This window comes from Pezoporus occidentalis, unplaced genomic scaffold (genome assembly GCF_034315485.1).
Source record: "Pezoporus occidentalis ecotype Australia unplaced genomic scaffold, CSIRO_AGI_Poc_V1 ctg29, whole genome shotgun sequence".
In the NCBI taxonomy this organism is placed as follows: domain Eukaryota; kingdom Metazoa; phylum Chordata; class Aves; order Psittaciformes; family Psittacidae; genus Pezoporus; species Pezoporus occidentalis.
Window position 1 is genome coordinate 2,994,713 of NW_026914829.1, and position 144,179 is coordinate 3,138,891.

At 41.2% G+C, this 144,179-nt stretch overlaps 3 protein-coding genes across 4 annotated transcripts; 1 reads left to right on the plus strand and 2 right to left on the minus strand.

The window, feature by feature from the left end:
- Positions 1-4,402: 4,402 nt before the first annotated feature.
- On the minus strand, positions 4,403-75,606 carry LRRC1 (leucine rich repeat containing 1). The gene is made up of 14 exons (XM_062626164.1): positions 75,355-75,606; positions 60,917-61,034; positions 46,411-46,489; positions 43,150-43,239; positions 27,907-27,963; positions 26,280-26,343; positions 25,445-25,519; positions 23,555-23,699; positions 21,411-21,529; positions 20,323-20,406; positions 10,414-10,529; positions 9,330-9,502; positions 7,557-7,693; positions 4,403-5,672 (listed from the first exon to the last, which is right to left on the minus strand). The coding sequence occupies exons 1-14, from the start codon at positions 75,511-75,513 to the stop codon at positions 5,514-5,516; spliced, it is 1,575 nt and encodes a 524-aa protein (XP_062482148.1). The 5' UTR covers positions 75,514-75,606; the 3' UTR covers positions 4,403-5,513.
- A 36,595-nt stretch (positions 75,607-112,201) lies between these two features.
- On the minus strand, positions 112,202-130,769 carry LOC134167467 (elongin-A-like). The gene is made up of 11 exons (XM_062626165.1): positions 130,659-130,769; positions 123,318-123,374; positions 121,896-122,008; positions 120,140-120,839; positions 118,644-118,743; positions 117,636-117,809; positions 116,924-117,021; positions 115,952-116,132; positions 115,337-115,460; positions 112,555-112,673; positions 112,202-112,430 (listed from the first exon to the last, which is right to left on the minus strand). Exons 1-11 carry the CDS (start codon positions 130,734-130,736, stop codon positions 112,369-112,371), a joined length of 1,806 nt encoding a protein of 601 aa, XP_062482149.1. The 5' UTR covers positions 130,737-130,769; the 3' UTR covers positions 112,202-112,368.
- Positions 130,770-135,637: 4,868 nt separating this feature from the next.
- Positions 135,638-142,391, plus strand: KLHL31 (kelch like family member 31). Of its 2 annotated transcripts, none has more exons than XM_062626181.1 (3): positions 135,638-135,764; positions 138,081-139,284; positions 141,310-142,391. In XM_062626181.1, exons 2-3 carry the CDS (start codon positions 138,113-138,115, stop codon positions 142,040-142,042), a joined length of 1,905 nt encoding a protein of 634 aa, XP_062482165.1. In that variant the 5' UTR covers positions 135,638-135,764; positions 138,081-138,112; the 3' UTR covers positions 142,043-142,391. The 2 variants fall into 2 exon arrangements, with proteins under 2 accessions (XP_062482165.1, XP_062482166.1); XM_062626182.1 differs by having other exon boundaries at positions 135,651-135,764; positions 138,111-139,284.
- Positions 142,392-144,179: the final 1,788 nt, after the last annotated feature.

The following is a 144,179-nucleotide window of genomic DNA, read 5'->3' on the forward strand; positions in this document are numbered from 1 at the left end:
TGTGCACTTGTGGACCTTGAGGAAAGCTACCACAGTCTGTAGCTGTCTACTGCAATAAGTGTTACTTTTTGTGTATGGCCCATGTAGCCAGCATTGCTAACATCTGGGGTATGGCTGTTACAATGCCTCCAGATGCACATCCAGAGATTTCAGTCGAGGCAACATTCCCCAGAAGCAGCTAAGCACAGTCAAAAAATGTCAAAGGCTACTGGACGTCAGCTGTCCGCTTCCCGGTATTAACACCAAGGGAGGTTTGAAACATCACTGAGGAGCCAGTTTCCCCACAGACAATACCAATGCTGTACTTTCTGGGAGATGACTTCTCTATGAAGATAAGCGACTTCCTAATATGTCACAGACTAACAACATCAGTGCTAAAAGGCCCACCCTGAAGAAGCTACAAATTCAAAACTAGACAGCCACAAATGCTTGTTCCTGAAGTTAGTACAACGCACGGTCCAGCCACATGCACTGTACTCCTCAAATCCCTCTGCTGTGGCAGAACCTACGACTGGCCACCCTGTTGCCACAAGAACCATAGAAGAGACAATAAAACACATGGTGTCTTCAACATCCACCAGAAGAGGAGGCAAGATGGCTCCTGCCAAGCAGCCCACAGAGCTCTCCTTAAACGAGGTACCTGCTCTTCCACTTTGAGAAATCACACATTTTTCATTAAGGTGGTTGAATCCTGATTATATTCCTGACTTCAGAATGAAAGAGGAAGGCACAATTGGTTCAGGAGAAAGGGAACACCCAGAACATTTATTGACAGTCAAGACCAGTCAGCTTTTATCATCTTCTCTGACAGCAACCTAAGCACGGAAACAGATTTGTGTGTTTGATGGAAACCGAAGATGGGAAGCACTCTTATTAAGTCAATTGAAAACCTGAAGTAATTTTATTTTTGGGAGTCAAGGTAAAGAACAGCAATGAATTCTCCATTAACAAAAGGTCTAGACATTTCTGACAACTAGTGTGCTGGAGTCGCAATGGAAGGTAGACATTTACAGTGAACCAGAACAGGACCAACTGATATACTAAAGAATACGCTTTAAAAAAATTAAATGCTGTGTCACTACCCTCCTCTCAAAAGCTGAATTCATTCATTGAAAAGCAGCAAGTAGTGAAACCTGTTAAGTAGCTAAGCAGCTAAAAACAGTTTACCTAGGACTAGTAAAGCCACCAGTATTAGACAAGAAGCAGGCTGATCAGCTTGTCCTGGACACAAGTCATTTGCAGGAAAGGACAGCACTATGCAAGTTTCCAGTATGAGCTTTCCCACAATACACTGATTATCAAAAATATGGAATGTAAACCAGAAAAATAATATCGATACATAAATTATATGGAAGCTGTGTGAAAAGCCTGGAGTGATACAGAGGGGATGGAAAAATCTGTGGCTACACTAACTACACTAACAATGGTAGCAAGAAAATGTTGTTTGGTTGGGAGTTCTTTCTGTTGTTGTCAGACTATAGAATCGTGACTTTCAATAAAGAGAACTCACATGCAGTAACTGACAGGTCAATATTAAATCCACTCCACAACTATGGTGGAGTGCATTTAATTGGTTTTCCCTGGTTACCTGTTTAATAAAGCAGCGTGCAAATTTTGTAGTGTTTCTTCCCTTGAATTAAATTCACCTCCCAAAAGACTTAAAGAGCAATTATAAAAATAGATGTTTGTAGAGAGAGAAAGAAGAAATTATGCATACAAATTATATTTACTACTCAGGCTCCTCAAAGCATCAGCAAGAGAAATAAGCCAGAGCCTGGCAAGGGAGGGCTCATCATACAAGCTTTCAAGGACAAACACTGGTTCAGCATAACAAACATCATCAGCTTTTTTTCTGGATATAGAATACAGTTAAAACTGGGTGGAACTCTACTGATGCTGTTTTGAGGACAAGTGTACACAAACCACTTTATAAAATGGCACACATATGGAGCATTCAAGAGATCAGACGCACTGATGGGGTCCAGGCTACTGTGTGGAACAACATAAAAGTCACTCCTTCACGATAAAGCTGCTGTGAATCAAACATTTAGGATCTGGGGGAGAGAAAAGGTAGCCACTTGTCACTTTCAGTCCTGAAAACAAATGACAGTTCAAGTGCTATTATTCCACACTACCAGCAGTTGTTGTAATACCTTAAGCTTTTATCAGCCTGGAAAAATGCACTTATTGCTAAGCTCAAACACCCTACATTAGATTGTATATATTGCTGAGCTACCTGCAGCAGAACAGAATCTCAAATTGCCTCACTCAAAAAGCATAAACAGAAGAGATTAACAAGATACAGCACTATCCAACGCTCCTATAGAAAACTGCAAAATATACCTACTTTTTCAGATCACCCAGATGTTCACTGAAAAAAAAACAACATGAAGACCATCCAGACCTTCATCACACAGATTCAGTAAGTGAAGACAGGTGGCAGTGAAAAGCAAGGGCCACCAATACTCCTTTTGGGATAGCAGCAAGGATGGTTTGATGATGTAGTATTATATCCAAATATGCAGAAGAACTAAGCAACGCTGAGGCCTGTAAGGCTGCAAAAACTGCACCAGGAACAGGCTGCCCAGGAAAGTGGTGGAATCACCATCCCTGGAAGTGTTCAAAAACCGTGTAGACGAGGCCCTCAGTGATATGGTTTAGTGGTGGTCTTGGCAGTCCTGAGATAATAGTTGGACTTGATGATCTTAAAGGTCTTTTCCAATCTAAGCGATTCTATGATGGACTTCAGCTTCTCTAACGTCCCCATCAAGCAACTGCTGGCTTCTAGTCTGAGCTCAATTTATTTTCTTTTGCAAATGAATGGAGGCAAACACCTTCAATGAGCAATTCATACCACCTGTCTTTGGCTGATAACAAGGAGACAATAATAGCCACCCTAGGTAGGAGGAACGTGAAACTGTTCCAAATGAAGGCAATAAGCCTGGATCACCCATTTCTCAGCAGCCAGAGAAGCAAAACCAAGCATTCCTTCTACTGTTTACAAGGAAAAAAAGGAAAAAAAAATGAAAAAAAAAAGGGGGGGGGGGAGGGGAATGTATAAAGAGAAACAAAAAGAAAGCAGACAGACTGCTGGCTAGTTACTTCATGTCAAAGCCAATACAGCAAGTAGTGCCTGTCTTCTGGCTAGGTTTGGGGCTTTTGGGGCTGCAGCGCAGTCTCCAGAGGCCTGATGGAATATAGAAGAAATAACTGCCTACAGACAAAGCACCTACCACAGAGCTGTAACAAGATTTACTTCTTGTTTTGACTTTACCAGGAAAGATTAGGTGCACATGGGCAGTTAATTATTTTCATCTGGTGGCGTAGTAGGCAAGGCCCAAATCCAGGCTTTACACATTCATTTCATTGTGTTGATGGAGCTCTCCTGTTTATATCTGCAGCAGATGCTAAAAACGAAACAAACCGCAGCCTCCAAATAAAAACTTGGCATCGCAGAGCAGAGTCTTGCTGCCTTTGGCTTTGGTCTGTCTTTTTTAGGAACTCATTTTCATCTCAAATGGGTTTGCCAATGTTTACTTGGACTCTGGGTACAAAGTTTCCTACATTTTTAAACTTTTGCTTTGTCAGTTCCAGTAAGTACTTAAAAAATATAATCTACCCAAGGTTGGAGTCAGACATACCAAAACATCGGGGGTTTTTCTGTTTTTATTTTAACACTAGCTTACCAAGAACAACTGGGAGAACTCTGCCTTGGGAGCAATGAAACTCCATTACCTTTCAACTAACCTATCAACCTGCAGCACCTCCTGCAACGAGACAATGCCTTGAATCTTTGGGATGGGAAGAATGATAAAAATTAAGGTATTTTGCCAGGTTAGATTTGAGTATTTGCAGATGGCTTGCAACACCTACTTGCTCAATATCATAAAGAAAGCAGTGCCTTTTGTAAAAGCTTCAAATCAAAATTTATAAAGTTAAATTACAAAATTTATCAAATATTTCAGTTATTATTTTAAACACAGAAGTTACTATGACTTCCCTGATCTCATTTCCTATCGTCTTCCAAAAACCCTCATATAATTAATGCTTACTGGAAAAAATGTTCAGCAGAACAAGAGATGTGCTTTGCCATACATGAAGTGTCAGGTTGAAACTTGGGTTCATTGCATTAGTTCACACCAAATATGTCAAATCTTTGCTCTGACCTCAGGCTGCTCAAGTCTGAACAAGTCAGTGGTCTTTGTTAGCTCATGGCACACACTGAACACAGAGACACCAAAATCATCTTTATCAGCCCTTTGCAAAATTGTTATTTACTGAATTCAACTCAGTTAATACTTACTTTTATAAACAAACCAGAACCCACAGTTTTAATAAGACCTTGAAATCAGAACTGGACCACTGGAAGTGCAACACAGTAACAATGATCGTAATTCCAGTATTAATTCATATATTCTTTAATTGCTATTTAATGATACAATAAATCTATTGAAGCTTTTGAAGATTTTATTATGGTTTTATATATCTATATAAAACCACTAAAGCACTTTAACGAATCATGCTTTCTTGTGTAATACATAAAACTAATTTCATACTGTGCTTCTGAAAGTCTATTGTGCTGTTTTTCAAGTTATTTTACAGATGGCACATTTAAAAAAAGAACAATGGAAGCATGAATTTCTAATGACTGCAATGCAACACAGCATCCAAAATATGATGTTTTATTACAACTAACTTAAAGTGTGAGTGCATTATGTAATAAACAATAGCAGTTTGGTCATTTTAATCTCAATCCTGTTTACAACAAAACTAACATTTGTGCTTCACAACCTAAAATCCCATAATATAAACATAAGTTCTCTGCTTCAAAAATCCCAACAAATTACGGTCTGAAAAACATATCTGAAACAGAAGATCAATATTAAATCTACTCACTTTCCTTGAGAATTTCTATATTTGAGACTAATATGACATACCAGACACAATAAGGCACAATGGGTGGTCCACATGAATGAATGCAGTTGCCCATGAAACTTGTTCTCTTCCACAAATATGAAAATATGTACCTCTCAAGATAAATTTTCTCTTAAAAATGAAATACATCCTCTTGTTATGAAAGTCCTATACAAAAATTTAAAATTTACACCATCTGAGCTGCCAAAAAAAATAAAAAAGTGTATAAATTTTCCACAAAACTATATTTCTCACCAGCACATCCAGCCACTGGAAAAAAGATATCCCAGCACTCTGGAAAAGAAAAGCACTATTTCTCCTGTGTTTAAGACAAAAATATTGTATTCTGCATACAGTAGTGTATTATACTTTAAAAAGCCTAGCACTATTAAAATTACAATATTGATTTGGAAATTATTGGTTCACTGCCTAGATGAAATAAGGCACTTTCCTCCAGTGGGCAGCACTTTTCACATATATGGAGACGATGAATCAGGTTCTGGTTAAAAACAAAAAGGGGCTCAGTGAGGTCCCAGAAGGCGACAGGAACATTTCAACAGCAGGGGAAGACACAGGAGGTAAAACCTGGAGATGAAACTCTACACAGAAGTGGTCACTCTGTCAATGGCATTATTGACCTCGTTTTTGTTTGAATCCAGTCCTTTAGCAGCATTCATATCATTCCGTAAATTCTCCACTGTCTTTTTCATGTTCTTTAATTCTCCAGGGTGTGGAGTGGCTCGCCTTAGAAGTGTTCTCTAAAAATAAACAGCGCAATAAGTGGTTTTGCCTTCGTCTCTTTGAAAAACAACATACACTTTCAAGGCTTTAGCATTCATGTAGCAAATACTAGGTATTGATTTTTTCTCTTTTTTACCCCCCTTTTCTTTTTCAAACTACCATGCTCTCTGCTGAACATTATTTTTGTAGCTGCTTGTTTACAGAGACAGCGAAAGAGAGTTTCAGAACTGTCTAGAGCAATTTTTTCCTCTCTTGACCTACTAATCTGAAAGCCACTCAAGTGAACTACAATTACAAGTTACGAAGATTCTTTCATAAATATAGTTGGGATTTTTATTTATCTTTTCCCCCAAAACCCATCCAAGTGATGTAAGATCACATTTCAATCAGAAACCATTCAAGATGGTTTTCAAAGAATCCCACAAGACCCTTTTCCAGCATCAAATACATGTCTGTCTGGAGCTCTGTAAGCCTTCCCTAACCCACCACACAGTTTGGTTCTCTTGTCAATTGAGAACAAATAGCTTAAAGGGAAGAACAGGGGGCATTTCTCTCCCATCTTAGACACAAGAACATCTAACATCATTGTGCTGAAGCCTTTACAAGGAAAACAAAATTTATGAAAACCCTAGTTAGCATCCAGATTAGAGACCAACAGATCACCAAGAATAATTGCACAAGTATGTATTAGTATAAAACATATATACAATTAACTTTTCAGTTAATTAATCTAAACTGAGCATATTACAGCAGAACTGGTGACCCATGAATGTATTGGTCAAGAATACTTTGGAAATCAGCCCTTCCTCCTCCCCAGTAGGATCATAGACTTCTTTTTCCCCTAAAAAGGTTCTTGCCCCAAGTCAGGCTGTAACACCATGACTTAAAGCAGTATTAATACCTGAGCCTTCGTTACTGCATGGACATTCTCAGATTGTCATAGTTAAGAAGCCTCATTCTGAACTCCCTTAACAGTCAGTCTACAAACCATGCTTGCCACAAACATTTAGTTTCTGCAACCACCTTACTTGAAAACTTAAATATTTGTTTCCCTACAAATTAAGAATTTTTATAGTCACTTTTTAATGTAAGACCATGTTTCTAGTGTGCTACAACCCAGACAGTGCCATGAAGTATCTCAAGCTGAGCTCTAGACAGAACCACAAGCAAGTTTTTAGAGCATTAGAGAAGTTCACTGAAAATCCATCTGACTGAAGTAGTCTTAACCTTTATAAAGAGTTTTAACTGTTAATGAAAGTTAGTAAAGCTAAAGATCATGTTGTGTTTTGATCTTCAGAACATGCAGAGCCCAATATAACAGAGAGGTCTTATAAGTACAGTGACAGATGTTCCCACATCCTTTGTTTAAGCGGGATACTAATGAGCAGTGTTCTTGCTGTTTACGGACACTATGGTTGTTTCAATGCAAATGGTGGAGGAGGATAACAAAAAAAAAAAAAAGAAAAAATAAAGAGAAAGTATGAGATTGTAAATAGAAATTATAGAGACAAACAATGAAAAAATTAATGGAGACACATGCCAGAGTGCTGGAATCCTAAATTAAAGCCTATATACTTTCAGGCAGTAAAGCTTCACAGATGCAAAGAAAGATCCTATCTTGTTTCTGGAAAGAAAACATCCTGAGCAGACACAGGAAAACAAAGCAAAACAAAGACTGTCCTGCATTAGAACATAAAAGTTATATTCAAAGCAGAAAGGAAAAAAAAATAACAAGAAAAAAAGCATTTTAAGTCAATATGAAAAGTTTTGGTAGTCAACATCTGCTAAAAACATCCACAAAAGCATGCAGTTACAGCTGAAATATTTATAGCACAAGAGCTCAGATACTTTTAAAACTTTGCATTAAAGTCACAATGTCTACAAAGATGTGAAAAACATACCATTTCATTATCCTCTTCATCTTTTTCATCTTCTAAAAAGCGAATTGCACTGACTCTATTCACTGCCCGCTCATTCCATGTTTCATCTGACATTTCATTTACCAAACTCTCCAGTGCACCACATCGTGGTAGGTTATCTGTCAGAATAGTAAAACGTAACTAAAGATTCACAGCAAGTCTGAAACATCAACATGCTATATTTTTAATAACTGCAATATCCAGCCAATCACTCATCTGAGATTTACAATTGTGTATTTCTACTTTTTTTTCCATATAAAACAGAACTTGCATTGATTTTCTATTATCAAATACACACAATAAATAGTTTTTGTATAAATGAGAAATTTCTGTACTTGGACTGTTTCGGGTTTGTGGCAGTTTTAGAGTACTGATTATATGATTTAATATACTTGGCATTATATATGCCTTTTTCTGCATCATGGCTGCCATCTGACATTAGCCAGCTCTTCAAGTGGCTCATTGCTTTTACTGATCTCATCCTTTTAGAATTGTGAGGCATACACATTCTACAGTCTTAATTCCAAGCCATCTACCCTTGAAGCCATGAGATTCTTCCAGACAGCAGGAAATCTAATTTCTAGTAGTCAGACCTTTAGAGAAAGTCAGTCTACCTCAGTTACTCTTCTTGAACTAGATTAATCTCTAAATCTAAAGGGGTTAATTTGTTTTTTAATGCAATTTGTATTCTTCAAATCCAGAAGTGGGCATAAACCAGCCATTTCTACAATTCTACTTCTTTAATGTTTTCTATTTGCTCCAGATGCATAGTACTGAAAGAGTAGAATTAATCTAGGTAAGTTTGGGTACCTATAATACAGATATCTACAGCTGAGCTTTTCTCCTCAGGCTCCCTTTGTACCCAGTGCAAAAGAATCCACATGATTTCTTTTAAGTCTGTTCTCGGATGGGATAAATTACTCTCCAGTGGTTACAGCCAAAGTTTAAATATTAGCAGAGATGAATCCCCTTGAATGTTCACACACAGCTATAAAAGCTTAAGGACAAAAAACATCCACAAGTTATTGCAGCAGCAACCCAGCCAACAGTGAAAAAGAGTCTATAGTTCCATCTGACAGAGGCAAGTTTTAGCACAAAAGGTAAAAGCAACTTATACTGCAATTTTACACTTGTTGAAGACTATAACAAAGTTACTGTAAAAAATCTTTGCTTGAAAGAAACCTAGCTTTCTAAGAAGCAAAATGTCTATGACTTACCATGTTCAAGGCCAGGCTAGATGCAGCTTTCAGCAACCTGGTCTAATGGAAGGTGTCCCTGTCTATGGCAGGGAGGTTGGAACTAAATGATCTTTAAAGTTCCTTCCAACCCAAAACATTTTATGAAACTATGATTATTACTAGCTATGCAATTATTTTTGTAGTAAAGAGACTGTAGTTGGAATATCTATGTATTTAAGATGTATAATCAATGTACATAAACATGGGCAACACTATTTGGCCCACTGACAAGCCTCAGAATAATATGATTAAGTGCTCTTCTTCCAGGTCTGTATTTTATTTATTGTAGCTGGTGTCACTGTATTTTCAATAATACTCACAGCCATGTTTTTCTAGCCTTCTGAAAACTAGTCTGATCACTTAAAAAGAACTTTGAAAGTGAAAATTCAATCAGAACTTTGTTACTTTGCTCATTTGAGTTTATGCATGTTTTACAAACCTTTATGGAACAGAAAACTCAGTAAACAAAAAAGTTGTACTTCTCTTATGTAATGAAAAACTGACTGCAGGCACTCACCTTGGCAACCAGGCTCAGAAGGCATTTGAGGAAGTAATACACATGTTAAAATCTTTTCTCCTGTTTCAGGGTCTGTGTCAGTCTGAAACGTCAGCAAAGGTTGGGACTGGTTATCAGACAACCACAAAGCCTTCAGCTTTAAGGTAGTCAGTGAGATGGGAAGATACGTTAGCCTAGTTCAAAAAAAGAAAAGTAAAAGAGTCAGAGAAATCTCTAGGAGATGTAATAGATGGTCACAAAGTTGACTTTTAAGTATATAACCCTGAGTTGGAATAAACAGGATTGAGATCAATGACTCTAATAGAAGACATTGCAGCAGTCAAACTGCAACTACTCCCTTCTTTCAAAAACAATCTGCAACTTAATTTTATACCTTAATTTTCTGTAGCTGTGAATAACAGATAAAACAATGCTCAGGTTTTACTAGTGCAATAAAATACTGTGGAAGGCAGACAGCTGCTTCTTCTCTGGAGCCTTATATATAAACAACTGCCAGAACAGAAATATGTAAATGCCTATGAGACAATTACATTGCACAGATGAGATGCTATTTGCTTCCACCCCCCACCCCCACGCCCCCCCATTAACTTCCTACTAAGCAATGAACAAATTCACTGGTTTATGCTTCAATCCATTCCTTTTTTTTGCATTTTGATGTATGAAGCATATCAACTAAGATTTAGGAGAAGCCACAAGGTCAAAGTGGCATTATTTGTTACTTGCACTGCAGCTTTAAGACAAGACACTCGGTGTTAGTGTTGCTTAACATTAAGGCTGGTAGTTTCAGCTGAAACTCTACCAAATGGCCTAGATTCTCAGTTTTAACTCAGAAACACACAGATCCAAAGGTTGTTTTAATCCTATCTTCTTCCTCAGGGTCAAAGCAATCCAGAAAATGCCCTCATGACGACACACTATACTACTTTGGGCCAAGGGGGAAGACTACTTCGACATTTTCAACAGTAATACTAACACAAAAGTCATAACTTTTTTTATTGCAGCATTCTTAGATGTAATCTATTTTGTGGCCAGAAAGAATTAAGTAAATCCAGCAAAGGAGCATGACAATACAAAAATCTCTTACCTATTTCCTGCAACATCCAGGACATGAAGTTCAGTGGCTTGTGAAATTTCAGAGGGAATTCGAGATAATCTGTTGTCACGTACAGAAAAGACATTAAGACTGCAGCACCCCCCAATCTATATTAGAGAAGACAAGGGGAAAAAAAAAAAAAAAAAAAAGAAAGAAATGTCTGGTTTTGTGGCAGCACGACAGTATAAACAAAGGCATGCAGTACGGGTCACGTAATATGTCATAGCGCATTCAAGAGACAATGCCTGCCAGACACTTCACCCAGAGGTACAGACTGCAAACAAGCATTAGCTTAAAATAAGTCTGACCTGAAGCAAGTCTACTGGTGAAGTTTCTTGAACATCTGTGACTAATGTATATCTTTAAAATAGGTCAGATTCTGCCTACCTTTTAGAGCCTTCCAGACCAGGAAGAGATCAGTGATCACACAGGTGCCACTTTGTAGTCAACCCTCACAAAGCCTTAACTTTCAACTTCTTCTAGCTTTATGCTTTACATACTAATTCTAGTTCCTCGTCATAACTTCAGATACAGGCAAGTACTATGGGGCTTTAGGGCAAAATGCTAAATACACCAATCAACTCCCAACATTCATAAAGTCCATACAGAGTAATGAAGAGTTCACAAAAAGAGTAATATCTTTGATGCCCTGTTTTATTAGAAGCATCTAATTTCAAGACGATTCCCATATGAACCAGCAAATTTAATCCTCTCTCTCTACCAATTAATACAAAGATAAGCATTTGCTTCCTAAACTAGTTTTTGATGTAAAGGATGGGAGTTTTCAGTTTTACCTTCAAAATACCTATATTTTGCATCAGAAGTATACGTTTTCAGAAAAATAAACCATCTACACTTGATTAAAAACAACCAACATTCCACTTTTTGTTCCAGATAGCACTACTCCTATAAACACCAAGATTATTAATTTTAGCAACTTGAAAGCTGCTTCAAGTAACTTTGCTCCTGTTCACGAAGGAAACTTACCTTTGTTTGCTTATCATATGCAACTTCAAAAAGCACTGCTGTTTGTTTGCCAGTTCCAAAACTCACCATGAGAAGGAAACCAAAAATATGTTTCTTCTCTTACTCCAAGTATTAGAGGCAAAACATCCCAATGCCTTTTGAAGCTTGCAAGTTAAGTAGACTGAAAACCTAACTATAGACAGCAAGCCTACTGAAAGATCTTAGATCAAACGTTAGATGACTTCTGTAGTCAAACACATATAAGAAGGTTCTGTCACAATATAGCCAACATGTCACTACATCTTGGTCAGGAGTCCTCAAATCTGCGCTGAAATTATTTATGTGTTCTACTTAACTGTCACTTCTGTCTACAAAATCCACAGTTCAGTCCAAACCCAAGTTTGAAATTACAAATACCACAAAAGCTTTTCTACTAGTCAAAGTAAAAATCTAGTTGATGTAAACTGCTCTATTTACCTAGGAAAAAGCCATTTTTTTAAAGGCTACAACTATGACTTAGAAAATGAAACAAAAACTAATGGAGCATTTATACCCAACTCACCTTCCCTTGTATCATAAATACATTTTAATGGCAGAAAGCAGCAGTCAGCCCCCAGTCAAGGCTTCTGATTCACAAGCTATTTACAGCACAAAGTTACAGAACAATAACTTAAACAGGGGAAGTTTAGACTGGATATAAGAAGGAAATTCTTTCCTGTTAGGGTGGTGAGGCACTGGAATAGGTTGCCCAGGGAGGTTGTGAATGCTCCATCCCTGGCAGTGTTCAAGGCCAGGTTGGACGAGGCCCTGGGTGATATGGTTTAGTGTGAGGTGTCCCTGCCCACAGCAGGGGGGTTGGAACTAGATGATCTTAAGGTCCTTTCCAACCCTAACGATTCTATGATTCTAATATTCTCTTGACAAAACAAAATCTGGAATGGTTTCCCTTAAATCACTGCACTCTTAAGATGCAGCTATTCCACAAGAGCATCAGCTTTCCCAGGCCTGTGGGTATGATAGGAGCTACAACCTTGTCAGACATTTTAGCTCATGAATCAAAGCCCCTAAAAGAAACAGCACTCAAATTGTGAGCAAACGATTCTGCTCTTCTCTTTAAAGCATGTATCAATTCTTAGATTATGTGCTTTGACACATCCACAGAACATAGTGCCATATAGAAAATAATAATATACACACACACACTGTCTCATTGGTGTATCTAACATGAGGAGCTGTGAAAAGCAAGAGATAAATTAGTGAATGTTGATGAGCTAGCAAGTGATGTCCTAACTGCACACAAAGTATTCAATTTTCCATGAATGAAGTTTGAGCTATTCAGTCTTGGAGCATGGAGATCTAAACAGTTTAGCAGAACAAAGTAAAGCCATGCAGCTCTGATGAGACCCAAACTTCTATACTTGTGACAATGGAAAAATGCAGCAGTGGAACCAGCCGGCCTGAGTCAGCATGCATTTAAAGCAGTTTAATGAGAGGTAACAGTAGAACCATGGACTGAATAATACTTACAGGGTTATCAATTTACCTGACCCATAATTTTCCAAGCGGCTAACAATTAAGAAAATATAAGAAATGTTCATTTTTTTTTTCCATACTGGACAAGAGCATGCCAACAAATGGAGACAAAACATACATTCTTCTACTGCCAAAGAGGGTTAGAACTCCAGAGTTATTTTAACTTCAGTTATTTTAACTTTGCTTTATCAGTCAGTAGGTAATTGTTCAAACGTTTTGTATCATTTGGGGGTAGTGAAGACCTTTTTTTAAAAAACAGGGTGGCAGGGGGAGATAACAGATGGATACTGAAATATTTTTAGTGAAACTTTTTAGAAATGCAGGCAGCATCTAAAAAGCAGCATCGGGTGAGATATCACAGAGAAAAAGACAAGCTGACAGTTAAAAAATGCAATCTTTGTCACTTTGAAAAGAGATGGCACCCATTCAGCAGTACAGAAAAACATCTGGTCCAACATCTGAAAACCTAAACACAAAGCGGTACCACTGAGGCAAAGTGCACACATTGAATGGCATGCTGAAAGGAAAACATCATTGTGACCACCACGAAGTAATACAGTATCAGAGCACCACTGATTTGGCCGAGGGTCATTAACTAACACAGAGTCATGCTTTCCAAGGGTCTGATCACATGCTTACAACAGACTTTGCCAAACCACTGCATAGGCATCAAGTACACAGTCAAGACCACAGGCCCATTTAACAGTTAAGCACAGAGTTAATCTTGAGCACAGACTTCAGTTTTAACAGCGACAAGCATGTGCTTAGTTCCAGGGACATGAGTAACCACTCCAAAGACTGGAGGCTTAAAGAAGTCCTCCTGTTCTTCTGCAGTAAGCTAGACATCAGGAAAATTTCTCAAATGAGTTGTGCATGTCTAAGTCATACTCCTGAGATTTATTTCCTTCTAGCAGCTTCAGTGTAAGGGTTATTCACTTGCCTCATCACATCACTTCCAAAGATCAGTCAGGCTAGATAAACCACAAAAACAAAACCCATTCATTAGTCAGGCAGAAAACGATTGTTACTATGTAGTGCTGGTGTTGAGATCACTGATTTTACAGCACTGTTAAGTCTGAATGAAACTGTTTATTTGGATTCAGATGGACTTGCTTCAGAGGATGAGTGACACTAGGCCCCCTCTCAGTTCTACACAAAACTCTACCCCTGTGGAGGATTTTTTGACTCTCTTCTATGTCAGTCTGAGGTGCATCTTTCTAACAGCTTCCTGTTCTGGAAAAGCAGTAAAACTTGGGAATACATAGTGAGGATGTCAGCTTGGCTGACAAAACTCCTCTCTACATTCTGATCATGAACGTTCACCGCTTCAGCCTCCTGATTTTTTGACATCCACATACCCACTGCCAGTCCATCTTTCACAGTCATCCAGAACTGCAATTCTTATCACATCATTGCTGATGTGTCTGATGACGCCCTTACTGCAGACAGATAATTGTTTTGACACCTGCATCAGCTGTCTACTTTTGATCTCCTGACTTTTATTCCACTTCTCTGTTACAGTAACCTCATGGTTGCCATTTGATTTTTCCTGCTAACGACACCTTTGCAACTTTCTGGACGTAAACCCAAGTGTGCAGATTCATCTGTCTCTTCCTGTTTAGATCCTTCCCAAAAACTCCGATGTGTTCCCTCTCAAGCCCAGCTGTCAGTTACAGTCATTCATCACCACAGGCAAAATATTACTGATTACGCATCCTCACACTCTTATTGCTCTAAAGCCAACGTTAGGTGAATAACATCTTTTGATTTCTGCATGCTAACTGCTCAAGAGCTATGAATCAGTTCTGCTGTCCTTTACCAGTTGGCATCTTTCACAATGCAAAAAAAATAATAATAAAAAAAGACATTATGACAACTACTATAATGATTATTCTTTACCATGTGACTAGTTAAAGTGCAGTGAGATCTCTTTGATTCAGCTCTCAACACAACTGCCAGCATAGAAAACTCTCACTGGGTTTAGGCAACTCTGATAAATATACTGGGGATTTAAACAGAGTTCCTATTGTGTTGTAAAATCTTTTCCAGAGAGTCAGAACCAAAATTTTGTTTGGATTCAAAGTAAATAAAGTTGGAATTTTCCTTGGTCCCACTAATACTTTAATTACAAGAATAGAATACATTTAGAGGTGGAAGAAAATGCCCAATTTACTATTAGTAACTATTATTAAGTTATTATTAACTTTAAATTGGCTAGGAAAATCTTTGGCAAACTCACTTCAACACTCCCTGTGACATCGGTGAATAGTATGGGAGGAGCAGAGCAAGCAAATTTCTATGCCCTCTGACTCAAGACAAGTTTTCCTGCATTCTTCCTTAGTGCTTTTTTCCCCTTTAAGACACATACACACTTTTACACAAATGAAGGAAGGGACAAGACATTGGAAGTTAAAACAAGAAACAGCAAATTAGCCCCAACATGTTAAAATATATATATATAGATAGATTGTAAAAGCCACAGTTATTGCCAAAAAAATCCCTGCCATTTTACCTACTGTAGTATAATTCTCACAATATACTTCAGAGGCAGGAAGGACTCGTTACCAGACCTCTGCAGGTTGTAGAGACTCATTAACAGAAGCACATGAACTGGAAAACATTCCAAGGAGGTTATTTATGCAAGAGCCAAAATCAACACACCAGTTTCACCAGCGTTCCAGTGCCAGGGTGGGATTTCAATACCAAAGAGTCACCAGGCTGGTCTTTCAAGTTTAGAGGAAAAAACATTCGTAACTATGAACAGGTTTAGACATTCTCCGTTCTTGCTGAAGTCTGTTTCACCACTGAGTTCAGTGAGAGAGGGATTGAGATGTGAGATTCTGAAGATGAAATCTGTAAGTGACACAGATCTTGGTCATACATTCTGCTGTTCCATGTTTTACATTATATATCACACCAGATACAGAAGAACCTTTGAACCAAGAAACTTTGAAGGCGTATTTGCACACAAACTCCTCAATAATCTTAAATCAAGAAATTACACATGAGAAGGTAGATACTGTTCTTGCAAGTATGCACTGAAACACCCCAGCAATGCAATGATTTGACAGGTTGACCCAAAGTCCAATCCTAGTAAACTGCTAACAAAAGAAAACAATCAAAAACAAAAACCCAAATAAACAAACAAAAAAACTCAAACAAAAAAACCACAGCCACCACAACAAAACAAAAAAAACAACAACAAAACCAAAAATCAAATAAAAAGAAAAACCCAAGCCACCAAAAACACCCTGCACCACCACAAAAAAGTTAGATCTCATAGATTATCCATCAGGTTGTATTAAAGCAGGCACATAATTTCTGCCATCCTATCTATAAAGCTCTCTTTGCTACAGGAATAATTCTGGAAGGAATGAGAGACACCAGCAGGTAGATAATGCTGGATACAGCCACTCTTCTCCCTAGTGAGAGTCCCAGTTTTTCTATACGCATTACCAGATTTTGTACCTTTGTTCCTCTCTAACAGAAACCAGCAAAGGCCTGTCACACACCCATCTCATGTAAGGATGAAGACCACAAATGCACAGCTATCCTAGCACACTGTAAGGCAAAGAAACAAGAGAAAGAGGGAAGAAAAAGAGGAAAAAGAGGGTGAAGGTACGAAGCAAGAATATCTGCATTGCATACTCCTGCATCTGCCTCTGTCTGTGAAGGGGGAACCAGTCTACAAGTCCTAATTGATGTGTGCAGGTTTGAGACCCCTATCTCTGCCATACTATCTCAGGAGACCTCTTAAGCAACACACAGCAGACAGGGGTGTTGAAGATTACTGCTGTCAGAAGCTTGTGCCTGGCTTTAAATACTAATTAGTCAGTTTGAAATGAAAACAAATGGAAAAGATGGATGCTTTCTCACTGTCAAGCAAAACCCTCCAGACAGAAAAACAGTGACACATTTTTCAGTTTTCCTTCAGTGCTCTACACCAATGCATTTTGTATTATTCTCTTCTCCAAGTCAGTCATGATGAGAAGGAAAATGACATTTTGCCGAGACACCAAATTGTTCCTCAACAGGGAACCAAATTGTTCCTCATAAGGGAAGCTCAGAATTAGTATCTTCGCCATTATCAGCACCCCCAAAGCTGCTCCTGCGGATGCTTTGTGTAACAGCAAACAGCACTCATTATAGCTGTGCTCTCTGTTTATGCAGAACATTTGTCTTCTGGAACTATGAAATGTGACTCTTCACTGAATTCCTCTGAATTTCAACCAGAAAACTTGTACTACAGAAATGTTTACATTCATTTCAAAAAGCTAATGGTTAAGAAAAATGCTACACAAAGAAAATGCAGCTCCAGGAACAGAAGAAAGATGAGCAGAGAGCAATAGTTTTCTTTTTGTTTTTGAAACTAGCATTTCAGCACTGTTAGAAGGCAATCTAAAGACTTCAAGGAAAAGTGGTTTATCACATAGCCTAAGCACATGGAATTGAAACTGAAACTTGAAAAAATGAAACTGAAAAGTCTCATTAGCTAGACAGTAGCTTCTGCAATACATGCATATTAACAGTATTTTTGAGACAAACCATTCCATCAGTTGTTTATGCTTTCCCTTTGTTACCATTACCATCTTGGAATTCAAATCAATCGATCTAGAGGGTGGAAACAACCCTTCAATTAGAGGGGGGCTGACTTCCTTTAAAACTAAAAACCAAAAGAATTTAAAAAATCCACAGAGCAAAACAGAATTTAATGACTCATTCTGGAAACCTTACGTTAAACATCATCTCAAATGTTTGCTCTAATGAGAAAGATATGCAGGTATGGAGACATTTACAGGAAAAAAAAAAATCTATTCCAAAGAAGTGGATGCCAAGATCTGCTTCCTCTATTTCTCTGCCAAACTCCCTGGGCACCGACCTCTCCCATCTTTATTTCCTGGACTCTCTACACATCTCAGCTCACTTCATTCCAGATCTCACCCTTCCATTTCCTCAGCACCCTCCTTCTCCAAATACAGACTCATCCCTGACTTTATCCCACCCCTTGTATCACAGTATCACAGTATGCTAGAGATTGGAAGGGACCTCGAAAGATCATCTAGTCCAATCCCCCTGCTGGAGCAGGAACACCTAGATAAGGTTACACAGGAATGTGTCCAGGCGGGTTTTGAATGTCTCCAGGGAAGGAGACTCCACAACCTCCCTGGGCAGCCTGTTCCAGTGTTCCGTCACCCTCACTGAGAAGAAGTTTCTTCTCCAGTTTAAGTGGAACCTCTTGTGTTCCAGTTTGTACCCATTACCCCTTGTCCTATCATTGTTTGCCACTGAGTACAGCCTGGCTCCATCCTCGTGACACTCCCCCTTTATATATTTATAGACACTTACAAGGTCACCCCTCAGTCTCCTCTTCTCCAAACTATAGAGACCCAGCTCCCTCAGTCTTTCCACATAAGGGAGATGTACAGGTGTTCCCTCCTCTTTCTCTCTCTCTAATGTGCACAAATGTTGTCCGCACCCGTTCTTGTTCTTCACTTCCCTCTCGGATATCCCCAGCGCCTTCACCAACTGGGGAATGCTTTCCATCTCTGAAACCCCTTTCCAGTTCCAAGTCTCCAGGTTTTTGTTAGCATGAATTGCTTTACTGTTCTGCGCCAAGCCCCTGACTCTGTTAATCCCCCAAAACATATACACTCCATATTCACCCTGCTTTACCTGCTTCTGAAGCCAAGCCTTCTCCTCTCACCTGCTCCTGACTCTGCTCCTTCCAAGCCACACTTCTCACCTTCATGCACCACCTCCAATACCATGAACATCATTAACTTAGAAAAAGTGCTTATACACTACATAAGCTATTAATGGCCGATGTGGAAACAAAGAGTACCAGTAAACCCTTACACGCTGTAATAAGGTCAGAGTGATTCTGCTTAGAAGTGGACTAGACACAAAATGGTATGAGTCTCAAGTACAGATAGTTTAGGACACCTATGTAATGTATTAAATTAAGCTCTTTGTAAAGACATGAAAAGTTTTCTGCTGAATGAGCACAAGATCAAAATTGTCATCACATCCCAACCCAGAAACACAGTTTCCCCAAGGTCCTGCCTCTTGCTAGCATTTACGCAACCCATCTGGGTACGCCCTCTGCAATTTTCTGCTCAGAACCAGCAGCAACTCTGCAGAGGAGATACTGTTCTACTAGAAGAGCTGCAGTATTTGCATCTTCTCTTTGCTACCCCAATCTTATTAAATGTATTTTTACAAGCCAATCTGTAAAAGGAGCAATACAGGCTATCATGGAGCCCTGATTAGGTGACCGACCTGATACAGCTCAGAGCTGGGTCACTGGAATTGTTGCTGTTCATGCCACAGCAGTACCCTCTGCCCCTGCTCAAACCCTCCTCTTTAGACTACCATCTCTTCCTTATCTCCTGGTTCCCTGCCATTTTGCTTCCCTCTCACACCTCCTTCTTAAGCTGTCCAAGCTCAGAAAGTAAGTGGGCCTGAGCAGAAGTGTGTAATCACTAGCCAGAGCCGATGCTTTCCTCAATTCCCATCCATTGGCTGCCATCTGAGTAAGTACCCTTCCTGCTCTTGAAGTGACTTAGAAAGGTGGAACTCAAAGCCACATGTTAGAAACAGGAAAATTAAGAGGTAGAACTACTTGGACAAAAATTACAGAGAAATAGTAGTGCAATCAGAACCATCTTGCAGTCCAATCACAGGATGCTGCTTCCCCTATGATCTTCAACATTGCATCCAACCCAAACCATTCTGTGATTTACTGCTGAATTAAACTTGTAAGGCTTCCACTATATTTAGTTTCACAACAGAAATTATAGTCTCCTTTCATTCCATATATTGCTAAGATAGACAAGAAGTCCTAGAGATCACAGCTGTAAGATTTGAGGCATCAGTGGTCATGCCAGGGCCTCATATTTAAAAACAAAAGTAGTCCAGACATCTCCAAACCCAAAGAGACTGTCAAAACAGTCTCTGAATAATTTTTCAGAACATGAAATCTTCCGTTTACTCACAAGAGTGAAGTGAGGAAGACTCCAGCAATTTTTATCCAGCATTTTTATACTACATGCAGAAGAGGCATATTGGTGTTTAAATGCATTCACTCTACCACAACTCCCAGTGTCTTCAAATAGTGGTGGACCTGACACTCACACTGGGAATTAGTAGTTACAAACTAATTAGATTCAAGCCTTCTTGTTCAACAGCAAGGACATCTTGCACCTCCAAGCCACCAAATCACCACAGCTGCTGTTAAGATTTATGCTGTTCAGATGTAATGGACAAGTTTGTGGTTGTGATCAGTCTGGAAGGAATACACAGAGGATCCAAGCTGCCTGTTACATCCAGTAGGCATTTGAAATCATGAGTTTTCTGTTTGTATAATCACATCTGTGAGAGTTAACAGAACAAAAAACTTACTTCTTTGGGTAAAGATGTTAATTTGTTTCTATCAGCATTCAAATTGTTCAGCTTCTTTAGTTTTCCGATGCTCTTCGGCAATGACTGTGCAAAGAAAACCAAAAAAATATGCAAACAGAATTTACAAATTCAGGGTCAGAAGAAAACTTTTCTCATTTAAAATTAATAGACCAATCCATTTTCAAAACTGGAATGTTGTTAACCCTTGTTACTACCAGGCCTTCCAAAGGATATCCAAGGGTTTTATCTTGCAGAAGAAATGTCCAAGAAACATCAGTTTCTAATACAAATTCACTGATGAGTTAGTTATCTCTGCACTGAGATGACAGATGTGTAACAGCTGTGTACAGAAGTATGTATGCAGAATGCCCATATTATCTAACTTTAGGATCCCTAAATAGCTAATTGATAGGCAAGCTTCTAACTTAGGTGCTATGAATTGACCTCCAGAGAGGCATCCTTCCAACAGGCTTCAGCTCCTAACTCAACCAAGCACCAACCTAACCTAAGAAATGCTCAAACCTAGACCTTTATAAACAGTTCTACTCTCCAAGTGTAAATGTCATGTGAAAGCAGTTTCAAAATAATGGAAGGATAGACCTAAAGGAAGGAAGTCTGAGATTTTACTTCAGTTGCCCATGTATCATACTGAATACCTGGTTGGAGATCAGCAGAGCAAGGAACAGTACAACAGCAGCTCTGCAGTGCCTGGGGCTTCTATTCAGTTCCAGGAGGTCTGATACAGATAATGCACAGCAAAAACTGGCACCACCACCATACAGCACAAACTCAGCATTAAGAACACAACAAAGTAAGTGATACTTGCATTCCACATGCTTCAATTCCCTTACTGGCCATGAAAGATTCAAGAGTGAATATGTAATTGCTTAAGCCTTTGGGAGGACGGATTGTTACTACATACAACTTGATCTTCAGCATTCATTTAACAGGTAAGAAATAAGATGCATTTATAGGAAACTTGCTACTTAGAAGTAGCAAGGGTAACTAATCTTACAAGCTAAGTGACTCAGCACTTAGCAGCAAGTCTTATTACTGCCAGCAATTTGAGCAGCCATGATCGTGCTTACCTGCAGCTGGTTTTCCGTTAGAACCAGTTCAGTAAGGCTTTCACATTCTCCAATTGAATCTGTTAGTTGAATAAGTTTGTTCTGATCAACCTTCAGAATGGAAAGCCTCCTCAATTTTCCTGGAGAGAAAGAATACATTTGTTTAGTTTAGTAACCTCTGATAACTGCTTGAATTGCAGAGAATTTTACTGCTGCAAAGCTTTTAGAAATCCTCTAACATATTTTTTTTTTCAGGTTAAAAAAAGGTAATCAAGCACTGCTTCACTTGGTGCTTGAAATATTTCTGCAGGTTTCTAGCATCAATGAATTAATATTTAATATTAATATTCCTATCCAATATTTAAGCGTATTGAATTGTATTAAACTTGCAATCTGAATGATAGCCCATGTGAATTTCAAGGAGGTATTTACCCAAAGGCCTATAAAGAGGAGAAAGTTATCATTATCAATTATACAATGTTTATTAATAAAGAAGTATTCAGAGAGCACCTACATCTACTCATCCAAAGTAGCCAAATGGAACCAAAGTGACAGCCCAAATCCAAACAGGACCAAGGTCTCCTTGTCCTAATACAGAACCCAGTTAGTCAGACATGAAACCCAAGTTTATTTTCTGGACTAGAAATAAAACTTCTTTGAAGGTCTTCTCCCCAGGAAGGACAAAATACTGTTTCAGAGCAGAAAGCCTGCATTGTTCTGCTCCTTTGTACCTCTTTTTTGGTCTTCAGTGCAAAGCAGAGATGCCCCAAGAAGAGCCCGAACAGAGAATTCAAGTGACATCACCAGCTGCTGACATCTCCCTGCCCATCCCTACATGGTACAAAATAGCCTAATAGGCTGGCACATCAAATTTGCTGATGCCAAATCACGAAGAGACAGCTGATGCACAGAAAGACGGCAAGCTAAACAGAAACCTGAGGTTCAGCAAGAAGCACAGTTCTGCACCTGGGCAGAATAGATCTGTACACTGGGTACAGGCTGAGGAGGGATAAGCTGCACAAGAGCCCTGCTGGAAAGGGCCTGGGGACTATGCTGGGCACCAGGTTGAACATGAACTAGTAGTGAGCTCTCACCAGAAATAAGTAAACACTGGCCAGACCACATCAGGAGAACTATGTGCAGCATATCAATGGAAGTTACTATATCCCATCTACCCAGCACCCGTTAGGCCACATCTTTTAAGTCATACTGCAGCCTTTCAGGAGGTAAATACAACTCAATTTCTGATGTACAATTGCACTGGCCAGCTCAGATCATCAGAGAAGGCTGCTAGAACTCTCTACCAAACACACACTAGCCAACTGTAGGACCCATAGTAGTCACCCCAGTCCCCTAGGTTTAATTTCTAGAAAAATATTTTGCTTTTCTTAGGCTTATATAGCATACAGAGGGAAGGCGAATGTTTGTCTCTTCTTTTCCACATTCCCAGTTAAACCACATTCACAAGGCCTCCTTGAAGAAGGCAGACTTCTGCAACATAAAACTCTCCAGAAAAAGTTGATGAGAAACAATCTCTTGCTGACTACTTGTCACAGCTACTGCAGGGTTAACATTTACCTTAAAAAAGGCTCTGCTAATGCTTCAGAAAACACTCTTCAGTTATTAAACCTGTTTTAAGGGGTCAGACAGTGCAAGGTTGTAGTTTGGATACCCCCTCAAGGGCGAGGTGTAATGGGTTGAAGCTGAACAGCCTTCCACTGGGTTCAGTATAGGATTAATCACGTGCAACTGAAGATAATTACACATCCCCACTAAAAAGGACATTTTTTTTTCTGGTGATGCTGTCAGTCAGTCTTATCAAGACCTACAGCATGTTACAAGCTACAATTTTACAATGTTATGACGGTGACATGGACACGGTGGGAACAGAGAGGACATAATAACTTTCATTTTGTTCAAGTAGGTATCAAGTAAAGACCAAGAAAGGATTACAAGGTAGTCATTATGCAGACAATTAAAATGTGAAATTAATAGAGCTACGCATTTCATACTAAGCAAAAAAAAAAAGAAAAGAAAAAGAAAGACAAAATGCTGAGGCAAACTCATCTTTTGCACAAAAGAACTTCAAAAGACTTGAAAACAAATGACTTCTAATTTAGAGTGGATTAAATGGTTCTGTGTGATAGCATGCACCTTGTACTTACCAATGCCATCAGGTAAGACCTGAAGTAAATTTTGAGAAACAAGCAAGTCTGTTAAAGATGTCAGACCACTAATTTCTTCAGGAAGGCATTCCAATTTATTTTCAGAAACATCCAGACAAAGCAGGTTTTTCAGGTTTCCTACTTCCTGTGATACAAGGAAAAAAATTTAAGTCATGCCCAAACATGTAACAGAGCAATCTGAAAAATGTACCATGGCAATGAAATTCCAGAAAGAAAAACAACTCTCTGAATGACCTCTAAATTGGCCATTCTTTGTATGACCTTAAAATGCAGAATGAAAGAAATAACTACATTATACATATGACAAAACAAGTGATCCAGACACAGTTTCTTATTCTAACTATTAAGACAGGCTTCAGTAGCCAAGCAAGGTATGCTAAGCACACCCAGGCAAGCACCAGCCAAAACTGGAGGTTTCTTCAAGTAAAGACTGCAAAGCTGTTTTTTCAGAACTAGAGATTATCAACCTCCATGTAATTAAAAGTCTGCCCCTCCCAATTAACCCTAGGCAAATTAAGATTAGTTTCTTCTGGCTGATACAGCAACATGCCATGACATCTAGGGATTTCGTATCATCAGATCTCCCAACTGCAACAAATGTAGAAATAAGAATAGGGAGTGTTGCTCTAGCAAGCATATTTGAACTGTCAAATTACATTGCCATCATCTACAATTATTAATGATTACTTAATGTATTTTTTTACAACGGTAATCCAACAAGTAGCTTAAAATTCTGACAGAGAAATGCCTTTGTCCCTATTAGCCATCAGAGCACACTCCCATTCCCCATGTATACACATACCACTATCACGCTCCGGAATAGTTCTCATTTTAGTAATCCAAATCATATTGCAGAGAACAGAATGGCTGGGGCAGAAGTGTCCTTTACTTTTACATATATAAAGTTTTCACACAGTGACAGCCTTGATCCTAACTGACAAGATCAGTCCTCTTATTTTGGAAATGTTTGCTTCTCAAGAGAATCTTCCACTAAACATACACACACATACCCTTTTGTCCTACAAGTTCATCTTTTGGACATTAAACAAAATACGCAATAATGGCCAGCTTCAAGAAAAACAGCTGCTGAAGTCACACTCAACCTTTTATGAGTGAGTATCAGCGTTTAACTACATCTACTTAAAAAATTATTAGGACAAGCCAACAACAACAAAGCCAACAAAGCCCACTAAACTGTAGCTCATTTCCAGGTAACACTGTTGACGATGAGATCAATACAGCAAATAAAAGCAAACTGCACAAGGAATGGAGGAGAACAGGTTTGGCTCTAAAGAAAAACTTTATCACAGCTCTTAAGAAAGAGAATTTAGAGCACTGTAAGCTTTAAATGCTAAGGCCCCTCATCCCATGGCTGATGTCAGATGGGGGATTTGCTTGCAGAGATCAAAATTTCTATTTATGGCAACAATTCTGTTATTGTACTTCTCCAAAACACTGTATTTGAATGGATGAAGGTGACTGAAAAGAGAAAAAAAGACAACAAAAAACAAAAAACAAACAACCCCAATGATTCATCCACAAAACTGTCAAAACTACAATTCAGATAGATACAAAAGTTGAGGGTTAGCTCAGCCAACGAGTGGCTCCCTGATAATTGAGAGTGTTAATGGCAGATGTGTCATCCTTTAAATTGAACAGCTCCTTTGTCAAAATGTTTAAAAGAAAATGTCTGACAACATATGATTCCATGTACAATCCCTTGCAGAAGAACTTAGAAAAAGAAAACTCTTATACATCCAAAACCAAACCTAGGCAATGTGAACTGAGAAAACTGTTTGATTTTAAATCACCTCCCTGTAGGAGTGAACAAAGCATCTTCAAAACAGCATCAGTAGAGCTCATCTTTACCTGAGGTATTTCAGCTAATTGGTTTCCATCCAACCAGAGATCTTTAAGATTGAAAAGTGCACCAATTGTTTCTGGCTATAACATAAAAAGTAATAATGTTAAGTAGTATAGGAGCTTCAAGTAAAACCAAATGACCACCCCGTAATTACGGTTTGAGAAACCCAATCCTTACTCCAAGCACTACTTAGAGGTACCATGGTTAAATGCAGCAAGGGTGACTGTAAGCATTTGGGAACTCCATCATACAAATTAATTGCTACAGCTTAACAACCTATCACACTTTTCCTGACATGCACTAACAAATTACATGCACACTCTTAATCTACTGCAAATCCAACATTTAATTGAGTCATTTTAAGAGAGATGATGGGTGTCTTTTGGTAGAACTATCTGCCACAACACTGAGACACTGCAATCCTCAACAGTTTGCCTCAGCCCCTTCTCAAAGATTCCTACTCCCATTGTGAAAAATAGCTGAGCTTTCATCTGTGCTCAGCCTGTCCAGCTCCCTGCAGAAGCCCATGCATTCATTGTAACTGCAAATATATATAAGAATTCATGCCATTCCGCTCCTTTTTCTTTCTGTAGGAAAAGTCTGTTCAGTGCTCTTATTTTCTACAGATCAGCTGCAGCTGTGTTGGTTAAAGTAATATTGTACTGAACAATACTAAGCAGATATGGGAAGTACCATCTCACTGCCAAAATTCATCTGTATGTATAAAGCCGCTCCCTCCATAAATTTTTCCTTCTTCAATTTTGAAAATCTTACACATATTTAATCTAAATGATGCATAAAACAAGACCAATGTGCACTTTCAATGGCATGCTCTCTTACCAAGTGATAAAGTTCATTGTTTCCTAAATCAAGTTCTTCTAGCCGCTGCAGCTGGGCAAGTGATCTGCAAGATAAGTCAATACAAAACCACATCAGTCTAAACCAACAGAAGCCCCATATATTTGAATGAGCTCATTTTACTGAGACTTGTATTTCAAATTACGATGTATTATAGACAGTTATTTTACTGGGCATAGACTATTTTCAGTAATATCTTACTGAAAAAAATAATTTGGTTTGTCAGTGTAACTGCATGCCCTTTAAACATAAAACTTAGTATAGGCATTCAAATAATTATTCTTTATTTTAACCATCAGTCCCTCAGGGTGGACAATGCCACAGAGTTTAGTATAGTTGGTTAGATTTATTTTTAAGGGAAATCTATAGCTCTGCAACTGGATAAAAATTCCCTATAGTGTGATTCAAGAGTCAATAAATCCACCATTTAATTCTTCAACATGATCTATCCGTTTCTGAAGTATTTCAGGTTGGATTTGAGGATGCAAACAGAGGAAAGCCCACAAGGACGCAAAAGAAGTTCTTTAAACATGAGCATACATAGAGGGCCATCCTTCTATTTTAAAAGCAGTCTGCTGTAGAGCTCTTGCTTACCTTCCCCAAAGCCACAGTAGCATAAAACTCAAGACTCGCCAGCTACATTACTGACAGTCAGAATCTTCCAGAAGCAATAAAATGGTCAAGATTTACGATAGCATTGCAAAACCTAGCTAGCAATTCATATCTTCTGACCACTGACATTTAAAGTGCCATGTTAAAATAGTAACAGCTGCAACCAAGGTACTGGGCAGACTGACAGAAAAAAAAGGACCCCAAAGAAACTGGGGAAGAGATTCTGATTAAAATAGGTTAAATCCATTACAGTATTTATTAGATTATGCAAACAAGCACAATAGGAGTCACCAAATCAATTGTAAGAAGCAGCCAGGTCATAAAGGAAGGAAAATACTTCGATAGATAAAGAAGAGGCTTCTTCCAGGCAGCCAGAAAGGATCCCCAATATATAAGATATCTGATTAGCCTTACAGAAGACCACCAATTCCTCTGCCATAATACAGACTTCACAGAAATATCTAGGTATCTTTTTCCCAAACAATTACGGAGGGAGGAGTCAGACTTCAGACATCAGTAGGCCTAGTTTGTCATCAAGGCTTTGATCTCTTGGGTTTGGAAGCTTTTGGTTACTTAGCCCCGAACACAAATGCTTATTTAAATGCTGTGAAGGTCTAGAGTGGAAATCTCTCAGATCCTATTACCCTACTTTCACAGTTACGAAATTTCAGCATGAAAACAACCCAAACCACCATTCTCACTGCTGATGTGCTCATTCAAGGTGTGCAGGAAGAAACATTTAGTGCTGCTATGTTTTATACAGAGTATTTTATAGAGCAAAACCAACTGACACAGACTGCAGGCTCCTGCTACTAACCAAGTACAACTCGATGTATAAAATACAGCTTTGTTTTAGTGGCACCTAGTTAAATCCATTACATGTTGTTAATTCCCACTGAGTATTTTTTTTAGCTGTCATTCACTTTCATATGTTACCAGATTTTAAGACTGAGAACATTTTATGTTAATACAATCAAACACATGAAATCTCACTTACTCAGGTAAATATGTCAGCAAATTTTCTCTAAGTTCCAGTGAGGCCAGGTTATAAAGACTAAAAAAGAGAAAAAGAACAAACCACATTTTGATGCAATCTTACTTTTTATATTCCACACTTTCAGAAGAAAAGTGTGTGTTTACACAGTTTAAAACAAAATTGCTGTGAACCGATTTTCTTGTTTTAGTTCAACCAGACCATCATGCGAAAGGCAGTATACAAAGACTGGAAGATTTTGTTTGTTTCATTGCGATACTTCAACACATTAAAGCTAGAAAGTAAACAGAAAAACACAAGTTTCCATTTGTTAGAAGGTCCATAGCTTCAAGTTACTGAATAGAGCACATTCAGTATGAATTGCATTTACTTATTCGCTTTCAGAATCTGGCATGGGCTACCAAAGTTACAGAGCCTCAGGTAAAGCCATCATTGTCCTAATGCCGGCGTGCTCATTACTGTAAGTGACATTACGCTTCTAAGCGGCTCACTTACTCCATATCCCAGGCTTTTACTCATATCACCATAGCAACATTCAGATTTTTCAAGGGCTTATTTACGGCTAAATGGGACACAAGGAGTCAGACATTATCCCAACACTATAATCTGCTCTAATCCTCCAGCAACCCAGGGAAAAATAAAAATCAGATATGGTGACTGCAAATACATAGTTTCCTTACACTGCAGGGAAGGGGTAACAGTGTGCCGGGGCTTAAATAAAATCTAGATTAAAAAAGAAATTCCACTAAATTTGAAACACATGCTAAGGCTAAACCCAAAATGTTTTTGTTTGTATACCTTAGGAAAAAAAAAAAAACAAAACAAAAAAGCACCACATACTCAGACCACATAAAATTGAACTATTTGTTTTCACTTCAGACAATACAAACGTACTGAATTACAGGATCATTAGTTAGCCCCAGTAAAAAAAACAGCTCATAACCTGACTAAAACTGAAGAATTATTTTTTAAAGTGAAAAGATGATTTTTCACAGATTGACTTTGGACAGTGTCTGGAAAAAAACATCCTTATTTCAAGCACCTATTTCATACTGCATTCAGAAAACAGTGAACAAAATCTTACAGAAGCTTAGACTACAGCAGTTCCCCTCCCACTTGTAAAATAAACACGTTCTACCCAGCGCGTTCTGTATTCCTACAGAACAAATACAATTAAAACATACCATATAAGTGAAGATATTTTAGTAGAAACCTATTATAAATCCAATTAAAAATAAGAGAGAATAACACTGCTTCTGCCACTAAAAATCATTTGACAGAAACAAGGTAATAATGAAGCCAACAACACAAGAGAAAATTCTCTCACAAAATTTTAACACCAGAAATCATAGAATCATAGAATCGTAAGGTTTGGAAACGACCTTAAGATCCTCTAGTTCCAACCCCCCTGCCGTGGGCAGGGACACCTTATGCTAAATCAGATCACCCAAGGCCTTGTCCAACCTGGCCTTAAACACTGCCAGGGATGGAGCATTGTTCAAAAAATAAAACACAAGCCAAGGTGAGACATGGTATCTAATAGCCTCACAGAAACCAAACCAGTGGAGTGGGAGTGGGAAAGGGTGATGGAAAACAATTTCTCTCCAAGAGGAACACAGGTCTGCTTTTACTTTGCCACCCACAGACTGCCATTACATTTTTGTTTACAGGTGTTCTAGAAACCTATTCCAATCTTACTTTGACTTTTGCACTTCCTCTTCAAGCTCATATTAGATGATTCACTTTTATCAAGAGAATACAAAAAGGATGCACAAACAGCCAAGCTGACTTGTAATCTTGTGTTTTACAGATCACCCTGCACCTACTTATCTCCCTCCCCATTGTGTTGAAGTGCCAATGAGTAAAATGGTGCAATCTTCTAATTTCTCTTCTTACATCAGACACCCCTTTGGCTGTGGTTAAACAGAAATCTTTGTCAGCAAAACCATATTCAACAGCAAGAACTTGGGAACCACCATCTTAACCAGCTCCATCATATCATTAAACTGGGGCAAGCCAGTGAATCAGCTCATGAAATTCATCCTGCTTAAAAAATAACCTAGCAAGAGTAACACAGATTCCTAATCCAACATAGAATAAATCCTCTTAAACACCTGGGCCAGTACAACAGAAGGTGCAAGGCAGGCATCTGTACTGCCCAAGCCAACAATGCGATAAGGACCCACTGGGTAGCTGTGCCCATGTGGATACCCACCAACAGCTCTCTTTGCATCCAACCATGTGCCATGCATTTTGGTAGCCAACTGCAGTCTCAGGCTAGGTTCTCTTCTTATGGGAGTCCGCTGCCTACAAGATTATGCTTTCACATCTAATGACACAGCTCTCTGGAAGAGAAATGTTTTAGTCTACACTATTCTCACCCGCTGCATGCTCGCTACTATATAACTCTACCCTGAACAAAACAAAGACACTGCCCTTCACCCCTTTAATCCATGCTTTCTACTTCTTCCAAGGTCTTGAGTGCAAACACAATGTAAGCAGACCCCAAGAGGCAAAATGAAGCTTCCCACCAAGTAACGTAAAATAGAGACTAAGTCTATGAAGCCTGTACCAGCAAAGTTGCCATGTTAGACTGAAGGATTATGTTCAAGAGCAGATCCATCTGAAACAGAGGCTACAAAATGATAAGAAACTTTTGACTTATTATTAGTCTTAAATTTCAACTAGTTCCAGAAGCAGCTCCCAGCAAGCCAATGTGTGGTATTGAAACACCAATCTTCAATACATTACAGACCAGAGGTATAGGTCTTCCCTAAATTTACCAAAAGGTTCTTAACACATTTTATGTTCACTAACATTTTTCTGGTTTCAAGGTATTTCAAGAAACAGGATTTCTACTCATTTGCAGGAAAAATCCTACGTTATGTGCCATTTTTCAAATATGTTTTCTGATTTAATAGCACTTTTTCCCCAGAAAGCGTAATTCTCCCTCTTCTCAACTACAGAGATTTTTCACAATATACTAAATTAAACAGTTTATTCTTTTCCCTAATCCTGATCTTCGCTTAGGACAGAAAAATAGCCTTGGGGGGTTACTTGCTTCAATCCACAAACATCAAGGCAACGGTAATCTAGTCCACTCAGACAGGAGACACAGTTCCATCAGTGACTGTTCACACAGTGCATTCAGAAACACAAATGCACCATAGAGCATTGCAGGCTACTCTCCAACACAGTCCTCGCTCCCCTCCCACAGTCAATAGAAAATGTACAAGCAAAATGCCATCTATATTCTAAAGAAGAAGAAAAAAAAATAAAGCCGTAAGTACTTTTTTGTGACTACTGTTGTAAGGACCTACTTCACCTGCAAAAAGCCTTAATATTTTAACAAGTCTCACTGCAAAACCTACCACACGCACCTCAAATACTGAGCATTATGTGAGATTACTGAACACAAGGCAGCAACCAAATTAGGTGAAGGATGCAGCAGCTGAAATAATTACAAAGTTTTCCAACTCAGCATTCCAGATAATTTCTGATGCAAGGGTGGAACCAAGTCAAATGTAAAGGTACAATACGGCTGAAAATGTCACCTTCAGTACAAAACAGATACACTTCTTTAGTGCTGTACCTCAAGTCATGGTACATATTCGTATTCATCTTAAATGAAAAGACTGCAAAATCAGTAATTGAGAACAAAACTAATAGTGGCAAAGTAGTCCCTAAATGCTTGAAGTGCCTTTTCTGAGAATTCCTGTCAGGTTTTGAGACAGAATCTTGCAATCCAACATGGTCCACAGAGAGAGAACACCGCAAATAATACTTCATGTCAACTGCAGTGGTCTCCTCCAAAATAAAGGTAAGACTAGAACCAGCCACCAGGATCGGAACCAAAACATCATCATCATCTTCAAAGCAAGTCAGTTTTTCTTTGGATGAATTACAAAGAGATTATGAGCGTCAACATGTTCTACTAAACACCCATTTCAAAAGCAGCTGACTCTGGACAAAAGCAATGCACTGCAATAGGTAAAACAACATCAACTGCGGTTAGAAAAAAAAATTTAAAAGAAACCAAAAAAGATAAGAGACAGAGACACATATTCCCTCTTCACCTTGGGTGAAATTATATTTTCAGTGTGCCACATACACATTAAATACACTCTGTCTTGTAAAGTTATAAAATACAAAACTGAGATGAGTTACCTTAGTACTTTACCAGGAACAGCTCCATCATTCCCCTACTCAAGGGGACAAAAAGCCATCCTTAAGAGTGACAATAGACAACACTATATAACCCAGTCCTGCAAACATAACTGGGAGCACCCAAGCCCTTGAGGTACACCAGCAAAGGCTTCTGAGGAAAGTACTGGAAATAAAGCAAGACACATGCTATCTTCTTGTAAAAACGAAGTTAAAAATATAAAGGTGAATATGGAAATGTGGAAAAAGCTAGGAGAAAATAAAAACACATAATAAAAGGACTAATGCAAAAGCTAAAGGTGCTTAGTCAAAAAAGCTGGACAACGTCCTTCTCTTATTTGAGCAATAAAAGTCACACACTTCATGTCAAGAGCACCACACAGCTGAGCATGCAAGACATCAGGCTTTGGGAAACAAGGAAGCAAACTGGAAGAGATGAAGATCTAAAGCACCTGCAGAAAAGCATGTCCCCATCTGCACCCCTTCCAGCAAGTTTCAGCTAGTTAGGGGAATGTAAAATCCCAAACGTAGTTTTTCCTGACATTTGTAGGACTGCAAAAAGAAGGGAAATACAGGAGAACAGGCATGGTCCACACATTTATACAGAACACAGGAAGATGCTATGCAATAAAGATGGCTAAGGTGAGACCACAGTACAGATTCTGAATTTGGTGTGCTAATAGCTTTTTTTTTAATGCAGCAGTAGCAATGGCTACAGAACAAGCCCAAGGATGCAGCATATAAAATCCACATTCCGGCTATAACCACCAGTTCCAAAGGAGTTTAGTTCACTAGGCCAGCATCTGAAGATTATTGTTACTTTGATAATGCCTGCCCTGCATCTCTGTCCACACAGCACATACACATTAATTGTGACACTGTGAAGAAAGGGAGTTTAAACTAGGCAATTCATCTTCTTTTTAGCGCAGAAAAGGAACATTCGGGTTTTTCTATCTATTAAGGGTCTTCCAAGAGATAAGTTAATTGTGGTACTCTGACAACAGCATACAAAATGCATGAAACTAGCCATATTTAAATATATTACAGCCTGTCCCCACTGCCCAAGTAATACCAATAACATGCATGACCCTGCTCCAGGACACACCAGTTGGGTGACTAGTCACTCATCTGATAGGATGCTGTTAAGCTACTCCCATCCCACAATGCTTCTAGCTGCAGACCAACAGTTCCCTGAGAACCTGATATTTAGCAAATCTTCCCCCCCACCCCACCCCCAGTAAAATGACAGGATCATGGGATGCAACACTCCCCTTCTACTCCATGCTGGTGAGACCCCACCTGGAGTACTTCATCCAGCTCTGGGGCTCCCAACGTAAGAATGATGTGGACCTGTTAGAGCAGGTCCAGAAGAGGGCCACAAAGATGATCAGAGGACTGGAGCCCCTCTCCTATGAAGACAGGCTGAGAGAGTTGGACTTGTTCAGCCTGAAGAAGAAAAGGCTCCAGAGAGACCCCACTGCAGCCCTTCAGTGATTAAAAGGAACTTACAAGAAAGACGGGTACAAACTTTTTAGCAGGGCCAGAACAAGGGACAGTGGTTTTAAACTGAAAGAGGGCAGGTTTAGATTGGATACAAGGAAGAAATGCTCTCTTTTCTCCAGAAGACTACTTCTCAAAAAAGCCTAACTTCAGCTTCCCCCTCCACCTCTTGCCTTTTTGTTTGGGTACCCTCTGGTTATGGAAGCCTGTTTTACAGAGTGAATGATAAAGAAAAGTACTAATGAATTTTTACAAGATTAATCTGACAGAATTTATAGAGAGAGACCTTATCCCCACACTGTGCAATAGGGGAGAGCGATTTTTGCAAATTCTTAGATAGAGAATCCCAGAAATTCTTCCATGAGCCAGAAATTACAGGAAGTATTAATTTCCTAAATAAAGGCACTCATCCATTTCAAAACAAACTATCTTCATACATGTGAAGTCCTATGGTTCTACCCCAGAATATAAAGAATGCTGTAAAAAAATACTGCAAAGCAACGTTAGCTAGGCCTAATTTTGATGAAATTGTCACTACATCTTACCACTACTGTTAAAGATAGAAGCAATCTTTGAGAGCATTCCCCTTCCTTTTTAGAGGCAAAATAACTTAAAGTAATTTGTTATTAATTAAACACTATTCTTTCAAGTTTAGGTGTATAATGAGCAAGGAAAAGGCACATGAGGCCTTCCTTAGCAGTCTGCTTCTGGAGTTTGACAAGCAGGACAAGTATTCTAGTGAGAACAATTCTAGTAATAAAATTTCAAAGTAGAATCATAGAATCGTTAGGGTTGGAAAGGACCTCAAGATCATGTAGTTCCAATGCCCCTGCCATGGGCAGGGACACCTTACGCTAAACCGCATCACCCAAGGCCTCGTCCAACCTGGTCTTGAACACTGCCAGGGATGGAGCATTCACAACCTCCCTGGGCAACCCATTCCAGTGCCTCACCACCCTAACAGGAAAGAATTTCCTCCTTATATCCAATCTAAACTTCCCCTGTTTAAGTTTTAACCCGTTACCCCTTGTGCTATCACTACAGTCCCTAATGAAGAGTCCCTCTCCAGCATCCCTATAGGCCCCCTTCAGATACTGGAAGGCTGCTATGAGGTCTCCACGCAGCCTTCTCTTCTCCAGGCTGAACAGCCCCAACTTTCTCAGCCTGTCTTCATACAGGAGGTGCTCCAGTCCCCTGATCATCCTCGTGGCGCTCCTCTGGACTTGTTCCAACAGTTCCATGTCCTTTTTATGTTGAGGACACCAGAACTGCACACAATACTCCAGGTGAGGTCTCACAAGAGCAGAGTAGAGGGACAGGGATCACCTCCTTCGACCTGCTGGTCACGCTCCTCTTGATGCAGCCCAGGATACAGTTGGCTTTCTGGGCTGCAAGTGCACACTGAAGCCAGCTCATGTTCATTTTCTCATCAACCAACACCCCCAAGTCCTTCCCCATAGGGCTGCTCTGAATCTCTTCTTTGCCCAACCTGTAGCTGTGCCTGGGATTGCTCCGACCCAGGTGTAGGACCTTGCACTTGCCATGGTTAAACTTCATGAGGTTGGCATCAGCCCACCTCACAAGTGTGTCAAGGTCCCTCCTGGATGGCATTCCTTCCCTCCAGCGTATCAACCGAACCACACAGCTTGGTGTCATCGGCAAACTTGCTGAGGGCACACTCAATCCCACTGTCCATGTCAGCGACATCGTAAAAATTATGTTCCTAAAATTTGCCACTTTCTATAGAGCTGAGAAAAGTGGACACAAATTATGGGAGGAAAATACCCAGAGAAGTTCTAGACTCCCCTTCTCTGGAAGTGTTCAAGGCCAGGTTTGTTGGGGCTTCAGCAACCCTGCCTACTGGAAGGTGTTCTGCCCATGGCAGGGAAGTTGAAACTAGACGATCTTTAATGTCTCTTCCAACCCAAACCCTTCTATGATTCTATGAAAATGCTCCTTCCCTGGAAGACTGATTTTAAATAGGCATAAAAGAAAGTAAAGTCAGTTAATTTTGTCATCATACCCTTAAACAGCAAAGACACTGAATGCCACAGGAAGACTATCTGCACAGCAAGTTACTTGAATTGACTGTCAGTACCATTAATTGGCTTGTAAATGGTACTGTCAGTACCATTAATTGGCTTGTAAAAAGCTACAGATCTTCCACAACTGAAAATAGAAGGATAAAAAACTTCAGTATCTTATCAGCCACTAACTGGAGGAAAGACTAAATATACAGCCAGTAGCACAAGTCACATCCAAATTTTAAAAAACAGAGGAAAGTTCTACAGTTTATGGCCAAAGAATTCCCTAAATATGTAACAGAGGTAGTCTAAGCTTCTAATTAAGATTATTTTTTTACATAAACTTGGGTTTCAAGATGCTGAGATCAGTTCTACTATTTCTGTCCCACTCACATGCAGCAACAAGCATGGTCCAAAGAAGAGACAGGAACACTGAACTCCCTATGACCTTCAAAAGGCATCATTTAAAAGAAGAGAGCGATTCGTAATCATGGCTCAGCCTGTTCCCTTTTGAATGCTTTAGCTCAACAATCTCCAATTTGCTTATCAAGATTACTGGAACAGGTTGGGGAGGATAAGCCAATTCACTATTACTGCAAGATTTCATTTTTTAAATATCTTTCATTCCATTCACACTACACCAATCTTCAACAACTTAATTCAAAAAAAATTGCTAAATATACGTCAAACTTCTTCCTTGTGCAACATACAAGATGCATCGTCTCTTATTTAAAGGCCAGATGGCACTGCATTCACTATTATATTGTTAAACAGTGTTCCTGAAATAAACTTTGGAGTTCCTTCGCATTCAGGTTTCACAGAATCATAGAATAGTTAGGGTTGGAAAGGACCTTAAGATCATCAAGTTCCAACCCCCCTGCCATGGGCAGGGACACCTCCCACTAAACCATGTCACCCAAGGCTCTGTCCATTTAACAAACAGCTGTGATTAACATTGAATGCTCTACCTACTCAAACTCCATAAATACTATGTGTCATGCTAAATTCAGATAAGCCAGACTGAGAGCTTCTCACACTACTTAAACCAGCCTAGCCAGACCACCTACAAACAGTCTTTCTCCTACGTATTTGCAAGAAAAGCCTCCCCATCACTCTTTTTGTATCATATAAGAGCATATTTTAATCAGACATTATTATGCTAAACTTCAGAACAGAATTACATTGTCTTGTTCCACACAATTTTAAAAATGTTTTCCATTACGTGTGACACTACCAGATGTGTAATCTAGACTTGAGGTATCCCAGCATTCACTACGAAAAACACACAGTCAAGGACTGGACCAGGAATTCACCATCAGAATAAGCATGCCATTCTGATCTGCTTCTGCATCACCTGTATCAAGCACATCACCCCTGCCTATGAAGGCCTCTTTTCTCCAGCTACTCCTATTCAGATCATCAAAGATTCTGAGTTCAGAAGTGGCTGCAAATTTCTAAACCTCTAGAATTAAACATATATATATATACAAAAAAGCAACCACATTCCATGACTTTGTTTCTCCAACACAATAACTCTGGATATTTGTCATTCCACTGCTTCTGAAAAGCATGCCTATAACAAATCTTTCTGCAAAACAATGCTCTTATGTGCAGTAACATATGTTCTATTCTTTTCATTATGTTCACTATCATAATGAAATGCCTATTTCAGCATTTTACCTGCTAGCTGCAGATGTTAAGAGGAAAATTTCTGTGCTTACCTGGTATTTCCCTTTCAGTAGTAAGGTCCACAGATCCATTCAGCCTGCTTGCAGCTTGGGGGTAAACCAGACTCATCAGTCATAGGCATCAGAAGAATATCCTTCCCATCTAAATAAATTCATCCCTCCCCACATCAAAAGTTTCTAAAGCTAAAACAAAGCTAGTCTACTGCATCACAGATTATGCAGTTCTCTGAAAAAAGAGAACATAGGCTGTGAATGATGGGGATACTATGGATCATGATCTTAATTACTATGATCTTCAGTTGAATCCTCAGGATTTGGAGATCATGTCCAAGTAGGTGACCATCTGTATATTTTAGAATGGGGGGAGATAAAGATTGTGTATGGCAGAGGAAAGCTATTTTTAGCTGCCATGCTAGAGATCAGGCAGGGAACTTCCAACACACTCCTACTTTAAACCTTAGCATTCAAAGAAAAAGAGGTAATCTTTATCTTTTTCAGGCACAGAAGAGACTGCTCAAAAAAAGATGAAAGCTAAAATCTGGATATGAATTAGATGTTTGGTGTGCTGACGGACAGCAGGCCTTAAATCATAATGTCAAGCACAATAGTGAAGCTCTGCACTTCGCTTCAGCCATTAACAAAACTTGATGATTTTGTTGTCCTCACAGAGCCTAACAGGTAACTGTCTTTTTCAAATACACATTTCATGCTGGCAGGACTGGGTTTTTTGCCCCTGTGAATCACCCATTTGAGAATCCAATGCTAGATTAAGCACATTGCTAGATTAAGAGACTCACATAAAACGCCGCCCAAAGAAGGTACCTGGGCTCCATTCAAGCCTATGAACCACAAGTAAGTAAGCAAACATATAAAACTGACACAATCTCTCTTCTCTTTCTGGACGTCAAGCCATGAGAGCACTGTATGGATTTCTTAAGTTCCCAAATCTTTGCTGGTAAAAAAAACAACATCACAGAGGGCTGGCGGTGGCAGGGAACTAACCCTTAAGACAACGCTAAAGAATGAACACAAATGGACAGAGAAAATGCTGGGGACAGACAGACATTAGACTATTCATACTACTGTATGGTATGCACTAGGAAGTCTTACAAACACCCTGATTTACCCAAATACCCCTACATAAAAATACTCTGCTTTTTTAATTGCAGGTAAAAGTCATGCCCTGTGTTTTGGATGTAACATGAATAAGGAAGTACTGAAGAAAAATCCGGGAAGCAAGTGGAAACTCCTAAATGCTACCCACGCTGGGAAGAACAGGTTATGCTTGCTTGTTGGGCAGCTGTACAGACATACACGGTTCTGCAGAATAGGCAAGGAAATTAGACTTGCTCTCATTAGACTGGGAAACATTGTAAAAGACTCTCCCACTCTCAGCTTAAATTGTGTAACATTTTTCTCTGAATGGTTCACCCAGCCAACAGGACAATTCCTGCTCCAAGCTGCACCCACCTAATTATTAGCTAAAAGATCTCACATGCATTAGCATTCACTGTTTTACTCCAGATAGCAACCACACCAGGAATTACGAGAACACAATCACAGGGAAACACAAAAATTAGCACTCATAATATTAAGACACCTAACCTTTTATCAAGTCCTAAAGCAGTACGTCACACACCATTCTAGTACACCCTAAAACAGTACATGAGCTTAAAAGAGGAATGCTTTATCTGACCAGGGAAAACTGTCAGCACATATACCAGCACTGGATAAGCAGATTGGTCACACAGAAGAAAGAGAAGTTGACATACACTGAGCATGGCTATGCATAAGCAAGAGAAAGGACAAAAAGTTCAAAGTAGGCCTTGCTTATGTTCTTCAAATGTCCAGTTGGGACTATTAAAAATACTCCTTTTGGCAATGGAAAGGGAAAGAAAAGTATAAAAAAATCTATACAGAAGAAGTCTTAATGGCACAGTAAAAGTATTCACAGCAACCCTACGTATCAATGGCTTGATCAAGTTCAGACACTGGCCTGAGACAGTGAAGCTGAACACTGGAATTCATCTTATACATTAGACCATGAAAATAACAGATTGGATATCTGAACTCAGGAGGAAGACACACTTCCACTAACGGTTCACTGCAAGGCAATTCAAGTCTGTTATCTGCCATTAGGAAAAACTTCCTACCTAACCTTCCAAGCATTCCCACTCAGAAAAATACTTGCCATTACTTTTCTCACTTTGCCCATTCAGGCAGTAAGGCAAATATGCAATGCCACAAGATTTTAAATAGGTAGCTTAAAAAAACTAAAGTGACACTAAGTACATACTGTATTACATGCAGATGAATTAGAGATTTCACTGTCTGCATTAGACAGTTTCCAGACAAGAGTATAAGACTGTAAGAATTTAGGATGCATTTGCCTAAGTATCACATACTGTAGCGGCCAGAAGACTAGCAGCAAGCACAGGGACTTCAAGTTCTTCCCCGAAACAAGCCCAACTGCAGGAGAATAAATCACAAACAGTGTTTGCTCACTATTTGACAGATCTCATACAAAGCACATAGGTCCAGCCTATTCCATCAAGTAATACCATTATTATCCAAAGCACACTAAAACTTCAGTAATGCATTTGCAAACATAACCAAACACCTTTAAGAGCCTTACTTGGTCTCTTCAGCCAGAAAGATAAGATAAGCATGATTTTCTTTCTATTTTCTAGCATTTCTTGTGTCCCAGCAAGTGCAGAGGGAAAAGAACAGAGAAAGGAACAGAAGAGCACAAGCAGGCAATCTTTGGAGAAGCCACAGAGCATTTCACTGCTTTTACCAAACACAAGGTGGTCAGCTGCGCCATGAAATTCACTTGCAATAAATGATGAAAATTTTGCAAACTGAAAAAGGAAAGCTGCACTAGTTAGTAGCCAGACTGGAAAACATAAATCTATTATTTATAAATCTAATGCTAAAACTTTGACAAAATTTACTCATGCAGGTAAATGATCCATAAGGACTTCAGGTTACAGTTCTCATTAAATACAAACAAGACCTTCCAGTCACTTTCAGATGGATCCCATTCTCTCTGTCAACAAGACATTCCCCAACAGACTTCAGGAACAGTTACATTTTGGGTGGACACCTCATGAGTTCATTTGTGTAATGTTAAGGTTGGAAAGCATGCATCTTTAGCCCAGGCTTACCACTGTCTTCTCAATTTCCATATTCCCACTTACAGTGAACACCTGATAAGCCAAAGACAACAACCCCACACATTTGTTTGCTTCTTTAAGAACGAATCTGATAGCAGAAATTTCTGCTAATGAGACTGAAGTGTTTTTATAGAAGTACCATATTCATATTCTAGATAGCTAACGGGGGAGCACCTCCCAGATTAAAGCAGGCCTGTCAAACTAGCCCTCCATGAGAACTCACCAACACTACCATGACAAGCATACAGCTCTTCCTGAGGCAAATGAGAATCCCTTCTCATTTTAGCTTCAATATCAGGAATCACATACAGACTTCAAGAGAGAACAGGCTACATTGCTGTGGTCTGCAACAGCTCATGTGGGGTTGGAATGATATCACAGCATTTCCCTGGACTGCTTAGGATCAATAGGCAAATTTTTACCCATGTTCTTGCACAGCTCCACATACTGACATACCTGCAAATGTCTGGTATGCCTATTTTAACTGAAGTGCTTTCTAGTCATTTGCTCCAGAACAGAGGCTATTGCATTCACACCACTCAATGACAGGCAGGACAAGAAGCCAGAGCCGCTGCAGTCAGTGACCTCTCAGGGAAGCCAGCAACCTTTCTCTAACTACTGTCTACAAAGGAGCAGCCCAGCTCATGCTCTCGGAGTCATTTCAGCTTGTCATGTTTCTTGTAATCATTTTCATCATCAGGCATAATCCCACATTTTTGGCCTTGGTTTTCAGCAGCCGTAAAGTCTGAACTAGCTTGTTCTTAGCTGCCAGTGCTGAGGAAAGCTGCATGAAAAGTTTTATGAACTTTTACAGAATAAGAAGAATGTCACAAAAGCCCTGGCCCATGCAATTTTTAGGTTAAGACATGGCCATAGTCACTGGGCGCACATTAGCTGAACCTGTTAGTGCTTGCAGGAGGTTTCAAAAGACATTTTCCACTTCTGTTGCTGCTGGAGCGATGCCAGCTGACAGCTTTCATACCCATGGGATGTGGCTCAAGCAATGCCGGTCTGAACTTGACTACATTGCAGGAGCTCCTAATAATAAGATCTTTTCTGGACTCCTCTGTTTAGAAACAGTTAGCGTTTACTATGTTGTCTCATGAAAGAACTCATGTTAGAAACATACCACTTTATGAAAGGCTGTCTGAAGTTAATAAGCCTCTACTGATACTCGTGACTCAATGTCTGAGTTATAGCACCCTTCCAAAGAAAGGTGGAAATGGTTCAGTACACAGTAACTTAGAACAATATAGGCAAGGTAACCAACCATAAAGGCAGGTGCAGATATAAAAGAACAGGGGGGTGGGGAAGATAAAGAACAATCTCAGGTGCTGCAAGAAATTTCAAATTCTCTAAGATGCTGTTTCCCAGAAAAAGTAACTTCTTTTCTGAGTTAAAGCACACATATCTTAAGTTCTGTGAAGCTGAAATAGCAAGTTAGACTCTTCAGCCAGGAAAAAAGCTCCTGGGGTACTGTAGTAAACTACAAAGGCATCAATAGCAAATCAAGTGATCAAGATCAGCTGCTCACTGCCTCTTCCAATACCAGGGATCAAAGACAAGGTAGGTGAACCCAGGCTCAAAAAAAACTAACAACAAATCAATGCAATGGCTAATAGACCTGTGCAGCTATTCGCCAGGGGAGAATACGGAAGATACCCTCATGAGCTCAAGAAGAAACTAACCAAATATGTGAAAAAGGGATCCATTATGGGCTACCAATTAGACAAACCAAAACCCAAAACTCAGGAAAATCTTCAAACCAGAAATAGTCAGGGGATGGCAAGAGGAGCACTGAAACACACTCTTTTCTTCTTAATCCTCACTAGGCATCTACTTACTTCAATTGTGGAAGGAAGCTGGGCTAGAAGAGCCTTTGATCTGAAGCTGCACAGCCACTCTTACGTATTCAAGTGAGGAGATATAGAATTACCTTTTCTTCAAATTGTAAGATGCACCCTTCTCCCCACTAAGAGGAGAGAGATTTCCCTTCTCCAAGTATGAATGTTCATTTCAGTCAAAATGAGACAGATAAACAATGTTCACTTTATTTTCCATGTGTCTCTGCTTCAGAAGTCTGCCCTTGCAACCTTGCTCTACTTCCCAGAGTTAGCAAACACACCTTAAAAGCCTATCAGATTTCATCTTAAGAGCTGTTCCAAGAGTTATCCTCTCCACAGCTCCCACCGGAGCTTTTTTTTGGAACTAGACTGCTCCTATACTTAGGAACCTTTTAATTTCCATCCTGATAACTGCCAGCTTTTACCCATCTGTTCTTGTGCCAAAAATGGTCTGGTTTTGAGCTAAGCTGCAAGCCATCTGACACGTTCACAATAACAGATCAATGGCCTACTACAATGAAGGGAAGTAAAAGGTCAGATCTTCATCATAAAACACCATCTTAAATTCTGCACCTAAAATTCCAAGTTAATCCAAATCCTGGAGAACAGAAACAAAACATACATACACATGCTTCAGATTCTACATTAGCCTGCAAATGTCAAGTGAAAATGCAAAGGGATTTTTCTTAAACAGATTCATCAGCCTGGAAAGAATATAAAAAATAAGCGCATAAACTTTAAACTTCATAAATTGCAAGAAATTACATACAATTATGCAAGCCATTTATATAATAGTTGTAACAACAAAGGGAAAAATAAAATAAAATAGGAATAAAGTATAAAAACTTACTTCCCAATGTTTTCAGGTAGTGCTTGCAGAGAGATGTCATTTACTGAAAGACATGTTAGATTCTGTAATTCAGGAAAGCTTTCAGGCAACCTGTGGAGATATTGACTCAAATCAAGGACTTCCATCAGAAGTATTGACATTCACATAATACATACTGGAAAAGAGAACATGTAGTGGAAAACAAGAATCTATTTAGCAAATAAACACAGAGGGAAGCATGCCCAAACTCCAGCACGACTCCCAGAAAATTTTAAGGATCATAGTACAAAAAAAACCCCTAACTAAAGAGATTTTAAAGATTTTTCTGTGTCAGAGAATAGGTAATATCCATGCCTCCTAGCCCCTTTCTTCCCTGCCCACAATCTGTAACTTTAAGAAGCTATAGGGCTTGAGAACATTTGAAGCATTTTAACAAATTTCTAAAAATCAAACATATTAAACAAAAACCCGAACATTTTTACTATTGTTTTCCTGTATCACTTAGACAGTGAAATAACTAAACAAATTATTTTCATTCAGGCTTCCATTACACACATGCTTACAGCATGGCCATTTTGTATTAGCTACTAGGCTGCTTTTCAAAGGAACAGTCTGTTCCCCATGAAGACAAGGTTGCACTGTTACAGCATTTCACATTTACTGGTTCACAACACAACAGCATGTAATCACTCCCTTCTTACACTATAAAATGCAGCCATATGCAAAACACTTCCAAAGTTCCCAAAGCCTTTACGACCATCACCTAACATCTTCTGCATGCCTTGTCTTCCCCTCCCCTCACGCAGGCAGATTCCTGTACCACTCACTGCTTGCTGGCAACTGGGCTGCAGCAAGCAGCTCAGTTTGAGGCTGCACAGGAGACAGGGTGGGTTAAAAGGGGTAATGAGGTAGAGAAGAAGCCCCTGACCCAGCCAACCTCCAGGGCATTCAACCTAAACTTAAGCTGTAGCATTTGGTTTGGTTCCTGCTCTCCACACCACCCAGCTCAAGGCAGATGGAGTGACCTGCAGGCAGCTAGCTAAAAGGAGACACACACCTACAGGCAAATACAACTGTGCATGATGAGAAAGGAAAAAAAAAACACAAATTAGAATGGAGGGTAGAGGGTGCTTTTAATGTGCTCAACTCCATACTGCACTATATGTAATTTTCTGAACTTTTATTAACAAAACATGCTTGATGTCTCCAAAATGTGAGCTCCCCTATAATTACTCATCACCAGTTAGGCTATAAAAGATTTAAGACTGGAGTTAAATGGTCTGAGTATCTTTTGGTCAGCCCTGAAGTGGGCAGGCTAGACTAGATGATGGTTGTAGGTCCTTTCTAATTAGAACTATTCTATCTATATCATATAGTGGAATTGCAGTCTACTCTACAATAAATGTGCCTGCTTTTCATTAATATAAATCTGAAATCATCTTAAAGCAATGGGGAAAATGGTCTGCCAGCCATTTTTAATGCTGTAGGCTCATCAATTATTAAGGTTGACAATGAGACAACATATTGTATTAGTGGTAGAACATTGATTGGGAAGATCTCTGCCCAGCTTTTAAGCTTAGAGGAAATAAGGACAAGAATCAATGGCTATAAAAAAGTTCCACGGTATCACACAGAAAAGGAAATCACTACTAGACTTTCCCACTCTGTCTGTGCAAATTAGTGCCAAAACCTACGTGCTGTTATACAGGTAAAACTGACATTCTGGATCTCATTCCAGAAAATACCTGGCAACCATGTGTATCAAGTTTTGGTATCTGTGTTTTCTAACTTAGTAAACTGCTCCAAGTGATGCTTTCCAGGACATACATAGACTTTGGAGCCACTTTATCAAGAATTGTCTAAATTCTCTTTAACTGTCAACTAAGAGCTATGAGATCTACTTCAACCCCATTAAAAAAAGCCTTTCAACTCTTTTGTTAATTTAACTCAGTTGTAGCTGTGCATTACAACTACTGTTTAAGGAAACACATTAGTCGGGCCCCAGGCCTTATTCAGCACACAAAATCGAGAAGGATAACTAGCATACTAATACAGACAATTCTGGTTTCAGTAGCAAGAGATGCAGTTCTGAGCTTTATGTACTACACATTCATGCCTGGGAAAAAGCTGTTCGGGAACCCTCACCACTTGCCTATCTAAATACCAGTTCATCCTCAGTTTGCTTTACTGGATTTTTGTGGTATTATTATCCTCACTATATAAATGGGCTACAGAGGCACAGGCATTAAGTTCACAAGTGTCCCTTTAACGCTCAAAGATGTGACTTTACGGAGAACTTAGACCACACTATGGGAGATATTCAAAGCACACTTCTGAAGAAACTCAGCTGCACACATGGGAGAAGCAGTCTTGCAAAACCACTGGAGCGGCTTAAGATATTATAGACACTCTCCTGTTTGTTAGCACTCCAGCACCCCAGCGAGCAGCTAATCATGCAAGTACTCCTAGCCCATCACAGTGCAAAGCAAAGCAGGTCAGCAAGTGCTCACAGTGAATACTCTGGCTTATGTGACTTTCTCAGCATCACAAAGGAGCACTGTGCCATGGGCTGGTTTAAGAAACAGCTCTCCAAATACTAGTCAAAGGCCTTAACTAGCAGATGATCTTTTCCTTGCTATCTCCAGCCTTATTTTACTAGATAAATTTCAAATTCTTAAGCAAATGGAACACAGAAATGTAAATAAAGCCCCTCTTCTGTACTAAAAGTGTGCATAATCCCCAAACCCCAGCTCATCAGAATACGGACTGCCAGGAACTGTAGCAGTCACTGACATATGCAGTGCATTTCTGCCACATGTTACTGGATGTCACCGTGTCCCAATTGATAGGAGGGTGATGAAACGCTAGTCCAAGCTTTAATCATTAGTAAAAGCCATTATCTGCAGCAGCTGATATAAAGCCTATTCCAAATCGTCAGGCACCTGGGTTTGTGCCAGTGTATTCATGCTAACTATTGCCTTACCTTTACCAAGTATGAGCATGGTTTTCCTATGCATTTTATAAGAGGAATGAAAATTACTTAAGAGACAATCAGATTTACATTTTTCCTGGTTGGCTAACAAATTTCATCCCCTCCCAAGAAAGATGCACATCACTTCTTAAACCTGAACTTTTGCTGCATTCCCTGCCAGAGACAGACACTGTTGGCAAGATTTCATAGAGATCCTAGATCACAATTTTTAAGGCTTATTTAAAATTGTAATTGTTACAGCAAGACTGTAATTCTGGTATAGCAGGTACTAAGAAGAAGGTGGAAGTTACCTAGTCAGTGGATTCCCACTGAAATCTGCTACCTGTAGTGCTCTGCAGAATGAGATGCTTTCTGGTATTTCGGGAATATCTGCAAAAGAAAAAATAAAGGAAAAAAAATTGTCAACAACTGTACTGCAGCTACACTGAAATTAGTGCCTCATTACATTCAGTAACTTGCTATTGCAAGAAGTTATCTTGGTATCTTTCAAGACATTTCAACATGCAAGCCTGCTTCATGTCCATGTACACAGCTATTACAGCACAGCCATTTTGTGCTTTTTCACATCCCATTTCCCCCTTCTGCTCCATGCTTGCCTTCCTGATCCTGGACTACTCACCTGCCCTTGGACTGATCTTTACCAGCCTCTGCTCATCAAAAAACCCAAACTCTCTATGTGCCACGACTGTCCTAAAGAACCAATTAAAATCTGAGCCTCTTGTAATTTGATCAATACCTGCCCACAGTCTGTGGAGGAAGAAAGTATATGGGGAGGGAAAACAGGGGGAAGAAGAAAATGTGCAAGTCTCTACCTGTAACACGCGCATGGGAGAAGAACCACCCTCCCTCACACTAAAAACAGGTAATTTTAAAATATTATTAAAATTGATGGGTCCCAAGTAAGTTCTAGGACACTTTTTCAGACTGCTAGAAAGTAATCAGAGATATCTGTACGTGAAAACAGATTTCTTTTTATTTCAAGTATCATTACCATTACATGTTTACCTACTACAGATTGGCATATGCTATCTTAGACATAAAATTGGTTTCTGGTCCTCTTACACCAAGCTGTATTTTCATGAAAGCTGTGGGTCCTCTGTGTAGGTCCTTGTTTACTGTTACTAAGATCCAGCAAAGCTGAAACAAACATGTTTGGTTTCTTCATTTAACAACTTAGATTTTTATGACTCATTTTGAAAAGAATTCAAAAGGAAAAAAAAGTAAATCTTAAAGTAAATATCAGACTTTATTTCCAAGTTTTTTCCTCTTTCCGTTTTTTCTACAGAGCATGATTACATCTACTCCATCTCCTCTTCCTACTGCTGTCATCACAAAGAATACTTTGGGAAACGCCTTCACAGATTTTCCTCATGCAAGTGGCACCACTGACTTCAGCAGCTATCGGTGATCTAAATACACTGAAAAAAGACTTGGCAATTGGGTCTCTTCCTACCTAGCTGAGTAACTCAGAATTGACTGTTTATGTAATTCATTCAGCTCTTCTCCCCAAAAGCTGTGCGACGAGGGAGGAAAGTACCTGCTCATCATGTTCACCTCTTGCCAGGTAAGCTGAGCAAATGCATCTATTTTGAATGATTCCCAGATCAGAACTGAACCCAGGGCCAACAAGAACACCAGGTCACTAGCTGTGAACAACCAATGAAAGGGCAGTAGAGGAGCCTCTCCTGGAAACCTTCTCTTCACCACATCAGTGGGAAGGGCTGGAGGAAAGGAGGGAGATGGGCACCACCCAGATGGGTTTCACCCCATCCAAGAGGTGTTTCTTCTTGGAATGGAAGCAAATCACTCTTGCTTCAAGAACCGCAGTGCTCCCAGTACACTAGCCACAGCTTTGAAAACAGGTAGAGCAGGTGGAGAAACAGTTCCTAATGATTACGACTAGCTCTGGAGTGGTCTAATCACTAACCCCAGAAACACACTGCGTATTCAGAAAATACATTCACTGTTACTAAATATCAAAATAATGAGTAAGAAGCAAATACCCACACTGCAACACATCAAACAACCAAGCTGAGCTCCCACAACGCCAAAGCCACCTAGGGTGAGGTTTGCCTGGAGCGGTACAAATAGTTCCCTCAGTACGCTTGGTGAACGAGAAATTTTCAAGGCCCATTAACAACAGTAGTTTTCCCGTAAAATGGAATAGGTGACTTTAAAGACTAACTCCCATCAATGATGTTTTATATGTTCTTACCCACCCACTCCTCCGTAACAGCTTTGGTATGTGAGGGGAAGCAGGTTTTTTTGAGGGGAAACATCTTTGCCAGAAACGCAACAGCAATGAGATAAATCAAAAATGGATCATTAGGTGGGACCTTTGAGGTCAGAAGGGACAGGTCACACCAAGTCCCCAAATCAGGCTTGAGCTCACTCCCCTGCAGCAGCCTGCCTCAGAGGTACCAGACCACCCAGTGGGACTGCAGCCTGGAGCAAGGGCCAGAGAGGTGTGGGTACCACAATTCCAGACCCTGTGCAGGGGACATCAGGCCAGAGAGCACCCAAGCCTCTTCAGACTCTTCATGGGTCTCATCTCAAGCCTAAGTCCAGCACAACAAGCACCAGTGCGCAGTCACCCAGCAGATCCTCTACAAAGAACCTCAGACGTAGTCATGAAACCACCACAGAGCTCCCAAATTTAAATGGGAGGTACTTGAACAAACAGCCTGTTTCAAAGCATCACATTCACAAGCATCTCTCCTGACCCCACTTCAGGAGTCAAAACCTCACATTTTATTCCTTTCACATGGTAGGGACAAGTAACTGAAATGGAAAACAGAAGTTTCATTAAGATTGCATGATTAAATGATGACCTTAAAGTGATAAATTCTTGTAACGCTCAAAGTACTTCAAAGCATTTGCCTTTCACTAACACTCCAGAGAGTAAAAGCACTGATAATCATTGCAGAGGCATTGCTCCTTCTTGCAAAACAGATGGCATTTTCTTTTTTTTAAAAAACATTCACTTTTGAAAGCATGTTCCAAGAAATTCAAACAATACACAGAAATGGGAACCTTCCCTCTCCCTACAAAGAAATACACATAAAATCAAAACAATATCAAAACTGCATTTACAGACAGTAGAACCAATGGTTTTACCCATTCCACAATTAAGCACCACCTGTAGAAGACTAAATTTGTAATATAGGATTATTGATAACAGAGGTCATAAATGCACTCAAATAGATGTTGTTACTTCTACCTTGCATTACAGCAACAATTCTGATACTGAGTTCCGCTAGTGAAGAATGTATCATCCACCATTTAGTCTTCATACCACCTTTCCATGGATAACTAGCTGGAAAAGTCCTGAAAGGGACATGACTACTTCAAAGCTTCTGAGGACTCCAAATAACTTGTTTCTTTTAAACCAAGACAGTGTCCACAACTTTTATAGACACACATATATGTAGATACACAACCCTCTCATATACAAATACACACTTTCTTGTGTGAATCATTTTTATTCCGGATAAAAACAGTCTTACAAAAATCAAAGCTCAAGTAGAACTAACTGTTCTACACAGTTTATACACATAAAAATGCAACATATAAAGCAGAAGATAAATTTAAATCCTCTATGACAACATTTCTGAAACTACCATGTTACTGATTTCCTCTAACTGTGTGTAGTTTCATTGCCATATTGCAAATCATTTCTACCTCTGAATGATGGACTATGAAAACAAGAAAATAGAAATAGACCTTCTCAGCAGAAGTATTTGGTAAGCTTTCTCTTTTACAAGTCCTGGGTATTATCTGTAAAATCAGCAAGTATCTGAGCTAAGTAAAAATTACTCCAATACAAGATACTATGTAAAATAAGGCAGTATACTATGCTCATAGTTTGGATGCATTTGCAAATTACTAAATCTGTTTTGAAAATGAATCATGCTTCCCCAGCATAGATATTCCAACTATGAAGTCACTATATGAGCAAAAATCTTCAAGAAGAAATGGTAACAGACACAGGGAAAAGAAGGAAAAATTCATTTCTAGGGGTGTTCTACATGTATACTTTCACCATTTGTTTTTTCTCTTGCACCTAACTGGACAAAGAACAGACAAAAATTCAGCACCACTGTCTGAACTGAGGATCACTACATGTTTATCAAGTTCAACAACGTTGAAATGTAACTTGTTGTAATTGCAAGGCACCTTAAAAAGATTTCTGAGGCAAAACACAACCAAGTTACAACCAGATACTTTATCACTACATGTGAAGACTACTGTAACATTGTGCTGTACAAATGAGCTCAGAAGAGAAAAAGCAAGGAGCATTTTAGCACATGACAACAAAAATGAAGTGATAATTACAGCAGAGGTGATGATTCATAATAGAAGCAGTGACATAATCAACTGAAATGCAACAGAAGATATTAAAATATATAAATAAATCCTTCTGTCTCTTGATGGATTAAACAGCTTTCACCATTACCGTTACCTACTCGGTTTCATTACATTAACGCATGCATCCCTGCCAATATCAGCAGCAGTAAGGTTAAATGCTTTTCTTGCCACCGCTGGATACCCAGCTCAAATTCTCAAATTCAACTTCAATATCTAGAATTCTTCTAATGCTACACACTGAAAAATGCTCTACATTTACACGATGCCCCAGATGTTCTGGCATGCAGATTGTGCAGCATTGCTAATAATAAAGCCATAAACTAAGCATAAGCCCTGTGACGTGTGACAATACAAATACGCTGACAGCAAAAAAGAAGTCATGCCAGCAGAAGTGGATGAAAATAAAGCTTGGCGGTCATGTATATAAGAGGGCATATTTCCTTCCTCCCCCCATTCAGAATACCTCTCAGATGTTTATTGTTCTAGTTTACACAAGAATCTGCTAATGATGTAACAAGCCCTGTGCAAGTGACTTAAAAGGTAAGTTCGACACTAGGGAATTTTGTGCTATCTGAATAAGAAAATTACTTCAAATAATTTTTGGGTTTGGTGCCTTTAATGATTAAAAAAAAAACACACAAAAAAGATTTTTACACTAGCAACATCTCTCAATCCCCATTCCTCCGCTTTCCTCCTTCTGCTAGCTTGGAGGGCAAGGGGAAAAGAAAAATCTTATTTTTAAGGTGATAAAACCTTTCATATGGCATATTTTTGCAGCGTTTTATATAAAATTTCAAGAACTGATAGTATTTTTTTGTCTAACCAGAGGCTACAGGGCCAGCATCCTTTATGAATTCTGCAATAGTGAATGCAATTTCTAACATCTAATCAATATCAAGACAAAAGCAATGGCCCAGAAAGTCCTAGGCTATGACAGGGTGACCAGTCCAGAGCTACTCAGACAGTGGACTCTAGCTCAAAGTGAAAAGTATTTTTACAAGAACTTCGCTGAGGGAGAGTTTACAGTGTTGAAGAGTCTTTCAGGTTGCAACTACTGGATGCTGTCATATATTCCAGCTGTGAAGGCAACATGGAGCACTGTGCTTTAGGAAAGCCAGAGCTGGCACACTGCATACACCCAGTGAAAAATCGAGTGAATAGCCCTGATCTAGATGGTGGAAAGCCCACCACCAGGTACACACAACATAATCAAAACACCTTAACTACTGAGTGATTCGTAATTCATAAATGTATTAAGCAGTTGATTACGCTGAAAGTATACCCAAGAAGCCCATTCCAGACCCAAAGACTGTGAATCCATGCAGCATTATCCCTCAGGAGAGAGATAACAAGCAGCAAACCAGATCTCATCCAATTCAATACACAGATTTTTTTCCCCCCTGCCTATTCTTCACTTGTATAATACACAATATCTGCATCAGTGTATCACACACACATTGAAGCATGAAGCCCTGCAATGCTTGAGTAATTTAGAAGCCTAAAGTTCTCTTCTTCCACAGAGGTTCCTCTGTGCCTCCCACCTTCTCAGAGGGGTCCTGCCCTTGAGAAAGCTCTCCAACCATCCTCTCCACCTTCCACACCTGAGAGGAAGGAAACTGCCCACTTAGTCAAACACCTTACAAGAATGAATTTGTGCTGCAAATACTTGTTTGTCTTTGCAAAGGGCTCGCCAGCTGGAAAGCCCAAATGAGCAGGCTGTTGTCTTTCAGAGACAGCACTGCATCTCTACCTTCCCCAAAGCAGCCAAGTACAGCTCCCAGAGGTTCTATCTCTGCAGGGGCGAGAGATGGAGAAGGTCACTCATCCTCTCCCTCCATTTCCACATTAAGATAATGACATACACACACAATGACCTGACAAGCTTCTTCCATCCTAAATTCAGAAGGTTTTGCTACCAGCCCTGAAGCCTGAAGTTATCAACCTCTAAAAGGTAGAGAAAGTACTACAATTTCTGGGGCACGATGTGACAGGAGTCACAAGGTTCTTGCAAAGTCTATTGAGGTTAAGTAGCTCTTGTGCAGGTTGTAACATTTTCCCCTTCATGCTCCAATGCTGAGGATATACAAAATACAAGAGATACAGCTCCTTTAAGACTTGTCTTTAAAGCTTTAAGGAAAATTCTCAAACAGGTTCAGGTAGGGTTTTCTCAATTAAATCCCTTGTTGTATAATTAACAAGAAACTCAGGCAAGGAATGCATCTCATTCTTTCTCCTCACTGCTTCCCTTTCCAAGCAAAAAGAGGAGCAGGGAAAAAAACCCTCACAAAACTGCATTTCACGGATACACAGACACAAGCCATGTTACTTGGAAGAAAACTGTGTGGGGACATAAAAACAAGCTGGTTTTTGAACAGATAGCATGTAGTAAATCAATAGCCTGTCCTCAGATGCAGGAAGAAGCAGTAACAGAGGACCAGGAGCTGTAAATTCGAAACGAGGAAGAAGAAGGGAGGGGTAAGATCAAAGATCAGATCACAGGGAAACAATAGTTCCAGGGGAATTAAGTGAAAGAGCCCAGGTTCAGCAAGGCATTTAGGTCTTCCACCTTCTTACTGATAGATGCTAATTGAGAGTTAAACAAGGCCAGGAGACATTTTCATGAGGATTTCTATCTTGGACCTCAAGGCTAGCAGGAATTTAATACTTTTAGTCTGATAAGTAAGGTAAAAAAAGGTTAAAACTAATATCCTACCTATAAAGCCGTGGATGACAAAGTGCTTTAACAGCAAAGTTACAGATTCATTGGATTAATTCTTTAGCAACTTCATAGGCATAGCATTTAACCTTCTCGACACAAAAAAAGACTCGAAAACCCAAGCAACTCTGTGGATACAAGAACTAACAATGCCTGTTTGCAGACTGCCATTTTATGATCTCTAATCTACATTATTCAGAACATGAAATATTTATCTTATGTCACTCCCATATGGGCTGTCTGACGCTTAACACTTTAGCTGATACTTCAACAGGCCAAAGGTTTCTGTCTCCAACTTGTCCTGCTGATTCAAAAAAAAAGGAAAAAAACACCAGAAAAACCCACAAAAATCACCCCCCCCCCAAAAAAAAAAAAACAAGCAAAACCCGAACAACCAAGCAAACAAAAAAATCCCTCCAAAATCCATAACCTTCTGCTGAACTTGGATGATGCCAGACATTGTTACTACATGTGCACACAAGTGTATTAGCAAATTCCTCAGAAAAAAACAGTCAATTCTCTGGCAGAATGTACCATGATGGAAAAAAATCCACTTTTCTGTAATCCATTTAAAAATAGCATCTTCTCAACTTCTCTGATTAGATTATTCCATCATGATATTCCACTTATCTTCTCTTTCCGAACCATGGTCAACATTTGCTGCTTCTTCCTTCCCCTCCCTGCTGAGCAAGGGCTCAGTGACTAGATCCAGTCTTTTCTCTCTCACCTTATTTCTCCTGTTGCACCTCCTCTTCCAATTTACCAACATCAAACTCATTTTAGTGACACAGATTCACAAATTCCAAATTTTGTATCACTTTTTCAAAGCAAGCAAGAATTCCTACACATCTGTGGGATTCTGCAGTGCTCCAGAATCTAAAAGCAATTTACAGTGCATGTGTCTTTCTTCCCCAGTACTCTGCTTTGTACATCAATCCCTAAACTTTATGTGTAAGACGTGAAGATTATAATGTATTTTAAAAAAAAAAAAAAAACAAAAACAAAAACAAAAAAAAAAAAAAAAAAAAAAAACAACCAAAAAATCCCAAAACGTCACCAGCCAAAGCTGAGGATCATCTGCAGTAAGTGCTCTTTGGTGGGATGTCCCATGGCCTTGAGGTATACACAACCAAGGCTGCAGCGAGTGCATTCACAGGTTGCCAGGTAAAACGTGTCTGCGCAGAAGCAGGACGGCAATTCTTGCTTGTCCGTAAGCGCTCACCTGGACACAGATCAGTTCAGAAGGCAAACAAGCAGCATCCAGAAGTTGCACATGTTACAAAAAAAAAAACACAGAGGTGGACAGGTGAGAGCACAGGGCGAAAAGCAGCAGAGCCTCTGTGGGACTGCAGGACAGGATCAGAAGAGTTAAGAGTGCTTCTGCCTGATTAGCTTATGTCCTCACTGTAAAATAGCTGGGTCACCAGCCCAGCTGAACTGAAACAAGTGATCAAGCCTTTCCTCTGCCAGGATTTCTAGTTTGAAAACACTGATTATCCTGCTTTGGGTGGGGGAGAGAAAAGGGGAGCTCATACCCACTTCATGGGCAAAAGGGAGGTAATCCTACAGTACGGATGGCAGGTACATCTTTGAGAGCAGATAGTTGAATAAAAGGGAAAGCACTGGTGTGCATGCACTGATACACACAAATATGCTCAAGCCCCAGAGAGCAAAGCAAAGTTTACACACCACTCTTCAGTGCCATGGACTGATGCTCTGCAGGTCAGCTGCCCTGTGCTCACCCAGTCTTCTAAGGAAGTTTTAAATGACTTGTTGAATAAAACATACCTATCACACAATGTACAATGAATGTGGTGTCCTGAAAATGACTAAGATCTCTAAAAGAGGCTTTAAATCAGGTTGCAAACCAGCTAAAAAGAATAAATACTTCAAATAAAAAGCATTAATATCAAGCCACCTGCAAGTGAAAGTAGAACAGTTAAATACCTTTGCTGTTGATTTCTGTAAGTATCCTGATAACTGAAGACAAAACAAAATAAAGGTTTCTAAATCTGCAACAATAATCAGTTTTGGAAGCAATGAAAAAGTAAAAATAAGGTTCACAGAGCATTTGGGACACCGGCCTCCAGCTGCCAAAGTCTGACCTCCAAAATCTTGGACATTGCTGAAACCTTCAGCCTTGCATAGCAGCACCCCTCTCTTTACAACACAATGTTGTGACTACTGAGATGATACTGAGGAAACATCTCTACTGCCAGGGTAATCCTGAAGTGGCATATTTTATCTTTTGTAAAACCTGTAATTATTTTCACATAAATAACAACATACAGCAATAGCTTTTGCCATAACATGGCAACTGTGTTGAGAGAGGATTTTGGAATAATAATATCCTGATGATACAGTCATAAACTTAGCTTAACCAGAACCTACAGAAATGAATAGCAACTGCTATATCATGTAGCCATAATCCATCTCTACAGTAGGTATGAAAATGTACACATTAAACAGGATAATTCTTATTTGATATCAAAATAAAGAACCATGTTGAGATTTTGGTATCAAGCATCATGCAGAGTCAAACACGGCTTAAGATCTGCCCACATACAGATTTCCTCAGTAGATGCCACAGCAAACCTATCACTCCTTAGTCCACAAAGTGACAGATCTCAGCTCTGCTGAGTGCAGAGTCAGCAACAGAGCCAGCATAATCCATCTATGAAGATTATCAAAATCCCTTTAATTCTCCCATTACACACACACGTACATCTTCTCCACTGCTTTGAGACTCAGGACTTGGATACAAGGGCAAACCTCAAGGATGCAGAGCACTTCCACGGAGGAAGAGCTGATTTGAATCCCCTTACCTGCTGCCAGCTAGAGAGCCCCTACAGACAGTGCAAATTAGCCAACACACAGCAACTATGCCTACAACAATGCTGGAGAGGGACTTTTTACAAGGGCATGTAGTGACAGGACAAGGGGGAATGGCTTTAAACTGAAAGGCAGATTCAGATTAGACAGTAGGAAAAAATTCTTCACTGTGAGGGTGGTGAGACACTGGCACAGGTTGCCCAGAGAAGCTGTGTCTGCCCCATCCCTGGCAGTGTTCAAGGACAGGTTGGCCGGGGCTTTGAGCAACCTGCTCTAGTGGAAAGTGTCCCTGCCCATGGCAGGGGGGATGGAGCTAGATGATCTTTAAGGTCCCTTCCAACCCAAACCATTCTGTGATTTTATGATGCCATGGGCTTGCATGACCAAGTCCTCAGTAGGCATGTCCAATGGAAGCAAGAAGAGTAGCAGCAAGGGTAGCAGCAGAGAAGCCTGCCAGCCTTTTTTCAGAGAGACAGCAACATGCAGGCAGACCAGGAGCGCAAGAGGCTCATCTCCTACATAACCAAGGAGGTTAGTCTTCATCTGAGAAGGGGCTGGACAGTTGGACAGCTCAAATGGCACTCCTTCAGCTGGGAAAGGTAGGAAAGCCATCCTAGTGCCTAACACCCAGCAGCCACTCTCCAGTGTGAAAGCTCAGAGTAATTTTCTTCTTCTCCTCCTAAAAAAGCTGAACAAAAACAAGCTGCTCACAATCTGTCAAAGGCTGGAAAACTATAGGACATTTAAAAACAAAATATCCAGACTTCCACACAACACTGGTTAAGGGAAAGCATGTGTGGGGTAGCAACTTCTTTCTAATAAAAACACTACAATTGACACCTTCAGGGTATGTTAAGAAGCATGCAATGTTGTGACAAAAACATATCAGTAGAACATGGAGGATTTAATGCTTGTTAAAGGCAAACAAAAACCCCTCTTGCAGAAGAGGGTTACTAAAAAGGAATGCATCACATCTGCAAGAACACAGCATACATATATAATCCAAAATATCAGCACGCATTAAATTAACTACAGAAACTTTATGTATTACCCCTCCTGTCTGGAAGAAGCTACAGAACAAGAAAAGCCATTAACATTTTAATGAATCTGGGATGGCAGGGCCCTAAACTCTAAGAATTCAGCCTCCAGGGGTTCTGCAGAAGAAAAGGGGTGAGGGAGTCAGTGGAGGAAACCTCTGCAGGATGAGCAGCATGGATAGCAGCCTGCTGAAATTCCCAGGGATCTCAAACAAGCTGCACACACTCTGGGAGAGAGGGAAGCCAGTGCAAGGGGAAAACTGCAGATGTTTGAGCAGGTCTTACTTCCTTTGGAGACTGCACTTCTTTCCTGAATCACAGGGTCTTTTGAGACTTACCCCAGAGACCGCCCAAGTGCTGTGGGAAAACAAGTAACACACAGGCGCTTCTGATTGTGCCTGAAGCAGAATCTCTATCACACAGAGCACACTTGTGCTGAAACTCAATGCAAAGCACAGGAGCCCTACCCAAACTTCAAGGACACCAAGCAAGGATGTTTCAGCAACCCAGTGTCTTTGCAGAACTCAGTGATGTGAGAATCCAGGAAAAGATTTACCCAAGCTTGGGGAGTCTGAGGGAACAGTAGTTTCAGACATACAGCCATTGAGCATCTATCTCAGAAGATATTACAGGGAATACTTGGAGTCTCAGACGTGCTTTTCAGCAACTCAAAAGCTCAGGCATTCACTGCTGCAATCCTACGAGTCTGTTTTCTTCAGCCTCAGAACTAGCACATCAACTTTTTAACAACCTAAGACCAAGGGGCAGAGATAAACCACATTGCCAAATACCGTCGAAGTGTTCACCATCACTATACTGTTTTCATAGCAGAGCTTCTCTGCCCTCTGATATTCCCATCCTTGATTTATCCATTCAACCTGTGTTCAAGTAACAGCCTCAGCCAGACCAGAAAAGCACAGCGGGGATGCTTCCTAGGAAATTTACATGAACACATGGCCTTGAAGAAGAATAAGAAATAGCATCAATATGCAAATAATCCAGGAAAAAAATAAGATCATATGGCTCCTAGACTTCCCCAGATCCTTCTCCCTCTGCACCACTAAGGCTCGCATCTTACTCACCCCAGACTTCCCTCATGTACACTTGAGATCATAGAAGCATCCAGTTTACATCTGCTGACGATTTTTAAGTCTTACTGAGAAGGATTTTTGTAGTTCTAGAATCATTCATGAACCAAGAACTGTTTAAAGGGTTAATCATGGAGCATATTTTTAACATATATCAGCATATCTCAGGCATTTTAAAACAGTTGGGAATTTAAGAAAGCCACACATAAGTTTCCCTGTTCACCTCTTCTGAGTGCCTACAAACCAGGGCTACTTATGCAGCACAGAAAACCACATTTCAAGGCATTCCAGACCACCTCTGAAGAGTCAGGAGGGAACATTGCACAGAACACAGCTGGTCACTGCAGCTTCAAAGTGCACCCATGTCCTGCCATATGACATACTCACCACCTCATGGAGCATCAAAGATCAGACACTGACCAAAGGATTATAAAGCATGAGAAAAGAAGACATGGTACCATTTTATTATAAGGGAAATGGAAGTACTTTGTTTCACTTTCCTTCTCCTCCTGTGATGGAAGGTTAAAACATAAAAGGCTACTCCTGTATACAGAACATTAAATGAATTTATATCTGAGTTTTTAAGCTCTTGAGGAACAGAATGGCCAGAACTGAAAGCAATTAGTGCACCGAAGCAGACAGCTAAAACAACAAAGACACAGAACAATGATCTCTTATTTCCCAAGTTCAGATGTCACCATCACACTTTCCTATTCATGCAGCATACTGCATTTTGAAAAGCTGAGCTGTTTTTCTCTGCCTGAAAGGAATACAAAGGGTTCCTATTTTTTATTTTTTTTTTGCTAAGTACTGTGGTAGTCAGAACAACAAAAACCGTTGGAGTGCAAACCACTAAAAAGAAGAAACCTTTGGCAGGTCCAGAATCTGACATATTAGAGAAGGTGGACTCAAAATACAAAGCAAGAAATGAAAATACAGCAAGTCTCCAAAACCTTATGTGAGAATTCCCCCTGCAGCATCCCAGATGGTGTGTGTTTTGCTTTTTAATTTGAAGAGCTGTGAGACAACCACAACATGACCAAACAGCAGAAAGCAACATCAGTCATCCTCCACCATGGCCCTCCTTCATCACCTTGCATGGTTCGTTTTTCACTTGAGAGTCGAGCCATACAATAACTGTGAGATGATTTAGCAGAGGGAAGCAGTATCAGTCACCTTCTGCAATGAACCACAGAAGAGAAAGTAATGCAATAAAATGGGTGATTAACACTGAACCTTGGATACAGGAAAGCAACTGCTCCTGGCCACCTGCATTAGTCTAACCTGTCACTTGAGAAAACACTTCCCTGTGCAGTAACTTCTAATGACACACGCACCTATCCAGCCATAAGTGTTCAGTACCATCTGTTCTCGTTACAGTTGAGCTCTCAAGCCAACTTCCAAGTCAGTCTGACGAGAGAGTTCACATGGCTCTGATCCACCAGCTCTTTTACAGCTAGTTATTCATTTGCAAAGAGAATTACCAAGCAAACAGTGTTTCCTTTTGTATAAGGCCTGTCACAGACAGCACCCAACTCAGCCAAACTCAGCAGCCAAAATACATGAGCATGAACTGACGCAGTATTTATAAACGTTTTAACTAACGTGTTTCTTCTGTCTCTCAGATATTTTTTCCCAGTTTTCTTATCTTACAAGAGAATTTTGAAAATGTGCATGGAATTATGTGGATCACAAATTTTCAGCAAGTGCCTGGAGACTAATTATGCTTCAACAATTATATTATCAGATGGAGATGGCATTAAAAGCACCAAACAAATAAAGGAAAGATACAAATTTTCATGTAGTTACAGGAAGGTGTAGTGGCCCGTGGATATTCTTCGGTGCTAAAGGGTCAATGTGAAATTAAACCATAAAGAAAAAAAGGCTCCCCACTACACTATTTCTATTACAATATTCAGTTACATCCCTCATTTATTGACAAGGTTACACAAAATGCTCTCTCCCACTCCATCCATCACACCTCAGAGAGCATTTTGTGCATATCCACTGCATATAAGGAGGCAAGTATAGCTGACAGTTGCTCTAATTTGATAACATGGATTCACTGTTTCTAGATCATCAGGTCATAAGGTGGCTTAAAGGTGACCCACCAGCCCCTGAGCTTCTGGCAGGGCTGGTAAGTTCACCAGACCAGGAAAAAGAAAGAGAAAATAAATAAATACATGAAATTTCACCCCATCACAGCTAAGGACCATATAAGCAGCAAACATTACACCTGAACGATAAACCTATGAGGTTTCCAGCATCGCATTTTAAAGACAGTTTCTCAGTTCTTCCGAGTTTCTCTATAGGTGACAGAGTGATTCTTCTTCCAGAAGTATAAGTAGGAATACCAGCGTTCTGCCTCTTGCTAATCACAGGTAAAGAGGAGAGCAGAGATAAAGAACTGGACTTCTAACCCATAGGCAGCATTTCAGAGAACTTGGAGAAAGAAATCAGCAGTGTGACAGGTACACATAAAAATAGGATGTAAAGCATTCTTTTAATACGAAAATAAAGCAGGCTCTCAGAAAGGCAGAACTACAGTCAAGCATCATTTTAATGCTGCATTTCCACCAGCAGCACTCCTCTGCTCTTTCCTTCCTCCCCATCTAGAACTGCAGGCAAATCCATGTATTACACAAAAAAGCATCTGCAGGACATAGATAGCAACCTCAGAAAACCCTACTAACCCAGTTTTACAGACTATGCCATAGGACAAAACAGAATCAAACAAATTAACACTGGAGCTTACCATTTCGAGACAAATCAAGTTCCACCAGCTGCATGAAATTTGCTATTTCTGGAGGGAGCCGCTGGATTTCGTTATCACTAAGTCCAAGTTTCCGTAACTTCACAAGTTGGAAGAAAGGCTGAAAGAAAGAAAGAAAAAATATCCATGTCAGAAAATACTCACCTAACTCACATATAAGTGTGATACATGATAAGCAATAATTGGAAGCTGGTTTCAAAATCTGAGATAAAGTTATGGCTGAAAATCACCTACGCAGACCTCTTTCAGACCCGCATCAGAACAAACATGTTAACTTTTACATGCAGACAGACTACAATCTGTGTTTTACCTAAAACGAAAATCTATTATAAATAAATAAATAAATAAACTGTAAAGCTCACTATCAACAATCACAGCAGACACACTACTGAAATCCAGGATGCCCGCTTCAAAATCATTAATGGGGCGAGGTTACCCAGCAGGGTAATTAAAAGCATCCTAATTACACACTGGGGCTCATTAGGAAGTTAATACAGAGGGGCACTTCCAAAGGACGATCCAGAAAGGGGCTGCCAAGGTCTTCTTCATCGGCAAGTGCCATAAACAACTGGGTTACAGAGCCAGCCTCCCCCAAGAAGACTTTCTTTCTAGCTTCCTACACCCTGCACTCTGCGGCCCAGTTTCAGAAGACTAATGAAAGTTGGATGGGATATGCACAATTTGAGGTCTTCCCAGCTAGAAAAGGAACCCAACTCAGCCCTATCTTTATGGTGAAGACATGGAAAGGCGATGCAGACAGGGGCTCAGAGCATCTGGCAACCCCCAAGACACAACAATCTTCAAAGGAAACAGGCCATGTCAGGCCAAGCCCAGATGCTGGGAGCAGCTGGTGATCAAAAGTCAAAATGGGCATTGAGATGTAGACATCCCCAGGAAAGGTGGACAGCTCTTACCCTAGCTTTCCTCTCTTCCAGGCAGGCCTCTGAATAAGAGTGAGTGCAAGTGCTGGGGATCTGTGCGATATTAAATAACTTTATATACACGTCATCTTGGCCATAACTGACCAGACTCTTAAAATTTCAAGCAAGTTTTGTGCTTCAAGAGTGCATTTTTGCCCAGCAAAACTTCAGAACCTCTGCATCTTACCCACCTGCAGCACGTGTGCGTGCCTGCGTTCTCACGGGTTTTGCCCTTACTGGTAAATGGTAGATGCTAGCAATTCGGGATATCTGCTTACATGTAATCACCTGCAATCCTTTACTGGAAATTAGCACCTTTTTTAATTATTATTATTTTATTTAGGTGCTGGAGCATGTGCTCTGACTGTCACTCAATTCTATCTTACATTGACACAAAAAGGGGCAGTATGACAGGCACCTTATTAGAACACAGGGTAAAAGCACAGTCTTATGAATCTATATTATGACATAACTTTTCAATCTTAGTTTGACGTCTTATACCTAAGATCACAAATCAGGTTTTAAGTGAGGCTTTGCAACCTCAGCATCAATCTTTCAATATATATTGTGGTTCCTTGTCACAGAAAAATAAAACAACTGAAATTAATGTGTTTTCCCTCAAAAACATAGGTTCCTTTTAGGAAATTAAAAGGATACAGCTTTAAAAAAAATTTATACGCACTCAGCAGTCAGAAGATGCACCAGATCTGAATGCGAACATTTCAAGGCATTTTTTGAGTCAGAATGGGACTCTCCCCCGAGTATTAAAGGCCTTTGATAACAGAGTTTAAATTGTAAGAGCAGATTAAAAAACCTTTACAATTCCACATTTCTAACTCCCTAAAAACACATATTACAATTAAAATGGCCACAAATGGAGAGTTTTTTTATCCTTCTTTTCCCTCACAAGATCTAAAACTGCATTTTGCTATCATTAACATTTTTTATCTTCTAAAACAAATGCATTCCTTTTAATAAATATTTATTAATATGACTAAACCAAGAATCCATCAGAAGCTTAGAAAAGCACTTAAAGACACTTTTCTGAAAACAGAGATCCCAATCTTTCCTAACACTATCCAAAATAAATACTTGCCAAAAAGTGTTCCTCAGCCAGTGTGTACCTGCTAAACTATGACAGTTATAAATATTGACTTTCTACTACAAATCTTCTCATAAGCAACAGTTGTCCTTGCCTGAGATGCTCTACAACAAGTGAGAAAAGACAGAAGTAACATAGTTAAAAGGCAGAAGGAACATCAAAAAACTATCAAGAGATGGACATTTATTAAATGTGCAGAGCACATGTGTGCAACAAACAAAATTAGACAATGTTTTTTAAAAAAAAATGTTTCTCTAACTGACTACTTACAAGAAAATTAACTGGGAGCTCTATTTCTAGTTTGCATAATGATTTTTAATGAATTACACCATTTCCTAGATAAAATCAGAAACTGCAGTTACATGAATGGCATTTCTTTGAACTTTTTTCCCTTTAAACTACGTAACTCAATCACTCTTGCATGTTTAACATATCCTACTCCCATTTCAGTAACTATTTTTCCACTATCCAACACACACTGTTAGTGCTCTAAAGCATTACTGGAGAGGCAAGCACCTCCTTTTTGTGCCGTACTTGTTTTACCTGTCAAAAAGACCACAGAGAAGAAAGGGAACTAAGAGCTTAATGAACAGAGTTCAACAAATTTTTATATATATATGTATATATATAAATATCTGTAATTTCTTAAATATACCCCAACCAGAAGCATGTTCCTAATTCGATGTATCAGACACAGTTTAGCCTGTATTTCAAAAGCTCTAAGAGGAATCAAAGTGCAATGGGGTTGTGGCCAGAGCACCACATCCACCCAGCATGCTGTAATAGCAGGTTTTGACTGCAGACCCGACATCTCTACAAGCATCTTGGCAACACTTTTAATGCTGCTTACTTTAGCCGGCCTAATTAATACTACTTCAATGAGACAAATAATTCCATGAGCATCAGCACTAAAGCAGCCTACAATGTTCTATTTAGCGGCAATTTCCAACCTTCAATTGAACCTTTTCCTCCTATCAAAGAATTTACAGAGGTTTCTCTTCTATGGATTTTCTAAGAACTCGTATATTGAATAGAGGCCTTGTCGCACTGGAAAGCTAACCAAGACTCTCTTCTCCACCCAGCCACATATTTAGACAAAAAACTTCATTGTGACAAAATTGGGTTGATGTCAGCCAATGGAAGAAAAATACTGAGAGATAAGTGCGTGACTCACTGGAGAATATAAACAGACAGTGCGATCCCACTGGCCTCATTCTCATCACTTAAAGAATACCACTACAACTGGCACTCAGTTCTAAAAATAAAAGTTAACAGAATTAAGCCAAACTGGTAGGATTAAAAAAACTCAGTATTTTCTCCTGCAAAAGGGGCCAAAACAACTCTTCTCTGGCTTGCTTTCAATGGGTCACTCCTGCAACAAAATAAACATTCACGCCTGAGAATCTTGCCTGAATGTTTCAACATATTCCCTGATGGAGAAAAAAAAAAAAAAAAAGAAAAAAAGGAGATCGATTAAAACAATAGGCAATTGACATAAAAAACACAGGACGGCACCAATACCTACTTGTGGCTAAGGCTGTTTAAGGGGAGGAAACACCTCTCACTGCTAGAGCCTTTCCAGTGCTAGAGACATGTCACACTCCAAACCTATTTGGCACAGGTAGTATACCCAAATGCTTGCTGTGTTAAGCAAAATGTTTCCATAAAAAGGCTAATACTAGCAGCACAGAGAATTAAAATTAGAACCTTTATGAAATCCACTGCCTAGTTTTCAAGATGGGCCAGCGTGAGCAGCAGAAATTAGAACAAGAGGGAGAGATGGAAGAAAACTGCAAATTAACTCCAGTTCCAGGGTTATATTCACACAGGACAGAGATATTTTTATATATATATATATATATATGTATATATATTTGGGGTTTTTGTGGTGCAGGCACTGAAGCTGTTGCTGACAAGCTTAAAAATCTGTGAGTACTTGCTCTTATGTCAAGTTTCCCTTAGACATCAATACAGATTTTTCAAACATATGCATGCTGCCTCAGCTTTTGAGGTTTCTTCTGGAAATTACAGTATTATATTCAAACAGGAATTAAGTAAACTACCAAGACAGAGTATATAGGTCCTGTTTCTTAAGCACCATCTCTATTCACTTCAACCATTTTCCAAACCTGTAACTTGCCAACTAAAGGATATCAGTGCTTTAGAATTAAAAAGTGACACATGGTAATTTAAACAGTTTAACTCCTAATTGCATCCCTGCTTCAAATCTTACTTCAGGCTCCATTTTCTTCTCCTATGCTATGAACAAAAATCAGCGGGGAAGCCTTTAATTTACTTGTTCCCTTCCATTCACCAGCTACATGCCCTCCTTCAGTCACTGGATAAGGGAAATTGCCATCAATCCTTCCCCCACCCTTTTTATACTGCCTCAGAAAGACCTCAGAAATAAAGGCCTTTCTTCAGGCAAACCAAGCAGAAGCTGCGATTTGATTGTGGTAAGCAAAGCAGTGAACAAGATAAGGCATCCAATCTGTGGAACGACCTTGCAGCATGGCTGACACAATGCTTTCCAGCTCCCCAACAAGGTCCCCAACCACTTGCTTTTGGCGCTCAGAAGTTATTTTTTGTGCCTGCACCATTGCATGGCTTCAGCAAGAGAGCAGGGGAAGACCAACCTTTCTTTAGGCAAACACGCTGCTTGGCGGCCTGGAGACTTCAAGGAGAACAGGGATTAAATTGCATAAGGCAGAAGCAGCTCTGAATTTGTAGAAGTCACAAATAGTCAGCTCTTTGAAGGACCACTCACAGGGCACACTCAGTGCTAAGTTTTACAAGAGGATAAGGAGACTTGATGACCTACACTAACCAACTGGTGGGATTTCAGACATTGCTTCTACTCCAAAGTCAGCCAGTGGACATACCAGCCTGGAGCTGACAAGAACCATGGCCATGCTTACAGTTAACGCATCCTCCATTCAACCCTGAAGGCACCCCAGTCAAAAGGCCCAACCTGTAAGCAAAAAACTCTTTCTAGTGTGCAGTCCTGTATATTGCTGTCTTAAAATCCACTCCTGCTACTAGCACTAGTGGGAGCTCTGAGGAAAACCAGCAAGACTCCATAAAGCAGACACATTCCCCTAGAAGCCCATCCTAAGTAGTTGCACAATGTGACGCTGAGGAAGGTGGATCCTACTCCAGTCTAATGAAGTGTGTAATGAGCTCCCAGCAGACTCCAGTGAAGTCCAGTATGGGCGTTATCAGCCTGGCATCTCCCACAAAGCCTGCTATCAACAGCCTTCCAGTTACTTCACCTGCATTCAACTGTGAGCAGGGACACCTAGTGAGGGCTTCACAAATACGGGTCCCACTTCATTCTTTGGGCCAAATATACTTTAATTTTCAAATAAGGTACTGAGATACTGAAATGGTAGCTGAGGGCACGGACTAATTCACAGTGCAGCAGAGTCCTCCTGCAGTTGATGACTCTGTATCAATGTGCTACTAGAAGCAGCTGATGGATTTCTCTCAAGCCACAGGAAGATGGAGAAGCAGCTGGTGATGGACCACAGTCTGCAGACCTTTGTCCACTTGCCAGGTCACAAGCCAGTGAACGGCTCCACACAGCTGACATATCCAATTCTGTCATATTTCATCCTAATATGTTTCACGGCAAAACCAGAACCACTACAGATTTTTGGCATGGTGAAAGATTGTTTCGCATGCTCAAAACAATGTTTGTAGAACATGTTGAAGCTGTACTTTGGTCTTACAGCATCCTAGCACCAGCTTTGTCATCATAAATATTAATGGCTGACACCATAGGGGCAGATATTCAAGCAGGAATTCATACATATCATTAATAAAATCATAGAATGGGTTGGGTTGGAAGGGACCTTAAAGCTCATTCAGTTTCAAACCCCTGCCATGGTCAGGGACACCTTCCACCAGACCATGGTGTTCAAAGCCCCATCCACCCTGGCCTTGAACACTGCCAGGGATGGGGCCGCCACAGCTTCTCTAGGCAACCTGTGCCAGTGCCTCAGCACCCTTACAGTGAAGAATTTCTTCCTAAGATCTAACCTAAAACCCTCCTGTTTAAGTTTGAACCCAACTAATTACTAGATTTCACACGAGAAAGTATTAATGAAAGATCACAGGGGCAGGTACCCTAAACAGAACCAGATATTGCAACTGCTATCTGCTTTAAAGCCCAATATGAAGGATCAGCCAGGCAGAAGGACTAGGGAAGGGTCTACAGGAGACAAAGCAAAAATGACAACCAATGCTTCTCCAAAGCTGGCATTCAATATCTACCTGCTACTTTTATGGCCTCTGTTTTCAAAGCGCCTGCCATTTTCTGATCGACAGTCAATGATAGGCCAGTTGCGGGTCCTAGTCTTGGTTATTACCTACATTTTAAAAAACAAAGAAGCAACTATCCACTCACAAAAAACAATACACTGCAGCACTGAATCAAAACAATGCTCTACCGAGTGATGCATTGAATAGGTTTCCTGGCAGGCCGGGATTTACTTTCTCTTTTACATGGATTAAGCAGAGGTAACTAAGGTTAAAGAGCACTTGATGCCATAACCACTAAGGGTGCTGGGAGGGACTAGCTCTGCCTTTGAGAGAGAACAGAAAACATCTGCCACAACAAAATATGGATTCATTGCAGCTAAATGCATTTACCATTTGGAGAAACAAACAAACAAAAAAAAACACAAAGAAAACCCACCCAAAAACACATTTAATCTCACTAATGAATTGTTAGAATGCATTTTTCCAGTATACAAGATTGTTGGCAGGAGGTAACATCTGTTTTTAGACCAACTGATATCATTAGAAAAATAACTATGTAGAATCATAAAATTTATTTTAGAGCTACAGATATATAATCTCTGCACTCAAACCTTGTCTCACCTGTGTATAGCACACAGAGAGATGGGGATGCTACCAATTCACTACAACAATACACCCCCTTGATAACTTAGAAGTATTGAAACATAACCACCTAATTACTTTCTTCCAACTGAGGTCAAAATCAGTAGAACTCAGCTGTTACTATAAAAAATCTGCCATTAGAAAATACTTGAAACCAAGCAGGCTTCACAACCTTCTGAACAATCTCAGGGGCATTTACAGGGAAGTCAGACTTTGCAGGGGACACCAAGTTCTCCCTCTGCTCCCATCAGACGGTGGTCTTTCAAATTTGATGTCAAAAGGTGTGCTATTTTCTTCAAGTCTTAAGCAACACAACACAGAATCTGGAAGCTAGCAGAAAAACTAATAAATAATAAACTTATTTGGAGCCTTCAACACAGCGTTCTGTGTTTAAAGGAACGTTAATATAAGGCTGCTTCTCTACAAACCATTATTTATTTTAGTAATTCAAGCTTGTTTTGCCCACTAGTACTAATTGCTATGCTCACAAAAGCTTTTTACAAAAGGTAAGTAGTCTTAAGACACTGTAGTTGTAAAGCTGCAGGGGTCAGAAACTATTGTACACAGCATTTGTCATACTGACAAAAAAAAATCCTAAACTTTCAGTAAAACTACTTGTACTGTGTGCTTACAGTTTACTTCAGTTCCACACAGTGGCATAGTTCTCTCTGATATTAACTGAAAGTACATGCTTGTTCAAATCATATAGTGGAATTTCTTCAAGGATTTACAGGAAGATGTGCAAAAACATCACGACACTATCAATGTTAAAAATAAAATGCAATTGAACATCTGAGGGTGAGTAAACAGTGAAAAACATGACAATTCTATTGGCACCTTTAAAAACATCAAAACTAAAGACAGGCAAAATCCTTGATATTCCTCCTACAGAATCATAGAACAGTTGAGATTTGAAAATACCTCTGGAGATCATCTAGTCCATCCAAACTCCCTGCTCACAGCGTAAGTCACTTAGAACAGGTCACCTGGGACCATATTCAATCAGGTTTTGAGCATCAACTCACCTCCTTGATCACCTGTGTTAAGAAGTCACCAATGCACTACAGAAAACTCCTGGATTGCTTATGCCCTGCTGTGTTGTCCTTCCAGCAAGTGTCGGGGTGGTCCAGGACCCACATGAGAACCTGGGCCTGGGAACCTGAAGCTTTTTCCAGTTATCTAAAGAAGGCACCATCTACTAATTCCTCCTGATCAGGCAGTTTACAGCAGACACCCAAAACAACGTCACCCACTAATCCCAGCCTGCTCTCAACCAGCCCATCATCCATCCCAAGGCAAAGCTTGACACATCCCTGCTGCTCTCAACTCCCAATCCTCACCTTCCTGGTCTTGTAAAGAGCCATGTATTCATCCATGGCAGCACTCCAGTCACATGAGATATCCCACCATGTCCCTGTGACCCCGATGAGATCTATACACTTTAAAAAACAAAATAAAGCTTCTAGATGTTTACATCCGAAGGAGGAATGGTTACAACCTGTAAGCACAAATTTAAAGAGAGGTACAGCATGATAAAATCTCCTTCCACAGCAGATTACTGGCCACTGACCAAGCAAGAATCTTTCAGGTTTATGACTGCATAATGGGAGAAACTACGGTAAGACAGTGAAATTTAGTCTAAAATGTTTGGTTTGGGTTTTTTCCTGAGAAAGAGGTGTGGTATGGGAAGAACAAAAGGACTTTTTCTTAAGGAGCTTTCACAAGATTTTGTTGTGATAACAGCACCCTGGATTTCAACACCACACATAATAAAGAGATAGACAGTGCTTAAGCCAAATGCCAAGCAGCATCACCACACCATCCACTTGTCCAGCACGGTAAATGGGGCACAGGAGGAGGCCATGGTTTACCAGGCCTGTTGGGAAAAGGGTCTCACATCAATCAACTCTACAGAGAAGCTTTAGCATGTAACACCAAGAAGAAAAATTACACATGACAGGTACAATCTGTAAACTCAAACACAGAAGTGAAATGATTCAGAATTGCATCAGATTAGGTTTACAAACACTGCAGAAAAATCATTCCCAAAAGAAGAAAGAGTTGAGCAGTCTCTTAAACTAAACTAAGTCCATACAGAAAAATTTGGTAAGGGTTTTTCTTTTTGTCACTGGTGTTTGCACATAAACAACATCTGCAAAAAGTCTCATGGGAAAGTGGTCTTTATCCTTTGAGTAAAACAACTGAGCAGCAGCAAGAAAAACAGCAGCAGAACGAGAGTCAGAACTACTTCCATCATTCACCAATGCAATGAATGCTAGGGACTTAATATAAATGCCAAAATATAATATTGTACTCAAAGGTTCGTAAGGTATTTTTATTTTCTTACCAGTGGAAAAAAAAAAGTACACCGAGATCCAGTTTTGTACTGCAAATTCCATGTACAGGGAAATTAAGTTGACAGGGTGTATTGGCCCTTAAATTCTAATGTGCAGAGTAGGAAACAACATTTCAGCAACTACAGAGCGATCTATAGAATTGAAAGCATTTTATTTTTATCTTATTCTTTTCATTAGAGAAGCTATTGAAATGCATCGTGCAGAATGTGTTATTTTCTTCTATCAAAGCAATTTGCCAGAAAGCCTACTCTTTGGTTGAGTACAGTTTTTGACATGTAGCAAATGGTATACTACACATTACAGCTTGAATTGAAAAAGCCCTCAAGTTTTCACTCCTAAGGAAAATAAAAACAGTCCAGGTTTAGAAAAAAAAACCCCACAAGCTACATTTTTAAGCCACTCTGTGCGCACTGGTGGCCAAATACTGTATTTTTTTTCCAATCAAATCAGATACACTAAATATTTAACAGAAGGCACTCAGGATCCAACACAGGAGAATTAATTATTTATGCAAGTTAAGAGCCACACTCTACCACTGGCCCTATACAAAGCCCTTCATTTTGAGACTGAAGGGTGCAGCTCTTTAATTTGTCTTGTAAAGCAGAAGCGGTGAGAAGCATGCTGACAGCTAGAAATTGCTGTTCTGTGGGAAAACAGCCTCATCTGCCAAGAATGGCTAAGAGAGACCTCAATATCGTGGAAAACCACTAACAGCTTAATAGTACAGAGCCTGCTCCTCCAGCACATCCCACCAGGCTGGCTTATCAGACAGGAAGGGCAAGAGCAGAAAAGGAAACCTGGGAGGCAGCAGAAAGGAATGGGAAAGAGCAGAGTACAAAGAACAGAAAAGGAAAAAAGTGTTTGCAAGGGCCGTCAAGAATCCGGCACAGAAGGGACACAAGAGGAAGCAAAGAATCAGAAGCACAGACAGAACACTTTAAGCCAGAGGAAGCAAGATCCTGGGATGTCAGGACGGGGGAGAATGGGAAAGTATGAACACACAGGGGAAAGAGTCCAAGACAACAGCGGTAACAACAGAGAAAAGTCACTGTCAACATTAGTTCTCCATCACATAACTGGGGAAGGGAGGGAAGAAGGGATCAAGGAATCCAGCTGAGCAGTTAAGGAGATGGGAAAGAACTGGTGTATTGACATGGGAAAACAAAAGGATCCCTGTGCAGTAGCAAAATGATACAAAAAAAAATCTAAGATACTGTACAAATATAAATTATTAACCTGACAGGTTGACAGGTATAGCTTGGGGGGGAGGGGGGGAAGGTATTTGTAGGGAAAGGGGGGTCAGAGAAACAGAACTGTTTTCCAGGTGCACACAGGCGTTAATACTTATGACAGCAAACAAGGGGAGGAGTGGAAATAATAGGGGCAAAGACATCTCCCTCTGCTTCTTGGACATTTCAGATGTTTTCCAGATAAATCCTTCCTATCCTTCTTCCCTTGGAAAAAAAGGTGAAGAATTCTGCCATACTTTTGATCAGCCAACACAAAAATAAAACCAACAAAGTAATTCTTTCAAAATAATTCAAGTGCATTTCTTGTTCCTCAGGGTACTTCACATGACTCTCAGAACATGCAACGCAGCAATGCTGCTGGGTCTTTCTGCCAGTCCTTCCCCACTGAGGTGCTACAGCAATTCTTTAAGTTGTATTCCATCTTTTGAGGGGACTTCTGTGTGTGTTTGTTCAAGTAACACCCTAACATATGCCATGCTCTACTGTCCTCCAGAACAACAGCAGTTTTAAGTACCCTAGCAAAGACTGTAGATTAAACAATGCCTAAGACTACTTCTGTACCTCAAAACACAGGTTTTAGGGTGTATTAGCATGTATTCTTCCACAGGTGTATTGGAGCAAAACTACCAAAGAACACCTTTCATTGCTACTTAAGAGAAAGGGGGGCAGGGAGAAACAGGGAAGAGGGGGTAAGCATGTGTATCCAACACAAGCTTCCCCAAGTTTCAACTTGAGAGAAAGACAGCAAGTCTGTGTACTCCATCATGACACTTGCTGACAAGCATCTGCCTCAGAAAGCTTTAGATTTGAAAGGAAGAAAAAAAAATGTGCAACTGGAAGGAAAGCAGACGTCCAGAGATAAAGGCATGATCGCTGCCACAGAGTTGCCACATGGCAAAGCTGGGAAAAGAACTAACCTGTATGTGCTTGGTCTCAGAGAAGTATTACAAGACCTTCAGCCTGCTGTAATAGCCCTTTCAGACCACACCTGCCCACACTGGGATGATGAGGTCTCATCTACCAGCACGTAGAACAAAGAGCAGTAGAGTTGGGGTTTTCCTTGTCCATCCAATTACAGCAACTTCTGCTGCACCTCACAGAGTCTTTGGGGTGATTCTTCACTTTTACAACAGAAATTTTCTAAGGAGGATCACAACCATCCCAGTGACGTGAACACCTTATCATTGTTATGGGATATATCATGGCATCAGTGCAGCCCACAGATGATTCACCAGGAATCGGCATGGAGGACTTCATCAAGTATGGGAAAATAATCTAACTAACCAGACACCAAGAGTTAAACAAGTGTCCCAACTTGCTTAGGCCTGAACCAAGCCAATAAATAGTTTGACTTTGTGTTACTGCCTTTATGCACATAGAGAAGAAACTTAATGGAGGTAAGACTAATATAATACGTTACATTAGATTAAGGGCGTAACGACCACTAAGATCTATGCTGACCTAAACAGTTTGTTAATTATACGCCCTAATGATTTCCCTTGTGTTTTCTCTGCAAGAGGTATGCTGTACCCCAGCTTTCTGTACTTTGCATCAGCACTACCTTTTTATATAGAGGGGAATGAACAGCACACTGTAACTACCTTCCACAGAGAGATCTTCTGCTATGCTCCTGAGCCAGATTCCTATAGCTGAACTTTTAAAACTATTTGCTTGTAGAAATGTCAAACAGGACTCTTCCTACCCATTTCCACCTTCAACAGATTAGTTTCACATCCAGGACTGCAGCTGTATGTACCAGAAAACCCTAAATTCAACACTTTATCTGAGACGATGGCACTATATTCCATTTATCAGAAACCATTAATAAGGAACTGACAAGGAAAGTTCATAGGTCCGCACAGGAAGCCCTAATAAAAATGCCTTCCTGCATTGCTGACAAGGCACAAAGTACTCAGAACAGATACTACAAGTATGTTTCTGCAGTTGTATTTCATCAGATTCCTCCCAGTCCAGCTAAAAACCCACAAACATCTTCCTACAGTATATTTAGGCACTCCTGTAATCTGATCCACGTACAAAAGAAAACAAATCTTCTAAGTTCAACTTTTGCTTGATTCCACTGCAGTGCCAAGGAGCCCGGTCTGCCCTTTCTTTTATTACCCCCTCAGATATTTTTTACACATACATGACTTAATATGCAAGTAACGTGAACAAGTGGTCTTTTTAGCCATCACAGCACAAAACAAGGTGACTTTATGTATTACAGTTCAAGGAAGAGGAGAAACAATGAATAGTTGCACTCTATTTACAGAAATAGACACCATATAGTACCATGAACAAGGGACATCATCTTTACTTCTGCAAACAGCCAACAGTTTATGGTATTAAGTAGATTTATTATTAAAAAACAAACCCAAACAGAGAGCCATAGGTCTCAACAGGATTTCAGTCACAAGCGCATTCAATACCCCTGCAATAAGAACTGTATGAGCCTGAAAGCCAACACTAAGAAAAGTCTAGTACAAAGAGACTTCTGAGTCTGGTCTGTGCACAAAGCCAGCAGAAACTACTGGAAGTAAAAACAGCACCCACACGGAGGCTATGTAAACCAGTTTTGCTCTACTTCAGAAGGATAAAGAGCTCAGTCACAACAAGATGAAAACCTGCACCCAGGTTTTCCAGAAGAAAAAGCCAAATTTAATACATCAGTTCAACTGAACATCTTCACTACTGTCTATAGGAAAACTGTTCCACCATGATTACTCTCACTATGCAGAGTGAAAGCACAGTTTATGTGAGTGAACTTAGTAAGACATGTAAGCTTTGGTATGAACAGACCAACTTTGATTCAGGTGGAAACAAAGGTGCTTTTGAAAAATCTTTCTGGCTAGTGAGTTTAGATTCCTGGATTCCAAGTTTGTGAGAAGAGTTCACACACTTTAAAGGTGCAACTCCCAGGTAACACTTTCCCTCCAGTGTCAAACTCTACTAGCCACTACTCACAAAGGCTTTTGAGGTGACCAAAGTTTAAAGAGGAAACACTGAAAAATGCCAGTGGTTCATCAAGTCAGAAGTCAAGCACACCTCCCACTCGTGCTGTATCCATGGAGGCGAGCAGTGCCTTAGTGGAATCGCTGGGATGGAGCTCCTCTATCAAAGCCAGCAAGTGCCAGCCAGCAAGTCATGCTGGTGAGTACCACCTCCGTATCTCAAAACCACGCTGAACTGAAAGTGAATTCTCCTTTCAAGAGGAGAACAAGCAAAAGAGTACTACGCACAAAAACCCGGCTACACGTTTCATGCAAGAAGCAAAACACTGACAACTGTGCAGGACTTACACAGAGAGAAAGAAAAAGTTTATTTGTCTCTCGTGTTCTGTGTGACAAAGTTTCCAAGAATGGAAGGCAGGAACAGGAATGCTGTTACCTGCTAGAGGCTTTTGGTTTTCCCATGTACAGAGCAGACAGCATCTATCGAAAGGGGAAAGAGGGGGAGGGTTTAATACCCTCCAAGGTCATGCAATTCCAATGACGTGAATGTTAATCACAACATACATTCACATCCTATGACTCCGGCCCTCTGCCCTCTGCCCTTCGAACACTACTTTTCCTCCGGCCAGATGCGGAGCTCCTGTTTTTGCCCGTGAAAGTTCATTTACCACCTATCTACGGTGAAATGACAAACGCTAACGCGAGACTCCGGCCCTTGCTTTAACCCCCGCGATTATTACCGCAGGCGGACGGTCCCAGCCGCGCCGCGCGTCCAGGAGCCCCTCACCGCAGCTGCGGGGCGGGCGCGGCGTCACCTCATCCTACCGGCGCCGGGCCGGGGAGCTCGGCGGGCACCTGCCGGGGCCGCTCACCTGCGTCCCCCATCCCGTGCGGCGGCGACGCCGGGCTGGGGCCGGGCCCCGCTGCCCGCTCACCTTGGGCAGCTCGCGGAGCTGGTTGGCGTCCAGCAGGAGCTCCTCCAGGCTGCGGCTGTAGCGGTAGATCTCCTCGGGCACGGCGGCCAGCGAGCAGTGCCGCTTGTCGATGGACTCCACATGGCGGTTGCACCGCCACAGCGGGATGCAGTGGAACATCGCCCCGTCAGGCGGGGGGGCAGGCCGGGCCACCGGGGGCTGCGGGGCGGGCGGCACCGCCGCTCTCCGCCGCCCGCTCCTCCCCGCCGGCCGCAGGAGCCGCTGCCCGCTCCGCCGCCGAGCAGCGCGGGTCCCGGGAAGCCGCCGGCGCCAACCCGCATCCAGCGCGCCGCGGGCGGCGGCGGGAAGCGGCCCCAGGCGAGCGCGGCGGCCCCGGGAGAACAATAGGCAGGAGCCGGAGCGCGGCGGGGCGGGGGGCGCCCCCCTACTGCTCCTCGGCGGGCCGCTGCCCTGCCCGCAGCCGCATCGCGGGGCGTCGGGCGCAGCGCTGCTGGCGGCCGCCGCGCCTTCCCGCGCCTGACCCGGAACCCGGCAGCCGCTCCGCCGTCGTGCCTCTCTCCCCTCCCCTCCTCCCCCGTCCCGGCTGACATCAGCGGGGCCGGGCCCTGCCGCCCCGCCCCGGGCCCGGACCCAGCCCCGGCCCCGGCCCCGGGGCGCGTGGGAAGGCGGCCGGTCACCCGTACCCACAGCGGCGCCTCCTCGGGCCGGGCCGGGCCGGGCGTCCGTGTAACTTCGTGCCACGGGGAAAGGCGCTCCGAGCGGCACGGGGTTTGCCCGGGCTGGAGGGGCACGGGCACACCCGAGGGCAGCGCGCTCCGCTCAGCCGCACCACGCCGGGGGGGCTCCCTGCGCCTCTCCCCTGGCCGGGTTTGCCGCCGGTGCGGGCCGTGGTGCGGGGTCTGCTCTGGGACAGGCGGTGTGAGAGGATACGAAATGACTGGGGATGCCGTGAAGGGTATCTTCAGCTTCTAGAACCGCTGCTCCTTACCTGAGATGCTCGCAAACATCTCACCGAGCGCGAGTGTGTGCAGGCTACACTAATGCGTTCCCTTCAGTTGCTGGAACGCAACTCCAGCTGGAAAGTAAAGTAATAAAATGTACGGAATGCTGTCTAGGTACCATGGCCGTGGATGGTGTTTTCCTCTCAAGCTACATTGCTGTGGCATACAAAAAAAATCCATACACTCTCCTCAAGGCTTTCTGAGTTAAGTTGTTGTTTGTTTTTTCTAAATCCACTTTCAAAAGGGCTGATTGTAAGGTCAGAAGGGTGAGCGAAGGTAAACACACCGGCAGGCAGCTCTCTCTCCGTCTGTGCCTACTGGCTCCAGGAGCCCTGCTCCTCGTACCTCTGTGAGCGGGGCAGCGTGCGGAGCCTCGGCGACAAAACACGGTCTCGGAGGCGCTCGTCCTTCTGGTTGCATAACAGCAATTTTGTAATCCACGCAGTGACATAAAATACTTCTGAAAGCAGGCACTGAGCATCAGAGCTGCTCTCCGAATACTGCTAATTTCTTGCATAATTATGGCTGGTTGCATGCACAGGAATAGGGAGAGATTATTGTAGTCATTGTGTTCTTCAATCCCTGCGAGGTACTGACACCACCTAATCTTACATATTTTCAATGCATTTGTTGCTGTTTCTTAAATCAGCTGATAAATCTTGCAAGCTACACTTGTTTAATTTGTGTGGGAATTGCAGTGATCTGACTGGTGTTTGGTTTTTAAAAGGACATTTTAGGAGCTCGTGTACTGTTACTCTTTGCTGACCTTCAAAACAAGAAACTTTAAAAATGTTATCATCTTCTTTTAAGTACCAGTAGCTTCTTCCTTCAATCAATATATCCAGTAATTACAAAAAAAAAAAAACAGGTGAAACTTCCCAACGTGCCTAAATAAAGTATGTAAATAAATCTGCGAACCCATGGGGAAAGAGCCGTAAATATCGCTGACCTGATAACCAGCAAACTGGTTTTCTATAAAAGCCACAGAAAATGATCTGGCTTTTGACCACATCATGACTAAAATGTGTGTTGGAGAGAAGTGTCAGCATTTTACCTCAGAGGACTGGGTTTTCAATGTCATTTTCATCCACTGCAAGTATAGGATGTGTTTCTAGCACATGCAAAATGAAAGCTGTGATTGGCTGTTTCCATCCTGCACTGGAAGGGAAGATCATTACCCAAGGCAGGGCTTGGAGGTTCGGGGTTTTTTAGATATCTGCAATGTTTTGAGGGAAAGACTCCCACAGCTCCTGAAGCACCAATGGAACATTCATAAATGTGTTCACATGTGCTTGGAAGGAATGGGCCTTCCCTGCCCCAGGTAACTGGGGCATTAGGTAACTCCAAGACAGGAGAAAACCAAACAAATATGTTGAGCGCTGGCACAGAGCTTGGCAAAGGCAGGGATCCAGGAGGCTGGCTGGCAGACCCTAGTAGTGGAGATGAGGAGGACCATCTCCATGACTCTTAGAGGGTTCTAGCCAGTGGCCAGCACTTCTTCCAGCTGCTGGTTCTCTCTGAAGGCAAACAGAAGGGATAGGTTCAGAAAATCAAGCTTCTCATGGCAGCTCTGACACAGGAAGTCTTGAACCAGACACAAGGAACACAGGGCTCTCAGCAGAGCCCAACAGAGATCTGCTACCGAGATTGCCTCCCTAAATTCAGTGACCATTGCAGCTCCTCAGTGCCTTTATTCCTAGGGAACCCTCTCGAGAAGTGGGACTGCAGGGGAGCCATGCAGCAGGGCACATGCACAAAGGAGAGCTGTGGTTGACTGCCCCCAGTGTACATAGGACATGCATTCCTATATGGAACTACATCGGGATCGGGTGGCACCAAAGCATTTGAAATTGAAGAACAATTGACTTGCTTAGTTGCATTTAGAGGATGAATGGGTTGACTCCTGAGCTCCAGCTCTTAAGAACAGGCTTTTGAGTGGAACTTCAGGACTTCCTATGCACCTTCTGCTCAGCTGGAAGCATCCATGTTGTCCCACAGCTAAGTCTCACACCAGGCAGGAGCTCTGGCAGTGGCTTCTTTGGAGGGATTTCATGCCAGCTTGTGGTGCTCTCTGTCCCACCATCCTCTGTGCTGCTTGGGAGAAATGCCCAGCATACCCTCCCCACAGAGATGATTTCACATGCCAGCATCCTGATCTGACTCAGAGGCTTGTAAACAGTTTGAGCCCTTCTTGCATCTCACAGACATGAAGTTTGGCATGAGGTGTCACTTCTGCAGATGCTGTCACGTGTGTCATGACTATGTCTCACTGTGACAAGTCTAGACAGTAACGGGAAGGTGTCAGTGACTATTGGGTGAGTCTGTGAACTTTAATGTTGGATGAGGCAAACTATTTGCATGTTTCTCATGAGTGTCAGGGAATCCAGGGGACAGAGTGACAGCAAGAGAGCTTAATACTTATTTATAAGATCTATCTTCACAAACTGACACTGGATATAAGGATGAAGAGCCTTTTCCTTTCCTGTGAGATGAACAGATACTGTCACAGAGTCTCTTGATAAAATCCCTGGGAAGATATAGCCCGAGGCTATGGTACAGAAATAGGCAGCAAGGAGGCCAAAAGGCAACAGCCTTTGTTGAGGAACTAGTATTCTCACAGTAAAAAGCATCCTGAGCAAGTAAACCTGTTCAGCTATAATCTGTGTAATGAGTTACTAGCCTATATTGTTCTGCTGCACTAAGAAATGGCAACAATAAAAACACCTTCCCTAATCGTAGAAGAGACCAACTCTGTATTGTGTGGCCAGAAAAGTGACCTCAAGTCAGGACAAATTTTGGCAGGAGAAGTCTTTGAAAGGGGGCAGGAAAAGAGAACTGAGATACAATAGAGTAACTGGAAGCTATAACCAGGCATGCAGGAGTAGGTGCAAGCAAGCAGAGGACAGCAAATTGCCAGGGCTCAGACTAACACATACATGACACTCCTCTTACCTGGGACAGCTCTCTCCCACAAGTAGAAGTATTGTCCTCTCTGACAGCAGCAGCCCTGCTGCCTTACACATTTCCTTGGAGAGCCAAAGTGTGGCTAACATGCAGAAGGAAATAAGGTCTGATGCTCTCCCAGTTCTGCGGGGGATTACCTGTCTCCAAACTGCCATTTGATAGGTCGGGTTTGCCTTTATTTTTTTATTGAGCTTTGTTGTTTAGATCTTTCAATTTCTATTCCCCCTCCTCCCCTTTTAGTAATTCTAAAAGTATTTCAGTACTTTAGTACTTTTATGCATTGATTGGCTGAATTTTAGTTCCTTGGGACAAATTAATATTATGTTTAAGTCTCTCCCAGCAATGCCAGAAGCCTTTGAGCTGTATGAAATCTGTAAAAAGAGTAATGCCACTACCTCTTGTGAGGGCAGTGAAGGAGTGTAGAGAGTAGCCTTGTGCTTCTTTCCTGATAGGCCACTTTCTTTGGGACAAGGACAGACTTCTACCAACTCTGCTTTAGCAGGGAAGAGGTGATAGTCTGCTCTCACTGTGATACCACAGTTCCCATTTCTTTCAGCCATTCACACTGCAATCAGGCCACCCACATCAGGTTTTGTGGCAGTCACTGTTGTCCCTGTTAAACAGTGTTAAGGTGTATTTAAGCAAAGGTTGCACCTCAGTAATTCACAGCACACATACAGCTGGAGAAGCTCTCCTGCACGGGATTGCCAGCAGGGATGTGCTGCGTGCAAGGGATCGCCCTGATGAACCTGATGAAGGTCAGTCCTTCCAGGGCTCTCTGTTGGGAACAACAGTGACAGTACCAGTTCCACATATAGTCACATCATAGTTGAAATTCAGGAGGTAGGTGGTGACCTAAAAAATAATGTCTTACAGTCTATCGAACAAACAGCCATCCTTCAGTTACTACCACTCTTGAATTTCTCTTTCTAGATACCATCATCTATGTGATCCTGAACAACAAATTAGGTTTATGTGACTTTTAAGGAACCCAGACAATGAAATGTAAATTACAGATAAGGCAGGGGTGATCTCAGGAGTATTCATGGAAGTTATTGTTTGAAAAAAGCACAAGCAAGGTCAGCCTGCAGCTCTCTCTCCTCAGCGCAGCTCAGACATAATTGCTTTCTGGCTTGTCAAAATGCAGTTCAAGCAAACACCACCAAGTTTTAAGTTGAGATTTTTACTAAAAGCCCTAAAGCAAGAATATACATGGGTTTGGGTGAGTGAGGAGGAGGTTAGTTCTGCTACAGAAGAAGAAGGAACATTCAGAATAATCAGAACTTAACAGTAAAGTACAGTGTGGGGGAGAGAAAAAAAAAGAGAATGGATGGAAAAATATTTTGCATCAGCATAGTTTAAGTAGTTCATAAAGCTCATAGTGCAAAACCCAGTTAAATTTACTCTAGGAAAAATACAGTAAATAATAATAAAAGCAAAGCAGGCCAAGTTCCTGAAGCCTCTTCTGCATTCGGGACTTCTTCCCTCCCCCAGTCAGATTTCCTGAGCCTCATTAGAGACAAAGAGATGCAGTTACAGAGCACAGGGAAGCCGAGGCAAAACAAGCAGGATACGAAGAGTACTAGAGGCAACAGGACTGACTTTGGGGATAATAATCTAACCACCACTTGATTGCTGCTGTAAGAGTAGTTACTCACCCTCTCTGAACAAATTAAATGGGAACAGTACTGAACCCACAGCAACCATAGTGCAAGCCTGCGGAGGTGCTGAGAGCCAGGCCAGGCAGGGTGCTGGATTAATTAGCACTGACATACTTCTCTTTTGTCAGTTCTGCTGGCTGAGGACTCCGGTCACACTCACTCTTCAGTTACTATTCAAATTGTTCAGAAGGGGGCTGTAAAAGCAGCAGGTAGATGTGACTATAAACTCTTCCCCTATCGATTGCAGAGCTGCAAATACTGTTACAAATTATGGTTACATTGTCACAAGTGCCATATCTACAAAATTGGGGTTTTTGTCTGAAATAAGTGATACAAAATAACATTAACATATGATTAATATTAAGGCACATCTAAGAGTTACAATGAATTATTACAGCCGTAATACAAAACTTGAGTGGCGTGTGCATTTAACACATTCCCTGTGTTTTTACAGTGCTATAAATAGCAATCACTGTGAGCAAAAGCTGTAGCATCTCTTCTCCTCTCCACCCCCACCCCCAAACAAATCACTCACGATAACGTCAGCTTTTATTCAAACACAGTGAGCTGTAATCACATGAAGTATTACTCTGATTTAATCCTATTTGCTTCAGTTTGGCTTGCAAGGAGTGGCCAGTAATATCTGGTTGCATTTTGTCCAATGGTTCCTTATCTCACACCAACTTTCAAGGGCTGACATCCCTCGTCTTCTTTGGCCATTATAAATAACAAAGCGGTGGGTTCTGGCAGGTAAGAAGAGATATTCTGGTGGCTGGGATGGATTTTTCGCTTGTTCCCCTCTCAGTTGCTGGGCTGGCCATCTACAGCTGGTGGATAGATTCTGAGCCCCAACAATTTGTCCAGGTTTTTGCTGTTTTCAGCTGGTCCAGTGCAACCAGATGCAACCTCTCAGCAAATTTTGCTTCTCCAGCCACTGTAAAGAGAACGAGCAGAGACATGAATTCAGGTCTGTGTTTATTTTTTCAAATCAGCATCACGATGTAGCTAAACACCACTTGACTGCGTGCTCTATTTCCCATGGCCAACAGACAGCCACGCTGCTGGATTTGGCATGAAATGAAAAGGCAGATAACGGCATGAGGCAGGTCACCCTGCCTCAGCCCAGACCGCGGATTTTGGTAGGCATTAAGCCACACCTTCATTTCATGCCATTTCATGATCTTTATACTCCAGTTGATGAGAGACCCCAGGCTTCTGGCAGATTCTGAGCCAGGTTGCATTCAGCATCACAAGGGGCAGAAGACACTATCTTTGTTCAGGAAGCTGGGCTGGTGCAGGGTGCAAGGGCAGCAGTGAGGAGCATCACTCTGCATGTCAAGAACTTGCATCAGGAGCATCCTTACAGCCCATCATTTCATGTACTGATTGATGGACCTGGAGAACGTTTTAGCATTGGGAGGTTAAAGCAGCTAGAGCACTGCAGCTAGCATGAATTTGGCAACAATGAAAAATATTTTGACTAGCTCATAATTTTTTCCATTTTTTTTTCCCCATGTGACTCCTAATTTCCTTCTTTCTTTCATCTTAGCTGGAAGGGAACTTTAACGTCCTTAGAATAGTCAAATGGGGTCTTATCTACAATTACATACATATACAATCCCCCACTTGTCATTCCATGCAAGTTGAATGTTGAGTCTATTTTCCACTGATTTATTTATTTAGTTCTTATAATGCATGTTAATTGTACTTCAGTGATGTTTTTTCTCAAGTTAAAAAATACTGTGTTGGAAAATTAATACTGATCTTCAGGAAAAAAAAGAATGAGAAAATTTCAGATATTTCTCCTTTGAGCAAGAGGAGCTGACAAACTGTGAAAGTTACTTATTACAGGAAATAGACCTGGAATTCATTTGGAATGGCAAACATAATAATGGCAGCCAGCAGCTGCATCAGGTAAAATAATTTTTCTGCCTTTGTATCACAGTAACAATTGGTGTTAAAAGCAGACACCTGAATCCAGTGGGTTACCAACTGTGATGTAACTATTCAGTGAGAAGCACCACTGTCTTTAGAATTGAATACCTTTCCGAAGAGATGCTATGCCGAGGACCAAAATGTAAACTACCAATCCAGGAAATCCAGGACATTCATGTCACAGCTCAATCTTCTAGTTAGAAAAAAAATATAGTTTAAGAACGCAGCTAACACTATGAAATAAATGAAATTGAAAAATAACTGCCTATCCTGTTGATAACAAAATGGCAGAGCCTCTGTGTCCAGGTCACAGCATTTATTAAGCAACTACCCAGTTCTGTAAAGGCTGCACTACTTGTCACAAATGATGGTTTTCAAAAGAATTTAGGTCAAGTAAACACTTGGCAAACAGATGTACTGTGGTGAAGAGGGATGTTCATGCAGGCACCTCTGAAGCTCCGCAGGCCCACAAAAGAAGTGAATGGAAAGCAAAATGGGCTGGAGCATGACCCTGGCATGCCTTTAGTGAACTACCAACTGCAAGGAACTTCTACCAGTCCAGCACTCAGACTAATGACCACTCTAGGTCTCTTCCAACTGAACTAGTCTACATTATCCTACCTTTGGTCTTTCTATGAGAAGACATCTCACCAGGTACCAATGCCCTCAGTTAAGATTGTTTGGTGTTTGAAGAGACTATTGAAAGTAATTTGAAAGATCTGAGATGTCTGCAAACACTGGAAAATGTATGGACCAGAAAGCAATGTGGTGTGGTGATTCTGTTGGACACAAACCCCCAAAACAGGCTTCTTCCAGCTGAGACCAGCTGTGCAATATATATCTGGTCTTGCCCATCCGTGGGAATCCTCACACGGAAGTACCATCACCCACTGTGGATACTGCTTAGCTTTCATTATGAATGCCCTCTAATTCTTCAGCCAGCATACAAACACAGATCTTGAGCCTGGATGTCTTATTCAGAATTTTCATTATTTCCAGGTTTTAGCACTTCATCCAGACACCCTGCAGTGGTCCAACCTAACAGGAGGGCAGACAAGGGCGAAAGGGAATCCCAGTTTGCTTCAGCATGCTCATTGCAACCACACAGTTGGCAAGCAGCAGCTTGTAATTCTGCAGCCTCCTGCATCCACACCTCCTGCTGCGCACAGGCTCATGGCACAGATTGATTTCTCATCCACCTGAAATCCCACCCCTTGTCATGAACTCACTTGGTTTAGGCCACTGAGATACATCAGTGCTTTCAGGTTTAGAATCCATACAGATGGAGTTACTCTCAGGTGGAAATGCTGCTGGGACATGGGCTCCCCCAGAGAAACAGAGCCCACCCAGGATCCCCTTTCCTACATATTGCTTTTCCCCCAACTTTCCCAACACAGGTATGCTCATCCTATGGCAAACAGTCTCTTCCAGCAGGAAGGACAAGCTGCCCTCAAGCAAAATCTCATCAGAAATCTGATACCAGGATAAAGATGTTGGGCCTAATGCAGATCTGGCTGGATGATGCAGTTTTCCTCCATCCTTTTTTCTCCCTCTTCCTCTCTGTCTGTCTCCTCACAAGACTCACGTGAGATCATGAGATTTATTTTCTAGAAGGCGGAAAGCTCTACGTTATATTCTGGATTAATCTTGTGGCTACAAGCTGAAAAGAAGGGAAGTTGAGAGAACAGAACAGCTACAAATTAAGTAAAAAATAAAAGCATTTTGCCTTTTCTAGCTCCTGGAAACACACTCTGAATAGCAAATAGGCAGCTTTTCTCACACACAATGCCCAACTGCTGCAGGTTTCCTATCTTTGTTTCCCTGCTAACTTTCCTCAGCTGAAATCCCCCCCCTAGACCACAAACAAAGCCCTTTTCTTTACATTTGGAAACCTCCCTAGGAAGCAGAAGGGCACCTATTCTCCTTCTGTCATCAGGAATGATGGGAAGAGCTGATAATCTCCATCATTTGCTGGCCCGGTACTTCCTTTTGTGAGATCTAGTTTCTACTTGCAACTTCCCCGGACTCCAACTGTCAGGATAATTTTCTGCTTAACATGCCTGACTTAGGCTCAGGGATTTTTAAGAAAGTTTCAGCTAAAGCAACCAGCTGGTTTTAAGAACACACCAGAAAGTATGCTCTGCTGTACCTTGGAAAGACACACAGTAATTTTGTTACTCTGATCATTTCCTTTGGAAGAAACAAGAAGAGTCCTTTTAGCAGAAAGGGCCACTAAGCAGAGAGCTCAGCCTCTTGTCACCCGTGTGCCTTTTGCTGCCACAGCCATGAAACTTGTCCAAGATTCCTCTGAAAAAATAAACTCGGTTCACATGGGCTCAGCAGCATATGCACCTAACAACCCTAAGGTTTAGCAGCTAAAAATCCCCCAAATCCTCCATGGACTCAGTCAGATCTGCATCATGCTGCCCACATGTCCCCCAAGAGTGGCTGGAGGACCTGGGTGTCCGTGCTGGAGCAGAGGGAGAAGTGGGCTGCTTCTACCGAGGGCTGGGCATGATGTGGGGTGAAACAAGGGACACACGTCAGAGGAGGCAGCAGCAGAGGAGGAGTGAAAGGTAGGAGGGCAGCCAAAGATGGGAGCAGTCTCCAGTGGCACAGACCCCAAAGCAACCACCAACACTGCACCCCAAGGTGGACATCAGCAATTCCTCCCTGGGTGAGGGGATGATGTGGGTCTGCTGATGGCAGTGGGGGCTGCCACCCTGAGAACCAGGTTTCCAGCAGCAGGTGACATCCAGGGGCATGTCCCAGGGCCCTTCTCAACAGCAGGGTCTAAGCATGATCCTGCAGCTGGGACATGCCCCAGGTCATGGGATACCCTCTGCTGCAGGGACCTCTCACCAGCAGAGTGCTGGAGCAAAAAAGCCCTTCCAGTGGGCTGCCTGCAAGCACTAGCCAGAGCAAGACTCCAGCTCATTAACCAGATGAGGCAAAACTGAAATTCCTCACAGGTCTGTTGTTAACACAGCAGGAATTTTCTCTATATAGGGAATAAAGGCATATGACTCGTAGCCTGGAGAGGCTGGAGTCAGTGATCTGGGACACAGAGCATCAAACAGGAGAGAATCACAATACATTTGCTCAGCTTGTCCCATATTATAAGCCAAAAAAAAAACCCCAGTTTATTTTCAGTTCGGCCTTACAGGCTGCATCCACGCTGCTTATTTTGGGTCAGATTTGTTGCCCATACATGCTATTTACTTTGGGGACTGCTGCCATTTCTCAAGAGGTAAATCCTGGCTGCACCCTGAGCTTTAAAGGGCCCTGTACTTCTCTAACAAGCTGTGTAACAGTTCAGCAGATTCCATCTGTCTTGTCAGTCCTCCTCTTGGCATCCAGCAACAAAAAAATGGCCCCAGCTCATTCCTAGAAGGGGCCGAGCATTGCCCAGTGGATGAGCAGATGTATTTGCAGCGAGCCTGAGTAAAAAAAAGGAAAATGTGCTCACGGGGATATGGTTTCCCAGCCTACATGAATGCAGATGTATCTGTAAATGGATGCAGATCTATTACTGATTTTAGTTTAAGCTGCATCTGGGCTTTTGTACCGAGAAAGCAAAATCCTCTGTTTGCTCTAGATCTAGGGTTTGCTGCAGATCTATGGTTTGCTGCTTGCAAAGCCTTTAAACTCTTTTCAGCACTCCAAGTCAAATCTCCAGTTTTGGAATAACTAAAAGCAGCACCCCACATTTTCTACAGGGCTCTTCAAAAGCCATGAGAAGAAAGAATAGGTAAAACCCCCAAAATCTCAATGAAGTTCAGCTCTCCAGGGATGACCATGAGCACCAGGGGGAAGCTGCAGCATCCGAATTCAGAACATAGATGTTGGACTCCAGACTCATTTCTTCCTCATCTTTATTTGCCACCACTGTTAGTGTGGACCACAATACCCTTCAGAATGACAGAAAAAGATAAGTCTCCTCCCAGACAGCAAAGACTGAGCAGACCACAGGCTGTCACCAGTTCCTAAGCAGTTTAGAAGCTGAATTTTCTGACAGATGATAAATTAGATCCACCATCAGCATCATCACCCTAATGGAAGCAACTTCTACAGCAGTATCACAGTTTCTAGGGCAGGAACACTGTATTTAATGTGCTCCCGCAGCCTGGTTAGTCTTGCACAAGGAGCAGAAAGAGTTCATTACCAGTCAACCATGGCTGGCTTCTGGGCTGACAGCACCTCCAGGATGGGAGGATTCCTGCAACAGATGTCCTCTTCTGAAGCCTCTCTTAGCTCCTCACTGTGTCTGCAAAGCAGTCTGCCCCTATCACACCCTGCTACTTTCCCGGTTACAGAAATATCCGTACATACTTGAGGTTAAGGTAACAACATTGTGACAAGCATTGTATCATCCAGATCAACCCATGGTGATTCTCACTGTCCTCCCATCTTCCAAATCTTTCGCCCAGCTCACCTGAATGTTAGGTTTGGTTCAGAGTTTGGAAAACAGCATGGTTACTGAGCTAGGAGCAAATCCCAGGATTCAGAGTCCAAACAGGAGCATCCCAGGTTTCTGCCCACCTGGGCACGCCTCCCATTCCACAGCAGGCACAATGGGATGCACAGGGCGTGAGTTTCCATGAGTATCTACCAATCCTGCAGAGCTGTGTGTGGAAAGACAACATGTCCATCTCTTCCTTAAGCACTTAGCCAATGCTGAGCCACTGAAAAGAGATGTTAGCAAGCAGATAAATAAACACCTGTTCCCAGTCGCCTTAGGAGACTTCATCAGCTACAGAGGCTGATTCCTGCTGGAGATGTGCCTCATGCATCAGTGTGTTAGGAATGAAAGTACCACGCTGGTAAATGAAGTACACATATCTAGTGTAAGTATGGCTATTTACACCAGAAGATGAGTTTCCTTTATGAGGGAAAGAAGTCTACCCTTAATTTTTCTACTGAATTTGTCCTCTGGCAAAACCTGCTTTCACGATTTCTAACAAGTGTTTACAAAGCACAAGCTGCCCCTTGTTGGAAAGACAAAGTGGCTTAGCAGCAGCTTAAATTAGAGAAATGAAAAGGCAGAAAGCTAGAAGAAGAGAATTTGTTTTCCTTGAAAGTTCAGACTGTAAAAAAAAATAAAAAACAAACAAACAAACAAAAAAGCACAACACATTTTCATGAACATGTTTTCCACATTCTGTGAACAAACATGAAATCCATGTGTGGCTGCAGACAGCCCTTTGCCATTCTCTCTGCCAGCTCAGATTTTTATAAGTTGTTGGAGTGTCTGACAAGCAATGTCAAATCATAATCAGAAGACAGGAATGTTTGGCAATGAGGATGATGCCATTAGAGCTGCAACAGCAAGGAGGATGGATGAGAGCATTAGCTGCAGGGGGAGATCGGGCTGAGAAATGCTCTCCATGATGGTGCAGTCAGGGCAGCCTGCAGCAAAGGAAAGGTGGGTGGCAATGGCTCATGAGCAGCAGGAAAAATCAAGCCTTCTGAGGAAAAGCAAAGTGATGCTCTCTAGGCAGGTGTAGCTATGCACATGATGTGATTACCTAACACTGACAAAGTCTTTGTGGGATCAAATCAGGACTCCTGAGAGCAGAAGGATGTGTCCTTGGGAATTCATAGGAACTTGGAAAACCAAGCTGCAGGCAGAATCAACAGTAAAAACTGCAATAAACTCCAGCAAAGAAAGCACTGGAAAAAAAAAAAAGAAATGTAGTGAACTTCTCTGTGTTTAGGAATGTGGGAGTCCTGCAAAGCAAGCTCTTACATAAATTAAAGCTAAGTCATCAAAAAAGGAGAGAGAGATTAAGAAAGGAGCAGATTAAATACATGTTCTGCATCCAGGAGGAGTTTAATTACCCTGAGAAGTGAAACTGATTCCACTGCTTTATGGGTGGTAAGCTTGGAGTTTGGCAATACCCAATACACACGGAATATTTTTACGCAATGCTCGGCAAACTGTCAACAACATGTGGCTTTCCAGTTGATCAACCTTTGCAGACCTTTGAAACTGAGGACATCCAGTGGCTGAAAGTTATAACTGGGATTTTCATCAAGGATTTGTGTCTGGGGCAGAACCTCACCAGTTATGCCAAATTTCTGCCTTTCACAGAAACCTGAAATAGGTCGTGTGTGGAGTAAAGGCTTTTACAGAAGCCCTCAGCACTGGGATAAATTCCACTTAATTAAAGCGCTCATAGTTGTAACAAACTGTTTAAGACAGGCTCAGTAAGTATCACCCAGTAATGCCTAAAATATTGCTCCACCTTTCTTTCTCTGCTTCCCTATGGCCATAGATTCATGTTTTTATTTATACATCTATATAAAAAAGCTTTCAAATCCCTTCACATTTCAAGTTTGGCCTCTAAGTCTCTTATTTAGTTACAGAGAGTAAACATGGTTGCATGCTTCAAAAACCCTTAGCACCTAAGCAGTCCCTCTGGAACCAATCAGTACAGCAAGCATGGCATACCATGCTTTTAGTAATTTAGTCTTAGGTGCGCCTGTTTGAATATTTACACCTATCTCCTGTACTACTTAATATTTTAAGTCCAACTTCAGCAATTAATCATATTTCCAGACACACACTGTAGGAGAGGAACTAAAATCTTAAGAGATCAAACTCATGCATTCCTGCCACGAAAACTGCAGCATGAGATAACTCAACAATATAACATGCCAGGACAAGAATATTGCGATGTGAACCACAGCAGAAACAGAATGAAAAATATGTAAAAATCAGAGTCACATCTAAAGGAAATGGGCCACTGCAGCTTTTGCACCTTTACAGGCCATGATTTCCCCTGGGGAATAGCCATACAAATATCACTGTCAGCAATAAATTAGATCTCACACAATGTTAGGCACTGAAACTGGGAGCTGAGAATTGGAGAACTGTACCACATACAGCATTGAGTAGAAAAGCCCTTACCTTCCTCAAAAGTTGATTTGAACTAGTGTCACTTAGGACTGCATATACCCACCCTAATGGTTTTAGACTCTGAAGCTACACTTTCAGTTTAAGCTTAGACTGCTAGACAGTCAGTTAAATTAGACTTACACCACTGTGTCAGAAACTGAACTCAATGCCGTTGCAATCAGTAAAGAAGACTGTGTAGCCCTGAAACTCCCCTTCTTTGCCAGTGTTTTTGCAGCTGAGCACAGCTTTTTTTTTTTGCAGCTGGACCACCTTTCAGAAAGCTTCATGTCACTTTTGGCTACCCTAAGCCACTCTTCAGCCTAAACCTCTCAAGTTGCAGGCTTCTACTGAAAAAAAAAACTCTTAAGTACTGCTGGTTTTTTGCCTCATCTTCTGCAAGGTCTCCTGTGCATTGGCTGCAGCACTGGAATAAGATCAAGCTTGATCCTGTGGGAAACCAAACCAGTATGAAAAACACAAAGAGAGACAAGGTTTTTATTTTAGGGGCTTTGAATGCTGAATCAACACAACATATACTACAAGAAAGGATGCATGGTCAGCAGTTTAGGAGTCTATTTTTGCCAATTTGGCTCACTGCTAAGTCAGAAGAACACTCAGCTTTGTGCAAAGAACAGGCTGGGAACATACAGCAAAGGAAGAGAGAGACTGTGGCAAGGGCAGTTTTGATCAGCTCACATTGATGTATCTTACACTTGAAGAATTTCAACTTTATCATTTGGGAACTATATTTAAAGCTAAAAAAAACCCAAACAACAATAACAAAAAAAAAACAAAACAAAACAACAAAAACCCAACCAAAACCATGGTGAGCAAACAGCATGTTGAGCAGTTCCAGAAACCTACTCTCTTTGAGGAGCTGTAGTTTTCAAGGACTAACTCTTCCAGGATTAAAACACTTTTTTCTGCTCTGGCTTGAGGCTTATGAAGAGCAGAATGAGAATCCCATCATGGATCTCTGCACCCTTATATTAAAAGCTCTTGTATGATAGGCAGCGTTTGGGGTGCCCATGCCTGTTGGCTTACAGCATATAAACTCCTGCCATGTGTTGTATGTTGCAATGTAGAAGCAGAGTGTGTGAGAAATTCAGGTTGGTTCCCCCCCCCCCCCCCGCCATTACACCTGGTGTCTCTGCTTCTCTAGTATCTTATGTGTCATACTTAGCTACTTATCTGATTTTATTTATTGGTAAAAGTTGCATTTTAGGAACAGACATTTAAACCAGTGTGCTAAGCAAAGTCCAGCCGAGGTTGCCAGTCAAACTGAATTACCTGACTTCCCTCTTTGTTCCTCCCAAATGTAATTTTAATTACATGAACTTCATGAGGAGCAGCTAAATTACAGACAGCAGGCAGGGACAGGTGGGGAAAGTGGCTTGGAGCTCCAAGGGGTGTTGCAACCTCTGCTGTAACACAAGAGAATTGGCAAAGCAACTGAGTATCATCAATACCAGGGGCTTCAGGGCTTTCCACACCAGCACTGTGATATGTTTTTGACATAGAGCCCCTTTCAGCTCATGAGAAATTCATCCTAAAATTAGAGAGATCTTTTCAATTAGCTTAGTCTTATGGCTAAACTGTCCTGCCTTTATACAAGGTATATGCATTTCATTGAATTCATTATGAATGCAACCACAAAGCATGTACGTATTTCTCCAGAGGCTGCCTCAGATTATATGTTGACAAATTATATATTGACAGATAATATGGTGACAAGCAATTTACCCTTCTGTTCTTTCCACAAGCCCATCAAAGACAGAAACCCCACTGTACGCAGGCTGAAAATGACAAAGCAACCACGTTAGTTCCTTCTCATGCCTCATTCACTTTCCAATGCCTGTTTTCAGCTGAGAGGTATAAAGGCAAAAATATTCTCCTCCTTTCTACTTCACTTTTAAGGGGGGAAAATTGTGTGCGTAAGCACTGCAAGTGAAAAAACAACAGCAAATACGCATTTTGATTTTCCAATAGGAAAAAATTTACATAGCCATTATTGACAGTTGAATCAGCTTCAGATGTCTATGGAGGTGACTAAATACTCCCCCTCTCTTCAATTTGTATGGCATCAAAATTGTTCTTTTTGGTTAAAAACACTCAAAAAGTTATGTAGTACCTATGCTGCATCCTCCACAGATTAAAAAAAAAAAAAAAAAAAAAAAGAAAAATTCTCCCTTTTCAAAAACCTAGATGCTACAACATCATAATTTTCTCTGCTTTGGCCTGAGCCAGTGATCTAGATCAAACCCAGCTGTCTGTAACAAGACAGCAAATATAAGGCAGAGAATTGCTAGCTGTTTCTTGCCGAGATTTGAAAACAGTGAGGCAACATATACTGCATTTGGAAGAGATTTGTATAACCAGAGTGGCTTGCAATTTTTATGTCCTGAATACAGCTAGGTTTACCATATCAAAAAGTAACAGCTGTATATTGCAGGGCTTTGTTTTTCCACTCTGGTGACAGTGAATTTTTACTGGTGGACTTAATGGACTGTGAATACTGCAATTTGTCTGATAGTCTGAGTGAATATTGCCACTGTATTTCTGTATTTCTAAAGTTCCATCATAAATCTTCTAGAATAAATCCCAAGTGCTGAATATTAGCACAGATTTAAATGGTTCCACTTCACAGCTATCGATCAGTGACTGGGTATAGAAACAACTTTTGCATTTGCCATGGCTAGTCATCTGCTGATACCCATCCTGCTCAAACACAAGCGCTACAAAGGCATTAATAAAGATAGGATCTCACCCTGGTGCTCAGAAAACAGACTTCGAAGGGATTATCCAACCAATGGAAAATTAGTTTTTCCGACTTCAAACCAGCATGCCCTTCCCCACCCATCCACTGCAACAGAGTCAACACCTCCACTCAAATTCCATGAAGCAAGCATTACCATGTCTTTGTCATGGCAGCATTGGGTTTCTGTAACTTTCTGATTCACCTATTTTGTCATAATAATTGTTTCATGCAAGCAAAAGATTTTAAATGCTGTTTGCAGGTAAACAGAGGATGAGTACAGAGAGCTGCTGGGGCTTCCCACAAAGAGCAGCAGCAAGCCTCATAGTCTGTACACAAATGCACTGAGGCATATCTTGAAAGAAATGTCACTCTCCTTCATCCTTTTGCACTTAATTTTCCATAGTGAGAAGTGGCAGGCCATTAGCAGCACATTCATGAGAACTGCTAACTCACCCCAGATGAAACCTGGAGCTCTGCTGCCTGCTGCAGCTGCGCTACTAGCCACCAGGCTGTACAACAGGGGCAGATGGGACAAGGAGATGTATTTTACCTAGCCCAGATGTAAAACAATGGAGCTTTAGGAAGGCACTTGAAGTCTTCCCTCTAGTAAATCCCCCTCTTATTTAATGATGACAAGAAGTGACGTTTGATTAATGATGCAAGCTCAGACACTGATCTCTGGTCTTCATAGGCTGAGATGCCAAGGCCACCAGGCCTCCAAACAACTGAGCCATGTGTAGTCGTGCATAGAGATCAGCATAGATACTGCTGCTCCAACCTATCTTGTCTCCCCTAGATAAAATAGCACAGAGCTTTTCCTGTGAAAAGACAAAAAAATAACTTAAACGAAACAAAACTACCCCCCACCCCACCCCAACCCCCCCCATGCAAACACACACAAAACCCACCCCCAACAGTCTTTTTAAAAAGCTGCCAAAAGACACTAGAGCCAGTCAGGTGAGCAGAGGGCAGGGCATTTCTCTACTCACTTTAAAACAGGTACAGGCCGCTTGTCATGAGAGGCTGCAAGCAGAGCTGCAAATGAGCAATACCAAGAGCAAGGCAGTTTTCTGATAAAGTTTTGTTTTTTAAAAGTCACATTTTCAAACACATGGCATAAAAATTGGACTTTCTAAACCTGAATTTGAAGCATCTGCTTTCAGGAACACAAGCACCTATTTCACACTTAGTGACAAATTGGCAACTCAAAGTGTGAAGAAAACAACTTTAGCAGTCTGAAAAAAGTATGAACAAACAGTTAAAGACAGCAAATATATCCTCGTTTTTGAGCACATCAACAGCATTCTGAATTAATACACCCTTGAAAATGAGAGAAAAGGAAAGCACACTTGTGCAACATTAAGAAGGCAGAATACACACAGGGCATCTCACAGAGGTGTTCGTGTCATATTACTTTGTATTGCATCAGGAGCTGAAGGAAGAAGGGTTGAGATAAAAAGGAGAGGCAGACAGACTGCAAGAACTGGGCTGACAGAGGAGGTGCTGGGGTGGAAATAAGGACACAGCATTTCATTTCTGACAGGCTGGAAATGCCAGAAGGCTTTGGGCAGAAAAGAGACAGAACTAAGAATCACCCTACTCAACATTACTGGGAGAGCTGGCAAGGCAAACATTAGCAAAAAGCAATTAGCAAAAGCTACATTAGCATTTTGGATGACAGACTGAAGAGAAAACAAAAAAAAAAGAAAAAAAAGAAAAAGGTCTATCATTCTTGATCTTGCAGTTGGGGATTAGTGCCACAGAATATATGGACCCAGTCAGAGATCAATATGAACAGACAAAAGCCATTTATCCTTATTTAAGCCTTAACTCCTTATATACTATTTCTTACAAAAGCCATTTATCCTTATTTAGCCTTAACTCCTTATATACTATTTCTTACATGCACCTACAGTGATTTGGCATATTATGATTGGATACATGTCTTGAAGACCCTTAGTGACTAACATATAATTGGTTAAGCACAGGTGTGAGAACTTGACCTCGAAAGCTTGCCAACAGTCCACAGTTCTCATAATTCAGTGAATTCCAGCTTCTTCTTATCTTGCTTGCTTAAGCTTCCTCAGGCCTCTCATGGCCTTGCTGTATCTTTTGGGATTATTCAGAGTTTATGTACCAATTATGCATTCTCCCGTGAGAACACTGTCTCCACATCTCCCCCTTTTTGTTTTATATATGTTTTGGGTGACCCTACTTGAGCAGGGGATTTGGGCTAGATCATATCTCCAACATATGGCAACTACAGGCTGCTGGGCCTGCCCCTTTTTTCTGCTGTATGGCTCTCTGGTAACAGGGGGTGCCATCCTTCACATCAAGTTCTGGCATGGCATGTGTCCCCACCGCTCCACGCCTGCTGGGTTGCAGCCAACAGCGGAGCTAAAGGTTCTTCTTGGTGGCAAACACAGAGACCAACCCAGTCTTGCCCTTGACTGTGGTAGCAGGCATTTTGTCAGCCTCAGTCCTTGCACCTTGTTGTCAATGCAGAGTTTCACCTGCTTCATCCAGTAAGAAGTTGCTACTACAGCAAGGCACACACAAATTTACATTAGCAGAGTAACTATTACAGGGTGCAGCAGCATGTTAAAGATGCTGATGGCAGCGAGGGGCTAGCCAAAGAAATTTCTTACCAGTGGAGTTCTCCTACCCTCTTAACTTGGTCCATTACCTGCTTTATAACACTACCATTGTATTAAATCTTCCCAGCTTTTGCCTTAGCATTTTCTAGCAGCTACTGCAAATGTCCATACTCTAACATCTCTTTTACAAGTGACAAATCTATACAATACAAGGTGCAATTTCTTATTAGCAACTGGCTAGTAAATACAGGTGGTTTTATACACAAAATCACAGCCTCTAATAATAGCTACTTTACAAGCACACGTATTCAGGCTGTTATTTTTCAGTTGCCCCCAAGTGATGTTTTGCAATCATTAGTTTTTCTCTTCCTCTATCTCATTCTGCTTGGGGTATTCACGGTCAGCTCCTGTACCTGAGGCATCAGGTTCCACCACTCGTCTGTCCAGCTCATGGCAAGGCTTGACAAACTTTGCAGGCAGTCGCTATGGCCCTGTAGGCAGGAGGACACAAATATAGCCCCTCCTCCAGGTTATCAGTTCTTGAGAAGTAGACAGGTTAAACTGCACATTGTTAACAGCCGAGGAGTTTGCTGCATCATTGCCCATCATTTTTTTTGGTCGCTCACCCTGCTTTGCATGGCTACTAACGCAGGCCTGCTCGGCAGCCGCTATAGATGCCTGCCTGCTCAGCAGTAGCAGCTACAGCTACCTGCCTGCTTCAGCAGGAATCATAAATACCTGCCAGCAACCACAGGAGACTAACGGGAAACCCGCTCCGAGAAGCATCATTGCACTGCGAGGTGGCAGGCTCAACCTTAGCGGGCGTCCCCGCAGGGGCTCTGCCTCCCCCACATCGCATGAGGCTTGGGCTTTTATACTGACCAAAATGCACACTCATTCCGACACAGGTGTCCAGCCTATGTTGGAAGTGGCCAGCAATATCTATAAAGGTCTCCAAAGGTCGACAGAAACGTGGACATACTTATATTTACCAACTTCTAGTACATGAGTATCACAGAGAGACTGTATCAAATGAGTTGTATATGGGGTCCCAAGTCCATGGTCCACCACAGTATACCCAATACCCCTGATAAGAGCATACAAGAGACCTTCCCACCACCAGAAAAGCACACAATGCATCTGTATCCTGCACTGGTCTTGCTTCTCCCGAGGTTCGGGGGGAGGGGGTGGGGTGGGGGAAGGTTTTTTTTGTTTGTTGGGTTGTTGGTTTTTCTTTTTACTTTAACGTACAAAAGGTTGCTCCCTTCCCTTTAAGAAGGACTGAAATCATCCATAAAATGGATGTCCTAAGCTCAAATTTTAATCCATTCAATCACTGACAAGGGGGGTATCCTGGCTGTCCTTGGGCAGTGCTGACTCTTTCCAGGGTTTCACCCACTGAGCTGGCACCCACCGCAGACCAGGATCTGTAATTACACACATATAACCTCGACCAGTTTTACTTCCACAGGACCTTTCCAAACGCCGGTTTCCAAATCCTTGTCCTGGACCAGAATACCCGGAGTTTTAGTCATATAACCTGAACCTAATGCCTGACCATGTATTATAGCAGGGGGGGTCATTAAAGTCTCCTGTCAATCACAAAAAATTCATAACATATACAGCTTTCTGTATCCTTGCTACCGGTGCAAGTCCTTCTTCCCCTGTTTTTTGTTTTTTCCAACAACTGTTTCAAAGTTTGATGTGTTCGTTCAATAATAGCTTGTCCTGTAGGAGAATGAGGAATACCAGAGACATGAGAAATACCCCAAGTATTCAAAAATTTCAAAAGCGTTGAAGAGGTATAGCTAGATGCATTGTCTGTTTTTAGCTGTAAAGGTACTCCCATAGCTGCAAAACAACCACGTAGATGTATGATTACATGGTGTGCAGTCTCACCAGCCAGGGGAATGGCCCACACAAAGTGAGAAAAAGTGTCAATAGTAACACGGACATATTTCAATTTCCCAAAAGAGGGTACATGAGTCACATCTATTTGCCAAAGTTGAAGAGGCTGGAGGCCTCGAGGGTTGACTCCAAGGCCTATACCTACTGCTTGGCCTTGACAATCGGGACAAGACTGCACAATGCCTCGGGCATCTGTTAGGGACAGTCCAAACTGTTGAACTAACATTTTTGCTGATTGATGGAAGAAGGCATGGGATGCTCGAGCTTGTTGAAAAATATTTACAGAGGGTCCTGCTGACACTGGGGCAACTAATTTATCCACTTTGTTATTGCCTTCACTAAGGCTTCCTGGAAGGCCTGAATGACTGCGAATATGCATAATGAAATATGTACACAAGATGTATTCACAAGACGTAATAAGGTTTTTAACAAGATCCACAACCTGTGATTAGCAACTACTTGTAAAATTGCCCTTTCTATACGTTGAACAATGCCTACAACATATAAAGAATCACAGACAATATTAAGAGGGGTGTCAGGCCATCGCTGAAATACTGCAATAACAGCACTTAGCTCTAGCGTTTGTAGTGAATCGGAAAAATGACCAAGTATCTTCTGCTCTTTCCAACCATTGTCTGTTTGCCAAACATATCTGGCTGTGTGATTGATTTTGCTTGCATCTGTAAAGACAGTTAATCCTACAACAGGTTTACTAGAATAAAAGGTAACATCTTCAAACTGATTATTCTTTAGCATTGTAAACATCTTATGAGGTGGAAAATGTGTATTAAGAGGACCAACAAAACCTATCAGAGCAAACTGAAAAGCAGAGCTAGATTGTTGTGCCCAGTCTAACCATACCCTGGTAAGTGCAAACAAATTTGTGATGGATCACAGCCCATAATTTCCTGACAACGTGAAGGACCTCGTCCCATCCATCCACAATTATAACATCTCATAACTTTAGTACCCCCACAATCACCCTGACCTTGCTGTAGAAGGGGTTTAACAGCAGCGGCGAAGGCAGTAGCCATGTATCCAGCCTTTTCCTCTGCTGTGCTCACTTTAGAACATGCATCCATCATTTCCTGAAGACCAGCAGATTTTGGCAAAACCTGCAAAGCAGGGTTGGCATTTTCCATAGCCAGAGACATAAGCATCGATTCTTTAGCATTAGATGCCAGATCAATATTCTTTTCAATAGCCTCCTTCAATCTGTCAATAAATTGCATATATGGCTCAGTAGGTCCCTGCTTTACTGATGTATACAAAGGATTAGGTTTTCCTGCTTCCGGCACAGCTTTCAGAGCAGCTAAAGCCAATTGCTGTGCTTGCTGTAAAACTTCAATTTTCATACAAGCTTGTACTCCATCAGGGTGAAATTGTCCCTTTCCCAATAACATTTCAGATGAAACACCATGCAAAGGGTGATGAGGATTACACTCTGAATTCTCATCTGCAGCTCTTGCAGCAAGCTCCTCAAACCCACTTTTAAAATGTAAGAGCTGTGGAGTTAATAAAATTGCAGCCACTCTGAGACAATCATGTGGAGTTAGTACTAGAAAAGAAAGCAGATAACATTTGCTGTGTATATGGGGAAGACAACCCATACTGAGTAATTGCTCCCTTAATTTCTTTCACAGCTTTCCAGTCCATGGGAGTCCAGACAGACTGTCCCCGAGTATTTATAATAACAGGAAATGCAGCGGGAACATCTATCAGTAAAATAGTACCATCTACGATTGCATCCTGAATGCAGCCTCGCCATCTCATGGCACTCGGATTAACTTTATTAGATGTAGGAGTCGGTGGTAACGGCACATCACAAAGACTGATCTTATCTGGTTTTTACAGGGCTTGCTCTCTCTCCTCCCCGAATTTGCCCAGACAGTCTCGCAAGTCCTGCAATTGTTTATCTAAGGATTTTGTCCATTGTCCCCAGTTCCACTCATTTTGTGGCTCCGGTGGGAGCGATGCAAGCAGTGGTGTAGGTGGCGGAGGTGCGTATTTATTTGGAGTTACACTCTCCTCCTTAGGAGACTCCCACCCTGGCAAAAAATCTTGGAGATTAAGTTTAGGGGCAGTAGCAGCACGAAAAGGGTTGACATCAGTTTGTTTCGGTTGCTCAGTAGCCGCTACTGGCTCCCAAGTATCAGCTGGAGCTGCCGCCAATAAAGGTGTTGTCGACACAGGATAGGGGAAAGGCGCAGGGTCCTCAAACTTTCGTACTGTACTGCGCGCTGGTTTTTGGCCAGAATATTTTGTGCCCGAAACAGATGACACTACCATGGCTGTAGCACTGGGTGCTGAATCTAATGTAGGTGCCGAGCCCTGCTGTTGTGAAGGCGAGTCAGAGAGAGCTGTAAAAGTGAATTTTGCCACCCGTTTCTCAGCCTTCATTGCGGCTAGAGTCTCTTTCAGTAGTCACCAGGGGGCAGCAAGAGACTTCACCTCCTTAGACCCACAAGTAACTTCATCCCACAGGTGTGCCCCAATTTTTTCCCAAATCCCAAAATCAAAAGCTTCATTAACCCCCGGATCAGCTCTTTTTCTTTACTCCAGAGCAACAGATTATCATCATACTCTATCCCTCTCACTGAGAGGATATGCTGGAAGCATGGCCATTTCTTCTTTACTTAATTGATTCCCCATCCTAACCCTCTTCCAGACCCGTTGGCTGTTACCTTATTTGCACTGCACAGTGGCTTCCGGGCTCACAAGGCTCTGTTCCGAGGCATCTACCTCCCGATCCTGGTCCTGCTGGATGGAACCCAGCCGACGTCCCTTCAGCTCCCTGTTTTCCACTTTCTTCGGTGCCATGCGCTTTAATTCCTTCCATTTCAAGAGGAAAAAGGGGGGGGCCCACGTTAGCTGCCAATTGCCGCAGAATATATGGACCCAGTCAGAGGTCAATATGATCAGACAAAAGCCGCTTACTGCAAAGCCTTAACTCCTTATATACTATTTCTTACATGCACTTACAGTGATTTGGCATATTATGATTGGATACATGTCTTGAAGACCCTTAGTGACTAACATATAATTGGTTAAGCACAGGTGTGAGAACTTGACCTTGAAAGCTTGCCAGCAGTCCACAGTTCTCATAACTCAGTGAATTCCAGCTTCTCCTTATCTGGCTTGCTTAAGCTTCTTCGGGCCTCTCATGGCCTTGCTGTACCTTTTGGGATTATTCAGAGTTTATGTACCAATCATCCATTCTCCTGTGAGAACACTGTCTCCACAGATTAGCCTGACTTTTCTCCAATTTTTTAAGGTTGCCCGTGCTTTTGGTTTGGCATCTACCTTGAGAAAGAAAAAAACCCTCTAAGCTGCAAGCCGGTGTGCTTGGAAAGGGGGTGTTAAGAGGAAATGACCCAGACCATAATTTTCATAATTGCCTCAAGGAGTTAGGAGTAACTTTCTAGGAGGAAACAGGGACCTAGCTCTCACAGCCACTTCTTGGAGCACTTAAACCCCTCTGTTACAGTCCCTCCTGGGCAACAGAGCAGCTGCCAGGAAGGAGAGATGAGCAGAGACAAGAGCTATGCGTCAAGAAGGGTAGGAGGTAGGATGCCCAGCACCTGTCAGACTCCCTGTTACTCTCAGGACTGTGCTATTACGGTGACACTTATCTTTCTGCTGTAAAATTCCCTTACCTGGAAACCACAGTATAATCATTTTAAAGACAAATAACCTTTAAACTTCGGTAAGCAGGAGGTACCTGCCCATTACTGTCTCCTCAGTGAGATTGGAGCCAGGCACTGCTGGTAAGAGGCAGGGAATAATGGATGGGCATCAGGAGGAGGATCAGCACCCAAGCAAATGCGTCGTCTTTTCTATGGAAACAGTATCACAGTATGCTAGAGATTGGAAGGGACCTAAAAAGATCATCTAGTCCAATCCCCCTGCCGGAGCAGGAACACCTAGATAATGTTACACAGGAATGTGTCCAGGCAGGTTTTGAATGTCTCCAGGGAAGGAGACTCCACAACCTCCCTGGGCAGCCTGTTCCAGTGTTCCGTCACCCTCACTGAGAAGAAGTTTCTTCTCAAGTTTAAGTGGAACCTCTTGTGTTCCAGTTTGTACCCATTACCCCTTGTCCTATCATTGTTTGCCACTGAGTAGAGCCTGGCTCCATCCTCGTGACACTCCCCCTTTATATATTTATAGACACTAATAAGGTCACCCCTCAGTCTCCTCTTCTCCAAACTATAGAGACCCAGCTCCCTCAGTCTTTCCTCATAAGGGAGATGCTCCACTCCCTTAATCATCTTCGTTGCCCTGTGCTGGACTCTCTCCAGCAGGTCCCTGTCCTTCTTGAACTGAGGGGCCCAGAACTGGACACAATATTCCAGATGGGGTCTCACTGGGGCAGAGTAGAGGGGAAGGAGGACCTCTCTCGACCTACTAACCACCCCCCTTCTAATACACCCCAGGATGCCATTGGCCTTCTTGGCCACAAGGGCACAGTGTTGGCTCATGGTCATCCTGTCGTCCACTAGGACCCCCAGGTCCCTCTCCCCTACACTGCTCTCTAACAGGTCGTTCCCCAACCTATACTGGAACCTGGGGTTGTTCCTGCCCAGGTGCAGGACTCTACACTTTCCCTTGTTATATTTCATCAGGTTATTCCCTGCCCAACTCTCCAGCCTGTCCAGGTCTCGCTGCATGGCAGCACAGCCTTCTGACGTGTCAGCCACTCCTCCCAGCTTAGCGTCATCAGCAAACTTGCTGATAGTACACTCAATTCCCTCATCTAAATCATTGATGAATATATTAAATAATACCGGTCCCAGTACTGACCCTTGAGGCACTCCACTAGTTACAGGCCTCCAACTAGACTCCACCCCATAGACTACAACTCTCTGGCTTCTCTCCTTCAGCCAGTTCACAGTCCACCTCACTACCGATCATCCAGTCCACACTTCCTCAATTTAGCCATGAGGATGCTGTGGGAGACTGTGTCAAATGCTTTGCTGAAGTCAAGGTAGACCACATCCACCGCTCTGCCATCATCCATCCACCGTGTTATTTCCTCATAAAGGGCTAAGAGATTGGTCAAGCATGATTTCCCCCTGGTGAAGCCATGTTGACTGCCCCTCATAACCCTCTTATCCTTGATATGCCTTAAGATGGCACCAAGGACAAGGTGTTCCATCACTTTCCCAGGGATGGAGGTGAGGCTGACCGGTCTATAGTTACCTGGGTCCTCCTTCTTGCCCTTTTTGAAGACTGGAGTGACATTTGCCTTCCTCCAGTCCTCAGGCACCTCTCCCGTTTCCCAAGACTTGGTAAAGATGATGGAGAGTGGTCTAGCAATGACTTCCGCCAGTTCCCTCAGCACCCGCGGGTGCATCCCATCTGGACTCACGGATTTATGGATGTCCAGATTGCTCAACTGATCTCTAACCCATTCCTCATCGACTAAGGCAAACCACTCCGTTGACCTGACTTCATCTAAGGTCTCAGGGGTACAGGGCTCTTCAGGACTGCCTGCAGCAGAGTAGACAGAGACAAAGAAGGCATTCAGTAACTCTGCCATCTCTGAGTCTTCTGTCACCAGGGCACCCATCCCGTTCATCAGTGGGCCTACATTGCCTCTGGTGTTAGTTTTATCTGCCATGTATTTGAAAAAGCTCTTTTTGCTGTCCTTGACCCTTCTTGCCAGGTTTAATTCTAAGAAGGCCTTAGTCATCCTAGCTGCCTTCCTACATCCTCTAGCAGCAGCCTTATATTCCTCCCAAGTGGCCAGCCCCTCCTTCCATGACCTGTAAACTCTCCTCTTCCGCTTGAGCATACCCAGCAATTCCCTATTTAGCCACGCAGGTCTCCTGGCCCTCTTCCCTTGACTTCCTACGTGTCGGGATGCTCCGATCTTGAGCTCGGAAAAAGCAGTCCTTGAATGCCAACCAACTATCTTGGGTCCCTTTACCTTCAACCAGCCTTGGCCATGGGATTTCCCCTAGCAATTGCTTGAAAAGGCCAAAGTTTGCCCTGCTAAAGTCCAGGGTTGCAATTCTACTTGCTATTCTACTGGTCCTACCACACAAGATCCTGAATTCCACCATCTCATGGTCGCTGCAACCAAGGCAGCCCTCAACCTTTACTGCTTCCACCAGACCCTCCTTGTTAGTGAGGATGAGATCCAGCATTGCTCCCCTCCTGGTTGGCTCATCCCCCATTTGCAGGAGGAAGTTATCATCCATACACTGGAGGAACCTCCTGGACTGTGGCTGGGTTGCTGAGTGGTCCTTCCAGCAAACATCAGGGAAGTTAAAATCCCCCACGACGACCACGGCCTGTGACTGTGAGGCCGCTCTCAGCTGCCTGTAGAAGGCCTCGTCAACTTCCTCACCCTGATCTGCTGGTCTGTAACAGACACCCACAACAGTATTGCCCCTGCCAGCCTGCCCCTTAATTCTCACCCACAGACTCGCAGTAGTGCCATTGGAAACTGCCACTCTTTGAGAATTACAGCAATTCATCCTCAGAAGGCATTATTTTCAATATAATTCAAATTATTATAAATGATGGACAAGAGATGAAGCTTCCTGTTTCAGAGCAAAGAAGAATATTGGTAGGAAGAATGGTTGTATTGTCCCCTACAAGCTCAGGATCTCAGTGAGTTTTAACTACTTGAGAACTAAGAAGAATGTAAACCACTGTGCTACTCAGAGAAGCACCAAAACTCAGTCTGTCACATCCTTGGGTTTTCCCCCTAAATCCTCAGAAAAACTCCTTCTGCCCTGTAAGTGCCATAATTGAGGAAATTATACCGTGTTTTTAATGTTTAACACTGACTTATGTGCAAAATATAGCTCAGTCTTACTCACACAACTGAGACAAATGCTTCATACATTATGCATGAGTTCTTCCACAAAGCTCTTTTCACAGATTATAGAAAAATCAAGATATGCTGTCATCTTAGTGTTGAAAGTTTTGATAACACTGAATGATTAAATTACTTCATAGTAGACCCCCAGCAAGGTTTTCTTGACGGAACTCTTCCCTAAGCCTCTCTTGCTAGGCAGGCCAAAGAAATCTGAGCCATCAGTAATGAAAAACATGCTGTACCAAGCAGCAGAGGAAACACAAATATAGCTTATACAGCTCTCCAGATCAGGAAACTTCTGGGAAAGGCATTCAGTAGAGACTGGGGACATTTCCCTTTTTAGGGACCCATACCTTTCTGAGAACACTAGCATCTTTTAAAGGCCATTAAGAACCTACTGTGACTTCTAGAATAAAGCAATGTCTTACTATTTCCAGTTTCTGCCTGTTCTAAAAAGTTCTAAAATTGCTGTCCAAGTAGGCACTGGGAAAACAGATTTCAGAAAAACATATACTTCCCCGGTTTACTAGGCCCAAAGAGAAGAGTAGATGTAGTCCAAGAGGCAACATAAGCCTTATTTCCTCATGCGTTTCTCCCCTTCTTAACACACCAAATAATTTTTGCCATGATAACAGCAGTCAGGGAGGCTGTCAGCCTCCTCATGATGCAGCGCCCCCTTACCAAAGGAATTTGAAATAATGCCAGTCAGTTAATCAGCCAGTGACCAACATCTAGATCACAACAAAACCCTGTGGCTCAGGGCAGAGAGCTCCTTGTTATAGTAAGGTCCCCAATATCTTGATTTGGCATTCAGAGCCACATAGAGAATTTCTCTCCTTCCCTGTAAAGGTAGAGATATCAGCACCTCTGCTCAGGGACCACAGTGTTCACCCCTCAGTTGCAGAAACAAACTCAGATCTCAGGTTTTCTGGAAACCAGGAGAAGCCATTTTGTGCATCAACTTTTGGGACTTCTCTACAACATGTCATTCTCTCCATGCTTTTCTAAATGCCTAAGCCTAGAACTCAGCTGTCAGCACTGCTCCAAGAATACTACTAATGCTCTGAAAAGTCATACTTTAATGTGCCACTTTAGTGTTTACCTAAATTTCAGACAGACTAATTATCTAACTTTCAAGCTGAAAGGTCTGAAAGCATTGAAAAGCACATCAACACAGGTAACTGGGAAAATGCATTTTGCAGAGAGCTGGCTATAGCACATCCATGGGAGAGAAAAGCTGAGCACTGTGAAGTGCTGTAAGTAGAGAAAGTGCCTTGTCTGGTGAATGAAATTTATGAAATACATGGAACAAGGAGGCAAGAAGACAGTTGACTTTTGCCCCTCAGGGATGTCAGCATCTTGAAAAGAGGAATTTTGGTTTTTTCCCCCAGTCAGGTCTCAGCAACTTTCTTCCCTCTTGCAGAGTAGACTTCCCTTCTTTCAGAGGCAAGCAGCAGCTCACTCATCCTCATTTCTGCCTGAACAGCTTGTCTTCCTGCTTCCACAGGCTTCAGCAAGCAGCATCCCTTCTTCTGCAGCCTCAACAATTTCATAAACTTTAAGGGATGGGGGCTGGAGAAGAGGTAAAGAGCTGTGTCTACTGCTTGGTACCCACTCGCAGTTCTGTAGGAAGATGGCTACTTAAGATTTTCCAGAGCTGTTCAGCCCTCTCCCTGAACAAGTGCCATTTTTAGGTCTGCCACCAGGGATAAGAGGCAACTTCTCCATAAACAGAGTTCACAAAACACACACTGCTAGAGGCTTCCAGCAGTGTTTCCCACAGGAAGCACACGTTGTAGCGCTTAAACTATAAAGATGACATTCGTGACTTTGTAGTTTCCCATTTAAAGCAGGGATTTTAGAGTCCTGCAATTTGAGGGGAAATACACAAAAGACACACAAACCAAACACAAAACCCCACACAAACACAAAAAAAAAACCCAGCCTTCCACACTATCTTGACCTGAATATCTCTTAGGTTCTTCTGAATCTGATAGAGACACTTGGACTCTGAAACCAGATTTCTATGCCTTCAAATACTTGTTCATTTCCCAAATAATTGATACTTCATTTTTGAAAAAAACTGTGACAGCTTCATCATGTATTTAATTCTACAATCCTGGCAATCCCAAGCTCCATTTTTAGTTATCATTTTTGTCTAGGGCCACACTGGTGAGGAAGCTGAGGAGGGTTAAATGCACAGGACCAGTAGATCTCAGATTCCAGAATGCTCCATCTTTGAGAACATAGATTCTCCTTACCTTTATGGTTCTAGGCCATGAGAGACTGACTTCGTATGCCCATCTCCAGAAATAGTCTTAAAACTCCTGAGATTAGTACATTTCCCTGCACATTTGGAATGCTTGGTTTTCATCTAGGATTTTTTAATGTTTTTGATCCCAGCTCTCCACAAATTATATTTATTTTGTAAAAAGCCTGCAATTCTGCCTCTGTGCGTAGTCACAGAAGCCCCTTTTTGCTAAAGTTTTAAAAACAACCCAAGACATGTAACCATAGGAAATGACTATACCACAGAATAAAACATTGTTCAGGTCTATGAGGAAGTTCAGAGGGAGAAGACCCAACAGTTGTGTAAGAATGCAACTCAAGTGAGCAAAACAGAGTTAAAAGAACACATTAAAAAATGTTTACTAGAAATTCTGAGGGGAGGAGGAGAATAAAGCTCTATTATCTCATGCACATCACTTCCATTAAGCAGGAATTCCATCCCCATGCCAAGCAGCACAACTGCACAGAGTGATTTTACCACTTTCCTGGAGAGTTTCAGTGCTAAACAACGGTACCCAAAACAGAAACACACTGAAAACAGAGGCAAATGATCCCACCACGAAATGCTGAACCCAGCCCCTATAGTGGATCAAATCTGACTCATCATGAGGTCATGAGGACACATCACCCTTCTTCCCTCAAACCCACACCACACTGATTCAACAGATTAGAAGGGAAATGCTTTGGGAACTGGAGGAAAGAACTGCTCACATGGAAATTGCTAAAAAAGGAAAAAAAAAAAAAAAAAAAAAAAATCACAGTATGTTCAGCCTGTAAAGAAACATGAAAACTCATTTCTCCCAAGATGGCTAACCAAGAGAGCAAACTACTCCTTCAAGATACTCCTCCTTCCCCCCTTTCACCACAAGCAGACATTACAAATCTGGAGAGAACTAGACTTGTTTGTCTGGTGGCAGTAACTAGTTACAACTGCAAGAAGAGGATCTTGATAAATTCTGCTGTGGACACTGCTTTTGGCAGGTCTGTGGGAGGAGGAAAACCTCTGCTCTGTGGCTGGATGGCTGCAAGGGCAGAGAGTAGGCTGACCAAAGCCTTCAATCACCCGCTCAAAGACCTATCTTTACAGGAAGGGCAGAGAAGGAAAATAATACAAGTAAAAGGATGGGGCAACCCCCATCAGTTGCTCTGGTTTTTGTTGGATGGTATTTTGTATGGGGTATTTTTCCCCTCCAAAAAGCAGTACAACCAGGAATGTCTTCTTATTCATCAACCCATTAACACTTTTTAAATCCTGTCACACACAGGCCAGGATTTGCCATCCACAGATAGGAAGTCTGGAAGTCACACTGTGTTAAGGGATTTCTTTTCCCTCTGCTGGGATTATCCTATAACTACTAGAAATCCTCAGAAATCCCCAGGTACCAGGCAGCCAACAGCACCAGGCTCAGAGCTGTAGCATCCTCCCTGCTGACAGGGACCCTAGTTGTGCCTTGCTTCAGCAGCAGCTTAAATACTAATGCTTAGAACAGCAATAACTGGCAACAGCATGCATAGGGCAGTTCACTGAGGTCTCCAAATACTTCCAGAAGGATCATGGCAAACCCAAAACCCCTTCCTGGCTTCAGCCCAGGACTTAACCTAGCATTTGAACACCTACATAGTTGTAGCCATGTAGCCCAGGAAAGGCTTAGCTCCTTGAACTTCATATGCCTTCTGAGCAGAGTATCCCAAGGACAAACACTTCACCTCAAAACTGTTTTCTTCTCCAGCCACAAGGACTGTTTAAATTGCAAGATCATACATCTTTAAGTGGAATAGCAGTCAGGCTGAGCTTTCTTGGGCTCAGTCACTAACAGGATGGAAAATGTTTCTGAATGCTATGAAACAAACACTGGCAGGAAGTGGAAAGTGGTTTCTATGCATGAAATAGACAGTTCAAGAAGAGAAATATTCTCCATTTGTGGTCCTTTCCACAACAGCAAGGTTTCCCTTTTCTGAGCATATTTTTCTCCCATTTCTTATTCAGTTTGCTAGAAATGAACATCAAACTTGCTCATCACCTAGAAGGAAAAGCATTGTGCTGCTGGAATGAAAGGCTCCAGAGATACAGCAGGAGGAGTAGGGGCTGGAATGTGTTTCTAAGGAAAAGGCTTTTTGTGGGAAAATACCTATTTACTTGAGAAGTATCACAGGTTTTCTCCAAGCTGCCCTAAGTCAGGCTCAGCAATCCTCCAGGGAGTTCAGAGACAGTCAGCTAGAACACAGAACTGGTCAAACACAAGAGGAAGATACAGGATATATCAAGAAGAGGGATGTGGCAACCAGCCTGGGGAGTATGTAACAAAACCAACCAAAAGCCTTTCAATATATCCACCAGAAGGAAAGGAATCTGCCTCAGGTCAATATGTATTCAGTGCTGGTGAGGTCACACCTCAAATCCTGGGTTCAGTTCTGGGCCCCTCACTACAACAGGGGCAGCACTGAATTGCTACAGAAGGTCCAGAAAAGGGCAACAAAGCTGGTGAAGGGTCTGGAGCACAGGTCTGATGAGGAACAGCTGAGGGAACTGGAGCTGTTTAGTCTGGAGAAGAGAAGGCTCGGGGAGGAGGGGAGGGGATGTTATTGCACTCTGCAATTACCTGAGAAAGGGTGATCAAGTATTGGAACAGGCTTCCCAGGGAAGTGGTGGAATCACCATCCCTGGAAGTGCTCAAAAAACACAGATGAGGCCTTCATGACACAGTTTAGTGTTGGACTTGGCAATCCTTGGGTAAAGGTTGGACTTTATCTTAAAGGTCTTTTCCAATCTAGTTGATTCTATGATAATATACTCCAACACCATGTATTGTTAGGTATGTCAGATGCCAAGAACACACAGGCCTAGCAAGAACCCCTCTTTACCAGAGTAACTGCACACAGGGATGGAAGGCAGGAGACTGCAGAAGCATCTATGTAAGTGTTCTCATGCAGACTAAAAGGGTGTGCTTTTAAATCAAGCTTCAAATTTACTTCCACATATGCTTTGAATTGTGTCATGAAGCAGTGTTAAACCACAAAACCCAGGATTTCTCATAACTGAGCTGGGAGATGCATTTCCAAAACATCCCTTATCCAATGCAGCCTCAGGTGGGCATTCAGTCCTCAGCAACACACCACAGCACATCTGAAGTGAAAGAAGAACCCTAGCCAAAAATGCATGTAGCAGAAACTACTTCCTTGTGTAGAGAATACGAGAATGATTCGTGTCAAGAACTTAGGAATCATTGTTACCAATGCACCTGTGACCAGTGTACCATGTGTGGAATGTATAAAAATGACCTTGATTATAATAAATGTTGCTGTCAATGTAATGATGGGAAAGAAGAAGAAAGAAGGGAATAAGCTAGTCCCCTCTTTCATCATTTAGACTGTTAAAACAATAAGGAATGCTTTTAGCTTTGTTTAGCTGCTTAAATGCTTTAAGGGGGTTAGGTAACCAAGGGAACACATCCTGTTAAATATATGGGTCTAAGATTGCGGTTAAGTTTGTGATAGACATCTTTCTGTTAATGTATTACAGAGAAGTTTCAGTATGTTTCTTTACCTGGAGAGAAGACCCCAGCAACTGTACAGAAACAAATGAAAAGGAGCCACATCGAGTTTCAGGCAAAGAAGACAACAGGACTGGCTGAAACTCAAAACCAGGAACTGAAACCCTGGACCAAGAAATATAAGAGACTGTACCCCAAAAACCCCGGTGTGCGTTGTTGGCGGAGCAGAGACACCCCGTGCACCCAGAGCTGCTTGCTTATTGCCTCTTGATATTAATCAATTGTAGTAAAATAATTAAATCAGATCATGGCCAAGGCTAAATTTTTATAACACTTGTAAACAAGATTTAATTGTCTACACTATTTTCCAATGTAGAAATTGTCAGGTAAACAATCTGATCCCACAGGTACTCTCTACATACCTCCTATCACAGACATCGACAGCCTTTGAAATGAGAAAAAGCAAGAAGCAGCAAAAGTCACAATCTTGAAGTCAAATTTACCCTTCACACAGCTCTGCCATCAGTGTCAAGGACAGGAAAAGAGTTTTCCTACTTCAATTAATAATAAAAGTCTACTAGTTAAAACAACTATTTATTCTTTAATCTCCCAAGGGGACACTGCTGTCATGTATAGCAGCTCTGAATGGTTACAGCTGTGTTCTCTTAATGCCACAGTCCACCAAAAGGTTTAGTTACGGCCTTGTCTTTTCTTCCATAAAAGGATACCATCAACAGCTAGCACAAATAAAAGCAGTCTATCAAAAAAAGCCCAAATAGAATTCTTGAACCATTCATACTACACTTCATACAAACCTCCAACTGAATTAAGCTGATGAGCAATTAGACCATGACCAGAGCTGATTAATGGATAAAGGGTGGTGTGGTACTCTGGCCATTCAGCCAGGTTTAAGTCTTGAATAGCTCCTCACAGAAGCATTTGTCACATGTGTACAACAGACACTGCACTACCTCTCCTACTAGTTAATACTTGTTTTGATCCCAGAGATGGAGAAAGCTCCCTACAGAATTTCCAGGTCAAAACCCTTGTTTAGTCCTTTCATTCTTTTTAGTGCAACTATAATGCATGTAGAAAAAAACCCAAACAAACCAAAAAACAAACACAACACAGTAGCACACCTGCTGACTTAAAATCCCTCTATAAATAGAGCATTTGCACAAGCTGTCATGTACAGGTGACTATGTTAACTGACTATAAAAACCATTTTTAGTAGCAGTATTTTTGTAGTCTACCTGAATATTTATAGGATGGTGAGGAAATTCACACATAAAGGTGTCTGAAGTAAGAGACAGCAACCATTTTCATTATGATCTTACCCTGTGCTTCAGGAGGAGCTCTAGGATGCCAAATCCTATAGAAGTACAACACAAGACCTACTTGCAGGTACTAAGGGCGGTCTATAGAAAGAGTTCCTCCATTTGTAAGCCATGCCTTCAAGGCAAAGTCAGACTCACAATTTGTGCAAGTGAACTGGTTTAGATGAAGCAACTTACAAAGAAGTATCTCATTTCTAAAAGCAAACCCATTCACAGACCAACCCCAAACTGCAGCAGCACAACTCTTGAAAGGAGAGCTATTCAATACCAAACAGCTTTTTCACTTTGAACACACAAGGCTCGTTCAAGGTTGTGAGCTAGGCCTCTTCATGACAGGCTGAGAGCAGTAGATCAGAGTATAACGCAAGTTTTCCCGCATCTCCAAACTTAGATGAAGTGCTCGGCACAAGTTCTGAAAGATGACCATAGCATAAAACTCATTACATTCTTGGTTTCTCTTTGTTCTGCTTGTTCCTAAAATACTATCTCACATACAAGAGCTTAATGCCTTTAGATGGTATCACACAGCGAGAGGTCTGTTTTTAATTATTGTACCAAAAATGTCCCAACTAGACAGAGCTCACAAGTAACATTTTTTCATTAACTCACTGTCACGGCCTGCCCTATTTACCCTAGTAGTACATAAATCCTGCTTTAAAAAAAAAAAGGGGGGGGAATTTAAATTTAAACATTGTCTTCTCCTACCTCTCCTTTAAAAGGTCATGGCTTAAGTAAAAAGGGCTGAAAAACGTGGTGCCCTGAGGATGCCTCACAGCCCCATTTCAGCAGGTCAGCTCCAGGACTGTCTTATAATCAGTCTTCTGTTTCTGGAAGAGGAAAATCTAAATTCCAGCCAAATAATGTTGTTTTCATATGAAAAATATGAAAGTCTCTTTAGGAAAGCTTTAGCGAGACAAACACAGAATTTCTAATACCCTTTTGTGCAAGAGATGACAAGACCTCTTTGCAATTGCAATTAAGTACACTACAAGCTAGCTTTGGACCTGGCAAAATATACCCACAGCTTAACTGCTTCCATGAAAAGCTTATGCAATGTGTGCATAAACTGATAAAAACAGCATCTATAAAAGTCCACATAAACTTATCTGTCATTAGCATGTACTGACCTTATTTCAGTTCAGTTTTCCTCATTATGAATAAGAAAGCAGCAGATGAAAGAACTCAGATGTTTCAATTTTTATTGCAAATCATTTTCACCTGCAGTGTTTCATACCTATTTTAACTAAGGCAAAATGAAGAATGTTTGCATTAACATTACTTGCATTAGCTGTAGCATGATATACAAATAGTCACTCAGACTTCAAATACGTAGCCTCATTTTATCGTCGTCCAGCTCTACTCTTCAATGCTCTCAAAGTTTTCTTCATGATTGGTGCGATTTCTTCAGTAACAACAAAACAAAGAGACCAATTAGGATTACAGCTGTAAGGGACTTAAAATTATATTAGCATAATATTAAGCATATATTAACAGACAGCTTCATGATCTTAGTAAATTCCATTTACTTTTGATAGGCTTCTTTCCATCTTGAATCACTACACTTGAGCTACAGCTTCCACTGTTGCCAGCAGGGATTGGATTTGATGATACGTTATTTCTATTTCTGCTTTCGGGAATCTTCGTTCTTTTGAAGAAAAAAGAAAAGAGTGTTTGATATCAAACTACTACTTGCTTTGGCTCGTTTTGGAAAAAAAAAGGAAACCAAAATGCAAACAACTGATCACAAACGTTTAAGATATGTAAAAAACCAGGATAATTTAAATTAAAAGGGCTCTCACTGGTCACCTAGTCCATTTCCATTCTTGCACAAATTTTCCATTTATCAGATTTGATGCATTTTACTAATCTTTAAAATTAAATTATTGGACTTTGTGACAGATTAAAACATTTAGCAATATCACTGTGATTCATAATACCCTGTGTTACCGTTTGCTCTTTGTGTTTATTTTTCTCTTAGAACACAGGTGAACTGCTAACTACCTCTCTGACAGAAAATGAGGGCAAATTTACACAACCTTTTGGGGCTTTTTCCCCCACAAGTAGGAATGTCTAGCAAAAGGCACAGTAACTAACCCTAAATATTATGTTGGGATCCTCAACAGGACAAGGACTAAGGCAGACACAGATACAGAACTGATGTCCACTCTTAAGACAGTTAAACCAATGCAGTATTAAAGCAAGTGTCAGCATGATGTCACCAATCTGGGCAGTCTCGTGTGCCTCAGAGCCAGTCACTGACATCTGCTGCCAGTTACATATATATATTTACGTAGATATACACACCATTGCACACTGAACATGCAAGGGATCTGCATGTCTGCCACAGGACCTTTTTATCTCCTGCAAGATCAGCTTCTTAAGTGAAGACTTCATCTGTAAAAATTCTACAACTTGCAAAACCAATAGTTGTTCAGAGGACATGGTCAAAGCAATGAAGTCAAACTTATTGTGCCTAAACAAGCTCTTGTTTTCTCAAGAAGGCAAAGCAATGACACAGTTTCTTTCACACAACAGCAGGTCTTCCTAATTTATCCTGCCTGAGAAAAAAAAAGCATGCAGGACTTTGAGTACATCATTCAGCTACTGCTCCAGAGATTACTGGAGCAAAAAGGACATTTTACACTACTGCACTTGAAGCACCTAAACTGGAAGGCTGATCTGTCACAATAGAGACAACCTCACACAGTGCAGGTGAAAGCAAAAGCCTAACTTGAAGTGTCTTAACCTACTGCCTTGGTAGAGCGCTAGCTTTCCCTTGAAAACAGCAACATTATGGAAAAAAGCTTTCCAAGTTCATCAGCTAAAGGTGCAGCTATAAAAACATTGTATCTGATGCAAAAGCTGATTTTAAGAAGTTCCTATATCCAGGCTGTCAATCCTGCTCCATACCACCACTGTCTTGAGAAGTAAGTCAAGGCTGCTCCACTAAGTTAAGTTACTGAAAATTCACAAAAAGCACACTTTCCCCATGTTTTTTTTAGGTCATTTCCCCCCACCATGCTCCTTGAGCTCAGCACAGGTCAATTATCTTGTTCATGTGCCCAAGAGCAGTCAATTACTCAGCACAACTGCAGGCACTGCAGTATCAGAACAGCAACAACTTAAAATCACTCCCTTGATATGTTCAGCTACAAATCAGTCTTGCATCACATCTGCAGCAGCTTGAGTTTTATCCTCCCTGTTCCCAGATATCTATGACTAATGTATTTATCAACCTGCATAACTGTTCCCATATTCAGATTAATGAGAAGTGTTCCACCTGCCAGTTCCCAAAGGGACAACTTTGGAAGAGCTAGCTGAAGAGCAGTTATGCTGATATGAGAAAAACCACAAGCAGTGGGGACAAGGGAGTGCACCATGCTCATCAGCAGCCACAGCAGTGAGTGACCACAGCTTAAGATACCCACACTCAGGCAGTATGAATACTCTTCATAGCTTTTATGGTCCAGCTGCTGGTACATGGACTCATCGACTCATGGGGTGCTTCAGAATCAAACCTGAATTTTTGTTTCATACAAGAACAGGTATTTAAGCAGTAAAAGCCAGTAGTCTGTCTCCACATAGTTAAAAGGTAGATGCTGGTGCTACAGGTTTTATCTCCCTGTTGTAGCCATACTCTCAGATACAAGAAGGTTCATTAGGCTGGCAAGAACAGTAGGACAAACACCACATCTTGGCTTTGGCTTCTGTGGCTGTTGAACTACTCTGAAGTACAGTGTTACAAAGAAAAGTTGGGTTTGTGCTGTGCAAAGGAAACATTTGTGGAATCCCGGTTCTTTGTTCCATCAGTGACTAGTGTTTACTACTAGTACAGCCTGACTGTTCCAAACACTCCTTTAAGCTGCCAAAACAGAAACCTGCCATGAGGACTATTAAAAGTTGCAGAGATTCACTGAGTCAGCTACATCACTCCAGGCAGCTGACTGGGATTTTATGAAAGCAAGAGAACATGTGAGGCTACTGGACAGGCTTATAAACACAGAACATGAACACTGAAGTCTCCCCAAGATGTCAAACAGCATTAGTGTAATGCTGAGAAAAACAGGAGCATCCACTCACTCTCCAGTTGGAAGGGTGAATTCATCACCGGCACTTTGGAGAAACATGTGATGGCAACACATATGCAGCAGAAGAGCATAAAAGGCTTAAAAAGCAAGTTAGTTTCTGTTCACTAGCTGCTTAAAAAAGCAAGTACAAAGTCATTTATAACTTCAAAAATATTTTGCCAGCAAGCTATTGGACTGACAAAAGACATCTAAAATTAAAACCATACTACAGAACTCGTACTTGCACTTCTCTATGGGATGAAGTTGGGTGACAGGTCCTGCTGTCCCATGGATTTCTTGCTGCCTGCGAATGTTCCTTGGTGGTTTTGCTGCACTGGTCATATAAGCCATTTTTACTTGCCTGCCTAATACAGAAGAAGAGAGCAGAGGATATGTGACTTCTTTTGCCCATTACGGTCAAAGTTCAGTTGATAATATAGTTGTGTGGCAATTCCTAGGTTTAAATTTAGGAAAAACTAATTCAGGAAAGCGGAATCTGGTACCAAAGTAGTAACTGAACCACAGCAAATCACATATAGACTGCATGCAGTATTTCTTCATTTTAACATTGCTATTTGTAATTACATTTGCAATCTTTGCATTGCTGCTTAGAATCCACATTCTAACCAGTAGGTAAGATTGTCTACTGCATGCTGCAAGTATTATGCATTAATGTATTGTATTATTGCATACATATTTTTTGAGCAACTTGTAAGTTAAGTGTTCTTGATGTCTTCTTTTAGAGGTACAGCACTAGTGCTCAGTGCAAACAAATCACTAAAACCTACATATAAAGCACCAAGAATAGCAGAAGAAACTGAGTTTTGTAAGTGTAAAAGCTAGCCAAGGATTCTACCTTTTGGTTTCTCAGACTGAGCAGAAATAATATTTTTTGTAAGCGTCTTCAGTTTTTCTTCTCTCTGATTAAACAGTCTCAAGTACATTTCACGCCAAGACTCATATTCCAGGAGGCTCTTGCTTTTAAAATCTCTCTGGCAGTGTTTCTTCCACAAGTGGTCACATTCTTCTGTAAATGTCTAATTTGAACACAAGATATCTCAAAAACTTAAAAATAGTATTTTTCAAGAATACCTGTTAGCTGAGCCTGTAGACAAATCCCAATCCCCTGGTGGAAAAAATGCAGAACAAATCCCACCACACACGCTGCCACAGGTACCCCCAAGATGGGGAGTGGCAACACCATGCTGAGATACTGACTTCAGTCTAGAAATCACACAGCTTCATATAGCAGAGCTCTATACTTGAGTTAGTGAGTTATGCTCACAAGCCACAGTTGAGTTTCCAGCACAGGCTCAGGCCACACCAGATCTCAACTTCAGCCACAAGGAAAAACAGCCAACTTGCACTATGAAGTGCTGAACACTCCATGTCCAAATGCACCACAGAGCCAAAATCCTAACAGTGCAGATAAATCTACCACACATCAAGTCTCACCCCAGATACTTCCCAATTGGCATGCTTTTCAGCCTTAACAGCTTAACTTGGAAACAGCTGGTTCTGTAACAACTTCCCCAGCTACATCAGCAGTAAACACAGAATACTTTTTCCTTATTTTTGGAAACAAAAACACTTCTCTACCCACGCTGGCTTTCACTTAGTGAAGAGTAATAATTCTATAAAATGCTTTAAATCCTAACACTTGAGAAAGGAAGGCTTGATAATGACAGGTAAATTCAAAGAAATAAGTATTCAAAATAGAAAACCAGTATAACCCATGGAGAAACTTTATCACAAAAGGCACAAGGAAGGCAGAAACAGATGCCTCATGTCCTCCATGGTCCCCTGAATTTAACAAGGCAGAAATTACCGGATTACATTCCTCTATTCGAAGCAACTGCTCTGGTGTGCAACGTGTTAGCACAGGCTCAAGAATTTCAAAGGGCACACCTCCTACTTCATGCAGTGCTACAAAAGAGGACAGTACTTTTAGTATCTCATTTATTTTATGCAGTGGGTAACACCACTCAAACACTTTAAAAATGAGAATACAAGTTAATGTTAGCATGCCCTGACAGAACACATGTTTTGAAGTCAGGCTATGAAAATACTTATAAATCAGCAGTTCCATACCGACTGGCAGCTGTATTTGAGGATGCAGAAAGCATCTTTGAATAGCTATTGCCCTGTCTTTACAAATGTGCATTGCTGCTCTCTGCCTACACAACAGAATAAACAATTTCTTGACCACCCATTCTTATTTATGTAAACAACCATCTCTGAGGGGGGAAAAGAAAAAAAAAAAAAAATCAGTTGGCTTTCTGGCTTATAATCCACAGGACATTATATTTTAACTAAAAATTGGAGCTTTACGAGAACGTAGGCTTTCAAAACAAAGGTACATTTTAGCATGGCTGTAAATCCACTTTATTTATATGCCTTTCAACCTGCTCCAAGTCACCATTTATAGGGAGAGGCAGTATCCTTTAGCAGGCCAGTTGCTCGAGGTACAAGCAACGGAGAAATAAGAAATCCGATACACTTTCAGGCACAGTCTGCTACAAATCCCTAAAAGTACTCACAATCAATATTATTTTGAAGCACACGGATGCACTGTTCATACAGCGTAAGCATCTTTGAAAGACAGGCTGGTTTAGAGCCAGAGTAAACTTGCATTTTAGAGTTCAGTCTCCGTCCTGTGAATTGAACTGTTTCACTGACTTGCTGGGGTGCTTCTACAACAGGTGCTATGGAAGCTGCAAACAAAACATCAGGCAAAGATTCCTTTATCTCCTGACATTTTAAAATATTTTAAACATTCAGCTCTGAGAGAAACATAGCTGGTAGGATACACACATTCATTTTTCTTGAAATACAGCATTACCACACTAGTTTCGGGGCCCTTACATGTATTATTACATGTTGCAGAAGTCTAACACCAAACCAGCATATATATTGAAAGTGAGCTGCACCCACTCAAACCAGCCTTACATAATTTAGCTCAGGTTTACATGAGCTGTATTCACATCTACATTACTCTGTTATCAGTCAGCAGCACATTACTGATCTTCCTGAGCTACCCTACAGAACCCAGAAGCTGCAGCAGCAGTGATGTTTCAAGACCAGATGGATACGAAACCACTGAAATCTCACAAGAGATGCTAAGGGAACCACCATCACTTTGTGTCACTGACCTATAAAGGTCTTAGAAAGTTCTTATGCTGAAGGTAAACCTAGTGCTTCTTCTATTTGTTTTATCTAAGGTAGTACCTACTAAGGCTTTGCCTATTGTAAGGTATGGACAGGAGTAAAAATAAATGGAGCCTGCAGAACTACCACCTGATCAATGCCTCCTGTACATCTGTGATAACCTTCCACAGTATTTCTTTATTCAGCAAGCCCTAAGAGCCTTTATAAATCCTTTCAGCTTCAACATGATTTCCACAGACAAGAAAGTGAAAGCAAGGCATTTCTTTGCCATGGACAGATGATCTAGTATAGTTTAATTAGGAAAAGGGATACAAACATCTCCACATGGAGCTGTAAAAACCTGCACTATTTCACATTTATCAACCTTGCATATCACTTACCTTTAAAGTCTGCAGCATACGGGGGAGATGAGATTGAGATGTCTGTCAGAAATTTAGGCAGTGGAGTATTAAGAAGATCTTGGAGGGATGCCACCTTGGCCTGTACACAGACAAGGAAATACTGCTTCAATATTACAAGTCTGGGTTTACCGAGGCTTAAAATAAGCTACAAAAACAGCCCTTAAGCAAATCATGAAGTTAACTAGGATAACTAGAATAACTGCTTTTCTGCACTAAAATCTAGTCACTGGATTACTTTCCAGCACACCCTTTCATATTCTTACTTACCAAGACTACATCACAAAAGGATCTTAGGGGGATATCTGCAATTAGTGCATAAAAAAGGATTAAAGAACAGAGAAAATATGTTCAGCTAACAGGGTTTCAGATAAATCACTATTGAGGTTAGAGGCATGCAGTGAATGAGACAAAAAACACAAGATGACAAAACCACAATTAAATGTTTAAAGGCAAACTAAGTCTCCTATATTGCACTGGATAAACTGATTAGCCTATTTGTTTTCCACAGATAACCCCTTAAAAAGGAATTTAAAGACACTGCAATCTGGCAAGTACGGGTTCCTACAAATGCTTGGCATCATATGAACATCTAAATTGGTGTACTCCAATTGGAAGCTAGGCACAGCCCAAAACTTGCATCACCCTGAGCTTCATCTCAGTATCTTTAATAACTTTCATAACTGCTTGAACATACAAGATTTTTCCTCAGTTTATGCTAGAGTATCATACACAAGCCTCAACATTAATATTTCTCTGTTTGGACAGAAGATACCATATTCAGATTGCAGATCTACCACAACAGGTAAAGCCAGAACCTTTCACATCACAGTAAAGACTGAAGAGATCTCCAATTCCCAGTGCACAAAAGGGCTTCATTTAAAAGGTCTAATTAATGCACATTTAGATCTACTTTGGCTCAGAGGAGCTATTTAAGTCTCATCTCCCTCAAGGACTAGGATATTTCAATTTGCAAACATATAAGCCATTTTTAGATGCTGTACTGTGGTTTACTTCAATGCCTTAAAAAAAAAAGTTCATTTCTACCACATATCTTAATATTCACTATTACAAACTACAGCATCTGACAAAATGACTGTGCTATACACAAACAACTGCTGTAGTCACAAACCAGGCTGGTCAAGAATGGAAGAAGGGGATATCTTTCCAAAAGTAAGCACTTTTACTTTGCAGGTAAACAGCAGATTAGCTTATAGAGATTGAAGACTATTGCCACATTGGAAATCATCTTAAAAATACAAAACAAATCAATTGTAAACTGCCAGTATGCAATAAATCGGGGGGGGAGGGGTTTACCCCAATTATTGCAATTATTAGCAACTGCATTGCAATCATCATGCCAGCACCAGGCAAGCTGTTGCTGAAAATAAATACAGCTGAATTAGACTGAAAATGAGTCCAAAGCATTTATTCATCTGCAGTTTATTTGCTATTATCTCAACCACACAATGGTTTACCTTCTTATTGGGAATTTCCAATTGAGCATCCTCACATTTTTTTACGTCTTCCTCTGCCTCTTTCACATAGGAAAAGTTTGAAGTCTTTTGTAGTAACAAGCTGTCTTTCTGTTCAGAGCACTTTTTTGGCTGTGCACCTGTAGAGTAAGCCTTCCTCTTTCTTTTCTTTGTAACCTGATCATAAGTAAGGTAAGATTCAAAAGACATCGTAGGGGGCTCAAATTCCTCATCACTAGATAATTTGGCTTTGCTTTTTAGGACAAGTTTTTGCTTTGGTTTCTTCACATGCTTAGGATTCCTCTTTTTGGAAGCATCCCTTCTAGGCTTTTTCTTCAGCTGTGGCAAGTCTTTATTGGCTACAGAGGAATGCTGCTCTTCCGAAAAATTCTTGCTCTCTGTAGAGGTTCTCTCTTTGAAGTCACTTTCTTTAGCTCGAGGACTGGTACCCTGGGAAGCATGCTCATAATCACCGTTGCTACATTCTTTATTATCACATTCTTTTTGAGACTCAGAATCTGTACCTTGGTGGATCTTTTCAATACAAGTATGCTGCTTATTCAACTTTTTAGAATCGGGAGCACTGTCAGAACTTCTGGAGGTCAGTACAGATGCTCTGAACTTCTCTGAAGGTGTAACCTCCTTGGAAACGGAAGATTTTGTCTCATCTTTTTCAGTATTTTGTTTTCTTTCTCTGTGAGTGCTGAAACATCAAAAAAAAAAAGATTAAATCACATTCCATGCTACATCTGATGTAAATTCCTGAACAATCTTTTTACTATATTAATAAAACTAGAAGCATTAAAATCACACCATGCATAATTTTAGAAGCCCCAGACCTGTACTCTGCTGTGGTCTTCCATTATCAGTACAGAACCCCAAAGCAGAAGCTCTTGGGCCCTGCACCACTAATACTGCAACAAGAACTGACAGCAAGACAAGTCAGGAGTACAGCCATAACTGTCAGTAGGAAAACATGCTTGAAATGCTTACAGGGTGTTGGATACCACTTTTTAGACAAGCTTTCCTGCATGCTTTATAACACAGACATGGTACTTCAAATAATGAAGAGACAGAATTTATGACATACTCTGGAGGTGATACAGATTACAACTGGTCAGCCTGCTTTATCACAGTTTCTGGTATTCCACTTCCCCATTGTTTGAACAACTTCAGACTTAAAATGCAATATTTAATCTAAACCTCTGGCTTTCTCAGCTAAAATGCCTCAGAAGGTCAGAGGTCTGCAAAACATCTGAAGCACTCAGTTTGGACATGGTGGTGGTGGCTGCTTCATTCTGAAGAAGTCACACCTCTTCAGTGGGACTCCTCCAGTACTGGAAGCCTCTCTCAGTCCACTTTAATAAGAGCATTATAGGAAAGCCCTCTATAGAGGCAAATCACTGGAGAGCTGCTTCATTTAACCACCACCTCTGGGAAGAAAGAGCAAGCTTCCTACTTCCCTGAAGAGCAGTGCCCACCATTGGCTTAGTTCCACTTGCATCAGCTGGGACTTAATTTGTGCCAATCAAAAGAGGCAGTCAAAGTGTGAGTGCTGAATGGCTAATTGACCAATCCTGGTTACTCTGATTTGTCTGCCGATATTTTATAAAAGCAAAATTTATTTCTTCCACTCAATTTATGTATTTGTCCTCATGCTTACTTGTCATTCCAAACACTTTCCTAAGCTTTCCAAGCTGTATTTTATAAAGTTACACTACAGTATAATTAACTTTCAGAAAAAAGTTAGCTCACCTACCTTTTCTTTTCAGAAGGAATAAGTTTCTTCCATTGTTTTACCAGGGTTTTAGCTATATTCCCAGCAGTGGCATGTTTCTTAAAACTGTTAACTGTTTTGCCTATGCCAGTTTCCTGTTGAAGATAGTGCAAGAAAGATGGGCAGAATAAATCAAACATCCCAAATAAAATCTTCTCCAAAACCACTACAAACAGTATCAACGTATTAGTCAGAGTAGTCTTATGGCAGCTAAAAAATAAACACATTTTTTTATGCCACAAACAGAACTGAAGGTAGATATTTATAACCAAATACAGGGAATAAAATACAGTCTTAATACATACAAATAAAAAGTCATTTTCTTCCATTAAATGTATTTATTTCAGTAATTACACTTGGCTCAAATGCTTATGCCCACAAAATTCATACTGCTCGAGTGAATTATGTTTATCAACCCTTTAGGCTTACACAGGTACATTTTAGCATGCTAGAGAGGCCATATGATGGACATACTGTAATGCAAAATGCATCTCAACCACAACAGTAGTGGAGGGGTTAGAGAAGCAGAGTTCATATGACTAAACTCAGTCTCAGTTTCAGCCATAGGGGAAATAAAAAAGCATACTTAATTTTACTGGAGAAACCAGAAAATGACAGGTTTTATTTTCATGTTAGCATTTAGCCTATTTATGTTCTTCAAATGCATTAAAAAAATATGTGGAGTCCCCAGCTGTAAGACATCTCTTTCCTCTATTTGACTTGAAGGCTTTCAAAGTCTGTCAGATTATAAAACATGCAAGCTTGCTGCACACATGAGTTGTCTGCAGAAGCCCTTTGTTATTTTAAATAACTAACTGCAATTTTGTTTCCCAACTGAAAAAAAAAAAAAAAAAAAAAATCAGCATTTTTCTTCCCAGAACATAGACACTTTGCTCATAATAACGCAAAGCCAGTGTAAGAATTTCTAATACAAAATTAGATACGATGCATCTTGGATAAGGATACAAGTCACAAGTATCCTTACTTTGGATGCCTGCTCTTTAAATGAAATAAATTAATTTTGAACTGTGAATAAGAGACAAGATTTAGACCACTGACCTAGAGAACATTTTACCCATATTTGTTTAGTTTTACACATTGACTTGAAATCAGTTTTACAGTGAGAAGAAACCACCTCTGAGCAGTAAAGTATTCTCTATATGCTCAGATTCTTGGTCAGTACTATCACTGTTGGCATAATACTGCATTTGTCAAGCATTATGCCCAGCTTTCACTTCATATTTGTTATATAGATTCCATGATTCCCTGCACAAGCCTCTAAAGAAATCATGATTAAGAGTCAAAATTACAAAATGCAACATATTCGCTGCTTCTATGATTGCAGACCGCTGACATTCACACTGTAAATCACTATGGAAGAATAATGTATTATTGGTCACTTACCACTAGAATATCCAATGATATATCCAAATTCTGTAGTACCTCAAGGGTTTCTATAATCTGGAAGAAAGCATCAGATGCATAAATTCTATTCTGTTTTTCTCATTCTGACTCACACACTTATTCCAAAACCACTCAACAGTGTTAAAAGGAACATCCAGTAACTCCAGGAAAAGTACTCCTTTATTGCACAGCAGGGCTGTGTTTGAAGTCTGGACTGTGAACCAGGATAGTTCTGTAACACCAGAATATCCAGTAGGTACAAATTTACCACAGATTACATTAAAGATCAATAATACAGTAGTATATCTGTAGAACAGGCTACCTACATATGGCCACACTCCTTGTGTAGCAGTGACCCCTATTTGCCACAGAACCAACAGAAAAGCCACATTATGCAGAACCACCATGCAAAAAATCAGCAAGTCTCCCAGTCAGCAGCACCATTTTTCCATCTGCCCAGGCCAAGAAAGGCCTATAGAGCAGGTGGGAGCCCATCTGGCAAAAAATAAGGTTTTGAAAGCTTAACTCCATTTTTTATATTAAAAAAAAAAAAACCAAGCTCAGGCTACAACAGCTGTTCTGTTTCACACTGATAAAACATGCACCTGCTACAAAGTTCAGTGTTTTACATCAAAACAGGAAAGAATTTTTTTAAAACAAAATGCTCATATTCCTATGAGAAGTGTTTTAATAACACAAAAGTCTCATTTATAAGCAGAGGATAAATTTCTTTGGCAATATAATCAATTCCTTGGGCAATAGGTATGCAGCACTCCCAGAGTCTTGCAGTGGACCACACACAAGCATCTTGCCTTATCTTTCACAATCTTCCATGGAGCTATGTTATGTAGATGACAATTAATGTGCAACTGAACTAACAGCATTTCTTAACACTTTCACAAAGCCTGAAGTTGTTCAGATCATTGCCTCTTAAATGGCAATAGCAGGAACTTGCAGGAATGCAAAACAGACTACCCAGAAAACTACCAGAAACTTTTAACAACAGTAATAGATATGCTAACTTAACCAATGAACTGTCATTTATCATCAGATATTGCTTCTGAAATGGTGCTGCAGGAGGCAGAAGAGGTACCAGAATAAGCAAGTAGCAAACTTGAAGCAGCAATTTACAAACTGCAATGGGGGTATTTTTCTCTACTGTTTTTTAAGTTCCATTGCTCCTATAATGCATTAGTAATGTAATCCCACATTTGACACTGAATTTCACTGTGTACAGTGGGCTCTATCCACATCCCTGATACGCAGTTCTTCCTGCAAATTATCCACCTTCTTAACAGTGTTTGAGACCTAGAGAAATACAGGAGAAATGCTCCACAGCCTGGGAAAACATGAGAGAAGCTATAATGGTAAGACATACACCTAAGACCAGAGGTAGCAACCCTCTCCCACTTAAGTACAAAATGGCAGGATACCTACAAAAAAAGAAAAAGGCTTGCTGAGCAAAATTTCAGAACCAGTACAAAACCCATGTGAAGTTTTGCTTACCTCCTATTTAAGATTAAGACAGTCCATGAGCCAGCAAGTTATTTAAGACTACCTATAATGAAGTTAATTTTGCATCACAAGAGAGCTATTCTTCCTTCTGAGAAGAATACAAGCTTAACATTTAACTTGTTTCCAGATGCATCAGAGGTATAGGCTACACGTTTAATGACCTGAAGACTTCTAAACAGTCCCACAAGGGAAAAAAAAGTGTGGCAAAGATGCTTTAGAAAAAAAAAATCCCATAGAAAATGCTTGCAATGCTAATTACAAGCATTAGTGTCAAGTTAGGTTGTTTTTTTGTTTAATTTAGTTTAAAAATATATTCCTATTTATTTATTTTGCAATAATCCATTACTGACAGGTTATGTTGTGCTATACAGGATGACTGAAGCAGTGTAAACCCCTGGGAATAAATCCCACAGACAAGAGACAAATCTGCACATGGAAGAACACTGAAAGATTTCTTCCATCAAGTTACAAAAAAAAAAAAAAAAGCACAGGGGTTTTGACTGTTTCCTTTTGATGGGCTTCAGACTATGTTAATTCATAAAGCACAATTAATTTCAGAAGAAGAGATTCAGGAAGAAGGCAATTCCTATTCATATAACTTCAATCCAACAGGCTAAATTACAAAAGCACCTAGATGACAAGTATGTCCAAAAGCAGTCAACACATTTTAATGAAAGACAAAGCCACAGACCACACTGTTCATTTTGCTTTCTTGATATGTGTTTCACATTTGGCAAATTTAAGACACACAAAAGGGTTTCATTGAGAAGAAACCAGAAAGCACTGATCAAACATTCTGCTTTTAGAAGTGATCCTGATCTCTTGAAAGCAGGGAACTGCTCAAGCTGCAGTGAAATCAGCAGCTGTGTGTGCACAGAACCAGCAAAGGAAAAGAGAGCTCCATTTGCCTTGTACTGTAACTTGGCAAGGTAAATAGCAGCATCCAGCCTGCCAACAGGCATTACCCATCTCCAAGCTGTTGGCACTTAAAACCAAACATATTTACAAACACAAACAGCAAATTTAATTTGTGGAGAACATCAGTACAGCAGAGAAACTTTGTGTATATTTATCCTATTTGCTAAAGAGCTCTGATTTATTTATCAGACTAAGCATGGATGTTTGCTTTTTAAAGCAAAAACATCAAGCTCCAACGTCTACCAGACTTTAGTGAAGGCCACAAAAACATACTGTGATGCACAGGACAGAGTAAAGCCTGTCACTGAAACTAAAGCTTGTTAGAAACAAACTTTGGTGTCATTGTATTTATATGGTAGAACATTACAATTACTGTATGATGGTGCTTTGAGCAACATGGTCTAGTAAAAGGCATCCCTGCCCATGGCGTGGGGATTGAACTAGATGATCTTTAAGGTAGCTTCCATGCAAACCATTCTATGAATCTATGAAAATAAGGCAGAAAGTATTTATCTTAAGTTCATTCTGAGCAGGCCTTCAAGAACAAGATGAAGATTGACCATTCAGATACCTTGCTCTAACCGTACTTTTTACTGAAGCATTTGTAGCCCATCTGGCTCTTACCTCACTAGACTGTACCCAGTAACTTCTTTTCCCTCAAGTTCTTCCACATGTACACAACACATATGTAACCCTCCACTGGTTTTCAGACTATTTTCCTTTCATACCACTACCAGCTATACCCTTATGGAAAAACTCTATTGACTTTAAAGACATGGTAAACTTCACAGAAGGTAAAGTTTATTAAAAAAACAAACAATTACAAAGAACATAGATGTTACCTCTAGATACAATTCCTGAACTATTCTATGTAATTCCTAAATACTGATTTCTAAAGAATGATCCAAAGCTTCTAGGATTGTTGTTTTTACAATAAACAGCATTCTAAGCAAGCCCAAGACACAGATGTTTATGCAACAGACAGACAACAGAAGCAAAGCCTCGTGGACAAACAGAGCTGGCACACTCATACTGCTCTGAGACAAAAGCAAAGGTGACAACAGGAGCAAGAGGGAGCTAAAAATGAAGGGAAAGAGGGAAAGCAGGAAGGCACTGGAAAACAGAGAGCAATGGTAATGAGCAGTGGGTAAGAAGCATGTGAGCAAACAAAAATTTTCCAGAGTCAAAACTGAAAGTGATGATAACAGCAGATCCCAACTGTGCCAAGTTTGATCTCTTCCCACTGCACCAGTGTTGTGTCATTATCCCTTATACAAGTGTTGTACAATCTCATTTTTTTTTTTCTACCTGAGCCTGGACCCTCAAGAAAGGATGGGACCAATAACAGACCCCCTGGCCTTCTGCGGTCAAGGGACTGGTTCAACATTTCACCCCAGTAGCTTTTTCCTGCTTCCTCTCCTTCCCTCCTTGCCCATTAGCTGCGTATCTCTCTCTCTGAGGAATCCCCATGATGAGCTCATGCTGATCTGTAACACAGCCCATAGAATTTCACCAAGTCCGTAACTTCTGGCTGAGCTAGACACCTTGTCTGAAAGGTCACCAAGACTCTGAAGACAACACGTTAGGAAACCCAACACATTCCCAAGTCATTTCTCTGCCCTCTATCAAACCCACACACCCCCCACCAAAACACAGCACCACAACTGTTAGCTAAAAAAACATGTCTAGTTTTGTTTCCAGCTACTGAATCTAACGATCTCTTTCTGCTAATGAAATGTTTCTTTCAAACATCTTGTACAATACAAATGTAAACACTAATTACATACTTTAGCTTGGTTTTTCAGTTTCAGCAAGTTATGCTAGCCAGACCTACCTACAGCCATTCTCTGGCTATCTTTCCAGCTTGGCAGTGCTTTTAAAAACAGTCCCCAGAACAGGACGTAATATTCCTGTAATTGTCCCTCTAATACTATATAGCAGTAATAACATAACCCTGCTAAGCTACCCAAAGATAGCATTTACTCCATAAGCCACTGCATTGTGCTGCAATTTCATGCTCAACTGGTAATACATCAGAGCTCCGAATCATTTTATGAGTCAATGCCTTCCAAAACACAGTCTCCTATCCTGAGTGACCTACATTCATAGCTCCTAGCTGTGACTTTCCACTGAGCCATGTTAAAATGCATGCTGCTCAAATGAACATAGCCTAGCACATGATCAAAGCTGGTTTCTAGAATGGTCTCCCTTCATTCACCACAAATTACTCCAGTATTTGTAGCATTTCCCTACCACACTTGCTGTCTTCTAAATTAAGAAACATTTGACTAGCAGCATGTCCAGAACAGATGCATGATCAGCTCTCACCCCCAAAAATCCCACAACAAGCCCACAACCAAACCCACAAATTCATATTGTTTTTTCATGAGGTCTAGCACTTATTTTTGGTGAGTGCAACTGAAATCCATTTTATGTATTGCATCAGGTCCATAACACTGCTACTGTAACCAACATCATACAGAAGCAAGCCAAATGCCTTAAGAGATCTGCATATATTTATGACAGCTGGTGTCAGTTGACTATAATTTCAGATAAATTTGGCAGGACATATCTACATAAAGTCTCAAAGTGGCATGGATCATGGCAACATCCTTTAGTTCTATATAAGGTACATCTTATATGCAACATCATGCAGCTGTTCTCATTCCTCCATGATCAATCTCAATGAAGACCATTTCATTTACCTGCATAAACAACAGCACAGTACTTTTTTCCTCTCCTACTGAAATTCTGTAGTACCTTGAGCATCATTCAATACCTAAATCATTTGTTTTGCTCGTTCTTTGGTCAATTCTCTGAAAACTCACTGGGGTAGCTACAAAACCTCACCCATTAAGAAGCCTTTGACATGAACAATAGAGGTTCTGCATCTTCTCTGGTTACTATCAGATCCATGAGTATTCAGAAATTATTAAAAAGTGCCAAGAAATATTATTCTCCTGTACAGAAATAACTGACACCACCAACACTTGGACACACACATCTGTAATGCTGATACACATACCTAAAATTTTTCTCTTTGCCTTTAAAGATGATAATCACGTTTTCTATTACTAGATTTACCTTTTATTAGCAGTGCAAGTCATGAGTGCAGACTTCTGACTATCAGTTTCTCACTTCCCCAGCAACTCCTTAGTCCCTGTTATTTGTAAATATTTCTATTTCAGTAGACAGCTTCTCCAAGGACAGCAGAAGTGCTGCAGCACCACCATTAGTCTCATTTTATGCAGCACTTGCTTGAAGTCATGGTACAAAAACTGCATCTCCTTCCTTAACGAAACCCATCTATGGGGCTATACACACTTTTTCACTCGAGTTGAATGTGTTTTGAAGCTTATTGGCTTGTGATCACTTAAAAATTAATTACCTCTAGAACTGTTTGTCTTTTCCCTTTCAATCTCTTGTTCAAAACAGGGTATCAACACCAACCCCAGGCATTAAAAAAGTCAAAGACTGCAACATCTGATAACTTCTGTTGCACAAGGGATTTTAAATCTACTGAACTGCAAATTGAAACATCAGAAGCAGCACCGGCAGAGATATTTGCATTTTGCACAGATAAAACCTACAGCATTGGCATTCAGGAAGATAAACCATTACTGGCCAGGAGAATCAGTATTTTCTATATACGTATACATACACACACTTTGAAAAGGCACAGCAGGTATGTTTAATAACTAAGCTTTTCAAGTTCATTAACTACCACATGCATCGCAGATTTTGCGGCCACCCTTCAGATCCAAATACTTCTATGAACTTGTATCAAATTTTAGTGTTTTAGAAATCTATCACATCTATCAAATGCATTCTGTACTTTCAAATGGAATTCAACCCTCAAAGAAAACCCACCTTTTTGAGTACACCTTCTTCAGTCAAATGTGATTAATTACTTTGCAATACATTAAGGCCAATCTGGCACATACTGCTTGGCTTCCATTCCCTTCAGGGTCCAGGCTGCAGCTGAGAGAATGAGGGTGTCTTCCCCCCCCTCAGCTGCCCTGCAGTCTGTGCTTATCTCGCCTTTTGCCTCTGTACTTCAAGGGTGTCAAGCACAACTTCCATAGGCTGCTCTGATCCATCTCCCCACTAACGTGTGCTTACTTCAAGTATTCCTTATCTAGTCCTTGCAGGTACTACCACCCGACAGAGATTATTTGATTTTTTTTTATTTTTTTTATTCGGAGATAAGAGCAGCTTTGGTCTTGAGCACCAGGAATAAGAATGCAGGGTGTTACAGCTCCCTCTCCTCTTGCTGCACACCATTGAAACAAAGCAGAAATACCTATTTCGCCAAGAAAAGCCCTTATGAACACAAAAATTAGCACCCTTGCTGTTGCATTTCCACCTTCTGGCCAAGCTGACAAGACTTCATGAAGCCAGTGTTCTTGTTAGATCATTACGCGGTTAGATACAAGAACGTAGCCTTGTTTTCCTTCTCTTCCTCACCTGACTGCACGCATGGCCTCTTGACCACCCATAGAAAGCCTTAGCCCTCACCCAGGAAATAACCACGCATGACCTGACGGCCACCAGCTCTCCTTCAACCCCTCCTGGTCACAAGAAGGGACGGAAACTAATCGGCGACTCAGGGCCGCAGACTCACGCACGGGTTCCCCCGCCGGGGCCCGGCGCGCTGCACTCGGCACGCCCACACCCCTCTCTCCTTGCTCGGCAGCGCCAGCAGCCGATGCGGCAGGCGGGCAGCGGCAGGGGGCAGCCCGGGCGCCTCAGGGCGGCGCGGGCCAGCGGCCTCAGCCTGCCCTACCACGGCGCTTCGTCCGCCAGCAGCACCGCCACGCCCCCCGCCACTCGCGCTGAGGGGACACGCAGGAAGCAGGGCAACCCCCGCGTGAACACTGCGGCCAGAGCCGGGGCGGTCGCGGGTACCTCGTCGGGCTCCTGAGCGCCCCCCAGCCTCTCCTTCAGCTCCAGCACCCGCCGCGCGGTGCTCCGCCCCTCGGCCATGGCAACGGGACCCTCCCTGCCGCGGCCGGGTTCTCAGCCCTCGCTCGCCCCTTTTGTAGTAGCGGCCGCCGCGGCATTGGCGATTTGGAGGAGCGGCCCGGCCCTGCCCCCGCAGGGGTCAGCGGTGCCCACCGTTTTTTCAGATCCCCGCTGTGCTTTGTGCGCCAGGCCGGGTCTTTCGAGCCGCCCTATGCCTACGCCCGAGCTTTCCCTGGGGACTCATGGGCGGGGGTCAGGCCCAGCCGAGAGGCGGGGCGGGGCGGCCGAGCCCCCCGCGCTGGCCGGGGCTCTGGTCAGGTCTCACGGGGGCGGGCTCCGGCAACAGGCCGCGATCCAAGGTGGCTCAGCGCTGCTGGGCTGTTCGCAGGTAGCTGCGGCTGACCTGGTGTTTGCTACCAAACAGCAATGATAAAGGCTGCATGATTTTCTTCGTTCTGCCTCTCTTGACTTAATAATACGCAGTGTGCTACTGACCAAGCACAGCTATAGTTGAAGTAATACCATGGAGATGAGTCGGGGATGGGGAGGTGGGGAACAGCAGGCTGCACCAAGGAATGGCATGGCACATACTCTTTCTCCTGCAAGAGCAGCAAGGTGTGCCCATCAGTACAGACTTGGCACCCTCAGGAGAAGCTGCCATGAGAGGTCTGTGCACCCGGGGTGCACTGAGTGATGCAGGTGGTAGGTGGCACACCGTTAGCATCAGTCACGCACATTTGCTTGTGCAAACTTGTTCAGTTACCAGTAAGGTCTGTGGCATTTCTGTTGTCTGTGGATGGCTGTAAGGCTGCTTAGTGGCACGTTGAGCACTGTGGCTTGCATAGCAATAGCGAGGCCAAGCCTCTTGAAGACATGGCTGGCAGGCACCCTACTGCAGTCCTAACATGCAGGTGAAAGCAGCACTCAGGCTGAAGAGGACATCGTTTGTTTTGTGTTTGTTCTGCCTTAGAGTCTGATGGTGAAAGCACTTTCAGGTTCTGCAACTCCCAGCATGGCTTCTCTCTCATTTCTTAAGGTCACAAAAGATGTAGGACAGGGAATTGGTCTTTGGTGCTGTGTGAACTGCACAACTGAAACAGGATCTCTGCCATGGAGGTTGCTGAGGGTGAGCATGTCAAGGACTCCAAGATCATTGAGTCCCTCCTAGAAGAAATCCATGGGTTTTTTACTATTTCTGTGGAAGTTAATGTAGATAGTATATAGACACTTTTCACTCTCTAAAGCAGTGTTTGGGGGAAACATTAAAAAGAATGTATCCAGTCTGAATTACAGGGGACTTTTAAGTAGGCAAAATTCTGGTGTTTGCATGTTAGGGTTACTACCCTTGCAAAATAGATCTTATTACAGCTTGGCCCAGTGTATAGCAAATTTACCAGTAGAAAAACCAAAATAGCTGGTAGGGCAATACAGTAGGTAGAGCACTCAGGTTGGATATAGAAAAAACAAATCCAGGTACTTGTTGCAGACTGTTTCTCCGGTTTCCATGCTCGTCTTTTGATTTTACAGAAGTAGTTAACTCATCTTCACAGTGTGTAAAGACTTCATCAACTCTATCCTAAAATCAGCCATCCACAACCAGTTACATTTTCTTTATTTTTCTGTACCTAACAGTATGAAATTACTTCCACAGAGTGGCATTTATGCAGAAGAAATCTTGGAAGATTTCACTGCTAGTGGGGAAGTTCACACCAGCATTATAGTTAAAGTAATCGTTGAGTAGGGAAGTTGAGGCTTAGACTGTCATATGGGTTATGTGATCGAAGCTGAGTTTCCCATGAGTTGTTTGAAAGCCTTAATTATCAAGTTACTGGGATGAGAAAAATCTCTTTGCTGCAATTCTGCCCAGTTATTCTGAAATACCATGATTTCTTGCTAGTGAAGAAAAAAACATTTAAAATCTAAAAAACTTTCCTACAAGAAAAGTGTTTCTAGCTCAGATCTAACTGCAGTATTTTTCATATTGTCATAACTGGCAGAGGGAAGAATTCCAAGTTTACTTGTTCTTCAAAACTGCTGGCCAATGCTGATTGTTACAGGAATTCATTTGTTTGGCATCAGTGTAGGACTCCTGTCAGGACTATCCTAGGATCTTTGACATGCACTACTGCATAGTCTTTGGCTGAATGTACACAAAGGGCTTAGAGCAAACAAAGCAGTCATGATCTAAAGCTGAGCCTGAGTTTTGTGAACATCTTCAGCTGACCAAGGTAAAATCTCCATGTGGCCATGCTGTGATGCTTGCATTCCACCAGCAATTCAAAGCATGCTGACTTAAAAAAAAAAAAAACCTGTCTGTGCTGATACAAGAACTTTCCCTATTGCTGATTCTGACTTCCCCCCCCTAAAAATGTTAAAATATTACTGCATGAACTGCTACTGCTGCATGGATTGATAGTATTGTGCTTAGTCATTCGCATACACCAGTTGATTATGGAACAATTACATATTTTTTTCCCCAAGATTCACTCATACCTAAAACAATACAGCCAGAGAGGCAAAAAAAGTACTACTCCCTCTTGTAACAGAGAGGATAATTCATAATGTCATTCCAAGAACTTAATATCAAAATGTTTTATAGTAATTAATTTCAATTACATTGGAAAAGAAATAAGCAGAAATGCAAGAGTTTATTTTCAAAATATAAGGGAAACAATGTTAAGAAAATCTGAAAATTAAAAAAACAAATCAACATTTGATTAAAAATGTATCATGATATGCAGCTAATCCTGATACTGGTTATTTTCTGAAAGACTTTCTTCATGTACAAATTAATGGAAAATGGTATGACTAGTTCCAAGATCAGCTTGCATGCCGCATAATGCCAAGTACACTATCAGTTGTCCTCTGATCTTGAAGACCAAGTAACTAAAGGTTCAGTGGGTTTTTTCCCTAGCATACAGACAAAGTTTGAGAATTATGGCAGATGTTTGAGAACTGTGGCAGAGATTGCATCAGCATTAGTACACTGAGATGTTGAGACATGCCCCACAAGATCGTCATTGCTATACTGCACAGCTCAAAGCATGTTCAGTGGTTTCTGGAAATTAGATACTAGTTTTGTATTTTCAGTTGGGATATATCCCCATTGTCATTTGTGTGAGTTTTTTCAACAGTGACTCATATAGGGATGTTGAAACACATTTGTAGAAACTGCATATGACTTACATTTATTTTACAGTGTTCTAGTCAATCTTAAAGGTATGGTATGAGACTTAGAATAATCTTTTATTTTATACAGATCATGGAAGTATATTAATTCTGTAGAATTCTGTAGTGTCCCCTTTATTAAGAAAAGAAAATAAATATTTCTCTGAAAAATGTTGGCTTTTTAGGACATCTTAAAATTATAAAAATTCATAAAAGTAATTCTAAGAACTTCAATATCAAAATGGTTTATAGTAATTAATTTCAGGCATGAAAAGGGAACACTGAGTAACTCAGGTTCACTGGTATGTGTATGTGTGGGAGTCTTGTATTAGAAATATGCCTGTTCTATCTACAAAAAGTAGTTTTTGCAAGTTCTTAAAACTCATGAAGCACAGCAGAGAATATTCTTTGTGTAAAAATCACTGCAGCTTCAAAAAAAGTTAAATGTCCACGTAAGGAATTTTACAATTAGGTTGAACTGGTAAATTGAAATATATTGAAATGTGTAAAGATGATGATAGATGCCATTCTACATATTAAATTGGTAGTATATTGAGTTGTATATTTGAGGCAGTAGGAATCTACACATGAGAAAAAAAATACATAGTATATTAAGGAGAAGTTTCTAAGATATGTTTCAAAATAAGGCTTTATCCTTAATTTTTCACAGCTGTGACCCTATTTTTCATAAGGAAAGCTGGTTACCTTGTTGATTTTGGGAAGGCTTGGCTCTACATTCCTCTCCTTCACTCATTTCCAGTATCCTTCCCTTCCCGTGCAGTCACTGTCACTCATTCCCCTTTTATCTCTCCCATAGGATGAAATTCTCCTGTGATGTGGAAGTTTTGCTTTATATTATTCCTGAGGTTAACTGGCAAGAGGTGGTGGTTATTCTGGTGTATGATATAACACAGAAGTTAGGGTGTTCTTGCAAGACAGAAGATCAGAGTTCACATCTCTCTGCAAATACATCAGGGGATGTGAGTCAGTATCCTTGAAAGCCAGCGCAAGTCTTTATGGAAGCAGTGATCTAAATCCAAGAAATAGGACATGGTTGTGAATCCCCATCAGCTGGTCTCCTTCCCTCTGCCCAGAGTTAAGCACTGAAATCCTAGAAAAGTGAAACTGAAGGCCAGCTTTTCATTGGCATTTCCTGCTGGTTATTTTACATCATAGAACACTATAATCACACAATATTTTGGGTCGGAAGTGATCTTCAGAGATCATCCAGTCCAACCCTCCTGCCACAGGACACCTTCCACTAGACCACATCGTTCAATGCCTCATCCATTCTGACCTTGAACCCTTCCAGGGATGAGGCAGCCACAACTTCTCTGGGCAACTTGTGCCAGTGTCTCACCACCCTTATTGTAAAAAATACCTTCCTTATGTCCAATTTAAACCTGTCCCCCTCCTTGAAAATACTGGCTTTCACCCAGGCACCTAGCTTTGCGGTGGAGAAGCCAGTAGTCCACCCTACACTTACCTGGGACAGTTATTACCTGCTGTGGATCTACGTTCTTCACCTTCCCCTCCCTTTCCTCCCTCATACCTGTGCATTTGCAGGGTCCAAGCTTGTCTCCCCAGTTTCCAGAGGCCAGGCAGCCCAGGGAAGCTGAACTCCTGTAGCTGGGCAGAGACAGGGAGCAAGGCACAGAGAGGAGGGGTTATTTTAAAGAGCACCCAAGTGCAGGCTCTGGTCTCTTTTGCTCACTGTGACAGCAAAGCGTGACACTGGAAACCACAAGTTGGGACTTACCAAGTGGCCTCTGGTCTTTTTTTACTGTATTTCCTCTCTTTTTGTCTTATCATTTTCCAAGGAGGAGGCATTTTCACTGACAGCTTCTTGAACAGCTCTGGGACCACATTTTTCTGAGGAGGGTAAGGGGTTTTTAACTCCTCACTTTGATAGTGTTTAGAAGACATAACATTTTAAGGGAGGGGGGAGAGGTTAGTTATTTCAATATACTGGTTTGGGACCTCAAGTGTCCTTTGTGTTGGGTTGTGCTTAAGCTAAAATAAATTAGATGAAAACAAACTGCTATAGAAAACCAAATCATCCAGGGTTTTGTTTTCAAAGTTCAGTAACTTGAATTTATTACAGGATCATTTGATTTGTTTCACAGTTTTTGCATGTCCTGTCACTTGTGTGCTTATACACTAAACTAGCTAGTGACATTTCTGCTGATGGAAAAATGTATTTCAGGAAAAAACTTCGGAGAGTGGACATTTTTGAACAGATAGCTTAAAATGTCATGTATTTAAATAAGCTATGCAATGACACAGTGAGCCAATAAACATTAAATGCTGCATGTATTAAACTTTTTAAGTTACAGGTCTCTAAAAGTATTTAGAACCACAAATATGACTGCCAAAATACATGCTTTTGCCAGCTATAAAGTTGTAGCTATTAATACGCAAAGCTGTAACTATGTGGATAGCATGCAAAGACACCCCAAAAGCTGATGTTTTGCTTTATTCTGTGCCAACAAATATACACCACACTTGCAGTAGCACAGGTTTTTTTCAACAAATGTTGTGTTAAACACCAAAGTATACTAAAACACCAGCTGTATCTTCAATTGAACCTGTCTTAAAATGGCAAGCTGCTAGGAGGTTGCTATTCTGGGAGGTGACTCTGATAGGTCTCAACAGATGCAGCTCCTGGAATGCAGCCGGAGCAGGGGGGAGCCGGGCAGCAGCTGACCCCTGCTCTGGCATACAGACGTTTCGGGGATCACAGCTCACGTCAGCGCGGGATGACACTGACACTTGTGGCACACATGGCCTTCTCCCCAGCCTGCTCGGCACATGGTTATCACCCAGCAGCAGCAGCAAAAAAAGTCCTGGTGCTCATAGGCAGCAATCATTCCTTTCTATAATTAAATTATCATTTTGTTATGTGCTGTGTGCTTAAAGAAAAAAATGATGTGCTGAGGTTCTAGGCTGACATATTACTGAAGTCTTTTTATTAAGTTATCTAAAATCATCCAGACGTTTGTTTTATCATCAAGTAGCATTTCTTCGCATTCTTGTTTTTATGAGTGCAAGGATAACAAAGAAAGTTAGCGTGTATAAATTGTTTTAAAATCAATGGATATACTGGAATAAATGCTATGCTTGAAACTATTTGAATACTTATCTCAGCAATTTTGTTTTAACTGTGTTATTGAAGATCAGTGTATATTTGCATATACATTTATTTGCTAGAAATAGCACCTTTGAAAACTACTGAGGAGCCACCTCAGATTGCATTTGACAAAAACGTGGCTTTTCATTTCAGCAAGAGCTGGAACTTGCCTAGAGTTGATAGATGTAATTCAAGTATCTGTTCTAACATAACTGTAGAAGAGTAATTCTTATCTTCACACGTAAGGAACTTGTTTAACATAGGACGTCCTGCTAGAGTTTGCATGGCATTTTTTAAATACAAGTTAGACACCTCCCTAGACCTCCACAGAATCCTAGAGTAAGACTAATAATTTCAAATTACTGATACTGAAAAGCAAACAAAGTGCACTATAAGCAGAAAGTATTTGTGAATCTGACTTGGGAAACAGAATATCATCAGTCTACAAAATAAAAACTTACAAAAAGCTGGAAGCAATTTGGAGCAGATCCTATATCTAAACTCAAGGTGACATCATACTGAAATTTGCTTTCTCTTCCTGTCTTATCTTGCTTTTTTTTTTTTTTTTCTTTAAGCATGTCTCACACTTTTAATATTTTCTGGTCAAATTCTGAACTAGGCTGTAAGTCAGTACTGGCCTTGGAGTAAGGACGAACAAACTTGGGGGTCCCTATCTTCCCTATGTTTCAGACTAATGAATTCAGCCCTGTTAAATGAATGAACCTGGATGATTTAGACATATATTTATGTAATTTTACACTCTGGCAGACTCATTTTTAGTATTTAACTCTTTGGATGTGGTGATATCGGGTGAATGTTAATTTATGACCTTGTTTTTAAAAAAAAATAAAAATTATTTGTAGGTGCATCCTTCACAATGTGAGTATTGATTGTTATTAAGAAGCAGCCGCACTACAATCTCGGAAAGTGTAATAGTTTTTAGTAAGAGATTATCCTGTGTGTTTTGGTTTATATGCATTGACAAAGGTTAGATTTGTTGCATAATCACATAGCTATTAAATTTCACAACTGCAGTGGAGCCCTAAACATTTTAATTTTATTTTTAGCAAGCTCTTGGCTGTAATATTTCATTGCAGTCATGGCCCCTAAGAAGAAGAATGTGAAAAAGAACAAATCAGATATCAATGAAATGACTATCATTGTGGAAGATGGTCCCCTCAGTAAACTAAATGGCTTGAATGGACTCCTAGATGGAGGAAATGGTTTCAGCTGCATTTCATCTGAAGTTGCTGACCCATTATATAGTCCAAATCTCTTGGAAGGTCTAAGCAGAATGAGACAAGAAAATTTTCTTTGTGACTTGACTATCAGTACCAAAACAAAATCCTTCAGTGTTCATAAGGTCGTGATGGCTTCAAGCAGTGACTACTTTCACAACATTTTAAAGAAAGATCCATCCACTCAAAGAGTGGACCTCAATGATGTATCCCCATTGGGTCTAGCTACTGTTATCACCTATGCTTACACAGGAAAGCTTACTCTCTCACTTTATACAATAGGTAGTATTATTTCCACAGCAATTTATCTGCAGATTCACACCCTTGTAAAGATGTGCTGTGATTTTCTAATTCAGGAAATCAGTGTTGAGAATTGTATGTACGTTGCCAATATTGCAGAAACATATGGACTAAAAGCAACCAAGGAAGCTGCGCACAAATTCATTAGAGACAACTTCATTGAATTTTCAGAAACGGATCAGTTCTTAAAACTTACCTTTGATCAGATTAACGAACTTCTTGCAGATGATGACTTGCAGTTGCCTTCTGAAATTGTTGCATTCCAGATTGCAATAAAATGGCTGGAATTTGACCAAAAAAGAGTAAAGTATGCTGCCGATCTCTTAAGTAACATCCGTTTTGGTACCATCTCAGCCCAAGATCTTGTCAGTTATGTTCAAACTGTGCCAAGAATGATGCAAGATGCAGACTGCCATAAGCTCCTAGTGGATGCCATGAACTACCATTTGCTTCCCTATCACCAGAATACACTTCAGTCCAGAAGAACAAGGATCCGTGGAGGTTTCAGAGTCTTAGTTACTGTTGGGGGGCGCCCTGCTCTAACAGAAAAGTCTCTTAGCAGAGACATCTTATACAGAGATCCTGAAAATGGATGGAAGAAGCTGAGTGAAATGCCAGCTAAAAGTTTTAATCAGTGTGTCACAGTGATGGATGGATTTCTTTATGTGGCTGGTGGGGAAGACCAGAATGATGCCAGGAACCAAGCCAAGCATGCAGTCAGCAATTTCTGCAGGTAATTGGTTATTTCTTTAAAAGGGGTGGAGAGATCTATTCCACACAATGCAGGTAGACAGATTGAGCTGGGGTGGTTTGGGGGAGGTATGGATGCTATTCTATATTAAAGTTTGACCTTATAGCAGCCTTCCAGTATCTGAAGGGGGCCTATAGGGATGCTGGGGAGGGACTCTTCATTAGGGACTGTAGTGACAGGACAAGTGGTAACGGGTTAAAACTTAAACAGGGGAAGTTTAGATTGGATATAAGGAGGAAATTCTTTCCTGTTAGTGTGGTGAGGCACTGGAATGGGTTGCCCAGGGGGGTTGTGAATGCTCCATCCCTGGCAGTGTTCAAGACCAGGTTGGACGAAGCCTTGGGTGAGATGGTTTAGTGTGAGGTGTCCCTGCCTATGGCAGGGGGGTTGGAACTAGGTGATCTTAAGGTCCTTTCCAACCCTAACGATTCTATGATTCTATGATTCTATGAATGGACAAAAATACTCAACTGAAGTTATGCAAAAACTGTGGTTGCACATGCAAAGTGAGAAGTGCGGAAAACCAAGAAAACTTACTCTGAGTGGAGGAAGTAAATAGGAACATAAATAGGAAGTTCTGGGATGTTCTAAGGTACCTAATCAGGCAAGGTGAGACATTTTAAATTTCAAGTTCTTCTGATGCCTCACAGAAAATTCTGAAAAACACCTTTTAGGTGTTGTAATCCTGACTTCCTATGCACTATCCACTATATTTTGAACAGCTTTTATAATGCATTTTATATCCTTTATCTTTTTTATTTATCAAGAGATTAGAAACAATATCGTTGTCTCTTGAAGGCTATATTTCTTTTCTAAAGTGTACACCAAATAACAGCTCACTTCTGAAATATTGCAGTTCCTATCTATAGTAATACAAAGTAAATGAATTAAGAACCTTCTCTAGATGAAATTTACCATATCATCTACTTTATCAGAAAAATATGTCACATAAAGAAGATTATGCTGTTGCTCTCCCCATCGTCTGTCTTTAGTCTGTCACAGTCTCAGAAAGAGCTGTGGCTTGGTGCACACCTTGGTTGTGGAGAATCCTCATGGTCCATGGCTGAGTGGGTTCTGCTCCCTGTTCTGCCATTAACCTCGAGCATGTCAAGACACATCAGTATGTCTGTGGATTTACTTTCAGAGCTGCAGATGACAATGCTGAATGGGAGCTAACAATCAGAATTTACTTTCTCATAGTCTTTTTCTCGTGTGATTCTCTCAGTATGCAACAGGAGAAATCTCCTCAGTATGCAACAGGAGAAATATACTGGCCTACTAATGTACGTCACTCAACTTCTTCAGGAGTTATAATTTGATATTTCTTATTAAATAAGCTAATTTCTTATGTAAATGTCAAGGTCAGAGAATGTTATTTCAGGTAGGAATGGTGTTATAAAGCAAAGATGTTCTTTCTACTTAAATCTTATTCCATATGAGTGACAGGGAAAGAACACTTACCATTTAGAAAGTACTAAAAAGATTCAAGTATAGATCATAGGCTCATAGAATAGTTTAGATTGGAAGAGACCCTCAAAGATCATCCAGTCCAACCGGGCAGCAGTAAGCAGAGACATCTTCAACTAGATCAGGCTGCCCTAACACCTAGTATTTTTTAAAACCCTTTGACTTAATTTTGTCATATTTGCTGCAGGTTTAAACTGCAAAAACTCCCCCTAAAATCTCTACTGTATGTTGAAAGTATCTCTTCCCAGTATTCTGATGAGGTTATTGTACACAATCAAATTACAGAAGAGTCAGATTTACTTAACTGAAATAATAACAGGTTTGAATGATACAGATTTTTTTTTCCCCAATTAAAAAATAAATGTATTTGGAAATTTAACTAGGAATACCTGTTTCATTCCACTGGCTTCTAATAGGTTGAATAACTAAATTCAATTTTAGCAACTTTGCTTTTGCAGGAGTACTGGGGCTGAGACGGGACTGGAGAATTTAGCAGAGCTTGTGTAAGAGACAGTTACCCTCTTTTTTTAATGCTTTCAGATATGACCCTCGTTTCAACACCTGGATTCACCTGGCAAACATGAATCAGCGGCGCACCCACTTTAGCCTGAATGTGTTCAATGGCCTCCTTTATGCAGTAGGTGGCCGCAACTCTGAGGGGTGCCTCTCCTCGATTGAGTGCTACGTGCCTGCAACTAACCAGTGGCAGATGAAGGCACCCCTGGAGGTGCCCAGGTGCTGCCATGCCAGTGCAGTGGTGGATGGTCGGATCCTGGTCACAGGAGGTTACATTAATAATGCTTACTCTCGCTCAGTGTGCATGTACGACCCCAGCAAAGATAGCTGGCAGGATAAGTCCAGCCTCAGCACCCCAAGGGGGTGGCACTGTGCAGTGTCCCTTCTGGAGAGGGTCTATGTCATGGGTGGGTCTCAGCTGGGGGGGCGAGCTGAAAGGGTCGATGTACTCCCTGTGGAGTGTTACAGTCCTTACACAGGGCAGTGGAGTTACGTGGCGCCACTTCAAACTGGAGTTAGTACTGCTGGCGCCTCCATCCTTAATGGGAAAATTTACTTAGTGGGTGGCTGGAATGAAATTGAAAAAAAATATAAGAAGTGCATTCAGTGCTATAACCCAGATCTCAATGAATGGACAGAGGAAGATGAGCTGCCTGAGGCCACTGTGGGTGTATCCTGTTGTACCATATCCATGCCCAGCACCAAGACGAGGGAGTCCAGGGCCAGCTCAGTCTCTTCTGTCCCAGTCAGTATTTAAATACGTGTCTAACCAGCAATATGTAAAAATGTTTACCAGCACAGCAGTATAATTAACCCGTTAAGTAGCATTTTTGTGCTTACATGGGAAAAAATAATTGGCTTTGCAAAAGTTTTAACAGTGCAAATTGACAAATTTTCATGGTCATGCAGGTGGTATGAAACAGCATATTAGGGTTAAGATTAATTTCTTAGCAGGAAGAGAGAGTTAACCCATAATCCCATAAATGCAGACTTTCATTCTCTTCCTGACTTTACCACTGACTTACTGTACTATCTGTGGCAAATCAGTTAATTTCTTTGTGCCTTGGTTTCCTCACATGTAAAATAGAGATAAACTTGCTTTAGAGAATTGTTGAGAGGCTTTTTAAATACTAAGTTTTCAATGCTTTCAGAACCCCAAATGGAAGTCAAATATTGCTAGTAATAAATCTCAACATACATCAGAAATGTGCCATGTCTTCATAAAATTGATCAGGTTTGTGCTTTTCTAAACACCTTTTATTTTGACAAATGGAAGTTAAAAAAATAGCATATGGCATGTGCATATTTTCCTCCTGGACCAGTGGTATTCACAAGAAATTTCTCAAAACATTTTCTCCTTCAGAAGTTAGATCCCATGAGATTTAATTCTCATATCTAATGCTGTGCCATGACTTTCAAGATCTGAATCCAACAAAACCCACCTTAGTTCATGAAAGCGCTATGGGCCAGCCCCAAGGGCTGTCTTGGGTGCCAGACTGCTTTCTTGACCTCCACGTGTACATCAAGGAACAGATCACCTCCTCCTCATGCCAGGCAGACTTTCCTGTCATTACAGTATGTCTTCAGTATGTCTTCTCCTGTTCCTACTCATCTATGTAGGAACGTACCTGTGGCTTTTCTTCTCCTCTAGGAAGGTCCTCACCAATACAAGGAGCTAGGAACTGCCACAGCAGAGGCAAAACCTGGAAGCTCAGCTCATACCAGTAGGCACCAAGGGCTAATGGTGTCTGAGCTTGGAGCAGATGCACAAAGCCTCTCTGTTACCCAGTATTATTCTGGCAAATAACAGTGGAATGTGGAACAAAGATGGAATAAAGACTGCAGGATTTGCCTTTAAGGATAGGATATGTGAGGGAAACAGCAAATCGTGAAAACTGGATGAAGTTAAATAAACTTTCCTTAATAGGAACAAAGAGATACCTTAACACCTTTCTTACCAGGTGTAGGCACTACATTACCCAAAGTAATCTCCTCCTAAGTATACCAGTATGTATCTCCTTTTGAAGCCTTCAGCCCCATTTATGGAGGTTTTATTCACATTTATCCAAAGGCTAGACTAATGGTGTGCCTGTTGAAGTCTGTGAAGTTCTCCCAGGGAGTACAGAGAAGTCTTTGCTCAACTTAGATTACTTTTCAAGAACTTTTCTTCCTAAATTCAGCATGTAGTGGGGGAATTAAGCATGAAACCTAATCCTGTTCCCTTAGCCAGAGAGATATGCAGCCTGTAATGTCCCCTGAGAATCTGATACCAAAGGACTGCTGTCAGCACGAAATGCCTACATCCTTCTGTTTGGGAAGGAAAGAAGCAATACAAGGAACTATAATGATTTAATGTAAGTAAAAGGGTAGAAGTTCACTGTCCTTAACATATTCATAGAGGCTTCACATGCAGTTTCATCATATTATCTTTGATACCTCCGGGGCCTGGTGTCAATAAGAAGGCATGCTTTTAGCAATATTTATAAGGCAGCCAAATTTTTATCTCATTTGCAAAAGGGGAATGCTATAAAATTGTCTGTAAACACAGATGTTGTTGAGGCAAGCATCTTCAGGACTTATGCTCTGCTCTTTGTAGCTTTGTCACAGCTACATATTGAGCATCAGCATGAGCATGACACAGTATTAGAGATGAAGTAATTCACTCTGTCAGTTGAGATTAAACTCCATGGTACACAGTCCTGTTTTCCAGTTCTGACTTAGTGTTCATATCTGCATCCTGACTACACAATTTTAAATCCTACATTCTGTTTTTGAGTGCTGCATGTTATTACAATATAATGCAACTCAATGACTTTTGGTCAGAGTAGCACTGTCATACAGTTTTGTTTAATTTAATTAGCATACAGTTATTCTTTATCCCACTGAATTCAAAT

Excerpts from the sequence above, each read along its gene's own strand:
- LOC134167467 (XM_062626165.1), bottom strand. The coding sequence starts at position 130,736 with ATGGCCGAGGGGCGGAGCACCGCGCGGCGGGTGCTGGAGCTGAAGGAG. Across the intron at positions 122,009-123,317 it reads TATCATTGGATATTCTAGTG|GAAACTGGCATAGGCAAAAC; the intron begins GTAAGTGACCAA and ends TATCTTCAACAG. Across the intron at positions 115,461-115,951 it reads TCAGTCTGAGAAACCAAAAG|GCAGGCAAGTAAAAATGGCT; the intron begins GTAGAATCCTTG and ends CTTCTGTATTAG.
- LRRC1 (XM_062626164.1), bottom strand. The coding sequence starts at position 75,513 with ATGTTCCACTGCATCCCGCTGTGGCGGTGCAACCGCCATGTGGAGTCC. Across the intron at positions 27,964-43,149 it reads CTACCTGAAAACATTGGGAA|TCTTTATAACCTGGCCTCAC; the intron begins GTAAGTTTTTAT and ends TCTCTTTTTTAG. Across the intron at positions 21,530-23,554 it reads GGTCTTACCTGATGGCATTG|GAAAATTGAGGAGGCTTTCC; the intron begins GTAAGTACAAGG and ends CTTTCTCTCCAG.
- KLHL31 (XM_062626181.1), top strand. The coding sequence starts at position 138,113 with ATGGCCCCTAAGAAGAAGAATGTGAAAAAGAACAAATCAGATATCAAT. Across the intron at positions 139,285-141,309 it reads GCAGTCAGCAATTTCTGCAG|ATATGACCCTCGTTTCAACA; the intron begins GTAATTGGTTAT and ends TAATGCTTTCAG.